This window comes from Lagenorhynchus albirostris, chromosome X (genome assembly GCF_949774975.1).
Source record: "Lagenorhynchus albirostris chromosome X, mLagAlb1.1, whole genome shotgun sequence".
NCBI classification, from domain to species: Eukaryota; Metazoa; Chordata; class Mammalia; order Artiodactyla; family Delphinidae; genus Lagenorhynchus; species Lagenorhynchus albirostris.
Genome location: NC_083116.1, coordinates 28,538,581 through 28,682,759, shown reverse-complemented (window position 1 = coordinate 28,682,759; position 144,179 = coordinate 28,538,581). Strand labels below are relative to the sequence as shown.

The 144,179-nt window shown below is 44.5% G+C and overlaps 3 protein-coding genes and 4 non-coding genes across 7 annotated transcripts; 3 read left to right on the top strand and 4 right to left on the bottom strand.

The window, feature by feature from the left end:
* Window positions 1-32,974: 32,974 nt before the first annotated feature.
* Window positions 32,975-33,047, bottom strand: TRNAC-ACA (transfer RNA cysteine (anticodon ACA)). Its single transcript has one exon. It is a non-coding gene; the product is annotated as a tRNA-Cys (tRNA).
* A 4,715-nt stretch (window positions 33,048-37,762) lies between these two features.
* On the bottom strand, window positions 37,763-48,760 carry LOC132512902 (homeobox protein ESX1-like). The gene is made up of 5 exons (XM_060136932.1): window positions 48,655-48,760; window positions 48,130-48,499; window positions 41,524-41,569; window positions 37,983-38,359; window positions 37,763-37,919 (listed from the first exon to the last, which is right to left on the bottom strand). Exons 1-5 carry the CDS (start codon window positions 48,758-48,760, stop codon window positions 37,763-37,765), a joined length of 1,056 nt encoding a protein of 351 aa, XP_059992915.1.
* Window positions 48,761-56,743: 7,983 nt separating this feature from the next.
* On the bottom strand, window positions 56,744-56,888 carry LOC132514170 (small Cajal body-specific RNA 20). Its single transcript, XR_009538661.1, has one exon. It is a non-coding gene; the product is annotated as a small Cajal body-specific RNA 20 (non-coding RNA).
* A 10,943-nt stretch (window positions 56,889-67,831) lies between these two features.
* Window positions 67,832-102,252, bottom strand: LOC132514102 (homeobox protein ESX1-like). Its single transcript, XM_060138827.1, has 4 exons — window positions 102,147-102,252; window positions 101,655-101,991; window positions 100,615-100,660; window positions 67,832-68,356 (listed from the first exon to the last, which is right to left on the bottom strand). The coding sequence occupies exons 1-4, from the start codon at window positions 102,250-102,252 to the stop codon at window positions 67,832-67,834; spliced, it is 1,014 nt and encodes a 337-aa protein (XP_059994810.1).
* On the top strand, window positions 77,288-110,009 carry LOC132514101 (homeobox protein ESX1-like). Its single transcript, XM_060138826.1, has 4 exons — window positions 77,288-77,393; window positions 77,549-77,918; window positions 83,963-84,008; window positions 109,485-110,009. Exons 1-4 carry the CDS (start codon window positions 77,288-77,290, stop codon window positions 110,007-110,009), a joined length of 1,047 nt encoding a protein of 348 aa, XP_059994809.1.
* LOC132514169 (small Cajal body-specific RNA 20) lies at window positions 99,014-99,158 on the top strand. Its single transcript, XR_009538660.1, has one exon. It is a non-coding gene; the product is annotated as a small Cajal body-specific RNA 20 (non-coding RNA).
* A 4,704-nt stretch (window positions 110,010-114,713) lies between the features above and the next one.
* Window positions 114,714-114,786, top strand: TRNAC-ACA (transfer RNA cysteine (anticodon ACA)). Its single transcript has one exon. It is a non-coding gene; the product is annotated as a tRNA-Cys (tRNA).
* Window positions 114,787-144,179: the final 29,393 nt, after the last annotated feature.

The following is a 144,179-nucleotide window of genomic DNA, read 5'->3' as shown; positions in this document are numbered from 1 at the left end:
CCCTGTTGAGAGTATTTAGCATGAATTGGTGTTGGATTTTGTCAAATGCTTTTTCTGCATCTGTTGATATGAATATGTGATTTTTCTTTAGCCTCAAAAGTCAACAATTGACTTTTGAGTGTGAAACAGCTTTGCATACCTGGGATAAATCCCACTTGGTCATCATGTATTGAATATAAATCTTTTCATACATTGTTGAATTTGATCTGCTGATATTTTGTTGAATATTTTTGCATCTATGTTCATGAGAGATATTGGTCTTCAGTTTTCCTTTCTTGTAATATATTGTCTGGTTTTGGTATTAGGGTAATGCTTACCTCATAGAATGAGTTAGGAAACTTTGCCTCTCCTTCTATTTTGTAGACCAGATTGAAGAGAATTGGTATCATTTCTTCCTTAAATGTTTGGTAGAATTTCCTAGTGAACCCATCCATGCCTAGTGCTTTCTGTTTTGGAAGGTTATTAATTATTGATTCAATTTAAAAAATAGATTTAGGTTTATCAGATAGTCTATTTCTCCTTGTAGGAGTATTGGTAGATTGTATGTTTCAAGGACTTGGTCCATTGCTTCTAAGTTAGCAAATTGTGGCCATAGAGTTGTTCATAATATTCTTTTATTGTCCTTTTAATATCCATGGGATCATTAGTGATGGCCCCCTTTTTATTTTTTTTGTAAGAGTACTTGATAGCACCTCCCCTTTTATTTATTTATTTATTTATTTTTTGGCCACACCATGCGACATGCAGGATCTTAGTTCCCTGACCAGGGATTAAACCCGTGCCCCCTGCATTGGGAGCATGTAGTCTTAACCACTGGCTGCCAGGGAAGTCCCCCATTTTCATTTCTGATATTAGCCATTTATACTTTCTCTCTTTTTATCTTCATTAGCCTGAATAGAGATTTGTCACTTTTATTAATATTTTCAAAGAACCAACTTTTTGTTTCATTGATTATCTCTATTGTTTTCCTGTTTTCAATTTTATTAATTTTTGCTCTGGTTTTTATATCTTTCCTTCTGCTTACTTTAGATTTAATTTGCTCTTCTTTCTCTGTTTCCTAAGGTGGAAACTTAGATTATTAATTTTAGATCTTCTTTTCTAAAAATATATGCATTCAATATGATGAATGTTCCTTTATGCACTGATTTCATTGCATCCCACAAATTTTGACAAGTTGTACTTCATTTCCATTTAGTTCAAAATATTTTTTCAAATTCTCTTGAGATTTCCTCTTTGACCCATGTGTTACTTAGAGGTCTGTTTTATGGCCTTGAGTGTCGTCTATCTTAGTGAATGTTCCATGTGAGCTTGAGAGGAATGTGCATTCTGCCATTGTTGGATGAAGTAGTCTATAAATGTCAATTAGATTCAGTTTACTGATGGTGCAATTAGTTCAACTATATCTTTACTGATTTTCTACCTGCTGTATTTGTTAACTACTAATAGAGGGGTGTTGATGTCTTCAAGTACAATAGTAATTTGTCTGTTTCTCCTTGGGGTTCTGTCAGGTTTTGCTTCATGTATTTTGACCGTGTTGTTAAACACGTATATATTAAGGATTATTATGTCTTCTTGGAAAATTGAGGTCCTTTATTGTTATGCTATGCCCCTCTTTATCCCTGATAATTTTCCTTGTCCTGAAGTGTGCTTTGTCTGAAATCAATATGGCTATTCCAACTTTATTTGTTTAGTGTTAGCATGGTATATTTTTCTCTGTCTCTTTTAATCTATCTGTGTCTTTATATTTCAAGTGGGTTTCTTATAGACAACATATAGTTGGGTCTTGTTTTTTTAAATCCAATCTGACATTCTATGTCTTTTAATTAGCATGTTTACATCACTCCCTTTTAAAATTATTATTGATATATTTGGATTAATAGCTACCATTTTTGTAACTGTTTCCTATTCATTGTCACTGTTCTTGGTTTCTGTTTTGTCTTCCACTCTTTTTCTGCCTTCTTTGGTTTTGTTTTGTTTTGTTTTGTTTGGCCATGAGGCTGGTGGGATCTTAATTCCCCAACCAGGGATTGAACCCAGGCTCTCAGCAGTGAAAGCCTGGAGTCCTAACCACTGGACCGCCAGGGAATTCCCATGCTTTCTTTGGTTTTAATTGAGCTTTTTATTATGATTCAATTTTCTCTCCTCTCTTAACGTATCAGTTATACTTAAGGAAATTTTTTAGTGGTTGCCCTACAATTTGAAAAATACATTTACAATGAGCCTAAGTCCATTTTCAAATAACACTATATCACTTCACTGGTAGTGCAAGTACCTTATACACAGTATTCCCAATTCCTCTCTCCTGTACTTTATAACGTTGCTGTCATTCATTTCACTTATCCATATGCTATGATCACTGAATACAGTTTTGTTAATATTATTTTGAGCAAACTGTATCTGTTAGATCAATTAAGACTATGAAAAATAAATTATTTTATTTTACCTTCATTTATTATTTCTCTAACACTCTTCCTTTCTTTATGTAGATCTGAATTTCTGACCCTTATCATTTTCCTTCTCTCTGAAGCATTTTTAACATAAATGCTTTAACATAAATGCCTCATTTTTAACATAAATGCTTCTCTCTGAAGCATTTTTAACATTTCTTGCAAGGCAAGTATACGGGTGACAAATTGCCTCAATTGCTGTTTGTCTGAGAAAGTCTTTATTTCTCCTCACTTTTGAAGGATAATTTTGATGGATACAGAGTTCTAGCTGGTGGTATTTTTCTTCCAACACTTTAAATATTTCACTTCACTCCCTTCTTGCTTGCATATTTTCAGAAGAGAAGTCTGATGTGGCTCTTCTCCTTGCTCCTCCATAGGAATATTTTTTTTCATCTGGCTTCTTTCTGGGTTTTCTCTTCGCCTTTGATTTTCTACAGTTTGAATATGAAATTCCTCAGTGTAGTTTTTTGGATATTTATCCTTCTTGATGTTCTTTGAACTTCATGGATCTGTTGTTCGGTGTCTGCCATTAACTTGGAAAAATTCTCTGCCAGTATTAAAGTATTTCTTTCACTCCTTTCTCACTTGCTTCTCCTTCTGGTATTCCCATTACACTAGGTTATACCTTTTAAATTGTCTACGGTTCTTGCATATTCTGTTCTGTTTTATTTTTTTATGAATTTATTTATTTATTTTTGGCTGTGTTGGCTCTTTGTTTCTGTGGGAGGGCTTTCTCTAGTTGTGGCAAGTGGGGGGCACTCTTCATCGCAGTGCACGGGCCTCTCACTGTCGTGGCCTCTCTTACTGCGAAGCACAGGCTCCAGACGCATAGGCTCAGTAGTTGTCGCACACGAGCCCAGTCGCTCCGCGGCATGTGGGATCTTCCCGGACCAGGGCTCAAACCAGTGTCTGCTGCATTGGCAGGCAGACTCTCAACCACTGCGCCACCAGGGAAACCCTCTGTTTTGTTTTTTAAAAAATTCTTTTTTCTCTTTGCTTTTCATTTTGGGATGTTTCTATTGTCTATTGGGATGTTTCTATTGTCATATCTTTTACCTCACTGATTTTTTTTTTGGGGGGGTACGTGGGCCTCTCACTGTTGTGGCCTCTCCCATTGCGGAGCACAGGCACCGGACACGCAGGCTCAGCGGCCATGGCTTACGGGCCCAGCTGCTCCGTGGCATGTGGAATCCTCCCAGACCAGGGCACGAACCTGCGTCACCTGCATCGGCAGGCGGACCCTCAACCACTGCGCCACCAGGGAAGCCCTACCTCACTGATTCTTACCTGTCTTGTCCAGTCTATTGATAAGCCCATCAAAGGCATTCTTCATTTCTGTCACAGTGTTTTTGATTTCTATCATTTCCTTTGATTCTTCCTTAGAGTTTTTATCTCTTAGCTTACATTACTCACCTGTTCTTGCATTTTGTCCACATTTTTCATTACAGCCTTTAGTATATTAATCATAGTTATTTTAAATTCTAGATCAGGGAATTTCCTGGTGGTCCAGTGCTTAGTACTCTGTGCGTTCGCTGCCAAGGGCACAGGTTGGATGCCAGGTCGGGGAAGTAAGATTCCACAAGCTGCATGGCGTGGCCAAAAAAAAAAAAAATTAAAAAAAACCTCTAGATCAAATAATTCCAAATATCTATGCCATATTTGAGTTTGGTTCTGATGCTTGTTTTAGCTCTTCAGAATATGTTTTTTTTAATTTTTAGCATGCATTATAATTTTTTGTTGAAAGCCAGACATGATGTATTGGATAAAAGAACTGAAGAAGAACTGAAGTAGATGGTCTTTTGGTGTGAGGTTTTGTGTTTATCTGGCTAGGAATTAGGCTGTGTTTACTGTTAGTAGTAGGTGTCAGAGGCTAAAATTTTCACTAGTGTCCTTGTTTTGTTTCCCCTGTCATCTTTGAGTTTCCTTAGAGGCTTATTCTTTTTTTTCTTTAAGAGTTATTTATTTATTTGGTTGCACCAGGTCTTACTTGCGGCAGGTGGGCTTCTTAGTTGCGGCAGGCAGGCTCTTTAGTTGCATCACGCACGTGGGATCTAGTTCCCCGAACAGGGATCGAACCGGGTCCCCTGCATTGGGAGCACTGAGTCTTAACCAGTACACCACCAGGGAAGTCCCGAGGCTTATTCTTTTTTGTTTTAATTAATTAATTTAATGTATGTAATTTTGGCTGCGTTGGGTCTTCGTTGCTGCACGCGGGCTTTCTCTAGTTGTGGCAAGCGGGGGCTACTCTTTCTTGCGGCGCACGGGCTTCTCATTGCGGTGGCTTCTCTCGTTGCGGAGCATGGGCTCTAGGCGCGGGGTTCAGTAGTTGTGGCACACGGGCTCAGTAGTTGTGGCTCGCAGGCTCTAGAGCGCAGGCTCAGTAGTTGTGGTACGTGGGCTTAGTTGCTCCGCAGCATGTGGGATCTTCCGGGACCAGGGCTCGAACCCGTGTCCCCTGCATTGGCAGGTGGATTCTTAACCACTGCGCCACCAGGGAGGCCCTCAAGGCTAATTCTTAAATAGAGTCTGATGCTTGCAGATTATTTCAGCTACCATCCACTGTTATACAGGAGCACTGTTGATGTGGTGGTAAGGTTGTGGAGAGGGGAAGCAGTCTATAGTCCTATGATTAGATCTCAGTCTTTTAGTGAGCCTGTCTCCCTGGGCTGTGACCTTTACAGGTGCTTCTCAGCTTTCCCACCCTTCCCTTTAGCTGAGACAGGAAGGCTAGAAGGAGCTGGAATTGGGTATTTCCTTGCCCCCTGGTCAGCTGGGCTTTGGTGAAATGCAAGTCACTTAGGCTCTGGTAAAATAACTTCCCTTCGGGGCAAGTCTTTGTTGAAGAAAACAGAGCTCTGGACATATTTCAAAATGCTTACCTTTCAGGAATTCCCTGGCAGTCCACTGGTTAGAATTACTTGCTTTCACTGCAGAGAGCCTGGGTTCAATCCCTGGTCGGGTAACTGAAATCCCACAAGCCATGGGGTGCAGCAAAAAAAAAAAAAGAAAAAAAAAAGAAAAAAAGAAGGTTAGTTTTCCTCTCCCCTTGCTGTAAGCCAGAGGGGATTTTTCTCCAATCTTTACAGTGACCACTTGGTGGCGCTTCCTAGAGGTAAAAGTCATGAGAGTGTGGAGTCCCCTTAAGGAACTCTGCCCTCAGTGTTAGCTCTCAAGGTAGTCCATACTGAGCTTCTAGAAATTCCTCAATTACAGTGTACTGTGTCCCTACTCATACTGGCTCCAACTGTGGGTTTCTGCTCTTGGGCTTCTGTTCCTGGTAAACTGCGTTTCTCTTTATCCGTCTGTCTCTCAAGTTTTCAGGGCAGCAGTGCCCTGTGACTTCAATTCTCTGATCTAGGAAGAGTTGTTTTTAGTTTGTTCACTTTTTTCTTGTTGTGAAGATGAGAATGACTTCCATACCCTTTACATTTGGGGCTGGACACTGGAAGTTCTTATCTTGCTTTTTGAAGTGTGAGAGTTCTATATTTCCATAATATTGTGTGTTCACACACTGCTTACCGTTGACATAGGGAAAGGGACATTGTATTTTCTTTGAAAAATAACAGCTTAATCCACTAACTTAAAAAAACCACCACTTTTCATTTTCCTTTTCTTATTGTATGTATGTCTTATATGTTGCCTTAAATCCTAAGACAGAGAATAAATGGATGAATGAATGAATAACAAAAAAAGATAGTTGAAAGTAAAGGGAACTCATTTAATTGATGCAGGTACAAGAATAAATGAGAAATACCTGGTTCATGCCCAATGGTTTAATCTGCTTAATTTTTGTCCAGAAGGATTGCATGGTGATATATGAAAGTGAATCCTTAATTCAGCAGAATGGCTAAGGTATGGGGTTTTTCTGGTCAATGAAATGTTATGATGAACTGAGAATGAACACAGAACCTATGTTTGTTGTTTATTTCCATCTGTCCTATTGAAAAGAAATGTGAAGGGCTTCCCTGGTGGCACAGTGGTTAAGAATCCGCCTGCCAGTGCCGGCGACACGGGTTCGAGCCCTGGTCCGGGAAGATCCCATGCCGCACAGCAGTTAAGCCCGTGTGCCACAACTACTGAGCCTGCGCTCTAGAGCCCACGAGCCACAACTACCGAGCCCGCGTGCCACAACTGCTGAAGCCCGCGCGCCTAGAGCCCATGCTCCGCAGCAAGAGAAGCCACTGCAATGAGAAGCCCGCGCACCGCAACAGAGAGTAGCCCCCGCTCACCGCATCTAGAGAAAGCCTGCGCGCAGCAACAAACCCAACTCAGCCAAAAATAAAGAAATTAATTAATTAATCAAAAAAAAAGAAATGTGAAAACATTCACTAGTGCAGGAGACCCAACCCCCGGGGCCATGGACTGGTACTGGTAGGTCCGAGGCCTGTTAGGAACGGGGCCACACAGCACGAGGTGAGCGAGGGGCAAGCGAGTGAAGCTTCATTTGCAGCTCCCCAGCCTCCCCCATCGCTCCCATCGCTCCCCATTGCTCGCATTACCGCCTGAACCATCCCCCCTTCCCCCATCCATGGAAAAATTGTCTTCCATGAAACTGGTCCCTGGTGCCAAAAAGGTTGGGGACCGCTGCCCTAGTGCATTTTCTCTCAAATTCAAAGAATTTAATGAAATGAATTGAATATTTGATTAAATGAATTCTGTTGTAGGCACTTGTCAGCTGTGTGACTTTAGGCATATTATTTAACCCAGGGGTCCCCTACCCCTGAGCCGAGGACAGTACTGGCCCGAGGCCTGTTAGGAACCAGGCCCACAGCAAGAAGTGAGCAGCAAGTGAGCTAGGGAAGTTTCATCTGCCACTCCCCATCCCCGCCATGGCTCGCATTACCACCTGAATCATCGCCCACCCCCCCATCCCCCAGTCCACAGAAAAATTGTCTTCCACAGGACCAGTCCCTGGTGCGAAAAAGGTTGGGGACTGCTGATTTAACCTCTCTCTGCGTTAGTTTTCTCCTCTGCAAAACAGAACAATGGTAATTCATGCATATTGCTTAGCACAGTACTTTGTACACATGAAGCCCTCAGAAAATTGTAGCTGTTTTTTCTTTGTTTTGTTTTTGTTTTTGCAGTACGCAGGCCTCTCTCTGCTGTGGCCTCTCCCGATGCGGAGCACAGGCACCGGATGCGCAGCCTCAGCGGCCATGGCTCACGGGCCCAGCCGCTCCGCGGCACGTGGAATCCTCCCGGACCAGGGCACGAACCCACGTCCCCTGCATGGTAAGCGGACCCTCAACCACTGCGCCACCAGGGAAGCCTGTGTAGCTGTTTTAATTGGCATTATTCATGATTGTAAAGCACCACCTAGCCAGCTGTATTGAGGGAAACAAAAAAGCTAAAGACTCAGTGGGTACTTCAGGTACTTTCTGTGCAGGTAAGGGACACAGGATTTATATCACAAAACAGTTAAGTTTCATTGGGAGGCTGTTGTTTATGACCTTTCTTGCCAAATGAGTGATCCACACTTCAGGTTTTTAGGAGTTCAGGTAGGGGAGACACCAGGTGCGCAGGCTAGGATGAAAAAGGAAGGAGGAAGAACGAAAGGAGAATAAGGCAAGACCTGAATGAATTGTCTAGATGAAAAAGCGGGAAGAGGAACAGAACAAGCAAACTGTAGGGTCAGAAATGAGCGACATGTTCTGGGGATCCGCTGTGAGGTTGCAGTGTCTCAGAGTCATCGTTCTGGAGATCAGATTTCATTGTCAGAAGACTACAGCTAGAAAATTTGACAGAATGTGTGCTGAACCCTGGGACTTTTCTCTGAATGGTTACAATGGAAACAGTAAGAAAAATAAAAATGATTAAAACTCAGCAAAAGAAAAAAAGACTCTTTCCTGGCAATTTGCCTTTTCCTGCAGTAAATATGCAATCCTATGAACCAAAATTACCTCCTAGTATGTTTCTATGTAATTGAGATATTGCTGTACAATATTACAGGACTACCAGTGGTGAGGGAGAGCAAGCCGTGCTTGTGCAAAAGGCCCTGAAATGGCAAGGGAGTGTTAAGAGCTATTGAAAGTACCATTGGTCTGTTTCCTGTGGATTAAAGTCTTCTTATGGCTCTCAGGGGAAGGAATGGTGAGAAGGAGCAGGGTGAGGCTCATGGATTTCAATTTCTGGCCTTGGATTTGGTTACTATTCTTGGACGGCTGCCTCATGACTATGAGCTCTCTTTCCTTATCTCTTCACACTCCCATCTTGGTGTGGTCAGCCTTCTTTTTTTCTTTTTCTTTTTTTGTTAATTGAAGTATAGTTGATTTACAATATTGTGTAAGTTTCAGGTGTACAGCATAGTGATATGTTTTTCTTTTTTGCAGATTATATTCCATTATAGGTTATTATAAGATATTGAGTATAGTTCCCTGTGCTATATAGTAAGTCCTTGTTGGTTATCTATTTCATGTATAGTAGTCTGTGTCTGTTAATCCCATACTCCTGATTTATCCCTCCCCCTTCCCTCTCCCCTTTGGTAACCATAAGTTTGTTTTCTATGTCTGTGAGTCTATTTCTGTTTTGTATATAGGTTCATTTGTATTATTGTTTAGATTCCACATGTTAGTGATATCATATAGTATTTGTCTTTCTCCATCTGACTTATTTTGCTAAGCATAATATTCTCTAGGTTCATGCATGTTGTTGCAAATGGCAGAATTTCATTCTTTTTTATGGCTGAGTAATATTCCATTGTGTATATATACCACATCTTCTTAATCCATTTGTCAGTTGATGGACATTTCAGTTGCTTCCATGTCTTGGCTATTGTAAATAAATAGTGCTGCTATGAACACTGGGGTGCATGTACCTTTTCAAATTAGAGTTTTTGTTTTTTTCAGATATATAACCAGGAGTGGAATTGCTGGGTCATATGGTAGTTCTATTTTTAGTTTTTAAAGGAAACTCCATACTGTTTTCCATAGTGGCTACACCAATTTACACCCCATCAACAGTGTATGAGGAACCTCCCTGGCGGTCCAGTGGCTAAGACTCTGCGCTCCCAATTCAGGGGGCCCACGTTCAATCCCTGGTCAGGGAACTAGATCCCACGTGCCACAACTGAGAGTTCACATGCCACAACTAAAGATCTCACATGCAGCAATGAAGATCCCGCATACCGCAACTAAGACCTTTATTTATTTGGTGCAGCCAAATAAATAAATAAAATATTTTTTATTTAAATAAATAAAATTTATAAATAAATAAATAAATAAATATTTTTGAAAAACGCAAAAAACAGTGTACGAGATGAACACTCTTTTATTTTTTATTTTATTTTTGTTTGTTTGTTTTGTTTTTTGCGGTACGCGGGCCTCTCACTGTTGTGGCCTCTCCCGTTGCAGAGCACAGGCTCCGGACGCGCAGGCTCAGTGGCCATGGCTCACGGGCCCAGCCGCTCCACGGCATGTGGGATCTTCCTGGACTGGGCCCTGCATCAGCAGGCGGACTCTCAACCACTGCGCCACCAGGGAAGCCCAACACTCTGTTAAACTGAGTGTTAAGCAGAGTTTTGAAACTATAGAATGCATTCATCTAATGGAAGGCCAGGTTTGGTCACAGAGACCCCTGAAGTCTAAGTTTCTATGTTAAGTAAGTAACAGAGCCAATTTAGCACCTGGCAATATTTCTGTCTGACTCCCTGTTGGAGTTAAGGTTTTGATGTGGTGGGTGGGCCCACAGAATTAATTGGATATTCTTTATTTTTTATTTTTTTTTAATTTTTGGCCATGCCAGGTGGCTTACAAGATCTTAGTTCCCCGATCAGGGATTGAACCCAGGCCCCAGAAGTCAAAGTGCAGAGTCCTAACCATTGGACCGCCAGGGACTTCCCTAATTGGACATTCTTAGGAATTTCTTCTTGTTAAAATGAAGAAATAGGACCATTCTGGACGTTTTTTGAGGTGCTGGGGTTGGGGACCTGGGCTAGGGCCAGTCACAGTGAACGCCCCCCAGCCCCCCTGTTTTGACTTTCCCTCCTTCCTTATGAATATTTCAGTCCTGGTGAAATCCCTTAAGGTGACCAGTTGCGTTAAAAGGAAGGTAGGCAAGAGAGAAAAAAAGAAAAAAGAGCTCTGTTGCTTGACCTTGTGATGGGGGCTGTGGAAGGGGATGTAAGGAACTCATCTGCACATGAACCTGAGTCCTGTTTTTCCTTTCTCTTAGAAAGCCCAGCCAGCCAGAGCCATCTCCTTGTACACCCCCGACTACTATCCAGAGGACGTGCTGAGCTGCCAGCCCCCCTCAATACCCAGCTCCCTAAACTGGATCGATAGCTCTGGGCCCAGCTGTTGACGTCGATTTCTTTTTCCCCTAGAGCCTCCTTTCCACTTACTATGAAAAAATATCCTTTGTTTCACCCTTTGTCTCTCTTGTTCAAGGGAGAGGTGGACAGAGACTTTTCTTTGGTCTCTACCTTGTCTCCATTTTTTTTTCCTAAACCAGGATTCTTGGGCCTGGAATAGGAGGAGGTGGTGCTCCAAACCTGCAATTCTCAATAGCAGCTCTCATTTTGTCTGGGGGCCGTGCTTCAAATGGGTCTAGGCATATCAATTACATACCCGTGCCTGAATGCCACCACTTCAGTGTCTTGTGTCCCTTGATTTTGAAAGCAAGCTTGTGGGTAGGAGACGTGTTTTGTACGTCTGGAGTCTAAAATATTGGCATGTAAGTGTTAGGAATTCAGACATTTACCTTAAGACCTACCCTTGGCATGGTGGGGGGGCGTGGGTAGGTGGAGACAGCTCACTGCAGTTGAAAATTATATTTACACCATCACACCCAGGGTCCCCGCCCCATAGCTTCATGCTGATATCTGAGAAGAAGCAAGTGTGACATTGATCAAGGCAAACCATAAATTATCAACTTCAAAGTGAGTATTAATTGCCTAGTGACAGTTTCCATTATCCTCCTTTCCTAAAACAGCGGATTCAGCACAAGCTTAGGGCTGGGTCTTGATCATGGGTCATGCCGCTAGTTGGCAGACTTGGCAGGCTTGGCATTGCAAGGACATTGGGAGAAATGAGGGCTGTTGTAATGGAAGCACACTAAGGCTTTTGTGAGGAGGGTATAAATTTCATCACTCTCAGGGCCTGAAACTGTGGACATCAGGAGGCCGAATGCCTCTGCAGGGGAGGTTGATTCCTTTTCCTACAGGTAAAATGGCTCAGTGATCAGGCTTTGGTGGGAGCTTTGAGTCTTCAGTCCTTTGAAGGAAAGAGTTCTTGGGCAGGATAGAGGTTTAAGTGCTGAGGAGCTGAACCTGGGCTGATGTTCACTGCCCGTAGCTGGATGATACACGGCCCAGTGGAAGGCATGGCCACCAAAAGCCTGGTCTTCTCTGGGATGAACTCTGTGTGCTTTTTTGGACTGGCCACTCCACTGCTCTGAGCCTATGTCCCAAATCTGTAAAATGAAGGGTGTGAAGTGGATGACCCCAAAAGTCCCTTGCAGTGTAGAGACCACCGTGGTCTCTTCCTTTAAGCTAGGTACAGAAAACAAAGGCACTTTGCCTAGAAGAGCCACATGACCCAATGGGACTGGTTCTCTGTGGCTGCCAGCCTTTTCCTGCAGGGTCTGTGAACATTTGTCTCTTTTGCCGAATGAAGGTATCTTGTGTAAGGGTTCCACAAAGGAAAATGAGAATATGCCTGCTAAGAAAGATGATCTGGCGAAGGTAAGGATTCACTCTCACTGGGACACCCTACTGCTTTGGCTTAATGGGAGGGAGTGGAAAGTCTCAAATGAATCCCCAAATAAAAGTAATGTCTTACAGCATTCTTAGGATGAGGGGTACGTCATGAGGTTTATGTTATCATAGCAACTGACTCCTGAGGTGTCCACTCAAGGTTTTGGGAACCCCAGTCCATGTCATGGGCTACGGGAAGTCAAATGAGACCAACTTGGGCTTACCAGTCAGGAAATCCAGTGAAGAACTCTATTTTAGCTCCACTATTTCACTTCCAGGATTCCTACAAGTAAACTAAAGATGACTGTGATAGGTAGAATAGTTAGTTGAATCCAGGAAGTTGAAAAACATATTCTTCTCAGCTCTACCTGCTTATTTCTTGTTGGGAAAGTCAGATAACGCTACAGATAACTGAGTATCCCTAGGGTGCTAGATAACTAGAAACAGGTAGAGATAAGTAGAAAAACTTATAGATGTCCAGAACCTGGAAAACACATCTTTTTTTCTAATTTAAATACAAATTACTTGTGGAAAAATGAGCAAAGAGTATGGTTATCTAGTGGTACCTAGGTAATTAGTTAAATGAAGGTAACTAGAAACAAGCGGAATAAATACTTTAGATGAGGCTGTTAAGAAAAACATTATTCTGGGACTTCCCCTGGCGGTCTAGTCGTTAGCACTCGCACTTCCACCATGGGGAGCACGGGTTCGATCCCTGGTGGGGGAACTAAGATCCCACATGCTGCATGGCCAAAACAAGAAAAAAAGAAAAAGAAAAACATTATTCTGAAATATACCTTTTATTTCTTGTGATAATAATGGGTATTATCAGTGAGTAGTGGTACCTATCTATTTATTTAATTAGGGGAAACTAGATATTCCTTAGAAGAATAATTTGAAGCCACGAAGCTGAAATCCATTTCTCTCAAAACTAAATATTAATTCTTGTTGCAGTACTGAGTTAGACTATAGATAACTATTGGTACCTAGGTAATTTGTCTACTATGGATAGCTAGAGAAAACCAGGAATCTGTATAAATCTGGACGTTGAAAACCACTCCTCACAGCACAGTCTTATCTCTTGTGGGAATAAAGATTTAGTACTATGGATAACTACTGGTAACGAGGTAACTACCTAACTACAGACAACTACAGATAAGTACTTGTAGCCAGAATGTGGAAAACACAATCTTCTCAACCCAAACTTCTCATTTCTCATTGAAATGCTGCATCAGTAATAAGATAACTATTAGTAACCAGGTAAGTAATATACCAGATATCTAGAACAGTTTGAATCTAGGATGCTAGAAAGCACTCTGCTCAATTCTTATGTTTTGAATATTCAGTTAGTAATGTAGGAAATGACAGTTGCTTAGGTAAGATTTAAATAGAGATAATCATATAAAAGCAGAATAAAAATTTGAAGCCAGAAAGCTAAAAACATTCTTCTTAACTGTTAGTGCTTATCAAAACCACAATGCGATACCACTTCACACCCAGTAGGATAGCTGTTACCAACAAAACAGAAAATAAGTGTTGGTGAAGATGTGGAGAAGTTGAAACCCTGTGTATTACTGGTTGGAATATAAATGGTGCAGCCACTATGAGAAAAGGTATAGTGGTTCCTCAAAAAAATTAAACATAGAATTACCACATGATCCAGCAATTCCACAGCGGTTCCCTAAGAACTGAAAGCAAGGACTTGAATACACATTCATAGCAGCATTAATCACAATAGCCAAAAGATGGAAACAACCCAAATGTCCATCGACAGATGAATGGGCAAACAAAATGTGATGTATACATACAATAGAATAGTATTCAGCCTTAAAAAGGAATGAAATTCTGACACATGCTACAACATGGATGAAGCTTGAAGACGTTAAGCTAAACGAAATAAGCCGGACACAAAAGGACAAATATTGTATGATTCCATTTATATGAGATACCCAGAGTAGTCAAATTTATAGAGACAGAAAGTAGAACAAGTCCCCAAAGGCTGGGAGAAGTGGTATTTGGGAGCTTTTGTATGGAGTTTGGGAAGGTGAAAAAATTCTGGAGATGGATGGTGGTGATGGCTGCACAACAATGTGAATGTACTTCATGCCCCTGAACTGTACCCTTAAAACTGGTTAAGATGGTAAGTTTTATTTATGTGTATTTTATTGCAGTAGAATAAGATTAGTCTTAATTTTTGTTGCAGTAATGATTTCGTACTAGAGACATTGGCACTAGGTGTCTAGTTACTTAGAGCTATCTAGAATAAGTAGTTGAAGTCAGGAGCTTAAATGTACGTTCTTCTGGACCCTAAATTCTTTTTCTCCTGGTAGATTAATGAGTTAATAATATAGCTAAACAATAGAACTTAGGTTACTAATTACCTAAACAGTATTAGTATATGGAGTTGAAGCCCTGAATTGGAAAACATATCCTTCTCAATCTAACTTTATGTTTCGTGTTGAAAGAACTCCTAAGTCTGAGATAAATAGTGGTACATAGATAACTAGTTTACAGGAGATATCTAGAGATAACTACTAATACTCATTGATGTCAGAAAGCTGAAAAATACATTCTTCTAAAATGTAAATTCTTATTTTCTTTTGGAATAATGAGTTAGTACTGTCGACTGAAAAAAATGCACAACCTAAAAGTTGAGAATTATGTTTTATTTGGTAGACAAAACTGAGGACTTCAGCCCAGAAGACAGCTTCTCAGACTGCTCTGAGGGACTGACTCCAAAGAGGTAAGGGAGGAGCCAGGATATACAGGGGTTTTTGCAACAAAAACCAGGTAGTCAGAACATCAAAAGATTACTGTGAATTAAAGAAACCATACATCGCAAGTTATTGAGACGCGCTTCTCTCTGTATGGGAAGATGTGAAAGTCTGGGCTCCTTGAAGTCATTCCTTTGATAGGCGCCTTAGCGATCTAGGGCCAGTTTCCTGCTTTTCTCCATCCTGAATCCCCTCAGGGTGCACCGTTGTGGGGGGCTGTAGTGGCTGCTGGCTTGGTGGCTGCAACATCCCTTGTTGACTGATATGGCAGGCGACAGTTTTCATCTACAGTACCATAGATATGTAAGGGGACCTAGATGATTTGTTAGCTATAGATAACTAGTGATAACTAGAATAACCAGTCCAAACCAGTAGGGTGAAGAGCACAATCTTCTGTCTAAATTCTTATTCCTTGTTCTAATAACGAGTTGGGTGTACAGATATCCGGTGGAATCTAGGTAATTTGTTAACTAGAGCTACCTAGACTAAACCAGAAAGATGACTTGTAGATGTTGTTTTGCAGCACCGTAGAGAGTATCTGGGTCAGAGAGCACCAAAGGGCAGCAGTGGCCTGTGGTCTTATTGGCCCAGGGCTCATCTTACTGATAGCTAGCAGATGTTAGGCACAATTTCATGGGGAAGGTAAAACAGCCAGGCTCTAAATGGATAAAAATGTGGTTAATTTGGATATGTTTTAAACAATTGGATGTGTAAAAATTTGTTTGGCTCCAGCAGGCTTTTGAGGTAATGGGTCTCAGCCTCCAGTGAAGAAATAAACACCTAGCGGCCAATAGACCGAGGCCATTTTTGGCTCATTTGTATAACGTAAGTTAAAGTCCCCAAGCTGAGAGACACCATCCTCTCAACCCTAAATTCATATTTCTTGTTGGAATGAAATACTAGTACTAGAGATAGCTAGTAATACCTAGACAACTACTTTACTAGAGTTAAGTAGAGGTGACTAAGAAAACTGATGAATCCAGGAAGTTGTAAAATCATTCAACACTAGCTTCTTTGCATCTAAATGCAAAACAAATGCAATGCATGAAACAGATACCTATTCTAAAAATAGCTATAAAATACATTTGGGACAATTGCGGAAATTGGAATATGGACTAGACATATGCTAATATTATTACATTATTGTTAATTTTATTAAGATGTAATAGCATTGTGGTTATGTAGGAACATCTCCTTTTTTAAGGAGATGTATAGTGGAATTTTTTAGAGTTATAAATGTCATGACAACTGTAACTATTTTTGCAAGGTTCAGGAGACAGACAGAGAAAGCAAATATGACAACATATAAACATTTTTGAAATACAGGTGAAAGTTGTGCCGGGGCGTTGTTGTTCCTGTGTGTTTGAAATGACTTGACATCCAGCCCTGTTATTTGTTCAGCTTCCTCCTAGTTTAAAGAACTAGTGTAGGAAGAGTCATCTGCACCTTATGACCATTTTCTCCCTCCGTCCTCCTTGGACCTGATGAGGGGTGTGGTGACTTGCTCCCGGCTGTGATAGGAGACCAGGCTCCACCATGGGAGTGTGCACCAGCTGTAATTACATGGAGACTCTCTCCTTATAAGATGTTGGGATGTGTGAACTTGACAAACCAGGATAAAAGCCCCTTCATTTTAATGGTAATTTTATTTCAACAGAGATTCATATGCCAGGCACTCTTCTAGGCTCTGGGGATACAACAGTGTACAAAAGACACAAAAACCTCTGTCTGCATGGAGTTTCATTCTGCTGGTGGGGATACAGGCAGGGAATACGCAAAATAAATAAGGACATTATGAGGTGAGGAGAGCTAAAGAGAAGAAATGGAGCAGGGACATGGTGTAAAAGGTTTCCAGGAAGGGGGCAGGGGATGAAATTTTAGTTGGGGTGGGCAGAAAAGGCCCCCTGGTGAAGTGTTTTTGAGGAAAGTCCCGAAGAGGGCGAGAGAGCAAGCCGTTGCAGATATCTGGGGGGAAGGCGTTGCAGGCAGAAGGAATAGCTAGGTGACTTCTACCCCTGAGCAGAGCATGGAGATCATGGGTCACAGATGGAGACCGTATAAGTCACCTCTCTCTTGTTTCCCTGGCGCATATCTTTGATCAGTCATTGAGCACTTCCCCACAGTACCCAGATATAGCCTCAGAATCTTCCTGAACACTGTGTATTAATTTGCTATTGCTGCCATAGCAAATTACCACAAACGTAGTCACTTAAAGTAACACAAATTTATTCTCTCCCAGTTCTGTGTGGGTTGGCAGCCCAGGTAAAATGTAGCTCAGCTAGATCCTCTGTTGGGTGTCACAAGGCTGAAATCAAGGTGTCAGCTGCGTTCCTTCCTGGAGGCTTTGGGGATAAATTTACTCCCACGGTCATTCAGATTGTTAGCCAGATTCAGTTCCTTGTGGTGTGGGACTGAGGACCTTGCTTCCTTGTTGTCTGTCAATTGGGAGTCAGTTTTTGCTACTAGACACTGCCCTCATTCCTTCTCATGCTTTTCTTTCCTTTTTTTTTTTTAATATTTATTTACTTATTTGGTTGCACTGGGTCTTAGTTGTGGCATGCGAACTCTTTAGTTGCATCATGCATGTGGGATCTAGTTCCCTGACCAGGGATCGAACCTGGGCCCCCTGCATTGGGAGCACAGCGTCTTAACCACTGTGCCACCAGGGAAGTCCCCCTTCTCATGCTTTTCATGTGGCCTTCCTTCAACAAGAGCTGGCCAAGTTCCTCTTACATTTTGACTCTCCAACTGCTCTATCTGCTACACCTCTCTTGCCTCCAGCCAGAGAAAGTTCTTGACTTTGAAGAACTCGTGTGGTTAGATTAGCCCCATCCAGCTAATCCAGGATAATTTCCCTATGTTAAGGTTCATAACCTTAATTATATGTGCAAAGTCCCTCTTTGCAGATGGCATATAAGATAACATATTCGCAGGATACAGGGATTCGGGCATGAACATCTCTGGTCAGCTATTCCGTCTACCACATTGCAATCCAGAAAGTCATCACTTGTTGGCATAGGAAGAGGAGATGAAACTTGTTTGATCTAGGTAATGATAGGGCAACTTAGGCCTTTTACATCCATATATCTGGACTTTGACTCAGCCCACTGCAACCTATGTGTTAGTTTTCTATTGCTGTACCACAAACTTAGCTGCTTAGACCAACACAAATGTATTATACCGTAGTTTCCTTGTGTCAGGAGTTTGGGCATGGCTCAACTGGATCCTCTGCTCAGGGTCTCACAGCCCGTAATCAGAGTGTCAGTCAGGCCAGGAACTCTTACAATTTTCATTTTGGTGTGTTTTGGTAAAAGGCAAAAGAGAAGGAAAATTCTTTATAGAATAAATCCAAAGCTGTGTTTGTATTGTCTTTCATCGTTAAGTGTTTCTTTGGTATATTTTTGTCTCGTGGTGTTGGCTGTAATATAGTCCCTCGCCTCTGGAGGCTCATGTTCTTGGAAGAGCCAAATGATTTCTTTTGGGATTTCCACAAATCTTGGTTCAGGATTAAATACCAAATTGTTCTTTTTTTAGCGTCACACTGAGAAGATGACCAGGCAATCTTATTGGTGAATTCAGTTGTGGTAACTCACGTACCTGTTGTTTTATCAGTCTGAGCTTATTTTGTACCATCTGTTGTTTTGTATCTCGGCAGGAAACTTCATTACTTTCAGAAAACACAGAGAGACCAATTATTAAACTTGGTTTACAGAGTGATCAGATAAGACATTTAAAGTAATAATGTGATTTCTATTGCTGGGGCTCAGAGCAGGCCACCCCAAAACATGCCACAGTGGCATATTGATTATTTTGAATTAAAGTCACTTGAGAAACAGCTGATGTGAGAACACTTTGACCCTCCTCTTCTCTGTCCTCCTTGAAAGCAGGAAATAATTCTCCCATGCAAAATTTACTCTCTGTGTACCAGGAGAGAGACATCTTTATCACCAGAGACAGGGAATTCAGGGCTGAGAAGCCTGTACAAACAAACGCTGTTACTTCTTTGCTAGTTTACTACCCCCAAACCCAAACTCTGCTTATATTCTTCCCCAATTAAGCATTCAAGCCTAAGTTTCTTTGTCCTGTCAATTCCTCACAGATTTATTCTTTCTTTGTCTAAAAAGGTAAAAGCTGCCTGCCTTGGTTGCTTCTTGGGTCCTATTTGCATGACATCTCTGTACATACGAATTAAATTTGTTTTTTTTTCTCCTGTTAATCTGTCTTTTGTCAATTTTTAATTATTAGACTAGCCAGAAGAACCCAGAAGGTCACTATTATGACTCTAATGAACTGCATTCCGAAGGCAGTAGGTGAAAGGTAGTGAATACAATGAGAACATGGAGTATTACTTCCACAAGAAAAATAATGTGATTTTTCATGTGTTTAAGTTTCTTCAATATATTGTGTGTATCCTGCTGTGTGGTACCTACCACACGGCTGTCTGGGGGAGAGTTTTATTCAGCATATACCTTTTCCTTCCAGGCCAGAAAACAGCCCCACACCCCAGAAGGCCACTATTTTCTCTTACTTATAAGAACTTGTATCTGGGGGTGGGGTTGGTTAGGACTCTCAGGCAACTCTGGTGTTTTCAGCCTGAGCCTGTAAGAGCAGCCCACCGTACACATGACGGTGGACCTGACTGGAAGAAGAGAACAACACCAAGGTATCGGCACCGGGTATTTGGTCAACAGAGGGACAGCTTTCCCACAGTACACGGCACTGTTCAGTGAGGCGCCCAGCTGTGTGGCAGAGTCCCCCCTCCGCCCCATGCTCAAGGGTGACTGGAGTGTTCTGAACAGTCATTTTGACATCATGACTCTCAAGGATCCACCCACCTGGGAGTGACCAGCATGATACTCAGGATGTATGGCCCTTAATGTTTGAGGATGGACCTCAGCTTGGGAAATGCCCTGGGACCACTTCTTCCCATTTTGGGGGTCAATCTGGCTGCCTTTTAGTCTTGCATAGAACCTACCTAACCCTAACTTTGCCTGGAGTTTTTTTTTTTTTTCCACATCTTTATTGGAGTATAATTGCTTTACAGTGTTGTGTTGGTTTCTGCTGTATAACACAGTGAATCAGCTCTATGTATGCATATATCCCCATATCCCCTCCCTCTTGCGTCTCCCTCCCACCCTCCCTATCCCACCCCTCTAGGTGGTCACAAAGCACCGAGCTGATCTCCCTGTGCTATGCGGCTGCTTCCCACTAGCTAGCTATTTTACGTTTGATAGTGTATATGCGTGCAGCAGGCTGTTGTTCATGAGCTGTGCTGCCAGGTGGCAGGCTTGGCTTTGCAAGGAGATTGGAGGAAATGAGGGCTGTTGTCCTGGAATCGCACTCAGCTTTTGTGAGCCGGGTGCACGTTGCGTCACTCTCTCAACGCTCTCGTGTTTGCTGTTCAAGGGGGAACCCCAGGATACTGCATGCCTTAAGGGTGGAGAGTGGGGGCCTTAGTGCTGAGGCTGAGTGAGAAACCTTAAGCCAGCAGCCCTTTGAAGGAACGAGTTCTGTGCAGGATGGAGGTGGTAAGCGCTGAAGAGCTGAACCTGCGTGTGCACTGCCCATAGCTGGATGAATCTGGGCCCAGGGAAGGGCATGGTCATCCAGAGACTGACATTCTCTGAGACGAACTCCACATGCTCTCTCTCTTGCAGGCCACCCCACTGAACTGGACTTGCATTCACTCCTCTGTAGTATGAAGGGAATGGGCTGGATGCCCACAGAGGTCCGTTCCCTGCGATGCAGAGACTACCGTGGTTTCTTCCTTTAACCTGGGTGTCCCCCAGAGGACAAAAAGGTACTTTGCTTGGAAGAGCATCATGAAATGATGAGACTGGTTTCTCTGTTATTGCCGACCTTTTACTACAGGGCTGGTGAACATTCGTCTCGTTTGTCAAAGATGATCTTGTGTGAGTTCCACAAAGGAAAAAAGAGTGTGTGGTCTGCTAAAATGATCTGGCTGAGGCAAGGATTCACTTTCCATGAGACACCCTACTGTATTGGTTTAATGGGAGGGAGTGGAAGGAAAGTCTCAAATGAATCCCAACACAAAAGTAATGTCTTGCAGCATTCTTAGGATGAGGGGTATGTGATGAGGGTTATGTTGCCATAGCAACTGACTCCTGAGGTGTCCACTCAAGGTTTTTTGTTTTGTTTTTGTTCTGTTTTGTTTTTTTGCCACGCCGTGCAGCATGCGGGATCTTAGTTCCCTGACCAGGGATCGAACCCATGCCCTCTGCAGTGGAAGCGTGAGAGTCCTAACTGCCACTGGAGTGTCAGGGAAGTCCTTGCTCAAGGTTTTGAGAACCCCAGTCTGTGTTGTAGACCAAGCTGAACTTACCAATCAGGAAATCCAGTGAAGTGTTCTATTTAGCTTCATTATTTCCTCATTATTTCAGTTCCAGGGTCTGACATTTCCTAGGGGAGCCACATCAGCACCAAATGACTGCACGGTAGATCAGTATGTGTGCTCAGAGCACGCCCCGTGGTAAGCACAGCACCCCATAATCAGAATTCAGGCACATGTAGTTTTGTTCCTTTGACGACAACTCAAAACAAACTTCATTGCCCTGTTTTGTATACATTTATTAATTTTAAAAGTCACTTTTCACATCTATTTGGAGGGACCACACTCTTGTATTGCCTGATAAAGAATTGTTTCTGGTTCCTTCCTTTCCTGCTGTCCTTTGTTTCTAAGTACTTGTAGTTAAAATAGGAGCTTGGAATTTTGACTGTCAGGCACTTCCGAGTTAGATCTCCAGGGTTCTCGGTATATTATATTCGTTTGAATCAAGATCCAGTCTACATAAATCTAGTTTTTTAAAAAAGTTTTTCCCTCAAACAGTTCATACCGTGGATGAAAACTGTCGCCTGCCATATCAGTCAACAAGGGATGTTGCAGCCACCAAGCCAGCAGCCACTACAGCCCCCCACAACGGTGCACCCTGAGGGGATTCAGGATGGAGAAAAGCAGGAAACTGGCCCTAGATCGCTAAGGTGCCTATCAAAGGAATGATTTCAATGAGCGCAGACTCCTGCATCTTCTCAGACATAGAAAAGCATGCTAAATTCAGTAACTTGAGATGTCTGGTTTTCTTTAATTAACAGTAATCTTTTGATGTTCCGACTACCTGGGTTTTGTTGCAAAACTCCTATATATCGTGGCTTCTCCCTTACCTCTTTGGAGCAGTCCCTCAGAGCTCTCTGAGAGGCTGTCTTCCGGGCTGAAGTCCTCAGTTTTGTTCGCCAAATGAAGCATAATTCTCAACTTTTAGGTTGCGCATTTTTTTTAGTCGGCAATACCTTCTTCCTACTTAATTTGATCACCAACCTTACTATTTTGAAAGTTCACTAGCATGTGTTCTTCATTGTGAAAAACTTTAGAAAGCAAGACTACATCCAGAACTATTAGATTATTGTAATAGGCTGAATCTACTGTACTCCTTCCAAGATTGTGCTTATAACTTTTTAGCCAAAACTAACTTCTTCAAAGACAACCTCCCTCAGGTCTCTGTATTTGTTGGTAGCTAGTTTCTAAAGATTTTTTTTTATAAATCAAAGTTTATAATCAAAGTTATTTCATTATGTCAGAATAATTAATTTCTGATCTATGTCTGGGATATTTGAAATGTACATCGAGAGAAATTCTCTTTGGGGCACTAATTAATTTGGGGGATTAATTTTAGAAGACCTATCTATCTCTTTGCAAACCTAGACTAAGGGTAAATTATCATCTACAGCAATGTTTTGCTTATTTCTTATGCCTCATGCCACCACTCTGCCTTAATGTACCTGGCATCTGAAAGCAGTAGAGACATGTTTAAAAAAAAGAGTGTATATGATGAAGACACCAGCCACTTACAGGAAAGATACTCACTTGTTTGTTTGTTCGTTTCTCCCAGGCAGCCTGAGCATGAAAAAAGAATGTTGTTAGAGTGTGCCAGACTGGATGTGAGGGTTAACTGGGGGATTTGTGCTGAGCATTCTCTGACTTTCAGTCTCAGGTTGGAAAGGTTGGATGTGGTCCTTTCCGCTGTGGCCAAAACAGAGAAGGGGTCAGGACTGGGTCTGATGGTGTCCTGGAGCTTATTTGTACAGGCCCTGTAGTTCTGAGGGTCCTTAAAGCACCGAGAAACCTAATGTTTAAAAAAGGATAGTGGGGCTTCCCTGGTGGCGCAGTGCTTGAGAGTCCGCCTGCCGATGCCTGCAGGGGACACAGGTTCGTGCCCCGGTCCGGGAGGATCCCACATGCCGCGGAGTGGCTGGGCCCGTGAGCCATGGCCACTGCGCGTCTGGAGCCTGTGCACCGCAAAAAAATAAATAAAATAAAATAAAATATAAGCGGATAGTGGTCAACATTAGGAAATAAGAATTTTTGGTTTCAGAATCATCTGGTAAGAATGACAGTGGGCATACACGGGAACATCCTCGAATTTCTCCCACTCCCCATAAGGTCTGGCGTCTCTGTGTAGCAGTAACATCCTTCTCTCTGTGGAAGCCTGACATTACAACCGCTTGGCTGACATTTGACACCCACAAGTGAGAAAGGTGGGGAGAAGGAATAAAAATTAGTGGACACCATGGCAAAGAGTGTAAGCTTTCCTGAGAAAACAGAGCCTCCTTCACACGGGGAACATAGAAGTGCTGTGAGACTGGTCTTTGATTAACTCCTCTGAGAGGAAAATCCGATGTAACCAAGGCACCTTATCTGTAGTCATTGAAATATTTAATCGCTTTTCACATCAAACCCCACTTGAGGAGCCTCACATTGCTAAAGATTACTCAACACCAAAGGTTCAACTGAGAAGAACATAGTGCTTTTCAAAAAGTGGGCCTGGCTTTTCACTCTCCTAAACTTCTTTTTTTCCCTACCCTGGTCGTTTCACACAAAGAAGACAACATGAATAAAGCAAAACTGTGACTGCTTCTTTGCCACGAGGGATTATTCGGGAGCACTGCTTGGGAGAACATCTCCTTATTCTTGCTTTGAGCACCATTAAACCAAAAGTTTCCCTTTTAGTGTTTAACAGCAGAAATTGGGGTTCTCTCAAGGATGTTGAAGGTGACAAAATACATCTGAAGGGGTGATAGTCAGCTTCTCAGCTGGGGAAGGAGCGATGAACATGCTTTCCTGGGCTGGTGGGGGGAGGGAAGAAAAGTGAGAAGGGAGCAGAATTTGGAGCATACTGGATGGATGCTCTGCTGCTACCTTCCCATGAATCTTTGTGAGCAGCCTCTTAAGGAAGATTCCCTTAGGGTCCAGTGTTCAGCCTGAACTTGTCAGCATGAACGGAGCTCATCCCTGTCTGGAAACACACTGTTCTCACACTAGGGACTCACCCCGCCCAATCGTGCATATGCACGTGGTCCCAAAGGGGCAGGGTGGGGTTAGGGATGGAGTGATGGGGGAGAGACGGAGGAGAATATATGGGTCAGTGCAAACTCACCAGTGGGCACTTGGGAAACTTCTGTGAGGTACAGGACCTACTGATAGTGATTCAGGGGTGTCACCTCATGAAAGGAGGCCTCCTTGCCATTCTGTTTAAATGGCATTTCCTTAACAATTTTCATACATACCCCGCTTGCCGCATTTGACACACAAAGACAAACATATGGAGGATTTGCCTCTTCATTGATAATACAAGTACAGAGGAGGTACGGCTGGCATGGGCAGCACGGGCAGCCCAGGTGTCAGTGGTATCAGAAGAACCCATCTCCAATCTGGCTCCTGAACGAGGATGGTATTTTAGGGCCCATCCAACATTATGACGGCAAGGTGGTCCAGGGAAACAGGTGGTGCATCTCGAAGCATTGATGCTCTCTCATTTCTCCTGCACTTGGCCCTCCTATTCTTAAACCAGACCTACAATCAGAGCGGGAAAAGGATTGGTTTAGTATATTGAACAGTTAATGTCATAATACAAACAGCATAGCACGCAACTTTATATGCCATTGAGATCTTAAGCTGCATCAGGAGAAATATTTCCTTCTTGCTAAAATACCTCAGGAAAGTTACCACCACACTCCCTCCCTTCCGCTTACCCTTCGTGAGCTCCCCCGTCTGTGTGCCAAGTTCTGGCTTAGGCTTATTATTTTGTCTCCTCGCAATTTTAATTTTTAATTGTTTTTCTTATTTTTTGGCCGTGCCACGCGGCATGTGGGATCTCAGCTCCCCAACCAGGGATCGAACCTGTTCCCCTTGCAGTGGAAGCTCAGAGTCAACCACTGGACCGCCGGGGAAGTCCCTCTCCTCTCAAGTTTAATATTCTAATTTTTTTCCAGGTATTGGGGCTCTAGGCACACGGGTTTCAGTAGTTGTGGTACGTGGGCTCCAGAGCGCAGGCTAAGTAGTTATGGCGCACAGGCTTAGTTGCTCCATGTTATGTGGGCTCTTCCCGGACCAGGGATCGAGCCTGTGTCCACTGCATTGGCAGGTGGATTCTTAACCACTGCACCACCAGGGAAGTCCGTGGGATAGGTATTTAAAAGCAAGCATGGGGACTTCCCTGGCGGTCCAGTGGTTAAGACTCCAGGCTTCCACTGCAGGGGGTGCAGGTTCAATCCCTGGTCCGGGAACTAAGATTTAAAAAAAAAAAAAAAAAAGCAAGTACGAACAGAACATGGTGTATTTCATTTCACCTTCAACTCCAAACACTGAATATTTGTGGTTTTCTCCCTTCAGAAAGGAGCTTACAAGATGCATGCGTGTGACTGAAGCCAGAATATAGGTCAGTAAACCTGAAAAAATTGTGGAGGCAACCATTCTAAAACCTGCTTCAGGACTTACACACCTTTGTCCTAGATATTCTTAAGTTGTGTGTTTTGTTGCCTTTTCCATGTTTGGAGAATAAGTTTTGAACTTTGGGTCTTTGTGAGTGGAAACTGGGATATGTAAACCCCAGCTTCTGGGAATTCCCTATCACCACCAGAAACATGATTTCCTAAAGGAAAAAACCAATAGAACTGAACCACTTCTTTTAGTCTCTGTATACAATTAAATATATATATGGATAATTTATAAGTAACATAAAATCTGGCAACCACCTGTTCTCTGTATCTATAACTCTGTTCTATTTGTTCATTTCTTTTTAGATTCCACATATAAATGAAATCATACAGTATTCGTCTTACTGTCTGACTTATTTCACTTAGCATAACACCTTCTAAGTTCATCCATGTTGTTGCACATGGCAAGATTTCATTCTTTTTTATGGCTGAGTAATGTCCCATTGTGTATATATACCACATCTTCTTTATCTATTCATCTATTGATGGGCATTTAGGTTGCTTCCATATCTTGACTATTGTGAATAATGCTGCAATGAACTTAGGGGTGCATATATCTCTTCAATGAACTTAGGGGTGCATATATCTCTTCTAATTAGTGTTTTTGCTTTCTTTGGATAAATACCCAGGAGTAAAATTGCTGGGTCATATGGTAGTTCTATTTTTAAGTTTTTGAGGAATATGCATACCGTTTCCCATAGCGGCTGCACCGATTTACATTCCCACCAGCAGTGAACGAGGATTCCCTTTTCTCTACATTCACTACATGTTTTTTATTTATTTATTTGCGGTATGTGGGCCTCTCACTGTTGTGGCCTCTCCCGTTGTGGAGCACAGGCTCCCGACGCGCAGGCTCAGCGGCCATGGCTCACGGGCCCAGTCGCTCCGTGGCATGTGGGATCTTCCCGGACCGGGGCATGAACCCGTGTCCCCTGCATCGGCAGGCGGACTCTCAACCACTGCGCCACCAGGGAAGCCCCACTACATGTTTTTTAAAAATTAGAATCAGATCTGAGTAACATAAGCGTAATCCTCTGAAATGTAGCCTGTCCAGCTATGCTTTCTGTCCAATCGATCTGCTAGATTCTAGCAATCTATGAAATGCTACCAGAAATTTGTTTCTTTCACTCAAACCGTAGTACCAGATTGACAGACCATTGATGACATAATTGCCTGAGAGTTGCAGTAGTGAAATGTTGGAAATATTTCTACTAAAAGGCATATATATCTAAGTTGACTCTCGGATATCACCAAATTTTGAGCACTTTCTCTAGCTAGCCCAAAAATTGAGCCTAAGCATCCTTAAATTTGGTGGACAATGAACTTAAGACATAATTTACTTAGGGACTTCCCTGGTGGTGCAGTGGTTAAGACTCCACGCTCCCAATGCAGGGGGCCTGGGTTCTATCCCTGGTCCGGGAACTAGATCCCACGGATATCACCAAATTTTGAGCACTTTCTCTAGCTAGCCCAAAAATTGAGCCTAAGCATCCTTAAATTTGGTGGACAATGAACTTAAGACATAATTTACTTAGGGACTTCCCTGGTGGTGCAGTGGTTAAGACTCCACGCTCCCAATGCAGGGGGCCTGGGTTCTATCCCTGGTCCGGGAACTAGATCCCACGTGCATGCCTCAACTAAGAGTTCGCATGCCACAACTGAGGAGCCCTCGAGCTGCAGCTAAGGAGCCTGCCTGCCGCAACTAAGACCCGATGCAACCAAATAAATAAATAAATATTAAAAAATACCTTCCTATTAAAAAAAAACCCAGAAAACATAAGTTACTTATATTTTACAATGAAAAAAAAACTAAAATGGAAATCAAAGACATCTGGGAGATCTATAACAAGTCATTAAATCTTCTTTCATGCCATAACATACACAAGTACGTAGCACAATGTCTAGCCACAGAAGAAGCCCTCAGAAATGTTCACTACTGTTACTCCATAATATATCCTTATCATCACGGTGTATTACCTGTGGCATATTTGGCATAATGGAAAGAGGCCTGATTAGGAATCACACATTCTGGTTCTTTAAGAGACACACACTGAAATATTTACAGATGAGATGATGTCTAGATTTGCATCTAAATAATCAAGGGGCAGATGCAAGTGTGTTGGAGAACTGGTTAGGGTGTTGATGAAACAACGTTGGTGATGGATAATTGTTGATACCGCGTGAGGAGTACATGGAGTTTATCCTAAGATTCTCTCTGCTATTATTTTGAATAATAAAAAAACATGTTTTTAAATGATCAGGGTTACAAACAAATGCTGACAAAGGCAGGCCGATAATTTAATAGCAAGGAGCGTGGGGACTGGCAAATTGGGGAAGAATATGTCTCTTCCAAAGAAGATGGCCAGTACTCAGCTCCAGCTCAGTGTTGCTGGGCAGGAATGTTGGGCCAGGACTGCCAGATTTTCCCAGTTTTTCAAGACTGGCCCCAAATCAAAATGTTTATATGAAACCTTCCATTCTTTAAATGTTGGCAACTAACTGAAATATGTTTTATTGAAAAGCATGCTGCCTATCTGAAACAGGTCTGTGGAATAGACTCAGTCTGCAGCTGCCAATTTGCAGCCTCTGCCTGAGAAGCTAATAACATTAAACAATTTTCATTTTCTGGAGCAGAAGAATGTAACTGAAAACACACCTAAAGCTAACAATCATAGGATGCCACTGTTCTGCCCTGTTGTTTCTCATTATAAGTCCCGCTCCCATACATGCTTTGGTCTCTCCCCTCCATCCCTGCCTGTGAGTTTCTCTAACTCGATCCTTCACTCTGGTTACCTAGTTCTGATCTCAAATTTCTGACCACTGAGGACTAAGACATCATGAGTGTCCAGGACAGGAAGTCCCATGGTAATGAACCAGGTCCCACTTGTCCTAGTCATCCTTGCTGACAAATTTTGTAGCTGTTATTAGTGATAAGCATGCATCTTGGGAGAGTCTTTTTTTTCAAATAAATTTATTTATTTATTTTTGGCCGCGTTGGATCTTCGTTGCTGTGCAATGGCTTTCTTCAGTTGCGGCGAGTGGGGGCTTCTCTTCGTTGCAGTGCGCGGGCTTCTCATTGCGGTGGTTTCTCTTGTTGTGGAGCACGGGCTCTAGACGCGTGGGCTTCAGTAGTTGTGGAGCACAGGCTCAGTAGTTGTGGTGCACGGGCTTAGTTGCTCCGCGGCATGTGGGATCTTCTCGGACCAGGGATCGAACCCGTGTCCCCTGCATTGGCAGGCAGATTCTTAACCACTGCACCACCAGGGAGGCCCCTTGGGAGAGTATTAAGAAACATTATGCCTCAGGGACAAGGTAACAGGCTGGGAAGGTCAGAGTACCCTGGAGAAGAAAAAGGGGATTTTATGAATCCCTTTTGGTCCCTCATGTGGTCAAGAACATTTTCCTGAAGTTCAGCAGTTTTTTCAATCTCCTTTGTTTCTTTTCCTTCTGTTAAATGAAGTAAAATTTAAACATAATACTCTATATTTTAAGTGTATGTGGTATGATTCCAGTCTTATTAGATTCTCCTGCTGCACACACGCCCCCATTCACCCTCTCTTCTTCATCCTTGTGTGTATAGGGATGTCGGTGGGAAGGTACATCAATATCATCAACCCTGATTATTTCATCTTCATCAGATGTGAGTAGATTTGTTCTTTTTACTTTGGACTTTTATGAAGTCCTTGTATTTTCATAATGCCAATTATCAGTTTATGACTAAAATGAAGTATTACATAAAAGAACAAATGTATAGAAATTTGAAAATTTAAAACTGCATCAACATTTTAATCTTGTTGATTTTGAAGAATAGGAAATAAACTTGCATTGGCAGATAAAATGCAGGACCCTGACTTATATTTGAATTTTAAATAAACAACAATGTTTTAATATAAGTATGTCTCGAATATTGCATGGGACATTCTTATCCAGAAATATATTTGTTGTTTATCAGAATTAAAACGTAACTCAGCCTCCTGTATTCTTTGTGCTAAATATTGCAACTGTAATACAAACATATTGTCATTTCCGTAGGAAATATTTTCATCACTTTGTACTTTTCTCCCCATTCCATTTATATTTTTTAATTCAGGGGAGATTTAAAAAATATGTACTTTGATTTGAGCCATTCCTGTATTATACACACATATACATACACATATATACATAGAGATATATGACACAGTACACACCCATATTATATAATATATATGTAGTGTGTATATGTGTGTATACGTATATACATATACACACATACCCCAGACACAAGATGAATTCACTGTATTGTTGAAATGGCCTCCGTGAAATATGTCCTGTGTCCCATCGCCCTTCCCTTCAGTTATTTCAAATACGGGGCTGAGAAAGGACACGGTCTCCTGTTCAGCTTAGACTCGGAGGGTCTCCTGAGGAACAGGAAGACCGGGAGGAGGTGAGTGATGCGGCCGCACCTTCGCTCTGAGGAGCCCACCTGCCTTCAGAGTTCGCTTCATCTCTCATCCCGCTTCTGAACGGTCCCAGTTAAGCATTTTCTACCTTCCTTGTGCGCATCTTCATCCTTTAATTCAATCCATCCGCAACCACCTCTTATAAATCCTACTCCCTCAACATTCTCATTCTTCCTCAGGTTCTTTCACAAGATGCCCTGGTCTCCCACTCTCCCTTCCATCTCCCGACTTGGAACAGACGTGGCCAAGCACCTAATACCTGTAACGGAGCAGGAGGCCTTCCCCCATGTCCGCTGCTTTAGCTCCTCTCTGAAGTACCTAGATAACAGTATCTGATGCACAGTTCCTGAGTTGTTTTACTGATTTGAAAGCCCCCCCACAGAATGGAAGATGTTAACTACTTGATGACCCTGACCGCATAGCCCCCAGGCCTACTGGAGCCTGAGGACTGATAATGTTAACCCCTGCGACAGCGCCCTGTTACCTCACCATCAACCAGTCAGAGAATTGTGCACCAGCTGATCACATACCCTGCGACACCCCCTCCTTCACCTGGCTTTTAAAAAAAGTGCTTTGCTGAAACGCTTCAGGGAGTTTGGGGGGTTTTTGGGGCATGAACCAATCATATCTCCTTGCATGGCCCTGCAATAAACCTTTCTCTGCTCCAAATTCTGACTTTCGGTAGCGTTTGGCCTCACTGTGCATGGGGCACACGAATTTGTATTCGGTAACGTACCTACTGGAATTTACTTGTCTTTATGTTTTTATTCCCTACTAGTCTGAACTCTGGAAGAAAGAAGCCCTGTTTGATTCATCAGAGAATTCGCAGTGCCTGACACTAAGTTGGCGCTCAACTATTGCTTCTTGAATGGTGAACAGACATTTTTGGTTTGAGATGATAACAGGATATGTAAGTGAAAATTCTTTGTTGGGAGTTGGGAAGGGTGGAGAATGAAAGCTAAAGTAGGAGAGGAGAAAAAAGCCTTCCTCAGCTCTCTCTATAATGGTTAGGTATTGTTCCTATTATTATAATAAATGTTGTTCTTTTAAATGTCCCTACGTGGTGCTGTGTACCATTTTCTTCTTCCCTCTCCTCTATTTCTGTGTCTATTTTATTTTCCTTTATTTTTTCCAGTTTTATTGTATAATTGACAAAAATTATATTCAATGTGTACAACTTGCTATTTTGATATATATTTACATTGTGAAATGATAGCCACAATCAAGCTAAGTAACATATCTAGCACCTCACATAGTTGCCCCTCTCCCCCTTTTTGTGGTAAGAACACTTAAGATCTACCCTCTTAGCACATTTCAAGTATCAGTCCAGAAGTGTTAACTGTAGTCATCGTGCTGTATATTAGATCTCCAGAACTTATTCATCTTGCCTAATTGAATCTTTGTGCCCTTTGACCAACATTGCCCCATTTTCCCCAAACCCCAACCCCTGGCAACCACCATGCTACTCTATTCTTCTATGACTTTGAACTCTTTTAGATTACACATGTAAGTGAGATCACACAGTATTTGTCTTTCTGTGTCTGGCTTATTTCACTTAGCATAATGTCCTCTGGGTTCAATTTCATTTCCTTTGGTTATATAGCCAGAAGGGAGACTGCTGGATCATAGGGTAGTTCTATTTTTAATTTTCTTGAGAAACCTTCATACTGTTTTCCATAATGATTGTATCAATTTACATTCCCACCAACAGTGTACATGGATTCCCTTTTCTCCATATCCTCACCAATACTTGTTACCTCTTGTGTTCTTGATAGTAGCCATTCTAACAGGTGTGAGGTGATATCTCATTGTGGTTTTGATTTGCATTTCCCTGATGATTAGTGATGGTGAGCACCTTTTCATATACCTGTTGGCCATTTGTATGTCTTCTTTTGAGAAATATCTATTCAGATCCTTTGCCCATTTTAAAATTAATTAATTAACTTTTATTGAAGTATAGTTGATGTACCTTTGCCCATTTAAAAAATTTGTTTTAAATTGCTATTTTATACTGAAGTATAGTTAGTTAACAGTGTTGTGTTAGTTTCAGGTGTACAGCAAAGTGATTCAGTTATACATATACATGTATCTATTCTTTTTCAAATTCTTTTCCCATTTAAGTTATTACAGAATACTGAGCAGAGTTCCCTGCCACTATACAGTAGGACCTTGTTGGGCTATACAGTAGGTCCTTGTTGGTTATCTATTTTATTTTATTAAAAATTTTTTTTTGATGTGGACCATTTTTAAAGTCTTTATTGAATTTGTTAAATATTGCTTCTTTTTGAAAAAAATATTTATTTATTTTTGGCTGCATTGGGTCTTCATTGCTGCATGTGGGCCTTCTCTAGTTGTGGTGAACGGAGGCCACTCTTTGTTGCACTGCACAGGCCTCTCACTGCAGTGGCCTCTCTTTGTTGCAGAGCAAGGGCTCTAGGTGTGCGAGCTTCAGTAGTTGTGGCACATGGGCTCAGTAGTTGTGGCACACAGGCCTAGCTGCTCCACGGCATGTGGGATCCTTCCGGACCAGAGCTTGAACCCATGTCCCCTGCATTGGCAGGCGGACTCTCAACCACTGCGCCACCAGGGAAGTCCCGGCTTCTGTTTTGTGTTTTGGTTTTTGGCCGCAAAGCATGTGGGATCTTAGCTCCCTGACCAGGGATCAAACCTGCACCCCTTGCATCGGAAGGCAAAGTCTTAACCATTGGACCGCCAGGGAAGTCCCGGTTATCTTTTTTAAAAAATATATTTATTTATTTATTTATTTTGGCTGCCCCGGGTCTTAGTTGCGGCTGGTGGACTTCTTAGTTGCGGCATGCATGTGGGATCTAGTTCCCTGACCAGGGATCGAACCTGGGCCCCCTGCATTGTGAGCGTGGAGTCTTACCCACTGGACCACCAGGGAAGTCCCCTGGTTATCTGTTTTAAATATAGCAATATATACATGTCAATCCCAAACTCCCAATCTATCCCTCCACCCCCACCTTTGCCCATTTTTCAATTGTGTTATTTTGTGCTTTGTTGTCGTGTTTTGTTTTGTGTTTTGCTATTGAGTTGTTCAAGTTCCTTGTGTATTTTGGTTATTAACCTCTTATCAGATATATGGTTTGCAAATATTTTCTCCCATTCCATAGCTTGCCATTTCACTCTGGCAATTGTTTCCTTTGCTGTGCAGAAAGCTTTTTAGTTTGATGCAGTCTTATTTGTCTACTTTTACTTTTGTTGTCTGTGCTTTTGGCATCATGACCAAAAAATCATTGCCATGACCAATGTCAAGAAACTTTTCCCATATGTTTTCTTCTAGTTTTACTGTTTCAGGTTTTATGTTAATTTAAAAAATTGGCACTTTATCCTTACCCTGACTTCTTTTTCTTTTCTTTTACTTTTTAACCTCTTTTACTGTATAATATTACATAAGTTACAGGTTTACAACATAGTGATTCACAATTTTTAAAGGTTATAGTACATTTATAGTTATTGTAAAACATTGGCTATATTCCCTGTGTTGTACAATATATCCTTGTAGCTTATTTATTTTATACATAATTGTTTGTACCTCTTAATCCCCTGCCCCTATCTTGCCTCTCCCACCCTCTCTCTTCCCACTGGTAACCACTAGTTTGTTCTCTATATCTGTGAACAAATTTATCGGGGGCTGTTGATCCATACTTGGATGATACTGATGATGAGATGGACCCAGAATTAGAAGAGCCTTATGAAAAGTTTTGTTTGTAATCAGAGAGTAAGCAAAAACAGTAAAATTAAATTTCAGCATATACGTTTTATAAAGCAGTTTAGGTTGTGGTGATTTAGCAGAACACAGGAAAGCAAGAAAATGTCACACTTCTACCAAATTAAGGATATGCAGTTATGTTACTAACGTATGCAGCATTAATTTTGTTTAACACTCTCTGCCAAAGTAAACTTTATTCCCTAAAATTTAAAATGTATATGTATATGTATATATATAATAGTTTATTGTGTACAGTTAATTCCATTGTTTTGGCTGCAATAAAATCAATTTTGAAATAAATGAAATGTTAAAAGTAAATTTTTCCAGCTGGTTAGAAGTTTATCCTTTAAATTCTATTCATGGGCTTCCCTGGTGGGGCAGTGGTTGGGGGTCCGCCTGCCGATGCAGGGGACACGGGTTCATGCCCCGGTCCGGGAGGATCCCGCATGCCGCGGAGCGGCTGGGCCCGTGAGCCATGGCCGCTGGGCCTGCACGTCTGGAGCCTGTGCTCCGCAACGGGAGAGGCCACAACGGTGAGAGGCCCGCGTACCGCCAAAAAAAAAAAAAAAAAAAAATTCTATTCATACTTTTCTTGAGGGAAACAGTCTTAGCCTAGAAATACATATTACTGCAAAATGCAGCATCCTTAAGATATGAATATTATAGCTTTCATTTGGTTTTACATTTAGTGACTCAGTGACTTGAGTTTCAAATATGAATCACGATCATGAATATTTTTAGCAGTGAAGTCTTAGAATATATCCTTAATGACTGATTATCCAGATGATATTTGATACCAAGGGCTTTCAAAATGGGGTTAAAAAAAAGACTTAGACTCTGTAATGGCCTATATGGGAAAAGAATCTAAAGAAAGAGTGAATATATATATATATGATTCACTTTGCTGTACACCCGAAACTAACACAACATTGTAAATCAACTATACTCCAATAAAAATTTAAAAAAGACAACAACTTAGAACTCCCAACTAAACAACCAAGATTCTTCACTGAGGATTTATTGCAATTTTAGAATTGTTCATTTTTTTCACCTAACCTCATTACCCTAAAGCCTATAACAGGGACTTCCCTGGTGGTGCAGTGGTTGAGAATCCGCCTGCCAATGCAGTGGACACAGTTTCGATCTCTGGTCTGGGAAGATCCCACATGCCACGGAGCAACTAAGCCCATGCACCACAACTACTGAGCTTGCGCTCTAGAGCCCACGAGCCACAACTACTGAGCCCGTGTGCCACAACTTCTGAAGCCTGCATGCCACAACTACTGAAGCCTGCACACCTAGAGCCCGTGCTCTGCAACAATAGAAGCCACCACAATGAGAAGCCAGCGCACCGCAACGAAGGGTAGCCCCCGCTCGCGCAACTAGAGAAAGACCGCACCCAGCAACAAAGACCCAAAGCAGCCAAAAATAAATAAATAAATAAAATAAATTTATTTTATTTTTTTAAACATCTTTATTGGAGTATAACTGCTTTACAATGGTGTGTTAGTTTCTGCTTTATAACAAAGTGAATCAGTATACATATACATATATCCCCATATCTCTTCCCTCTTGCATCTCCCTCCCTCCCACCCTCCCTATCCCACCCCTCTAGGTGGTCACAAAGAACCGAGCTGATCTCCCTGTACTATGCAGCTGCTTCTACTAGCTATCTATTTTACGTTTGATAGTGTATATGTGTCCATGTCACTCTCTCACTTCGTCCCAGCTTACCCTTCCCGCTCCCCGTGTCCTCAAATCCATTCTCTAGTAGGTTGGTGTCTTTATTCCCATCTTGCCCCTAGGTTCTTCATGACCTTTTATTTTTTTTTAGATTCCATATATATGTGTGAGCATATGGTATTTGTTTTTCTCTTTCTGACTTACTTCACTCTGTATGACAGACTCTAGGTCCATCCACCTCACTACAAATAACTCAATTTTGTTTCTTTTTATGGCTAATATTCCATTGTATATATGTGCCACATCTTCTTTATCCATTCATCTGTTGATGGACACTTAGGACACTTAGGTGCTTCCATGTCCTGGCTATTGTAAATAGAGCTGCAGTGAACATTTTGGTACATGACTCTTTTTGAATTATGGTTTAAATTTATTAAAAAATAAAGCCTATAACAGTATTCTGCTTTATTTATATGACTTTACCACTTTCATTTTATAGCATGAGTTGCATTGACTTTTCTACTAGAAAATTTTACTAGATCTTTGTCACTCAAGTTTTCATCTGCTTTATTATTGATACACCTTGAGAATCACTTTTCTAATACTTTACTATAATGTGGTACCACCTCAACCCTATTTTAGTAATATTTTTACCTAATGTCAAAAATCTTTTTCCAACTAACTAAAAGTAAAACTTATGTACAAAAGGACTGCTTGTAAATATGCATGTAAATAATTCTGTTAATAACATAACAAACTGTTTTACATTTGGAACATCTTTGCTAATACAGTTAGCTTTCAGTTTGTTCACTCTGGATTAAAATTAGAATCTGAGGTGGGGCTTCTGTTGCTTTCATTTTATTTATTTATTTCCTTTTTTAACATCTTTATTGGAGTATAATTGCTTTACAATGGTGTGTTAGTTTCTGCTTCATAACAAAGTGAATCCGTTTAACATATACATATGTTCCCATACCTGCTGCTTTTATTTATTTTTATTTTTAAAATGAATTTATTTTATCATTGGCTGTGTTGGGTCTTTGTGGCTGTGCACGGGCTTTCTGTAGTTGCGGCGCTTCACATTGCAGTGGCTGCTCTTGTGGTGGAGCACGGGCTCTAGGTGTGCGGCCTTCAGTAGTTGTGGCACACAGGCTCAGTAGTTGTGGCGCACGGGCTTAGTTGCTCCGCGGCATGTGGGATCTTCCCGCAGGCAGACTCTTAACCACTGCGTCACCAGGGAAGCCCTACCTGCTTCTTTTAAATAAAGTGATTATCCTGGATCAGTGCTCAGGGACCACCACCTCCTGGCTTCAGGCAACACTCACCCAAGAGGCTCCCTTTCAGTGTTGAATTAGCTGGAACCAGAGTTCTCCCAAGGATGTTGAAGGTGACAAAATACACTTGAAGGCCACATCATCCGTCAGCTCTGAGCTGCGGAAGGAGCTATGATATGCTTTCCGCATCTGGGGGTGGGGGAGAGGGGGTGAGAAGAGCCCCATGCGGGCCTGGACAGTCTCCTCTTGTGTTACCTTCGCAGAGGTAGGCCCCTCCCCCTCCGCTAGCGTGGTTTCTGTCCCCAGGTGCCCTCCACAACAGGGAAGGCGGTGAACAGAACTGGGAGAGAAGCCGACGGTGCCCCGCTCCCTCTCCTCCATAAAGCCCTATGAGTAGTCACTGCAGAAGTGTCCCTTGGAGTCCTCCTTGTACCTGAGCTGGTCACCATGAATGGGCCTCAGGCCTGCTTTGAAACACACTGTTCTCCCATTCGAGACTCACACCACCCGTCTTGCACATCTAGGTGGTCCCAATGGGGCAGCGTGCGGGGAGCATGGGTGCTGGGGGAGAGGGTGGAAGAGAACAGGTGGGTCTGTGTAAACCCCTCACGGGCACCTGGCAAACTTCTGAGATGTGCATGGCCTATGATGGTGACTCAGGGCTGTTACTGCATGAAAGGAGGCCTCCTGGGCATTCGGTCTGAATGGAGTTGGCTTAGCCGTTTCTATCAAATTTACTAACCCCATGTGACACAGAGAACAAATATGCAGAGGACTCACAACTTTATTGAAAATACAAAACATGCCCTAAAACAGTGGGTCAAGGCCTCTACTTCTATTTAATATACTTTGCAGGCATCTGGGGAACTGCTCTTGGTGGTGAGGTATGCAGAATTTGAAACTGGCTCAAAGGCCCTTTGGAAAAAACCGTCACAGACACAATTCAATAGAAAGTTCGGGCAGCTGAAGGATCTCCAATGGAAAGGAACGACGCGATGCCACATGAGGGCACCAACAGTGTAGCACGTGTGGAAGATGACAGGGCGGAGGATGCAACAGCATAGGAGGAAAGGGTGGCAAGGGCGGCCTGGGCGGCATGGGTGGCATGGATGGCTCAGGCGGCACGGGCAGGTTGGGTGGCATGGGGGGCATGGGTGGGACGGGCGGCATGGGTGGCATGGGTGGCACGGGCAGGTTGGGTGGCATGGGGGGCATGGGTGGGACGGGCGGCATGGGCGGCATGGGCAGGTTGGGTGGCATGGGGGGCATGGGTGGGACGGGCGGCATGGGCGGCATGGGTGGCACGGGCAGGTTGGGTAGCATGGGCGCCCCGGGCAGCAGAGGCAGCTCCAGTGGCACTTGCTCCAGAAAAACGTGGACCCAATCCAGCTCCTGAAGCAGAATGGCACGGCAGGGTTCACACACACTAACGACAGCACGGAGGACCGGGGGCACGTGGGGCACGTTTCTGAGCATTACTGCCCTCTGATGTCTCCGACACTTGGCCCTTCTACTCTTAAACCAAACCTTCAAGCAGAGAGAAAAAGGGATTGATTAGTATATTGAGCATTTCATGTCAGACATGAAAAATTGCAGCAGGGAGCTCTCGGTGCCTTGAAGATTTGAAAGCGCATCAGGAGAAGCTATTTCCTTCTTGCTAAAGTATCTTAGGATATGTAGCTGAAGGCGCTCCCTTCAGCCGCCCTCCCCCCAAGAGCGAGCACCGACTATGTGCCAGGCTCTGGATTGGCATATGGCTTTGTCTCTCCCCTCCCACCTTTTCTATTATTTCCCCCACTCTTACACGCAGGTGGAGCTGACCAACTGCACTCTGTCCCTGCTGTTATTACTGTGCCTGGGAGGTCTGCGTCCTGACAACTGACCGTCAGCTCCAGCTGCCACTAATCCCTACTCATTGGGCAGGTGTCACCTTAGTTATGGGGGAAGTTGAGCATAGGAAAAAGTGGGTGCCTTTTAAAATCATACTGAGGGGAACGGTCCCCATTTTGAAAAACCCATCTTTGGTTACAGTAAATAATCAATAGGAGTGGGTTGGATTTTTAAACAAAAGCTTTCCCCAAGGATGACTAAAAAGGGTCATTCATCCTCTGGAGCCTTGGGATGGTTATAAAGAAGGAGATGGTATTGTGAGGGAGGTTTGGTCATGGGGGGCCCAGGGACTTTGTGGCTTGTCTTGCTGGACACCGGCGGAACTGAAGCCCTGGACACTGCCTTAATATTAGACTATAGGGGTAACGAATGCTTAGACGAACTCAGCCCAAATTTACTAAAACTCTTAAAATCTTTGCCCAGACAAGAGTTTGGGGGGAAAGAGGCATACCATTGTCACCTCTGTCAATTCTGTACTCTCCAACCTGCCCCACCCTCCAAACCTTCCTGGGCTCAGGACCAGGTCAGCTCACTCCACTCTGGCTACAGTTGCAGGGCCTTGGAGCAGAGCCTCTGGTGCCCAGCAAGGTTGCACCCTCTAGGAGCTGCTAATCAACCAGGAGATCCCCATCCTGTCCCTTATGCTTAAGTCAAGAGCGTGCAACCTGCATTTTAGGAAGACAGCCGACAACCACGTGACTGAGGGGTCACAAAACGGCTCCCCCCTAAATATCTGCCAACTAGTAACAACTGAAAGTAAAACCTGTCCTGTGGACTGCACTGCTCCCTCAGCATCTCAGTTAATGGAATTGTGCCATATTTAGTATTTTTGGATGTTTCCACTCGGCAAATTTTACATGAGACCAAGGGCCTCCTCTCTCTGTCGCCCCATCTTCCCTCTCCCATCTTAGTATTTGGGTCCTTCTGCTGCATGAATATGTAGTCGAGAAAAGCCAGTGTAATAGAGCTCATTTTGGGGGGTTCGAGTGTACCAATGGTCAAATCTGCATAAATATAAGCAATGTGCAAAGCTGGCTATGTGAGGTTCAGGCTGACACTACTTCCATATTTCCAATACTGGTTTCATAAAACAGCTCCTACTGTCCTTGCAAACCAAGGGAGGGTGTCCATTAAATGTTTCTTTGGGACGCTCATGCTGTAGAGTTTGGAAACAGATGAAAACATTCTCCCGTCTTCTTCATTTGTTTCTTGTTGCTCCTTTTCCCTTCAGAACTCCATTAAGAGACCACTACGTAAACCCAGGAGAAACAAGCCACCAAAACTTCAGTTTCTCTTTTCCTCTGAGCTTGCTTTGCCTGCTTGAGAAAGCAGAGGCCTGCGCCTCCCAAGCCCTGGCCAGACCTGACTGTGAGCCCAGCCCGTGGCCTTAGGCCGCCAGCACTGCTTTCCAGACCCCACCACCAGCTCTGCAGCCCGTGTCCATCACTGCCCTCACACACGCTCTCTGCAGCAAAGCCAGTGAACCCATCCTGATTCTTCTTTCCTTCCTTCCTTCTTTCTTCCTTTCTATCAATCTTGTGTTTTAAAAAATATTCCTCTTCCACAACAAGTGAAGCCACTGCACTGAGAAGACCGCGCACCACAACGAAGAGTAACCCCGGCTCTCCTCAACTAGAGAAGAGCCCACACACAGCAACGAAGACCCAACGCAGCCAAATATAAATAAATAAATATATTAAATATATATATATATATATATATATATATATATATATACTCCTTTGATACAACTTACTGTGTTCTATGGACAAATAATCAGCTTCTGTGCCATGAGCTACCAACTAGTAACCACTACCTGAATGAATGAGCAAGTATTTCAAATTAACACAGGTAAGCGACTAGCTGAGAGCCAACCACTGACCATCACAAACAAATTCTTCGAAACCAATCCCTCATAATAGTATGAAAACGGAAGAAAAAAATTCTTAGACATTAGAAATTGCTCAAAATAATATTCACTGATACATTCGGTAGTTTCATAATGTTGAATTTACGCAGTATCTCCAAGACACATATCGATAGTATCCAATTATTCTCAAACCCGTCCACCTTTTGAGGTCAGTGGAAATTTATTCAAATTTGTTCTTTTCGTTTGTTTTATTGTTTTATATGTTTAGACAAATTCCTAAAGGTTGCAAACCTTTCCCCCCCTCTCCATCATACTGCACAACCTACTATGTTAGCAATGTTTTCAGGCTGCACATCAAAAAATTTCAGAAAATTAAAATTTACGGCTGAAACTCTCTACACTGCTCTACCAAACACATAAAAACAACAGCAAGAGGACCAGGCACTTGGAATTTTAAGCTATTCGCCTCCCCATCAGTCTCACTTAAACTAAACATATATTAGTTGCTCACATGTTGTGTTCCGAGGTGAGTTATTCCCTTACCCAATTGCCTGAATACTTGTAAATTCACTCCTTATACAAAGAGCTTAGGTCTGGCTTTAAAACTTTTAAATAATTTAGTATACTTGAACCCTCTTCTAACCCAGCTATTTGGTGCATTAATTTGAATAACTGCCAAGTCAGAATCAGCCCCAACATGATTCCACAGAGACTTGTCCCCTAAGGGATACCAGTTTTGGAAGGAGTTTAACTTTACTGAAGATACATATATTCTGGCCCCAAAGCCCCACAAGTCCAAACCTTATTTCCAAAACATCGACAAGTGTACAAAAACACACCAACTTGAGAATGTCTAGGACAAGGTATCCAATTCCTAAAGCAGGTTTTAGATTGGCTGCCGTGCCAAGTTGCTTTTTTCAGGTTTACTGACCCACACTCTGGCTTCAGTCACTCCCAGGCGTCTTGCAAGCTCCTTTCTGAGGGGAAAAATGTTGAAAATATTCAGCATTTGACATTATGGATGAAATGAAATATACAATGCACATTTCATGCTATGTTAAAATGTTTATTCAGAGAGTAACCAAGATGGTGACATAGGAAAAACCCCGAGCTTACCTCCTTCCATGGGTACACCAAAATTACAGCTATTTACAGAGCAACTTTTTTTTTTTTTTTTTTTTGCGGTACGCGGGCCTCTCACTGTTGTGGCCTCTCCCGTTGCGGAGCACAGGCTCCGGACGCGCAGGCTCAGCGGTCATGGTTCACGGGCCCAGCCGCTCCGCGGCATGTGGGATCTTCCCGGACCAGGGCACGAACCCGTGTCCCCTGCATCGGCAGGCGGACCCTCAACCACTGCGCCACCAGGGAAGCCTACAGAGCAGCTATTGATGAGAATGACCTGAAGACTAGCAGACAAGAGCTTCCACAACTTCCACAACTCTCACCACTATTATTATTCAACATAGTTTTGGAAGTCCTAGCCACGGCAATCGGAGAAGAAAGAGAAATAAAAGGAATACAAATTGGAATAGAAGAAGTAAAGCTGTCACTGTTTGCAGATGGCATGATACTATACATAGAGAATCCTACAGATGTCACCAGAATACTACTGGAGCTAACCAATGAATTTGGTAAAGTTGCAGGATACAAAATTAATGCACAGAAATCTCTTGCATTCCTATACACTAATGATGAAAAATCTGAAAGAGAAATTAAGGAAACACTCCCATTTACCATGGCAACAAAAAGAGTAAAATACCTAGGAATAAACCTACCTAGAGAGACAAAAGACCTGTATGCAGAAAACTATAAGACACTGATGAAAGAAATTAAAGATGATACCAACAGATGGAAAGATATACCATGTTCTTGGATTGGAAGAATCAACATTGTGAAAATGGCAATACTATCCAAAGCAATCTACAGATTCAATGCAATCCCTATCAAATTACCAATGGTGTGTTTTACAAAACTAGAACAAAAAAAATCTTAAAATTTGTATGGAGACACAAAAGACCCCGAATATCCAAAGCAGTCTTGAGGGAAAAAAATGGAGCTGGAGGAATCAGACTCGCAGACTTCAGACTATACTGCAAAGCTACAGTAATCAAGACAATAGGGTACTGGCACAAAAACAGAAATACAGATCAATGCAACAGGATAGAAAGCCCAGACATAAACCCACGCACCTATGGTCAACTAATCTATGACAAAGGAGGCAGGGACGTACAATGGAGAAAAAGACAGTCTCTTCAATAAGAGGTGGTGGGAAAACTGGACAGCTCCATGTAAAAGAATGCAATTAGAACACTCCCTAACACCATACACAAATATAAACTCAAAATGGATTAGAGACCTAAATGTAAGACCGAGCACTATAAAACTTTTAGAGGAAAACATAGGAAGAACACTCTTTGAGATAAATTGAAGCAAGATCTTTTTTGTTCCACCTCCTAGAGTAATGAAAATAAAAACAAAAATAAACCAATGGGACCTAATGAAACTTAAAAGCTTTTGCATAACAAAGGAAACCATAAACACGGCCAAAAGACAACCCTCAGAATGGGAGAAAATATTTGCAAATGAAGAAAGTGACAAAGGATTAATCTCCAAAATTTACAAGCAGCTCATGCAGCTCAATAGCAAAAAAACAAACAACCCAATCCAAAAATGGGCAGAAGACCTAAATAGACATTTCTCCAAAGAAGACATACAGATGACCAAGAAGCACATGACAAGCTGCTCAACAGCACTAATTATTAGAGAAACGCAAATCAAAACTACAATCAAGTATCACCACACACCAGTTAGAATGGGCATCATTCGAAAATCTACAAACAACAAATGCTGGAGAGGATGTGGAGAAAAGGGAACCCTCTTGCACTGTTGGTGGGAATGTAAATTGATACAGCCACTGTGGAGAACAGTATGGAGGTTCCTTAAAAAACTAAAAATAGAATTACCATATGACCCAGTAATCCCACTCCTGGGCATATACCCAGAGAAAACCATAATTCAAAACGACACATGCACCCCAATGTTCATTACAGCACTATTTACAATAGCCAGGTCATGGAAGCAACCTAAATGCCCATCGTCAGATGAATGGATAAAGAAGATGTGGTACATATGTACAATGGAATATTACTCAGCCATAAAAAGGAACGAAATTGGGTCATTTGTAGAGATGTGGATGGATCTAGAGACTGTCATACATAGTGAAGTAAGTCAGAAAGAGAAAAACAAATATCCTATATTAATGCATATATGTGGAACCTAGAAGAATGGTACAGATGAACCAGTTTGCAGGGCAGAAATAGAGATGCACATGTACAGTACAAACATATGGACACCAAGGGGGGACAGTGGGGTGGTGCTGGTGGTGGGATGAACTGGGAGACTGGGATTGACATATATACACTAATATGTATAAAATGGATAACTAATAAGAACCCACTGTATAAAAAAATAAATAAAATTCAAAAAAATAAATATATAAAAAAATAAAAACGGACAGCACTAATCATCAGAGTAATGCAAACCACAACTACAGTGAGATATCACCTTAGAATAGCTACCGTCCAAAAGACTACAGGGACTTCCCTGGTGGTGCAGTGGTTAAGAATCCACCTGCCAGTGCAGGGGACACGGGTTTGAGCCCTGGTCCAGGAAGATCCTACATGCCACAGAGCAACTAAGCCCGTGCACCACAACTACTGAGCCTGCGCTCTAGAGCCCTCGGGCCACAACTACTGAGCCCGTGTGCCACAACTACTGAAGCCTGCGCACCTGCAGCCTGTGATCCACCACAAGAGAAGCCACCGCAATGAGAAGCCCGTGCACCGCAACAAAGAGCAGCTCTGGCTCACCTGCAACTAGAGTAAGCTCGCGCACAGCATCGAAGACCCAATGCAGCCAAAACTTAGTAAATTAATTAATTCTTAAAAAGACTACAAATAACAAATATTGGTGAGGATGTGGAGAAAGGGGAACCCTTGTACACTGTTGGTGGGAATGTAAATTGGTGCAGCCACTGTGGCAAACAGTATGGAGGTTTCTCAAAAAACTAAAAATAGAACTACCATAGGACCCAGCAATTTCAATCCTGGGTATATATCTGAAAAAAACAAAAACACTAATTCAAAAAGATACATGCACCCCAATGTTCATAGCAGCATTATTTACAATAGCCAAGATATGGGAGCAACCTGAGTGTCCACCAATAGAGGAACGGATAAAGAAGATGTGGTATGTATATACAATGAAGGTTAAAAAAAATAAAACTTTGCCATTTGCAACAACATGGATGGACATGGAGGGTATTATGCTTAGTGAAATAAGTAGGACAGAGAAAGACAAATGATCTCACTGATATGTGGAATCTAAAAATTAAAGCAAACTATTGAATACAACGAAAAAGAAACAGTCTCATAGATATAGAGAACAAACTAGTGGTTACCAGTGGGAAGATACAGGGGAGGAGGACGAGATAGGGGCAGTGGATTAATAGGTACAAACTACTATGTATAAAATAAATAAGCTACAAGGATATACTGTACAGCATGGGGAATATAGCCAATATTTTATAATAACTATAATGGAGTATAACCTTTAAAAATTGTGAATCACTATATTGTACACCTGAAACTTATATAATATTGTACATCAACTGTAACTCAATTAAAAACAAACCCGATAACCCTAAAGTCTCCACCAAAAAACTGCTACAACTAATAAGTGAATTCAGTAAAGTTTCAGGATTCAAATTAATATACAGAAATCTGCTGCTTTTCTCTACACTATAATACACTATACTCTCAGACAGAAAGCAAGAAAACAATCCCATTTAAAATAGCTTCAAGGGCTTCCCTGGTGGCGCAGTAGTTTAGAATCCACCTGCCAATGCAGGGGCCACGGGTTCAAGCCCTGGTCTGGGAAGATCCCACATGCCGTGGAGCAACTAAGCCTGTGGGACACAACTACTGAGCCTGCGCTCTGGAGCCTGCGAGCCACAGCTACTGAGCCCACGTGCCACAACTACTGAAGCCCGCGTGCCTAGAGCCTGTGCTCTGCAACAAGAGAAGCCACCACAATGAGAAGGCCCCACTTGCCGCAACTAAAGAAAGCCCACGTGCAGCAACAAAGACCCAACGCAGCCAAAAATAAAAGTAATTAATTAATTAATAATAAGAAATAAAATAGCATCAAAAAGAATAAAATACCTAGGAATAAACTTAACCAAGGAAGTGAAAGACCTATACTCTGAAAACTATATACAAAACACTGATGAAGGAATTTGAAAATGTTCCCCCCAAATGGCAAGATACACTGTGTTCTTGGATTGGAAGAATTAATATTGCTAAAATATCCATACAGGAAACACAGGGGACCCCGAATGGCCAGGGCAGTCTTGAGAACGAGGAACGGAGCTGGAGGAGTCGGGCTCCCTGGCTTCGGACTATACTACAGAGCTGCAGTGGTCGGGACACTGTGGTACTGGCGCAGAGGCAGGGAGATGGATCAGTGCAACAGGATGGAAAGCCCAGAGATGAACCCACGCACATATGGTCACCTTATCTTTGATGAAGGAGGCAGGAGTGTACAGTGGAGAAGGGACAGCCTCTTCAATGGGTGGTGCTGGGAGGACTGGACAGGTACATGTAAAGGTTTGAGATTAGATCACTCCCTGGCACCATGCACAAAAATAAGCTCAAAATGGATGGAGGGCCTGAATGTAAGGCCAGAAGCTGTCGGGCTCTTAGAGGAAAGCATAGGCAGAACATTCTATGACATAAATCACAGCAAGATCCTTTTTGACCCACCTCCTAGAGAAATGGAAATAGAAACAAGGGTGAATAGAAACAAGTACCTTATACAGTACTGAATGTTAATTATATCATAATAAACTGGAAGAAAAAATATTTATCAGGCAGCTCTAGACATCCAAATCAAGGGGCATCTTGAGTTTGACACTTTTGAGAAAGGGAGAAATTGGGCTGATCCAATTATCACACCACAGCAAAAAGCAACCGAACTTGGAGTAATCGAGTTGAACAGAAAATCCTAAACCGAAGTTGATGCTAGTTGCCATCCCTTCTTGTTGAATCGTCTCCTACCGCCATCCAGGTTTCCACGATACGGTTTGCCTACAAACAGCCTCTCCAAACACTCCTCCTCTGTCTCTTGCAAGCTTCTTTTATTGTCTTTCAATATTCCCTAGCTCAGTGAATATACCAGCAGCCATTCATTTGGGCAAATCAGAAATTTATACATTTTTCTTAAACATTTCCTTTTACCCCCGTGTTCAAATTACCATGAATTGCTATCAATTTTACCTGCTAAATATCTCTCTAATCTGTTCACTTCTCTCCATCGCCACTACCCTGGACCAACACACCATCACCTCTGGCCTTGCCTACTGAACAGCCTCCTAGGCTGTTCAGTCCTCCTAGGACTCCTAGGACTGAATCCCAGCTCTGCCACATTCCAGCTGTGCCATCTTGGGCAAGTCTCATCACTTCTCTGAGCTTCAGTTTTTTCACAGTTATAAGTGGGGATAATAACAGTGGCTACCACATTCACAAGGGGTTGTGAAGATTCAATGAAGTATGTAGAAAAACCCTTTAAAACAAGTGCTTAACACACAGTAAGCACAATGTAAATGATAGCTTTTTAAATTTTAGCCGCATTCACAGGTACTCAGCAACCCATTCATTCTCCACACTGAAGCTTGCTTTAGGGAACAATTCTGCCTCAGGCACAAACTTCAGGGGTAACTAAAAATTCAGTAATCGGGCTTCCCTGGTGGCGCAGGGGTTAAGAATCCACCTGCCGATGCAGGGGACACGGGTCCGAGCCCTGGTCCGGGAAGATCCCACATGCCGCGGGGCAACTAAGCCCGTGTGCCACCACTACCGAGACTGCGCTCTAGAGCCCGCGAGCCACAACTACTGAGCCCACGTGCCACAACTACTACGGAAGCCCACCCGCCTAGAGCCCGCACTCTGCAACAAGAGAAGCCACCACAATGCGCGCACCGCAACTTAGGGTAGCCCCCGCTCGCCGCAACTAGAGAAAGCCCGTGCCCAGAGCCCGAGAGCAGCAACAAAGACCCAATGCAGCCATAAATAAATAAACTGATTTATTTTTAAAAATTCAGTAATCAAGATAAAGGATGTTTTCATGTAGTGTTTAAACTAATGCAAATATAATCCATGAATAACTGATGATCAAAATTTCAGATAAAAGTAGATTCCAACTCTGCATTTGCTCCACCACGTCTCGGGCGACTCATTATTTATGTGAACCGGCGGCCCACAAAGCTCCCCAACGTGACTTACTCAAACACCGCACGGAAATATCGACCTCGATTCCCGCCAGGCAGAGTCCCCGCCCCCGTCCTAGGCCTCGAGTGTGCCGGAAGGGCGGGCCGCCGCCAGGCCCCGGGGCTTTCAGATCCGGAGCCTAGGAGAGGGACTCGCGAGAGCGCCGCCCACCACCCACGCGGCAGCCCGCGCCACCCGAGACGCCCACTTACCGCATGAGCGCGGTGGGGTACTGAGTGTGCTGGAAAACGTGCTCCAGGTCCTGCACCTGCGCTTGCGTGAACCTGGAGCGGGGGGCCCGCCGCCGCCCTTCTGCGGCCTCAGGACCCTCGACGGCGGCCCGCGGGGGCTGCTCCTCGCCGCCCTGCTCTCCGCCTTCGCCGCCGCCCGTCTCGGCCTCGGCCTCGCGACTTTCGCCGTCCGCGGGGCAGGCGGCTCCGACGCTGACCTCGCAGCCTTCCTTTCCTTCTCCTTCATCTCCCGCCTCTTTCCCATCCGCGGCTGCTCCCTGCTCCAGTTCGGACTGAACCTTCTGCTCCTGGCCCCCCTCTCCGGGAGGCGACATCTCCGCGGGCTTCACCTCTGCAAGGGAGGAAACCCAAAGAGAAAGATCAGGCCATCGAGTGAGCCCGGCTCTGGGGAGGGCCTGCGTCCGAGGGGGGTCCTGCCGTTCGCCCCGCCCTGGGAAAGTACCTTTCCTGGAATCCGTTAAAGCGAGTGCCCCACCCGCCACTGACCTTTCGCTTCTTCCCGCTCCTCTTCGACCCCCAGCTTGAAGAAGCGGGCAATGGCTGCATCTGTGACGTCATAGGCATCGTGGCTGCTCTGCGGCTGACGCTCCATGTCCCGACTGCTGTCGAGGAGGCTGTGAGCTTCAGCAGAGGCTGCTCCGGATCTCCTGAGACCCCCGGCTCACGACTCAAGGCTAGAGCGGTGGCCCACGATCTGGCACGTTAAGGCTCCTCTGGCGGCTGGTCCGGTTTCAGAGATTCTGGTATGACGCCCGCTGTGGGTTTACCACAGCCTGCTGGGGGTTGGGTTAGCTGATGTGCGCATGCGGCAGGGCGTCAGCCGTCTAGGGGCCGTCTAAGGGGGCGCGGGCAGGGCGCGGAGGATGTTGCGCGCCGCCCAGGCGCTGGTAGGGAGCATGCGTGAGAGCAGAATTCCGGGTGGCAGGTTGCAACCTAGCTGACTAAGTACTCCGCACTTGGTCGGGCGCCTTCCCAGACCAAGGGGCTGTGCCCGTTTTGTGGAGGGTAAGAGAGAGACCTCACCCAAGCTCCATAGACCTTGGAGAAGCATTTGGGGACTATCTCTTGACCGAGCCCTCCATATCCGGCAGCCAGTACCAAGAAGGGAACAGTAATCAAAGTAATACGGTCGCCCCTCGGTATCCGCGGGGGATTGGTTCCAGGACCCGCCGCGGATACCAAAATCGGCAGATGCTCAAGTCCCAGAGTCGGCCCTCCGCATCTGCTGATGCGAAACCCATGGCTATGGAGGGCCGCCTGTATATTTATTGAAATTTTTTTAAAAAACACCAAAAACCTGTGTTTAAGTGGACTTGCAAGTTCAAAAGCCGTGTATTTGAAGGGTCGACCGTATTATTAGCTAGGAGTTTGCTTGCTCTGAACTTTTGCAATGAGGTTGAAGTCAGAGTCCGCCATACTCCCCGGGTCTCCAGGAGCAGGAGTTCAGGGCTGGGTTTTCTGAGCATGCCTGGTGCTCAGATGCACTATGCAAACAAAACAAAAGAAAGCGAAAGCCAGCGCCCCCCCCCCCCCGATTAGCCTATAGATTTTTAGTAATGAATCAACATCAGATTGCAGGTGTAGAAACCTGCACAGTGTTTCAAGCACTCAAGAATGCTTGCCGGGTACAGATTTCCTGCCTTTTTTCTTTTTCTTTTTTTTGGTCCTTGTTGCAGCTATGGACTATGCTACATCTTTGTGCACAGCTCCTAAGCTCCTATTGCTTCTGGCTGTGGATCCTCTACAAAAGCATACATGTCCCTTGTGGTGGGCCCCTGTGGACATGGGTAAATTTACCCACTTTCTTGCCGCTGCCTATCCCCCCATCTCATCTCCTCACGTTTTCTCGAAATATTCTCCTGAGCCCTTGCTGAGGAGTAAATAAATTTTATTTATTGTCAAATAAAAGAGGGCCAGGCCAGATTTACAGCTCTATGGTTTTTCCTTGGAGAAGTGTTTTATAGATGCCCCAAGACTTAATATCCTAAATATTGAAAATAGCTTATAATAATGGGCCCTATACTTGACAATGTACTTGATTTAGCCTGTGTTTCCTTGGACAACCATTTTCATCAACCCCATTGGGGATCAGAAGCCAAATCATTTTTGTGGGCTCCTAAATATATCATGGGACCTAGTCCCCTCACCTACAGTGCCTAAGGGATAAGTGCCCCTGCCTCATGTCTGTGGAGGGTGGTCCAGAAACTAAAAAAGGTTTGTTGACCAATTCTCTTTCAAAAACTGGTAAGACATGGCAATATGAGTACCTCCTCCTGATTTTAACCAAGACATTTCCTCCTCAGGTTGGCCCTTGGTGAGTTCGGCAGGCCTGTCCCTCTCTTGGCTGGATACCCTGTACACAATTTTGGCTCCATATCAGTTATCACATGCGAGACCTATGAGGGTTTTTATCATGATTTGCATGAGACAAGCTAGGAGGTCTGTGACAGCTCAGGAGGTGTGTCCTTCCACATCTCAGATTTCCACAGTGAATTTGTGTTTTCTCAACTTTAGTCACCCATGTGACCCTTGACAAATGTTGCCCTACCTTGGCATCAGTCATGGTCGTATTTATTTAAAAGTTTTACTTAACTTCACACTTTGAAAACCTTAAATACTGAACGGAGCTTCATCCTAAGCAGTAACAGCCATGAATCGTAGTCGATGTAGCGGATTTATGGGAGCAGGGGCCCTGGAGCCAGATTGCTGGCATCTAAATCCTGGCTTTGCTCAACGCTTGCTAGCTGGCTAAACTGTTAGGTTGCTTATTCTCACTTAGTCGTGGTTTCCACATCTGTAAAATGAGGCTAGCAATAGTAACTACCTCACCAGGTTATCGTGAGGATTAACTGAGATGGTGAAAACACAGTGTTACCAACGGCCATACCATGCTGTCTCACATTTCCAATTTTCATCAATCTTGTGGTTTATTTATTCACAAAGGTCCATGAGAGAAGAAAGATGATGGCTATTCTCTGGCAGTTGGCAATGAGGACAGAAAGTTTTCTTGTGAATATGTCGCTACCATGTTTTTGTGTCCCTATACGTGCTTCAGTCAGGAATCCTCTGTTGGCTGCTCTGTTTACAAGGCCCTGCCTCAGGCAGTGTGGAGAGTGTCATGATTCCAGACGCAGCTATTGTGCCACGGGTTCTCACAGTCTGGGGAGAGAGATCAGCCCATGTGAGAGAAAGAAGCTGAAAATTCTGGAGACAGAGTGCCCAGCCCCACCGCCACTAACTTGCTGTGTGGCCAGAGCTAAATTAGCTGACCTCTCTGTGCCTCAGGTGCCACATCTGTAGGATGGGGGTCATGATGGTACCTGCTCTACCGTGTTGTGAAATTTACATGAAGGAATACAAATAAGGCCCATGGTGAGGGCTCAGATAACTTTAGCTGATGCTAGAGTTAAGGGGTCGGGACTGACTGCGGTCATTCTGCACAGGGGCCTGCACTGTGACTGAGGATGCTGGACATGGAGTGTCGCCCCTGCCCCTGAGTGGATATGAGAGTCTGTGGAGTGGCACAGAGCTGTGCTTGCTCAGGCTGGTGACACCATGTGGGTACTCACTGTGCACCAGGGCCTGGCTAATCGATCTTATAGCCGTCCCCTGAGGAGGGGGCCATCACTCTCTTTAGTTCCTAAGGGAAGAAGTGGAGGCTCGGAGAGGTCCAGTGACTTCCCTAAGGTTACATAGGTCAGTGGAAGAGGGCCAGGATTCAAACCGTTGAAGAGACTTTGTTCTTAGCAGCCCGTGGTAGAAGCAGATTTGGCTTTTTTTGCAGGGTGGTGGGGTTTCCCTTACACCTCACAGAGTGAGTCAAATTTTGGTAAATGCTAAGCAGGCCGTGCATGGAACTTCAGTTCAGGGAGGTAGTATGAGCAGCCCCAGGAGTGATCAAGTGTAAAGCTTGGCTTAGGGAACACCAACCCAAACAGGATGGCCAGGAGAATGAATGCATATGAGGTGCTGACCTTGAGAGGGAGCTGGAGGGGGAGCCTGGAGACAACTCTGTACTGGGTGGGAACTAAAGTTTAAAAGTTAGGTTGGGGTCCAATTTATGGAAGGAGTTAGAATGTCTGCATTTGGGATCATGGAAAACTGTAAGAGTTTTGTGCCGGGGGAGTGCCTTAATGAAAGCAGTGTTTTAGGATGTGTTTATAGGAAGGGAATCTCTAGGCTGGCTCTTGGTTCAGTTCATTGCAGTTACTGGGCCTGCGGAACAAGGTACAGATCCGGAGGGCTTACTTGGAGGCCACAGCTGGCTGTCAGCGGGATTGGGAGTCCCCTTGAATTTGAATGTAAAGTTCCGTGTGTATGGTGGCATTAGAATAGTGTGTGCACTTTTCATCAGAAAAAGTGGGACACAATGCCCCTAACCACCCCCTCCCACCCAAAATAATAAGAAGAATAAATAATAACTAATGATAATAATCGGAAAGACCAAGGAATTGAGTAACGGAAGCAGTCTCTGGAGTTGCAGCATATGCATCTGGTTTTAGGGCACTTCTACTTTCCTGCTCATAGCAAGAGCTTTGGCCCTGAATTCTCACTACACGACACTGACAAGCCTTACTGTCCCTGAGCCTTAGTTTCCCGAACTATAAACAACTATTACTCTTACTACTACTATTTTCTAAAATAAAGATAATCATCTCACGGAATTCTTATGAAGTCAGAATGAAGTATGGAAAGATACTCTATTAACTTTAATTGTGTATAAACCTAAGGGGTGACTTATGTGATGGTTTATTTTTATTGAAGTATAGTTGAATTATAATGCTTTGTTGATTACTGCTGTACAGCAGAGTGACTCAGTTATACATATATATATATATACACATTCTTTTTCATATTCTTTTCCATTATGGTTTATCATAGGATATTGAATATAGTTCCCTGTGCTATACAGTAGGACCTTGTTGTTTATCCATTTTATATATACTAGCTTGCATCTGCTAATCCCAAACTCCCAATCCATCCCTGTCCCACCCCACCTTCCCCCTTGGCAACCACCGGTCTTTTTTTTTTTTTAATGTTTAATTTTATTTATTTTTGGCTGAGTTGGGTTTTCGTTGCTGCGCACGGGCTTTCTCCAGTTGCCGTGAGCGGGGGCTACTCTTCGTTGTGGTGCACGGGCTTGTCACTGCGGTGGATTTTCTTGTTGCAGAGCATGGGCTCTAGGCATGCGGGCTTCTGTAGTTGTGGCACGCGGGCTCTAGAGCGCAGGCTCAGTCGTTGTGGCGCAGGGGCTTATTTTCTCTGCGGCATGTGGGATCTTCCTGGACCAGGGCTTGAACCCGTGACCCCTGCACTGGCAGGCAGATTCTTAACCACCGTGCCACCAGGGAAGCCCAAGCTATTTGCTTTTAGTCTACTCGATGGTAAAAGAAATGCAATGTGCTGATTCCTGTCAACTTTCAGATTTTTCAAGTTCTAGCTCAATCCCCATCTCTTGGAGGAAGCCACAGTACCGTCATCTTCTGAGCTCTTACTGCTCTTGAAATGGGACCAATTCATTGGATCCCTATCACACATTGCTTGCACTGCGAGTCAGTCTTAAATGTATGGAAGCATGAATGGTGTGTGTGTGTGTGTGTCCATGGGCGACTGTAATATGTATGTATACGTATGTGTATTTTGTGACTTCTCAGTTCCGGTGTAATCTGGCACTTGACACACTTCTTAGCATTCCCCATGCAGTACCCCAGAGCAGTGCTGTGTACGTAGCAGGCATTCAGTAAGGACTTGTTGATTGGTTGAAAGTGAATATAGAAGAAGGGTGGATGGCCTTGACTAAGGCCACTGAGCCTGGGGACTTTTACTAGCTGAGCTTGTCCAGTGTTGGCTCCATTCTCTTATTTTCCTCCCAGCCCATCTGGCAGTCCTGAGCGACAGACTCTGAGGCAGCAAAGATCTTCCCAGAAAGGCTCTAGCACTTAGCTGGTGGCCTTCCATGGGGGTGGAGAAACAGATCAGCAACGTGCTCTCCTCTGTGTCTGAAGCACTGTGTGTGGAGCTGCCCTGGAAGTCTGAATTGCAAAGGCTCTTCTCTCCTGTTTCTCTCTCCTTCTTCATAGTTATCATCCTTTTCCTCCCTATCATTAGTGTGTGTATGTGTCTGTGTGTGTGTATAATTTTTTAATTCATTGTCCATGTACTATAAATGAGGGCCAAAGAAAGACATAAGCAAGTCATGGAGAGAAAGAAAATACATGAGTTAAAGTCACATATATTCTGGAACAAGACAAATGCCACAGGTGAGTAACAAAGCAATAATATGGGAGTTCAAAGAAAGTAGATGTTACTTTCAATACAAATCTGGAAGCATACTTGAAGAAGTGGACTGAAAGATGACTCAGGTGTGCATGGGAGTTCTTATTTGCCTTCCCCAAAGAAACACTCAAGAACAAAAGTAACAGATTATCATTGTAATTTACATGGAGATGATGAAGAAAGCAAAACTAAAACAAATTAAACTGAACTATAACCTTGTCTAACATGCAAGGGTGATAATGGAAACTACCTTTTCAGTTTCTTATCCTATAATTTCTTTTACAAGTACTATATTCCACATACTGTAGATAGTGTGCAGAGTCCTGCTCTTTGTGTAATTTGAATTCATGCTAGATTATCTTGGCACTCAAAGGTTTAATTTCTAGGACACCAAAACTTCACAGACAGTAACTATACCCACCACTTAGCTCAATAGCTGATGGCGTGCAGGGGAAAAGCCTTTGTAGCCTGGTTTCCCAGGCCCTGGGCAGCAATTACATAAATGTTGATGCAAATGAATATGAAGAAGGCATACAGACAATGAACTTAAAATGTTTGTACACCTTTTAAGGACCTATTCTTTTTTTTTTTTTTTTGCCTTGTACACATTTTTTAACGTTTTTATTGGAGTATAATTGCTTTACAATGGTGTGTTAGTTTCTGCTTTATGACGAAGCGAATCAGTTATACATATACATATATCCCCATATCTCCTCCCTCTCGCATCTCCCTCCCTCCCACCCTCCCTACCCCACCCCTCCAGGCGGTCACAAAGCACCGAGCTGATCTCCCTGTGCTATGCAGCTGCTTCGCACTAGCTATCTATTTTACATTTGGTAGTGTGTATATGTCCATGCCACTCTCTCACTTTGTCCCAGCTTACCCTTCCCCCTCCCCGTATCCTCAAGTCCATTCTCTAGTAGGTCTGCGTCTTTAGTCCTGTAAGAACCTATTCTTGAGGAATTGACTTCATATGTGCTTGAGTAGATGGATAGAGATCCATAATCAAATATATGTATATAGGTATAGTTTACACAAAGGTGTATACATATATATACAAACAGATATATATATGTGTGTGTATATATATACATATATGTGTGTGTGTATATATGTATACATATATCTATATATCTCTTTGTTTAGACTCTACCTATATAAACTTATATATTATATGTCTCTGAATTCTACACACACACGTTCAATACCTTCTAACACTGGCGTCCTTTAGGTACCACTTCTGTGTGGAGTCACACTGAGGTTAAGTCTGAAGTGGCAATTATTCAAATTAATGCACCGAGGAGCCCAACTGTATTAAATTATTTAAAACCAGGCATAAATGCTTTGCATAAGGAGTGAATATATGAATACTTAGGCATCGGAGTGAGGGGATAATTCACACTCAGAACACAACAGACGAGCAACTGATGTATGTTTCGTTACGCTGACGCTGATGCGGAGGGGAGAGCGTAGAGGCCAAGTCTGCTCCTCCCGCAGCTGTTCTTTTGTTATCTTTTCCACAGAGAGTGGTTTCTTGCTTTCAGAACAAAATAAGATGCTCTCAGAACTTTGGTTAGCGAAGAAAATACTTTTAGGACTTTAGAATCTTTTAGAACTTTTGTAAAACACCATTTTGTCAGCGGATGAAGGAGGCACTTGGATGTCGAACACTTTCCAGAGGCGAGGGCCCGGGCTGGGTGGCACAGCTCATAGGCTTTGGGTCCCCGAGCTGTCCCACTGGAGGCAGCTCGCTGCCTAGGGCAGGGCTTGAGCTGCTGCCAGTGTGCTGAGGGGCAGGTCTGGCTTCCTTGCCCTGACGCCCGGGGTGCCCTTCTTCTCCAGCACCCACTCAGGGCTCTTCCTCGCCACCCCCGCCTCACAATCCTGCACGGGACCCTGTGCAGGAGACACAGCTGGGGGCTGAGGGCTGGAGCGGCCTGGCTGGCGCCCAGGTCAGTCCAGGCAGGGAAAACGGTGAGCTTCCCCCCAACTGAGGTGGCCTCAGAAGCCCTTGTACAACAGCCTCCGTGCCTGGACCCCGTTCCAGGTGACATCCGCTGGGAACAAGCAGGTGCGTCTAGGAGGGCAGGAGGTGAGAGGCCCCCTCACTGGCGGGTGTCTGTACAGTAGGTGGTCACTTGTTGGGGGTGCATACGTCCTTGCCTGGGGACAGCCTAGGCCAGGATCAGCCCATGAGAGCCTGGCAGTGTCCTGGGAAAGAAAGCCAGAGGCCCCGTGCCCAGTGCTGCCACGTAAGGCCCAGCCTGGTGTAGACCAAGTAGGGGCTCCCAGCAACTACAAACGTCTGAGGTAGGAAAACAAGGGTGCCCAGCTCATGGCAGCCCCGACAGGGATCCCCCAGGGCTGATCTGCGCTTCCAGCCCAAGGGCTGAGGAGAAGAGGTCCCCTCCCCGCGACACACACAGCCCCATGGGAGAGAGGCCCTCTCCTGCTGGAGTTTCTAAGTGTTTGGTAAAGTAGTGGAGAGAGTGGCAGCCCTAAATCCTCATTTTCTGGAATTCTTTGCTATGCCAGCCTGAAAGCGTTGCTAACATAGTAGGTTTTGCATTATAGTGCAGGTGGGAGGGCGAGTTGCAACCTTTGACATATGTCTAAAGAACAAAACAAACTAAAACAACAATTTCAAACAAAGTTCCACCGACCTGAGAAAGGTGGAAGTTAGGCAAGAGTTACACAGAGTGGAACGTACGCCGTGAGGATTCCTCACACGTTCAAAGTTTTGAGACTACCGAATGCATTCGTGAATAGTCTCTTGAGGAATTTCTGACACCTGAGGCTTTTCTTCCTTTTCGTGGTACTGTTACGAAGAGATGGGGTGTGTGGAATTTGTTGGCAGTGGAGGATGACTCTTAGTTCAGGCAGGATTCTTACCTGTGGTAAGGTGAAATACATATGCTCTTCCAGTGATGACTAGTTTGTGAGTCAAAGGATCAGGAGTGATTATTTGAGACTATAGAAAAGCCTAAGTTAAATCCAAGGAGTATTTGTGGGGGGAAAGAAGAAGAAAAGAAAGAAAGAGAGAAACAGAAGAATCAGGACGGGTTCACTAGCTTTGCTGCAGAGAGCGTGTGTGAGGGCAGTGATGGACACGGGCTGCAGAGCTGGTGGTGGGGTCTGGAAAGCAGTGCTGGCGGCCTAAGGCCACGGGCTGGGCTCACAGTCAGGTCTGGCCAGGGCTTGGGAGGCGCAGGCCTCTGCTTTCTCAAGCAGGCAAAGCAAGCTCAGAGGAAAAGAGAAACTGAAGTTTTGGTGGCTTGCTTCTCCTGGGTTTACGTAGTGGTCTCTTAATGGAGTTCTGAAGGGAAAAGGAGCAACAAGAAACAAATGAAGAAGACGGGAGAATGTTTTCATCTGTTTCCAAACTCTACAGCATGAGCGTCCCAAAGAAACATTTAATGGACACCCTCCCTTGGTTTGCAAGGACAGTAGGAGCTGTTTTATGAAACCAGTATTGGAAATATGGAAGTAGTGTCAGCCTGAACCTCACATAGCCAGCTTTGCACATTGCTTATATTTATGCAGATTTGACCATTGGTACGCTCGAACCCCCCAAAATGAGCTCTATTACACTGGCTTTTCTCGACTACATATTCATGCAGCAGAAGGACCCAAATACTAAGATGGGAGAGGGAAGATGGGGCGACAGAGAGAGGAGGCCCTTGGTCTCATGTAAAATTTGCCGAGTGGAAACATCCAAAAATACTAAATATGGCACAATTCCATTAACTGAGATGCTGAGGGAGCAGTGCAGTCCACAGGACAGGTTTTACTTTCAGTTGTTACTAGTTGGCAGATATTTAGGGGGGAGCCGTTTTGTGACCCCTCAGTCACGTGGTTGTCGGCTGTCTTCCTAAAATGCAGGTTGCACCCTCTTGACTTAAGCATAAGGGACAGGATGGGGATCTCCTGGTTGATTAGCAGCTCCTAGAGGGCGCAACCTTGCTGGGCACCAGAGGCTCTGCTCCAAGGCCCTGCAACTGTAGCCAGAGCGGAGTGAGCTGACCTGGTCCTGAGCCCAGGAAGGTTTGGAGGGTGGGGCAGGTTGGAGAGTGCAGAATTGACAGAGGTGACAATGGTATGCCTCTTTCCCCCCAAACTCTTGTCTGGGCAAAGATTTTAAGAGTTTTAGTAAATTTGGGCTGAGCTCGTCTAAGCATTCGTTACCCCTATAGTCTAATATTAAGGCAGTGTCCAGGGCTTCAGTTTCGCCGGTGTCCAGCAAGACAAGCCACAAAGTCCCTGGGCCCCCCATGACCAAACCTCCCTCACAATACCATCTCCTTCTTTATAACCATCCCAAGGCTCCAGAGGATGAATGACCCTTTTTAGTCATCCTTGGGGAAAACTTTTGTTTAAAAATCCAACCCACTCCTATTGATTATTTACTGTAACCAAAGATGGGTTTTTCAAAATGGGGACCGTTCCCCTCAGTATGATTTTAAAAGGCACCCACTTTTTCCTATGCTCAACTTCCCCCATAACTAAGGTGACACCTGCCCAATGAGTAGGGATTAGTGGCAGCTGGAGCTGACGGTCAGTTGTCAGGACGCAGACCTCCCAGGCACAGTAATAACAGCAGGGACAGAGTGCAGTTGGTCAGCTCCACCTGCGTGTAAGAGTGGGGGAAATAATAGAAAAGGTGGGAGGGGAGAGACAAAGCCATATGCCAATCCAGAGCCTGGCACATAGTCGGTGCTCGCTCTTCGGGGGGAGGGCGGCTGAAGGGAGCGCCTTCAGCTACATATCCTAAGATACTTTAGCAAGAAGGAAATAGCTTCTCCTGATGCGCTTTCAAATCTTCAAGGCACCGAGAGCTCCCTGCTGCAATTTTTCATGTCTGACATGAAATGCTCAATATACTAATCAATCCCTTTTTCTCTCTGCTTGAAGGTTTGGTTTAAGAGTAGAAGGGCCAAGTGTCGGAGACATCAGAGGGCAGTAATGCTCAGAAACATGCCCCACGTGCCCCCGGTCCTCCGTGCTGTCGTTAGTGTGTGTGAACCCTGCCGTGCCATTCTGCTTCAGGAGCTGGATTGGGTCCACGTTTTTCTGGAGCAAGTGCCGCTGGAGCTGCCTCTGCTGCCCGTGCCGCCCATGCCACCCAACCTGCCCGTGCCACCCATGCCGCCCATGCCGCCCGTCCCACCCATGCCCCCCATGCCACCCAACCTGCCCGTACCGCCTGAGCCACCCGTGCCACCCATGCCGCCCGTGCCACCTAACCTGCCCGTGCCACCCGTGCCACCTGAGCCACCTGTGCCACCCTTGCCACCCTTTCCTCCTATGCTGTTGCCGCCTCCGCCCTGTCATCTTCCACACGTGCTTCACTGTAGGTGCCCTCATGTGGCATGGCGTCGTTCCTTTCCATTGGAGATCCTTCAGCTGCCCCGACTTTCTATTGAATTGTGTCTGTGACGGTTTTTTCCAAAGGGCCTTTGAGCCAGTTTCAAATTCTGCATACCTCACCACCAAGAGCAGTTCCCCAGATGCCTGCAAAGTATATTAAATAGAAGTAGAGTCCTTGACCCACTGTTTTAGGGCATGTTTTGTATTTTCAATAAAGTTGTGAGTCCTCTGCATATTTGTTCTCTGTGTCACATGGGGTTAGTAAATTTGATAGAAACGGCTAAGCCAACTCCATTCAGACCGAATGCCCAGGAGGCCTCCTTTCATGCAGTAACAGCCCTGAGTCACCATCATAGGCCATGCACATCTCAGAAGTTTGCCAGGTGCCCGTGAGGGGTTTACACAGACCCACCTGTTCTCTTCCACCCTCTCCCCCAGTACCCATGCTCCCCGCACGCTGCCCCATTGGGACCACCTAGATGTGCAAGACGGGTGGTGTGAGTCTCGAATGGGAGAACGGTGTGTTTCAAAGCAGGCCTGAGGCCCATTCATGGTGACCAGCTCAGGTACAAGGAGGACTCCAAGGGACACTTCTGCAGTGACTACTCATAGGGCTTTATGGAGGAGAGGGAGCGGGGCACCGTCGGCTTCTCTCCCAGTTCTGTTCACCGCCTTCCCTGTTGTGGAGGGCACCTGGGGACAGAAACCACGCTAGCGGAGGGGGAGGGGCCTACCTCTGCGAAGGTAACACAAGAGGAGACTGTCCAGGCCCACATGAGGCTCTTCTCACCCCCTCTCCCCCACCCCCAGATGCGGAAAGCATATCATAGCTCCTTCCGCAGCTCAGAGCTGACGGATGATGTGGCCTTCAAGTGTATTTTGTCACCTTCAACATCCTTGGGAGAACTCTGGTTCCAGCTAATTCAACACTGAAAGGGAGCCTCTTGGGTGAGTGTTGCCTGAAGCCAGGAGGTGGTGGTCCCTGAGCACTGATCCAGGATAATCACTTTATTTAAAAGAAGCAGGTAGGGCTTCCCTGGTGACGCAGTGGTTAAGAGTCTGCCTGCGGGAAGATCCCACATGCCGCGGAGCAACTAAGCCCGTGCGCCACAACTACTGAGCCTGTGTGCCACAACTACTGAAGGCCGCACACCTAGAGCCCGTGCTTCACCACAAGAGCAGCCACTGCAATGACAAGTGCCTCAACTACAGAAAGCCCGTGCACAGCCACAAAGACCCAACACAACCAAAAATAAAATAAATTCATTTTAAAAATAAAAATAAATAAAAGCAGCAGGTATGGGAACATATGTATATGTAAAACGGATTCACTTTGTTATAAAGCAGAAACTAACACACCACTGTAAAGCAATTATACTCCAGTAAAGATGTAAAAAGAATAAAAATGAAAAATAAAATAAAAGCAGCAGGTACGCCTTACCTTTGTTCATGGGGCCTTCTTCAAATGGAACTGCCAGGTAGAAAACACACACGCACACACACAGATACTACACAGGTGTGCACCCTATAGCACATGTGTGTGATAGAAGCACAAACATACCCAGAAAGTACCCGGAACACAAGCAGAATTGGCTTGTGTTATTAAAATAACCCTTCTGAAATGTATCTAGTGGCCTGTTGTCCTTGCCTTCGGTTTTTTCAGGTTCGATGCTGGGAAAAAACGCGTGTCCCTGTCCACCCTGGTCTTGGGGACGGGGAGGGGCTCATGCGGAACTGAAGCCGTGTCCATGCTGCATCGCCACTTTATTTACACAGGCACACACAACCCTTCTTGTTGGTAGGACGACCCCAGCCTGAGGAAGAGTTTTGCTGACGGACCAAAAACCGTTTCCACGGCTAGTCAGGTTTGGGCGGTAGCACTGCAGAGGGTTCTTGGACCTGGACACCTGAGATCTTCTCTGAGATCGGAATCGCCTCCTTCTTACGCAGTAGCGATGGTTTCAGCATCCTGCCTCCGGATGGAGAAAAACACAGCCTTTCTTTGCGGTTCCCCAAGCCCAGCAAAGCCGCAGGCTCCACGCTTAGCCACCACTCTCGCTCCCATTCTAACCTCAGTCCCGAGACCTGAATGGCCTCAGCATCAGCTGTCGAGGCTTCAGCCCAGGCTCCCGAAACCAATCCTACAGCTCCTGCTCAAGGTGTCACTCTCAAGAGCTGTCCTGGGCACCATCTTCCCTCGTGACTCCAGGACACTTCTGTGCAAATGGCAAGTTTTGAAACTGCCTCTTGGTACGTTCCTTGATGGAGGTCTTGCTATTGTGTTTCTTTGTGCATTTTAATAGTCAGGTGCTAGAGGGAAACGGGCTATTTTCATTTATTTATTTTATTTGGGTGGGATAATGACACCTTTATTTTGGACTACCTCGTAAAGAAATGTAGCATTTCCTTCCTCCCCCCAGTTTTATTGAGATAGAATTGACATACAACACTGTAAAATTTTGACTTACATACATCACGAGATTATTTGCACAAGTTTAGTGAACATCCATCATCTCATATAAATACATAAATAAATAGAAAAAAATAAGATGTACTGATGAATTAATTATGTAATAAAAAAAGCTAATTCAGCTTCTCGAATACACTTTGTAGATAGTGGGCCACAAAACAAATCTAAGCTATCACTTTGTAAGGAGCCAAAACACATTTGGACAGGTGGCTGCTTGTACTCATGATTTAATCATCACACAAGTACCTATAACGCATGGATACTGTTAGGAATTAAAATGATACTATCATTTCTCCTAACTAGCTATAATCTATTTCTAGATAGAGCATAATGTTACATGATTCTTTATGGTGTAATACAAGTGAGCCAAAGATAAACTCTGTATATTGCTTCTATATTGTTTACTTCTTCACAGCAGACCAGGACCCGTTAGCTCAAAGGTACCTATCCAACTGGTGTAAATATAGCCTAAATAAGCAGACACTTATAATATTGTTAAAATGGCCACACAACACAAGGGAACTGGCAAACAAGCCGTAGAGTCTGCTCCGCAGTTGGAGAACGCATTAAACAACCTCCTGCAACACCTGAAGGCCTCGGCTTCTAAAAATACAGAAACCAAACTCTCACGCTTCATGAAAAAGTTCCTGGATCAACAGACCAGGAACATAAGCTATCTGGAATACCAGCTTAACTATCCCAAGGACTTAGAAAAGGCAGCCCAGAGTGAGGGACAGCTTGAAAAGGCTGCTAAAGCATCTGAAGCATCAGGTAAAGAGACAACATCTGAAGGCAACACAGCAAGTCTTCCCACCCAGCAGGTCCCAAAGTCAGCTACTTAAGAATCTTGATCTTCTTCTCTGTTGGACAGAAGTATTCTTTCCTTTTCATCTTGGATCCTAATCCTCATAGTTGTGCATGCCAATAAATCTGTTTTGCATTATAAAAGAAAGGCAGTCTACAGATTCAATGCAATCCCTATCAAAATACCAATGGGATTATCACAAAACTAGAACAAATAATTCTAAAATTTGCATGGAAACACAAAAGGCCCCAAATAGCCAAAATGACCTTGAGAAAGAACAAAGCTGGAGGTATCATGCTCCCTGATTTCAAACTATACTACAAAGCTACAGTCATCAAAACAGTACAGCACTGGCATAAAAACAGACACGTAGATCAATGGAACAGAACATAGGGCTCAGAAATGAACCCACACTTAAATGAGCAATTAATCTATGACAAAGAACTCAAGAACATACAATGGGCAAAAAACAGTCTCTTCAATAAATGGTGTTGGGAAAAGTGGACAGCTACACACAAAAGCATCAAATTGTACTACTCTCACACCATGCACAAAAATCAATTCAAAATGGATTAAAGACTTAAATGTAAGACCTGAAACCATAAAACTTCTAGAAGAAAATATATGCAGTAGTCTCTTTCACATTGGTCTTAGTAATATTCTTTGGACATTTCTCCTCAGGCAAGGGAAACAAAAGCAAAACTAAACAAATGGGGCTACATCAAACTAAAAAGCTTTGCACAGCGAAGGAAACTGTCAACGAAACGAAAAGGCCACCTACTGAATGGGAGAAGATATTTGCAAACAAATACCTGATAAAGGGTTAATATTCAAAATATACAAAGAACTGCCACAACTCAACATCAAAAAAACAAGAAACCTGATTTAAAAATGCACAGGGGGTCTGAATAGACATATTTCCAAAGAAGACATACAAATGGCCAACAGGAACATTAAAAGATGCTCAGCATCACTAATCATCAACGATATGCAAATCAAAACCACAATGACATATACCTCACTCCTGTCAGAATGGCTTTTATCAAAAAGACAACAGATAACAAGTGTTGGTGAGGATGTGGAGAAAAAGGAACCCTCGTGCACTGTTGGTGGGAATGTAAATTGATACTGCCACTATGCAAAACAGTATGGAGATTTCTCAAAAAATTAAAAATAGAACTACCATATGATCCACTCCTTGGTATTTATCTAAAGAAAACAAAAACACTAATTAGAAAATATATATACACCTGTATGTTCATTACATGATTATTTACATTAGCCAATATATGGAAGCAACCTAAGTGCCCATCAATAGATGAATGAAGGGGCTTCCCTGGTGGCGCAGTGGTTGAGAGTCCGCCTGCCGATGCAGGGGACACGGGTTCGTGCCCCGGTCTGGGAGAATCCCACATGCTGCCGAACGGCTTGGCCTGTGAGCCATGGCTGCTAGGCCTGTGCATCCAGAGCCTGTGCTCTGCGGCGAGAGAGGCCACAGCAGTGAGAGGCTCGCGTAACGCAAAAAAAAAAAAAAAGAAAAAAAAATAGATGAATGAAGAACTTGTATATTATATATATATATACAATGGAATATTACTCTGCCATTAAGAATGAAATATCACCACTTGTGACAACGTGGATGGACCTAGAGGGTACTATGGTACGTGAAATAAGTCAGACAGAGGACACAAACACTGTATGATTTCACTTATGTGTGGAATCTGAAAAAGAAAACAGGTGAATAAACATTACGAAACAGAAACAAAGTCACAGATACAGAGAACAAACATCTGGTTGCCAGACGAGGAAGCGGGTGGAAAGAAATAGGTGAGGGAAATTAAGAGGTACAAATTTCCACTTGCAAAATAAATGAGTCACAGGTATGAAATGTACAGTGTGGGGAATATAATCAATACCTATGTGATATCTCTGGTGACATATCATAACTAGACTTATCGTGGAAATCATTTTGAAATAGATAGAAATACCCACTCACTATGTAATAGGAACTAACTGAGTGTTGTAGGTCAATTATACTTCAAAAAGAAACACACAAACTCATAGAAAAAGCGATCTGATTTGTGGTGGGGTGGGGAACGGATGAAGGCAGTCAAATGACACAAACTTCCAGTTATAAGCCAAATAAGTACTGGGGATGTAATGCACAACACGATAAATATAATTAACACAACTGTATGTTACACATGAAAGTTAAGAGAGTAAATCCTGAGAGTTCTCATCACACACAAAAGTTTTTTTCTATTTATTTATGTATCTATATGAGATGATGGATGTTCACTAAACTTGTGCAAATAATCTCATGATGTATGTAAATCAAATCATTATACTGTACACCTTAAACTTTTAGTGTTGTATGTCAATTCTATCTCAATAAAACTGGGGGGAGGAAGGAAATGCTACATTTCTTTACGAGGTAGTCCAAAATAAAGGTGTCATTATGCCACCCAAATAAAATAAATAAATGAAAATAGCCAGTTTCCCTCTAGCACCTGACTATTAAAATGCACAAAGGAATAGCAAGACCTCCATCAAGAAACGTACCAAGAGGCAGTTTCAAAACTTGCCATTTGCACAGAAGTGTCCTGGAGTCACGAGGGAAGATGGTGCCCAGGACAGCTCTTGAGAGTGACACCTTGAGCAGGAGCTGTAGGATTGGTTTCAGGAGCCTGGGCTGAAGCCTCGACAGCTGATGGCTGAGGCCATTCAGGTCTCGGGACTGAAGTTAGAATGGGAGCGAGAGTGGTGGCTAAGCGTGGAGCCTGCGGCTTTGCTGGGCTTGGGGAACCGCAAAGAAAGGCTGTGTTTTTCTCCATTCGGAGGCAGGATGCTGAAACCATCGCTACTGCGTAAGAAGGAGGCGATTCCGATCTCAGAGAAGATCTCAGGTGTCCAGGTTCCAAGAACCCTCTGCAGTGCTACCGCCCAAACCTGACTAGCCGTGGAAACGGTTTTTGGTCCGTCAGCAAAACTCTTCCTCAGGCTGGGGTCGTCCTACCAATAAGAAGGGTTGTGTGTGCCTGTGTAAATAAAGTGGTGATGCAGCATGGACACGGCTTCAGTTCTGCATGAGCCCCTCCCCGTCCCCAAGACCAGGGTGGACAAGGACACACGTTTTTTCCCAGCATCGAACCTGAAAAAACCGAAGGCAAGGACAACAGGCCACTAGATACATTTCAGAAGGGTTATTTTAATAACACAAGCCAATTCTGCTTGTGTTCCGGGTATTTTCTGGGTATGTTTGTGCTTCTATCACACACATGTGCTATAGGGTGCACACCTGTGTAGTATCTGTGTGTGTGCGTGTGTGTTTTCTACCTGGCAGTTCCATTTGAAGAAGGCCCCATGAACAAAGGTAAGGCGTACCTGCTGCTTTTATTTTATTTTTCATTTTTATTCTTTTTACATCTTTACTGGAGTATAATTGCTTTACAGTGGTGTGTTAGTTTCTGCTTTATAACAAAGTGAATCCGTTTTACATATACATATGTTCCCATACCTGCTGCTTTTATTTATTTTTATTTTTAAAATGAATTTATTTTATCATTGGCTGTGTTGGGTCTTTGTGGCTGTGCACGGGCTTTCTGTAGTTGCGGCGCTTCTCATTGCAGTGGCTGCTCTTGTGGTGGAGCACGGGCTCTAGGTGTGCGGCCTTCAGTAGTTGTGGCACACAGGCTCAGTAGTTGTGGCGCACGGGCTTAGTTGCTCCGCGGCATGTGGGATCTTCCCGCAGGCAGACTCTTAACCACTGCGTCACCAGGGAAGCCCTACCTGCTTCTTTTAAATAAAGTGATTATCCTGGATCAGTGCTCAGGGACCACCACCTCCTGGCTTCAGGCAACACTCACCCAAGAGGCTCCCTTTCAGTGTTGAATTAGCTGGAACCAGAGTTCTCCCAAGGATGTTGAAGGTGACAAAATACACTTGAAGGCCACATCATCCGTCAGCTCTGAGCTGCGGAAGGAGCTATGATATGCTTTCCGCATCTGGGGGTGGGGGAGAGGGGGTGAGAAGAGCCTCATGTGGGCCTGGACAGTCTCCTCTTGTGTTACCTTCGCAGAGGTAGGCCCCTCCCCCTCCGCTAGCGTGGTTTCTGTCCCCAGGTGCCCTCCACAACAGGGAAGGCGGTGAACAGAACTGGGAGAGAAGCCGACGGTGCCCCGCTCCCTCTCCTCCATAAAGCCCTATGAGTAGTCACTGCAGAAGTGTCCCTTGGAGTCCTCCTTGTACCTGAGCTGGTCACCATGAATGGGCCTCAGGCCTGCTTTGAAACACACCGTTCTCCCATTCGAGACTCACACCACCCGTCTTGCACATCTAGGTGGTCCCAATGGGGCAGCGTGCGGGGAGCATGGGTACTGGGGGAGAGGGTGGAAGAGAACAGGTGGGTCTGTGTAAACCCCTCACGGGCACCTGGCAAACTTCTGAGATGTGCATGGCCTATGATGGTGACTCAGGGCTGTTACTGCATGAAAGGAGGCCTCCTGGGCATTCGGTCTGAATGGAGTTGGCTTAGCCGTTTCTATCAAATTTACTAACCCCATGTGACACAGAGAACAAATATGCAGAGGACTCACAACTTTATTGAAAATACAAAACATGCCCTAAAACAGTGGGTCAAGGACTCTACTTCTATTTAATATACTTTGCAGGCATCTGGGGAACTGCTCTTGGTGGTGAGGTATGCAGAATTTGAAACTGGCTCAAAGGCCCTTTGGAAAAAACCGTCACAGACACAATTCAATAGAAAGTCGGGGCAGCTGAAGGATCTCCAATGGAAAGGAACGACGCCATGCCACATGAGGGCACCTACAGTGAAGCACGTGTGGAAGATGACAGGGCGGAGGCGGCAACAGCATAGGAGGAAAGGGTGGCAAGGGTGGCACAGGTGGCTCAGGTGGCACGGGTGGCACGGGCAGGTTAGGTGGCACGGGCGGCATGGGTGGCACGGGTGGCTCAGGCGGCACGGGCAGGTTGGGTGGCATGGGGGGCATGGGTGGGACGGGCGGCATGGGCGGCATGGGTGGCACGGGCAGGTTGGGTGGCATGGGCGGCACGGGCAGCAGAGGCTGCTCCAGCGGCACTTGCTCCAGAAAAACGTGGACCCAACCCAGCTCCTGAAGCAGAATGGCACTGCAGGGTCGACACACGCTGACGACAGCAGGGAGGACCGGGGGCACGTGGGGCACGTTTCTGAGCATTACTGCCCTCTGATGTCTCCGACACTTGGCCCTTCTACTCCTAAACCAAACCTTCAAGCAGAGAGAAAAAGGGATTGATTAGTATATTGAGCATTTCATGTCAGACATGAAAAATTGCAGCAGGGAGCTCTCGGTGCCTTGAAGATTTGAAAGTGCATCAGGAGAAGCTATTTCCTTCTTGCTAAAGTATCTTAGGATATGTAGCTGAAGGCGCTCCCTTCAGCCGCCCTCCCCCCCAAGAGCGAGCACCGACTATGTGCCAGGCTCTGGATTGGCATATGGCTTTGTCTCTCCCCTCCCACCTTTTCTATTATTTCCCCCACTCTTACACGCAGGTGGAGCTGACCAACTGCACTCTGTCCCTGCTGTTATTACTGTGCCTGGGAGGTCTGCGTCCTGACAACTGACCGTCAGCTCCAGCTGCCACTAATCCCTACTCATTGGGCAGGTGTCACCTTAGTTATGGGGGAAGTTGAGCATAGGAAAAAGTGGGTGCCTTTTAAAATCATACTGAGGGGAACGGTCCCCATTTTGAAAAACCCATCTTTGGTTACAGTAAATAATATATATATAGGTAGAGTCTAAACAAAGATATATATAGATATATGTATATATATATATACACACACACATATATGTATATATATACACACACATATATATATCTGTTTGTATATATATGTATACACCTTTGTGTAAACTATACCTATATACATACATTTGATTATGGATCTCTCTCCATCTACTCAAGCACATATGAAGTCAATTCCTCAAGAATAGGTTCTTACGGGACTAAAGACGCAGCCCTACTAGAGAATGGACTTGAGGATACGGGGAGGGGGAAGGGTAAGCTTGGACAAAGTGAGAGAATGGCATGGACATATACACACTACCAAATGTAAAATAGATAGCTAGTGCGAAGCAGCTGCATAGCACAGGGAGATCAGCTCGGTGCTTTGTGACCGCCTGGAGGAGTGGGGTAGGGAGGGTGGGAGGGAGGGAGATGCGAGAGGGAGGAGATATGGGGATATATGTATATGTATAACTGATTCCCTTCGTCATAAAGCAGAAACTAACACACCATTGTAAAGCAATTATACTCCAATAAAAACGTTAAAAAAAAGTGTACAAGGCAAAAAAAAAAAAAAAAGAATAGGTCCTTAAAAGGTGCACAAACATTTTAAGTTCATTGTCTGTATGCCTTCTTCATATTCATTTGCATCAACATTTATGTAATTGCTGCCCAGGGCCTGGGAAACCAGGCTACAAAGGCTTTTCCCCTGCACGCCATCAGCTATTGAGCTAAGTGGTGGGTATAGTTACTGTCTGTGAAGTTTTGGTGTCCTAGAAATTAAACCTTTGAGTGCCAAGATAATCTAGCATGAATTCAAATTACACAAAGAGCAGGACTCTGCACACTATCTACAGTATGTGGAATATAGTACTTGTAAAAGAAATTATAGGATAAGAAACTGAAAAGGTAGTTTCCATTATCACCCTTGCATGTTAGACAAGGTTATAGTTCAGTTTAATTTGTTTTAGTTTTGCTTTCTTCATCATCTCCATGTAAATTACAATGATAATCTGTTACTTCTGTTCTTGAGTGTTTCTTTGGGGAAGGCAAATAAGAACTCCCACGCACACCTGAGTCATCTTTCAGTCCACTTCTTCAAGTATGCTTCCAGATTTGTATTGAAAGTAACATCTACCTTCTTTGAACTCCCATATTATTGCTTTGTTACTCACCTGTGGCATTTGTCTTGTTCCAGAATATATGTGACTTTAACTCATGTATTTTCTTTCTCTCCATGACTTGCTTATGTCTTTCTTTGGCCCTCATTTATAGTACATGGACAATGAATTAAAAAATTATACACACACACAGACACATACACACACTAATGATAGGGAGGAAAAGGATGATAACTATGAAGAAGGAGAGAGAAACAGGAGAGAAGAGCCTTTGCAATTCAGACTTCCAGGGCAGCTCCACACACAGTGCTTCAGACACAGAGGAGAGCACGTTGCTGATCTGTTTCTCCACCCCCATGGAAGGCCACCAGCTAAGTGCTAGAGCCTTTCTGGGAAGATCTTTGCTGCCTCAGAGTCTGTCGCTCAGGGCTGCCAGATGGGCTGGGAGGAAAATAAGAGAATGGAGCCAACACTGGACAAGCTCAGCTAGTAAAAGTCCCCAGGCTCAGTGGCCTTAGTCAAGGCCATCCACCCTTCTTCTATATTCACTTTCAACCAATCAACAAGTCCTTACTGAATGCCTGCTACGTACACAGCACTGCTCTGGGGTACTGCATGGGGAATGCTAAGAAGTGTGTCAAGTGCCAGATTACACCGGAACTGAGAAGTCACAAAATACACATACGTATACATACATATTACAGTCGCCCATGGACACACACACACACACACCATTCATGCTTCCATACATTTAAGACTGACTCGCAGTGCAAGCAATGTGTGATAGGGATCCAATGAACTGGTCCCATTTCAAGAGCAGTAAGAGCTCAGAAGATGACGGTACTGTGGCTTCCTCCAAGAGATGGGGATTGAGCTAGAACTTGAAAAATCTGAAAGTTGACAGGAATCAGCACATTGCATTTCTTTTACCATCGAGTAGACTAAAAGCAAATAGCTTGGGCTTCCCTGGTGGCACGGTGGTTAAGAATCTGCCTGCCAGTGCAGGGGTCACGGGTTCAAGCCCTGGTCCAGGAAGATCCCACATGCCGCGGAGAAAATAAGCCCCTGCGCCACAACGACTGAGCCTGCACTCTAGAGCCGGCGAGGCACAAGTACTGAGCCCGCGTGCCACAACTGCTGATGCCTGAGCGCCTACAGCCCATGCTCCGCAACAAGAGAAGCCACCGCAATGAGAAGCCCGCGCACTGCAACGAAAGGTAGCCCCTGCTCGCCACAACTAGACAAAGCCCGCACGAAGCAACGAAGACCCAATGCAGCCAAAAAAAGAAAGAAAGAAAGAAAGAAAGAAAGAACTAAAAAAGCAAATAGCTTTTCCCAGTCCTAGCAAGGCTCAAGAATGTCACGTAAGGTTTCCCTCTGAAGGATGCCCGCAGAGAATGTGGCTGCAGGGAGCAGCCCTTGAGGCTTGAGCCCAGGCTGCCTAAGGTGAAGACATCCTTAGCGAGACGCCTGGTTCATGCTTCACCACATGGAGCCACGAACAGCGGTGGTTCTACAAGCTTGCTGCTCATAATGGCCTAATATCTCTGGCAGAATTTAAAGGAAAATCGTGCAATTTTACCCTTAATGCCTGGTTACAGCAAAGGGATGCACTGTCCCAGTGTCTGGACTGGGATTTAGTCTGCAAATGATTTGGAACAAACCCAAAGGGTCCATGCTGTCCTGAGATAGGGCAGTGAATGCAAACACTGAATCACTTTTATTGCCACATACAACCACCAGCAGTAGTATATATCCAGGGCTGTCTTTAATTTCCTGCTCCGCTTTCTAAGGCTGGGATTAGATATGCAAATGCCCACCCCCTCAAGTTTTCCTTTTATTTTATCAGCGTAGACACAGAAAAACTTATATCCTAAAGAAACCAACTGTAAGAAGTCATTTTTGAGGCAATCAGGGAATTCAGAATACAAGCGACTGGGTGATGGCGCCAAGGGATTATTATTACCATTCAGGCGCCTGGATGGCACTCTGGTTATGTAGGAAAAAAGACTGTATTTTTTAGAAAGTGCAGAGACACATAAAGATACAGGGATGAAAACACAAGTTGCCTTGAGTTTCTTTTAAATCAGCACAGCAAGAAGAGGAGAGTGAGTGGGGAGGGGAGGAAGAGAGAAGGACAGAAAGAAGGAAGGGAGGGAAGAAGGGAGGGAGAGAAGCAGGGAGGGAGGGAGCAAGGAAAGAAGATAGATGAAACAGTTTGGTAAGATCGTGATAAATGCTGAAGCTGGGTGATGGTTTTCATGGGAGTCCCTTCCAGTACTCTTGCCATTGTTCTGTATATTTGAATATTTTCATGATAAAACGTGTTTTTCAAAAGAAATGAGTAAAACCCCTATCACAAGTAACAATTACAATGCAACTAGAGATTATCATCCTAAGTGAAGTAAGTCAGAGAGACAAATACCATATGATATCACTCATATGTGGAATCTAAAATATGACACAAATGAACTTATCTATCAAACAGAAACAGAATCAGGGACATACACAATAGACTGGTGGGACTTCCCTGGTGGCACAGTGGTTGAGAATCTGCCTGCCAATGCAGGGGACACGGGTTTGACCCCTGGTCCAGGAAGATCCCACATGCCCTGGAGCAACTAAGCCCGTGCACCACAACTACCGAGCCTGCGCTCTAGAGCCCGCGTGCCACAACTACTGAAGCCCGCATGCCTAGAGCCCATGCTCCGCAACAAGAAAATCCACCGCAGTGACAAGCCCGTGCACCACAACGAAGAGTAGCCCCGCTCGCGGCAACTGGAGAAAGCCCGTGCGCAGCAACGAAAACCCAACTCAGCCAAAAATAAATAAAATTAAACATTAAAAAAAAAAAAAGACCGGTGGTTGCCAAGGGGGAAGGTGGGGTGGGACAGGGATGGATTGGGAGTTTGGGATTAGCAGATGCAAGCTAGTATATATAAAATGGATAAACAACAAGGTCCTACTGTATAGCACAGGGAACTATATTCAATATCCTATGATAAACCATAATGGAAAAGAATATGAAAAAGAATGTGTATATATATATATATATATGTATAACTGAGTCACTCTGCTGTACAGCAGTAATCAACAAAGCATTATAATTCAACTATACTTCAATAAAAATAAACCATCACATAAGTCACCCCTTAGGTTTATACACAATTAAAGTTAATAGAGTATCTTTCCATACTTCATTCTGACTTCATAAGAATTCCGTGAGATGATTATCTTTATTTTAGCAAATAGTAGTAGTAAGAGTAATAGTTGTTTATAGTTCGGGAAACTAAGGCTCAGGGACAGTAAGGCTTGTCAGTGTCGTGTAGTGAGAATTCAGGGCCAAAGCTCTTGCTATGAGCAGGAAAGTAGAAGTGCCCTAAAACCAGATGCATATGCTGCAACTCCAGAGACTGCTTCCGTTACTCAATTCCTTGGTCTTTCCGATTATTATCATTAGTTATTATTTATTCTTCTTATTATTTTGGGTGGGAGGGGGTGGTTAGGGGCATTGTGTCCCACTTTTTCTGATGAAAAGTGCACACACTATTCTAATGCCACCATACACACGGAACTTTACATTCAAATTCAAGGGGACTCCCAATCCCGCTGACAGCCAGCTGTGGCCTCCAAGTAAGCCCTCCGGATCTGTACCTTGTTCCGCAGGCCCAGTAACTGCAATGAACTGAACCAAGAGCCAGCCTAGAGATTCCCTTCCTATAAACACATCCTAAAACACTGCTTTCATTAAGGCACTCCCCCGGCACAAAACTCTTACAGTTTTCCATGATCCCAAATGCAGACATTCTAACTCCTTCCATAAATTGGACCCCAACCTAACTTTTAAACTTTAGTTCCCACCCAGTACAGAGTTGTCTCCAGGCTCCCCCTCCAGCTCCCTCTCAAGGTCAGCACTTCATATGCATTCATTCTCTTGGCCATCCTGTTTGGGTTGGTGTTCCCTAAGACAAGCTCTACACTTGATCACTCCTGGGGCTGCTCATACTACCTCCCTGAACTGAAGTTCCATGCACGGCCTGCTTAGCATTTACCAAAATTTGACTCACTCTGTGAGGTGTAAGGGAAACCCCACCACCCTGCAAGAAAAGCCAAATCTGCTTCTACCACGGGCTGCTAAGAACAAAGTCTCTTCAACGGTTTGAATCCTGGCCCTCTTCCACTGACCTATGTAACCTTAGGGAAGTCACTGGACCTCTCCGAGCCTCCATTTCTTCCCTTAGGAACTAAAGAGAGTGATGGCCCCCTCCTCAGGGGACGGCTATAAGATCGATTAGCCAGGCCCTGGTGCACAGTGAGTACCCACATGGTGTCACCAGCCTGAGCAAGCACAGCTCTGTGCCACTCCACAGACTCTCATATCCACTCAGGGGCAGGGGCGACACTCTGTGTCCAGCATCCTCAGTCACAGTGCAGGCCCCTGTGCAGAATGACCGCAGTCAGTCCCGACCCCTTAACTCTAGCATCAGCTAAAGTTATCTGAGCCCTCACCATGGGCCTTATTTGTATTCCTTCATATAAATTTCACAACACGGTACAGCAGGTACCATCATGATCCCCATCCTACAGATGTGGCACCTGAAGCACAGAGAGGTCAGCTAATTTAGCTCTGGCCACACAGCAAGTTAGTGGCGGTGGGGCTGGGCACTCTGTCTCCAGAATTTTCAGCTTCTTTCTCTCACATGGGCTGATCTCTCTCCCCAGACTGTGAGAACCCGTGGCACAATAGCTGCGTCTGGAATCATGACACTCTCCACACTGCCTGAGGCAGGGCCTTGTAAACAGAGCAGCCAACAGAGGATTCCTGACTGAAGCATGTATAGGGACACAAAAACATGGTAGCGACATATTCACAAGAAAACTTTCTGTCCTCATTGCCAACTGCCAGAGAATAGCCATCATCTTTCTTCTCTCATGGACCTTTGTGAATAAATAAACCACAAGATTGATGAAAATTGGAAATGTGAGACAGCATGGTATGGCCGTTGGTAACACTGTGTTTTCACCATCTCAGTTAATCCTCACGATAACCTGGTGAGGTAGTTACTATTGCTAGCCTCATTTTACAGATGTGGAAACCACGACTAAGTGAGAATAAGCAACCTAACAGTTTAGCCAGCTAGCAAGCGTTGAGCAAAGCCAGGATTTAGATGCCAGCAATCTGGCTCCAGGGCCCCTGCTCCCATAAATCCGCTACATCGACTACGATTCATGGCTGTTACTGCTTAGGATGAAGCTCCGTTCAGTATTTAAGGTTTTCAAAGTGTGAAGTTAAGTAAAACTTTTAAATAAATACGACCATGACTGATGTCAAGGTAGGGCAACATTTGTCAAGGGTCACATGGGTGACTAAAGTTGAGAAAACACAAATTCACTGTGGAAATCTGAGATGTGGAAGGACACACCTCCTGAGCTGTCACAGACCTCCTAGCTTGTCTCATGCAAATCATGATAAAAACCCTCATAGGTCTCGCATGTGATAACTGATATGGAGCCAAAATTGTGTACAGGGTATCCAGCCAAGAGAGGGACAGGCCTGCCGAACTCACCAAGGGCCAACCTGAGGAGGAAATGTCTTGGTTAAAATCAGGAGGAGGTACTCATATTGCCATGTCTTACCAGTTTTTGAAAGAGAATTGGTCAACAAACCTTTTTTAGTTTCTGGACCACCCTCCACAGACATGAGGCAGGGGCACTTATCCCTTAGGTACTGTAGGTGAGGGGACTAGGTCCCATGATATATTTAGGAGCCCACAAAAATGATTTGGCTTCTGATCCCCAATGGGGTTGATGAAAATGGTTGTCCAAGGAAACACAGGCTAAATCAAGTACATTGTCAAGTATAGGGCCCATTATTATAAGCTATTTTCAATATTTAGGATATTAAGTCTTGGGGCATCTATAAAACACTTCTCCAAGGAAAAACCATAGAGCTGTAAATCTGGCCTGGCCCTCTTTTATTTGACAATAAATAAAATTTATTTACTCCTCAGCAAGGGCTCAGGAGAATATTTCGAGAAAACGTGAGGAGATGAGATGGGGGATAGGCAGCGGCAAGAAAGTGGGTAAATTTACCCATGTCCACAGGGGCCCGCCACAAGGGACATGTATGCTTTTGTAGAGGATCCACAGCCAGAAGCAATAGGAGCTTAGGAGCTGTGCACAAAGATGTAGCATAGTCCAGAGCTGCAACAAGGACAAAAAAAAAGAAAAAGAAAAAAGGCAGGAAATCTGTACCCGGCAAGCATTCTTGAGTGCTTGAAACACTGTGCAGGTTTCTACACCTGCAATCTGATGTTGATTCATTACTAAAAATCTATAGGCTAATCGGGGGGGGGGGGCGCTGGCTTTCGCTTTCTTTTGTTTTGTTTGCATAGTGCATCTGAGCACCAGGCATGCTCAGAAAACCCAGCCCTGAACTCCTGCTCCTGGAGACCCGGGGAGTATGGCGGACTCTGACTTCAACCTCATTGCAAAAATTCAGAGCAAGCAAACTCCTAGCTAATAATACGGTCGACCCTTCAAGTACACGGCTTTTGAACTTGCAAGTCCACTTAAACACAGGTTTTTGGTGTTTTTTAAAAAAATTTCAATAAATATACAGGCGGCCCTCCATAGCCATGGGTTTCGCATTAGCAGATGCAGAGGGCCGACTCTGGGACTTGAGCATCCGCCGATTTTGGTATCCGCGGCGGGTCCTGGAACCAATCCCCCGCGGATACCGAGGGGCGACCGTATTACTTTGATTACTGTTCCCTTCTTGGTACTGGCTGCCGGATATGGAGGGCTCGGTCAAGAGATAGTCCCCAAATGCTTCTCCAAGGTCCAAGGTGGAGCTTGGGTGAGGTCTCTCTCTCACCCTCCACAAAACGGGCACAGCCCCTTGATCTGGGAAGGCGCCCGACCAAGTGCGGAGTACTTAGTCAGCTAGGTTGCAACCTGCCACCCGGAATTCTGCTCTCACGCATGCTCCCTACCAGCGCCTGGGCGGCGCGCAACATCCTCTGCGCCCTGCCCGCGCCCCCTTAGACGGTCCCTAGACGGCCGACGCCCTGCCGCATGCGCACATCAGCTAACCCAACCCCCAGCAGGCTGTGGTAAACCCACAGCGGGCGTCATACCAGAATCTCTGAAACCGGACCAGCCGCCAGAGGAGCCTTAACGTGCCAGATCGTGGGCCACCGCTCTAGCCTTGAGTCGTGAGCCGGAGGTCTCAGGAGATCCGGAGCAGCCTCTGCTGAAGCTCACAGCCTCCTCGACAGCAGTCGGGACATGGAGCGTCAGCCGCAGAGCAGCCACGATGCCTATGACGTCACGGATGCAGCCATTGCCCCCTTCTTCAAGCTGGGGGTCAAAGAGCAAAGGGAAGAAGTGAAAGGTCAGTGGCGGGTGGGGCACTCGCTTTAACGGATTCCAGGAAAGGTACTTTCCCAGGGCGGGGCGAACGGCAGGACCCCCCTTGGACGCAGGCCCTCCCCAGAGCCGGGCTCACTCGACGGCCTGATCTTTCTCTTTGGGTTTCCTCCCTTGCAGAGGTGAAGCCTGCGGAGATGTCGCCTCCCGGAGAGGGGGGAGAGGAGCAGAAGGTTCAGTCCGAACTGGAGCAGGGAGCAGCCGCGGAAGGGAAAGAGGCGGGAGATGAAGGAGAAGGAAAGGAAGGCTGCGAGGTCAGCGTCGGAGCCGCCTGCCCCGCGGACGGCGAAAGTCGCGAGGCCGAGGCCGAGGCGGGCGGCGGCGAAGGCGGAGAGCAGGGCGGCGAGGAGCAGCCCCCGCGGGCCGCCGTCGAGGGTCCCGAGGCCACAGAAGGGCGGCGGCGGGGCCCCCGCGCCAGGTTCACGCAAGCGCAGGTGCAGGACCTGGAGCACGTTTTCCAGCGCACTCAGTACCCCAACGTGCTCATGCGGTAAGCAGGCGTCTCGGGTGGCGCGGGCTGCCGCGCGGGTGGTGGGCGGCGCTCTCGCGAGTCCCTCTCCTAGGCTCCGGATCTGAAAGCCCCGGGGCCTGGCGGCGGCCCGCCCTTCCGGCACACTCGAGGCCTAGGACGGGGGCGGGGACTCTGCCTGGCGGGAATCGAGGTCGATATTTCCGTGCGGTGTTTGAGTAAGTCACGTTGGGGAGCTTTGTGGGCCGCCGGTTCACATAAATAATGAGTCGCCCGAGACGTGGTGGAGCAAATGCAGAGTTGGAGTCTACTTTTATCTGAAATTTTGATCATCAGTTATTCATGGATTATATTTGCATTAGTTTAAACACTACATGAAAACATCCTTTATCTTGATTACTGAATTTTAAAAAATCCATCAATTTATTTATTTATGGCTGCATTAGGTCTTTGTTGCTGCTCTCGGGCTCTGGGCACGGGCTTTCTCTAGTTGCGGCGAGCGGGGGCTACCCTAAGTTGCGGTGCGCGCACTGTGGTGGCTTCTCTTGTTGCAGAGCACGGGCTCTAGGCGGGTGGGCTTCCGTAGTAGTTGTGGCACGTGGGCTCAGTAGTTGTGGCTCGCGGGCTCTAGAGCGCAGTCTCGGTAGTGGTGGCACACGGGCTTAGTTGCCCCGCGGCATGTGGGATCTTCCCGGACCAGGGCTCGGACCCGTGTCCCCTGCATCGGCAGGTGGATTCTTAACCCCTGCGCCACCAGGGAAGCCCGATTACTGAATTTTTAGTTACCCCTGAAGTTTGTGCCTGAGGCAGAATTGTTCCCTAAAGCAAGCTTCAGTGTGGAGAATGAATGGGTTGCTGAGTACCTGTGAATGCGGCTAAAATTTAAAAAGCTATCATTTACATTGTGCTTACTGTGTGTTAAGCACTTGTTTTAAAGGGTTTTTCTACATACTGTCATTGAATCTTCACAACCCCTTGTGAATGTGGTAGCCACTGTTATTATCCCCACTTATAACTGTGAAAAAACTGAAGCTCAGAGAAGTGATGAGACTTGCCCAAGATGGCACAGCTGGAATGTGGCAGAGCTGGGATTCAGTCCTAGGAGTCCTAGGAGGACTGAACAGCCTAGGAGGTTGTTCAGTAGGCAAGGCCAGAGGTGATGGTGTGTTGGTCCAGGGTAGTGGCGATGGAGAGAAGTGAACAGATTAGAGAGATATTTAGCAGGTAAAATTGATAGCAATTCATGGTAATTTGAACACGGGGGTAAAAGGAAATGTTTAAGAAAAATGTATAAATTTCTGATTTGCCCAAATGAATGGCTGCTGGTATATTCACTGAGCTAGGGAATATTGAAAGACAATAAAAGAAGCTTGCAAGAGACAGAGGAGGAGTGTTTGGAGAGGCTGTTTGTAGGCAAACCGTATCGTGGAAACCTGGATGGCGGTAGGAGACGATTCAACAAGAAGGGATGGCAACTAGCATCAACTTCGGTTTAGGATTTTCTGTTCAACTCGATTACTCCAAGTTCGGTTGCTTTTTGCTGTGGTGTGATAATTGGATCAGCCCAATTTCTCCCTTTCTCAAAAGTGTCAAACTCAAGATGCCCCTTGATTTGGATGTCTAGAGCTGCCTGATAAATATTTTTTCTTCCAGTTTATTATGATATAATTAACATTCAGTACTGTATAAGGTACTTGTTTCTATTCACCCTTGTTTCTATTTCCATTTCTCTAGGAGGTGGGTCAAAAAGGATCTTGCTGTGATTTATGTCATAGAGTGTTCTGCCTATGCTTTCCTCTAAGAGCCCGACAGCTTCTGGCCTTACATTCAGGCCCTCCATCCATTTTGAACTTATTTAATTAATTAATTACTTTTATTTTTGGCTGCGTTGGGTCTTTGTTGCTGCACGTGGGCTTTCTTTAGTTGCGGCAAGTGGGGCCTTCTCATTGTGGTGGCTTCTCTTGTTGCAGAGCACAGGCTCTAGGCACGCGGGCTTTAGTAGTTGTGGCACACGGGCTCAGTAGCTGTGGCTCGCAGGCTCCAGAGCGCAGGCTCAGTAGTTGTGTCCCACAGGCTTAGTTGCTCCGCGGCATGTGGGTTCTTCCCAGACCAGGGTTTGAACCCGTGGACCCTGCATTGGCAGGTGGATTCTTAACTACTGCGCCACCAGGGAAGCCCTTGAAGCTATTTTAAATGGGATTGTTTTCTTGCTTTCTGTCTGAGAGTATAGTGTATTATAGTGTAGAGAAAAGCAGCAGATTTCTGTATATTAATTTGAATCCTGAAACTTTACTGAATTCACTTATTAGTTGTAGCAGTTTTTTGGTGGAGACTTTAGAATTATCGGGTTTGTTTTTAATTGAGTTACAGTTGATGTACAATATTATATAAGTTTCAGGTGTACAATATAGTGATTCACAATTTTTAAAGGTTATACTCCATTATAGTTATTATAAAATATTGGCTATATTCCCCATGCTGTACAGTATATCCTTGTAGCTTATTTATTTTATACATAGTAGTTTGTACCTATTAATCCACTGCCCCTATCTCGTCCTTCTCCCCTGTATCTTCCCACTGGTAACCACTAGTTTGTTCTCTATATCTATGAGACTGTTTCTTTTTCGTTGTATTCAATAGTTTGCTTTAATTTTTAGATTCCACATATCAGTGAGATCATTTGTCTTTCTCTGTCCTACTCATTTCACTAAGCATAATACCCTCCATGTCCATCCATGTTGTTGCAAATGGCAAAGTTTTATTCTTTTTAACCTCCATTGTATATACATACCACATCTTCTTTATCCGTTCCTCTATTGATGGACACTCAGGTTGCTCCCATATCTTGGCTATTGTAAATGATGCTGCTATGAACATTGGGGTGCATGTATCTTTTTGAATTAGTGTTTTTGTTTTTTTCAGATATATACCCAGGATTGAAATTGCTGGGTCCTATGGTAGTTCTATTTTTAGTTTTTTGAGAAACCTCCATACTGTTTGCCACAGTGGCTGCACCAATTTACATTCCCACCAACAGTGTACAAGGGTTCCCCTTTCTCCACATTCTCACCAATATTTGTTATTTGTAGTCTTTTTAAGAATTAATTAATTTACTAAGTTTTGGCTGCATTGGGTCTTCGATGCTGTGCGCGAGCTTACTCTAGTTGCAGGTGAGCCAGAGCTGCTCTTTGTTGCGGTGCACGGGCTTCTCATTGCGGTGGCTTCTCTTGTGGTGGATCACAGGCTGCAGGTGCGCAGGCTTCAGTAGTTGTGGCACACGGGCTCAGTAGTTGTGGCCCGAGGGCTCTAGAGCGCAGGCTCAGTAGTTGTGGTGCACGGGCTTAGTTGCTCTGTGGCATGTAGGATCTTCCTGGACCAGGGCTCAAACCCGTGTCCCCTGCACTGGCAGGTGGATTCTTAACCACTGCGCCACCAGGGAATTCCCTGTAGTCTTTTGGATGGTAGCTATTCTAAGGTGATATCTCATTGTAGTTGTGGTTTGCATTACTCTGATGATTAGTGCTGTCCGTTTTTATTTTTTTATATATTTATTTTTTTGAATTTTATTTATTTTTTTATACAGTGGGTTCTTATTAGTTATCCATTTTATACATATTAGTGTATATATGTCAATCCCAGTCTCCCAGTTCATCCCACCACCACCACCACCCCACTGTCCCCCCTTGGTTTCCATATGTTTGTTTGTTCTGTACATGTGCGTTTCTATTTCTGCCCTGCAAACTGGTTCATCTGTACCATTCTTCTAGGTTCCACATATATGCATTAATATAGGATATTTGTTTTTCTCTTTCTGACTTACTTCACTCTGTATGACAGTCTCTAGATCCATCCACATCTCTACAAATGACCCAATTTTGTTCCTTTTTATGGCTGAGTAATATTCCATTGTACATATGTACCACATCTTCTTTATCCATTCATCTGACGATGGGCATTTAGGTTGCTTCCATGACCTGGCTATTGTAAATAGTGCTGTAATGAACATTGGGGTGCATGTGTCGTTTTGAATTATGGTTTTCTCTGGGTATATGCCCAGAAGTGGGATTACTGGGTCATATGGTAATTCTATTTTTAGTTTTTAAAGGAACCTCCATACTGTTCTCCATAGTGGCTATATCAATTTACATTCCCACCAACAGGGCAACAGGGTTCCCTTTTCTCCACACCCTCTCCAGCATTGTTGTTTGTAGATTTTCGGATGATGCCCATTCTAACTGGTGTGCGGTGATACCTCATTGTAGTTTTGATTTGCGTTTCTCTAATAATTAGTGCTGTTGAGCAGCTTGTCATGTGCTTCTTGGCCATCTGTATGTCTTCTTTGGAGAAATGTCTATTTAGGTCTTCTGCCCATTTTTGGATTGGGTTGTTTGTTTTTTTGCTATTGAGCTGCATGAGCTGCTTGTAAATTTTGGAGATTAATCCTTTGTCACTTTCTTCATTTGCAAATATTTTCTCCCATTCTGAGGGTTGTCTTTTGACCGTGTTTATGGTTTCCTTTGTTATGCAAAAGCTTTTAAGTTTCATTAGGTCCCATTGGTTTATTTTTGTTTTTATTTTCATTACTCTAGGAGGTGGAACAAAAAAGATCTTGCGGCAATTTATCTCAAAGAGTGTTCTTCCTATGTTTTCCTCTAAGAGTTTTATAGTGCTCGGTCTTACATTTAGGTCTCTAATCCATTTTCAGTTTATATTTGTGTATGGTGTTAGGGAGTGTTCTAATTGCATTCTTTTACATGGAGCTGTCCAGTTTTCCCAGCACCACTTATTGAAGAGACTGTCTTTTTCTCCATTGTACGTCCCTGCCTCCTTTGTCATAGATTAGTTGACCATAGGTGCGTGGGTTTATGTCTGGGCTTTCTATCCTGTTGCATTGATCTGTATTTCTGTTTTTGTGCCAGTACCCTATTGTCTTGATTACTGTAGCTTTGCAGTATAGTCTGAAGTCTGCGAGTCTGATTCCTCCAGCTCCATTTTTTTCCCTCAAGACTGCTTTGGATATTCGGGGTCTTTTGTGTCTCCATACAAATTTTAAGATTTTTTTGTTCTAGTTCTGTAAAACACGCCATTGGTAATTTGATAGGGATTGCATTGAATCTGTAGATTGCTTTGGGTAGTATTGCCATTTTCACAATGTTGATTCTTCCAATCCAAGAACATGGTATATCTCTCCATCTGTTGGTATCATCTTTAATTTCTTTCATCAGTGTCTTATAGTTTTCTGCATACAGGTCTTTTGTCTCTCTAGGTAGGTTTATTCCTAGGTATTTTACTCTTTTTGTTGCCATGGTAAATGGGAGTGTTTCCTTAATTTCTCTTTCAGATTTTTCATCATTAGTGTATAGGAATGCAAGAGATTTCTGTGCATTAATTTTGTATCTTGCAACTTTACCAAATTCATTGGTTAGCTCCAGTAGTATTCTGGTGGCATCTGTAGGATTCTCTATGTATAGTATCATGCCATCTGCAAACAGTGACAGCTTTACTTCTTCTATTCCAATTTGTATTCCTTTTATTTCTCTTTCTTCTCCGATTGCCGTGGCTAGGACTTCCAAAACTATGTTGAATAATAATAGTGGTGAGAGTTGTGGAAGTTGTGGAAGCTCTTGTCTGCTAGTCTTCAGGTCATTCTCATCAATAGCTGCTCTGTAGGCTTCCCTGGTGGCGCAGTGGTTGAGGGTCCGCCTGCCGATGCAGGGGACACGGGTTCGTGCCCCGGTCCGGGAAGATCCCACATGCCGCGGAGCGGCTGGGCCCGTGAACCATGACCGCTGAGCCTGCGCGTCCGGAGCCTGTGCTCCGCAACGGGAGAGGCCACAACAGTGAGAGGCCCGCGTACCGCAAAAAAAAAAAAAAAAAAAAAGTTGCTCTGTAAATAGCTGTAATTTTGGTGTACCCATGGAAGGAGGTAAGCTCGGGGTTTTTCCTATGTCACCATCTTGGTTACTCTCTGAATAAACATTTTAACATAGCATGAAATGTGCATTGTATATTTCATTTCATCCATAATGTCAAATGCTGAATATTTTCAACATTTTTCCCCTCAGAAAGGAGCTTGCAAGACGCCTGGGAGTGACTGAAGCCAGAGTGTGGGTCAGTAAACCTGAAAAAAGCAACTTGGCACGGCAGCCAATCTAAAACCTGCTTTAGGAATTGGATACCTTGTCCTAGACATTCTCAAGTTGGTGTGTTTTTGTACACTTGTCGATGTTTTGGAAATAAGGTTTGGACTTGTGGGGCTTTGGGGCCAGAATATATGTATCTTCAGTAAAGTTAAACTCCTTCCAAAACTGGTATCCCTTAGGGGACAAGTCTCTGTGGAATCATGTTGGGGCTGATTCTGACCTGGCAGTTATTCAAATTAATGCACCAAATAGCTGGGTTAGAAGAGGGTTCAAGTATACTAAATTATTTAAAAGTTTTAAAGCCAGGCCTAAGCTCTTTGTATAAGGAGTGAATTTACAAGTATTCAGGCAATTGGGTAAGGGAATAACTCACCTCGGAACACAACATGTGAGCAACTAATATATGTTTAGTTTAGGTGAGACTGATGGGGAGGCGAATAGCTTAAAATTCCAAGTGCCTGGTCCTCTTGCTGTTGTTTTTATGTGTTTGGTAGAGCAGTGTAGAGAGTTTCAGCCGTAAATTTTAATTTTCTGAAATTTTTTGATGTGCAGCCTGAAAACATTGCTAACATAGTAGGTTGTGCAGTATGATGGGGGGGAAAGGTTTGCAACCTTTAGGAATTTGTCTAAACATATAAAACAATAAAACAAACAAAAAGAACAAATTTGAATAAATTTCCACTGACCTCAAAAGGTGGACGGGTTTGAGAATAATTGGATACTATCGATATGTGTCTTGGAGATACTGCGTAAATTCAACATTATGAAACTACCGAATGTATCAGTGAATATTATTTTGAGCAATTTCTAATGTCTAAGAATTTTTTTCTTCCGTTTTCATACTATTATGAGGGATTGGTTTCGAAGAATTTGTTTGTGATGGTCAGTGGTTGGCTCTCAGCTAGTCGCTTACCTGTGTTAATTTGAAATACTTGCTCATTCATTCAGGTAGTGGTTACTAGTTGGTAGCTCATGGCACAGAAGCTGATTATTTGTCCATAGAACACAGTAAGTTGTATCAAAGGAGTATATATATATATATATATATATATATATATATATTTAATATATTTATTTATTTATATTTGGCTGCGTTGGGTCTTCGTTGCTGTGCGTGGGCTCTTCTCTAGTTGAGGAGAGCCGGGGTTACTCTTCGTTGTGGTGCGCGGTCTTCTCAGTGCAGTGGCTTCACTTGTTGTGGAAGAGGAATATTTTTTTACAACACAAGATTGATAGAAAGGAAGAAAGAAGGAAGGAAGGAAAGAAGAATCAGGATGGGTTCACTAGCTTTGCTGCAGAGAGCGTGTGTGAGGGCAGTGATGGACACGGGCTGCAGAGCTGGTGGTGGGGTCTGGAAAGCAGTGCTGGCGGCCTAAGGCCACGGGCTGGGCTCACAGTCAGGTCTGGCCAGGGCTTGGGAGGCGCAGGCCTCTGCTTTCTCAAGCAGGCAAAGCAAGCTCAGAGGAAAAGAGAAACTGAAGTTTTGGTGGCTTGCTTCTCCTGGGTTTACGTAGTGGTCTCTTAATGGAGTTCTGAAGGGAAAAGGAGCAACAAGAAACAAATGAAGAAGACGGGAGAATGTTTTCATCTGTTTCCAAACTCTACAGCATGAGCGTCCCAAAGAAACATTTAATGGACACCCTCCCTTGGTTTGCAAGGACAGTAGGAGCTGTTTTATGAAACCAGTATTGGAAATATGGAAGTAGTGTCAGCCTGAACCTCACATAGCCAGCTTTGCACATTGCTTATATTTATGCAGATTTGACCATTGGTACGCTCGAACCCCCCAAAATGAGCTCTATTACACTGGCTTTTCTCGACTACATATTCATGCAGCAGAAGGACCCAAATACTAAGATGGGAGAGGGAAGATGGGGCGACAGAGAGAGGAGGCCCTTGGTCTCATGTAAAATTTGCCGAGTGGAAACATCCAAAAATACTAAATATGGCACAATTCCATTAACTGAGATGCTGAGGGAGCAGTGGAGTCCACAGGACAGGTTTTACTTTCAGTTGTTACTAGTTGGCAGATATTTAGGGGGGAGCCGTTTTGTGACCCCTCAGTCACGTGGTTGTCGGCTGTCTTCCTAAAATGCAGGTTGCACCCTCTTGACTTAAGCATAAGGGACAGGATGGGGATCTCCTGGTTGATTAGCAGCTCCTAGAGGGCGCAACCTTGCTGGGCACCAGAGGCTCTGCTCCAAGGCCCTGCAACTGTAGCCAGAGCGGAGTGAGCTGACCTGGTCCTGAGCCCAGGAAGGTTTGGAGGGTGGGGCAGGTTGGAGAGTGCAGAATTGACAGAGGTGACAATGGTATGCCTCTTTCCCCCCAAACTCTTGTCTGGGCAAAGATTTTAAGAGTTTTAGTAAATTTGGGCTGAGCTCGTCTAAGCATTCGTTACCCCTATAGTCTAATATTAAGGCAGTGTCCAGGGCTTCAGTTCCGCCGGTGTCCAGCAAGACAAGCCACAAAGTCCCTGGGCCCCCCATGACCAAACCTCCCTCACAATACCATCTCCTTCTTTATAACCATCCCAAGGCTCCAGAGGATGAATGACCCTTTTTAGTCATCCTTGGGGAAAGCTTTTGTTTAAAAATCCAACCCACTCCTATTGATTATTTACTGTAACCAAAGATGGGTTTTTCAAAATGGGGACCGTTCCCCTCAGTATGATTTTAAAAGGCACCCACTTTTTCCTATGCTCAACTTCCCCCATAACTAAGGTGACACCTGCCCAATGAGTAGGGATTAGTGGCAGCTGGAGCTGACGGTCAGTTGTCAGGACGCAGACCTCCCAGGCACAGTAATAACAGCAGGGACAGAGTGCAGTTGGTCAGCTCCACCTGCGTGTAAGAGTGGGGGAAATAATAGAAAAGGTGGGAGGGGAGAGACAAAGCCATATGCCAATCCAGAGCCTGGCACATAGTCGGTGCTCGCTCTTGGGGGGAGGGCGGCTGAAGGGAGCGCCTTCAGCTACATATCCTAAGATACTTTAGCAAGAAGGAAATAGCTTCTCCTGATGCGCTTTCAAATCTTCAAGGCACCGAGAGCTCCCTGCTGCAATTTTTCATGTCTGACTTGAAATGCTCAATATACTAATCAATCTCTTTTTCTCTCTGCTTGAAGGCTTGGTTTAAGAGTAGAAGGGCCAAGTGTCGGAGACATCAGAGGGCTGTAATGCTCAGAAACGTGCCCCACGTGCCCGTGGTCCCCCTTGCTGTCGTCAGCGTGTGTGAAACCTGCAGTGCCATTCTGCTTCAGGAGCTGGATTGGGTCCACGTTCTTCTGGAGCAAGTGCCGCTGGAGCAGCCTCTGCTGCCCGGGGCAACCATGCCATCCATACCACACGTGCCACCCATGCCACGCGTGCCACCCGTGCCACCCATGCCACCCTTTACTCCTTTGCTGTTGCCTCCTCCGCCCTGTCGTCTTCCACTCGTGTTTCACTGTAGGTGCCCTCATGTGGCATGGCGTCCCTCCTTTCCTTTGGAGATCCTTCAGCTGCCGCGACATTCTATTGAATTGTGTCTGGGACAGTTTTTTCCAAAGGGCCTTTGAGCCAGTTTCAAATTCTGCATACCTCACCACCAAGAGCAGTTCCCCAAATGCCTGCAAAGTATATTAGTTAGAAGTAGAGTCCTTGACCCACTGTTTTAGGGCATGTTTTGTATTTTCAATAAAGTTGTGAGTCCTCTGCATATTTGTTCTCTGTGTCACATGGGGTTAGTAAATTTGATAGAAACGGCTAAGCCAACTCCATTCAGACCGAATGCCCAGGAGGCCTCCTTTCATGCAGTAACAGCCCTGAGTCACCATCATAGGCCATGCACATCTCAGAAGTTTGCCAGGTGCCCGTGAGGGGTTTACACAGACCCACCTGTTCTCTTCCACCCTCTCCCCCAGCACCCATGCTCCCCGCACGCTGCCCCATTGGGACCACCTAGATGTGCAAGACGGGTGGTGTGAGTCTCGAATGGGAGAACAGTGTGTTTCAAAGCAGGCCTGAGGCCCATTCATGGTGACCAGCTCAGGTACAAGGAGGACTCCAAGGGACACTTCTGCAGTGACTACTCATAGGGCTTTATGGAGGAGAGGGAGCGGGGCACCGTCGGCTTCTCTCCCAGTTCTGTTCACCGCCTTCCCTGTTGTGGAGGGCACCTGGGGACAGAAACCACGCTAGCGGAGGGGGAGGGGCCTACCTCTGCGAAGGTAACACAAGAGGAGACTGTCCAGGCCCGCATGGGGCTCTTCTCACCCCCTCTCCCCCACCCCCAGATGCGGAAAGCATATCATAGCTCCTTCCGCAGCTCAGAGCTGACGGATGATGTGGCCTTCAAGTGTATTTTGTCACCTTCAACATCCTTGGGAGAACTCTGGTTCCAGCTAATTCAACACTGAAAGGGAGCCTCTTGGGTGAGTGTTGCCTGAAGCCAGGAGGTGGTGGTCCCTGAGCACTGATCCAGGATAATCACTTTATTTAAAAGAACCAGGTAGGGCTTCCCTGGTGACGCAGTGGTTAAGAGTCTGCCTGCGGGAAGATCCCACATGCCGCGGAGCAACTAAGCCCGTGCGCCACAACTACTGAGCCTGTGTGCCACAACTACTGAAGGCCGCACACCTAGAGCCCGTGCTCCACCACAAGAGCAGCCACCGCAATGACAAGTGCCGCAACTACAGAAAGCCTGTGCACAGCCATAAATAAAATAAGTTCATTTTAAAAATAAAAATAAATAAAAGCAGCAGGTATGGGAACATATGTATATGTAAAACGGATTCACTTTGTTATAAAGCAGGAACTAACACACCATTGTAAAGCAATTATACTCCAGTAAAGATGTAAAAAGAATAAAAATGAAAAATAAAAGCAGCAGGTAGGCCTTACCTTTGTTCATGGGGCCTTCTTCAAATGGAACTGCCAGGTAGAAAACACACACGCACACACACAGATACTACACAGGTGTGCACCCTATAGCACATGTGTGTGATAGAAGCACAAACATACCCAGAAAATACCCGGAACACAAGCAGAATTGGCTTGTGTTATTAAAATAACCCTTCTGAAATATATCTAGTGGCCTGTTGTCCTTGCCTTCGGTTTTTTCAGGTTCGATGCTGGGAAAAAACGTGTGTCCTTGTCCACCCTGGTCTTGGGGACGGGGAGGGGCTCATGCAGAACTGAAGCCGTGTCCATGCTGCATCGCCACTTTATTTACACAGGCACACACAACCCTTCTTGTTGGTAGGATGACCCCAGCCTGAGGAAGAGTTTTGCTGACGGACCAAAAACCGTTTCCACGGCTAGTCAGGTTTGGGCGGTAGCACTGCAGAGGGTTCTTGGAACCTGGACACCTGAGATCTTCTCTGAGATCGGAATCGCCTCCTTCTTATGCAGTAGCGATGGTTTCAGCATCCTGCCTCCGGATGAAGAAAAACACAGCCTTTCTTTGCGGTTCCCCAAGCCCAGCAAAGCCGCAGGCTCCACGCTTAGCCACCACTCTCGCTTCCATTCTAACCTCAGTCCCGAGACCTGAATGGCCTCAGCCATCAGCTGTCGAGGCTTCAGCCCAGGCTCCCGAAACCAATCCTACAGCTCCTGCTCAAGGTGTCACTCTCAAGAGCTGTCCTGGGCACCATCTTCCCTCGTGACTCCAGGACACTTCTGTGCAAATGGCAAGTTTTGAAACTGCCTCTTGGTACGTTCCTTGATGGAGGTCTTGCTATTCTTTTCCTTTGTGCATTTTAATAGTCAGGTGCTAGAGGGAAACGGGCTATTTTCATTTATTTATTTTATTTGGGTGGGATAATGACACCTTTATTTTGGACTACCTCGTAAAGAAATGTAGCATTTCCTTCCTCCCCCCAGTTTTATTGAGATAGAATTGACATACAACACCGTAAAAGTTTAAGGTGTACAGTATAATGTTTTGACTTACATACATCACGAGATTATTAGCACAAGTTTAGTGAACATCCATCATCTCATATAGATACATAAATAAATAGAAAAAAACTTTTGTGTGTGATGAGAACTCTCATGATTTACTCTCTTAACTTTCATATGTAACATACAGTTGTGTTAATTATATTTATAGTGTTGTGCATTACATCCCCAGTACTTATTTGGCTTATAACTGGAAGATTGTGTCATTTGACTGCCTTCATCCGTTCCCCACCCCACCACAAATCAGATCTCTTTTTCTATGAGTTTGTGTGTTTCTTTTTGAAGTATAATTGACCTACAACACTCAGTTAGTTCCTATTACATAGTGAGTGGGTATTTCTATCTATTTCAAAATGATTTCCACGATAAGTCTAGTTATGATATGTCACCAGAGATATCACATAGGTATTGATTATATTCCCCACACTGTACATTTCATACCTGTGACTCATTTATTTTGCAAGTGGAAATTTGTACCTCTTAATTTCCCCCACCTATTTCTTTCCTTCTTCCACCCCCCTCCCCCTCTGGCAACCACATGTTTGTTCTCTGTATCTGTGACTTTGTTTCTGATTTGTAATGTTTATTCACTTGTTTTGAACCCAAGTCCCCTGCGTTGAAAGGCAGATTCTTTACCACTGGACCACCAGGGAAGTCCCCAGTATTCTCTCTTTATCTTTAAGTTTTGCCATTTTTATGACAATGTGTCTTGCTGTGGTCCTGTTTGGGTTGATCCTGTTTGGGACTCTATGTGCTCTCTGGACCTAGATGTGTGTTTCCTTTCCCAGGTTAGGGATGTTTTCTGCTATTATGTCTTCAGATATGTTCTCTGCCCCTTTCTTTCTCTCTCTTTTCCGTCTGTGACTCCTATAATGTGAATATTAGTATGCTGGACATCTCTTAAACTGTCCTCATTTATTTATATTCTTTTTTCTTTGTTCTGTTCAACTTCAGTGATTTCCACTACCCTGTCTTTGCATTCACTGATCTGGAATGTAAAGACAGGGTAGACTCTTGATTTCTTCTAGTGTATTTTTCATTTCAGTTATTATAGTCTTCATCTCTGTTTTGTTCCTCTTTATATTTTCTAACTCTGTTCAAAAACTTCTAATTTCTCGCAAACTGGCTATTTTGAATTGTAACAACTGGCTTCATTGGTCCTCTGGCTTTGATTGTCTCATGACTATCCTAAGGGATTTAACTACTGTGAGACCTCAGATGGAATGCTGCCATGACATAGGTCACGTTTTTTGTGCCCATTTAAAGTCTTACTTGCATCATCTGCATTAATTTCAGTATAAAAACGTAAGTCCAAATGTAGCATATGGTTTTAAGCTCTCACCTGACCTTGAACTCTGGGCATTAGATCTCATTTTTCCATAGATAAAAATATCATCAAGCATCTCACAATTCAAAAGTTGACACAAATTTCTGAAAGAATTAAAAATATAAAAGGACTAATTACCTAATTTTAGATGTAGCTCCTTTATACCTGAAGGCTTTTCTTCTCAATATTTATTCTGCTATCACCAGGTGCATCCAAGAGGACAACAAGAGGTGCTCAAAGAAACAAACAAAACTAAGATTTAATGAGAGTGGGATTGGGTTAGGGGAACACCAATACCTAAAAGAGGCTTAGGACAGTCAAATTGACGCCTTGTCCCACGTCTTATTCCACTCATACCCTTTATCACAGTCTATCCACAACAATTATTTTCCTCTTATATCATTTTTTAAAATTGTGGTAAAATTCAAATAATATATAATTACCCATTTTAAAGTGTATGGTTCAGTGGCATTTAGAACATTCACAATGTTCTGCCACCATCACCACCATCTAGTTTCAAAACATATTCATCGGGACTTCCCTGGTGGTCCAGCGGTTAAGCCTCTGCACTCTAATGCAGGGGGCCTGGGTTCAATCTCTGGTCAGGGAACTAGATCCCACATGCCCCAATTAAAGATCCTACACGCGGCAGCAAAGATCCCGCATGCCGCAACTAAGACCTGGTGCAGCCACATAAAAGCAGACAAACGTATTCATCACCCCAAAATGACACCCCTATTTATTCAGCAGTCATTCCCCAGTCCTCCCTCCTCCAGCCCCTGGCAACCACTAATCTGCTTTCTGTCTCTGGATTTGCCCACTCTGGATATTTAATACTCGTGGAATCATACAATATGTGACCTTTGCTGCCAGCTTCTTTCACTTGGCATAATGCTTTTGAGGTTCACCCACGCTGTAGGAGGTGTTAGTACCTCATTCTTTTTTTCTCTATGTGCCATTATATGTTAAGATTTATAGGTGACAAAAGAACTGAACGGGGCCCTGGGGATTTACAAAGTTACAAAATATACATGTAAAAAGTCTAATAAAATATTTAAGCTTAAAAGCAAACGAAGCCAAATCATTCTAAAAGGAAGAGAAGAAAGTGCTTTCAAATCTCAGATTTCTCTTACTAGATCAATAAACTGGACTTGATTTTATAATCACTAATGTTAAAAGAATAATATGGATGTATAATTTTTCATTTTCTGATAACATACCACTTTAAATGAAAGAACTGTACCCTACACCCAGGAGACTAGGGTCAAGCGATAATCATCTGGATCATTATATAAAGTACCTTCAGTGAGTCAGAGAACAATAAAGTCAAGTCCTTTTTATAAAATAGCCAACATGCGATAGAAACTATTTTTCTCGTTCCACAGATGAGGAAGTTGAGTCTCAGGTGTTTAAAGCCATTTGCTGGAAATTCCCTGGCGGTCCAGTGGTTAGGACTCGGCGCTTTCACTGCCAGGGGCCCTGCATCAATCCCTGGTCGGGAAACTAAGATCCCGCAAGCTGCACGGTGTGGCCAGAAAACGAAACCAAACCAAAACAAAACACTCACTTGCTTAAATCAGTAGGGCAGCAGAAAAACCAAGGGTAGGATTGCAGGCTTGCCTCTGCCTCTTCTGGGTGTTGGGATTTGGAGAAGTGGAACTTTGGGGTTTTTCTGTGTATTATCAAACTTTTGAAATAAGATGTACTGATGAATTAATTATGTAATAAAAAAAAGCTAATTCAGCTTCTCGAATACACTTTGTAGATAGTGGGCCACAAACAAATCTAAGCTATCACTTTGTAAGGAGCCAAAACAGATTTGGACAAGTGGCTGCTTGTACTCATGATTTAATCATCACACAAGTACCTATAACGCATGGTTACTGTTAGGAATTAAAATGATACTATCATTTCTCCTAACTAGCTATAATCTATTTCTAGATAGAGCATAATGTTACATGATTCTTTATGGTGTAATACAAGTGAGCCAAAGATAAACTCTGTATATTGCTTCTATATTGTTTACTTCTTCACAACAGACCGGGACCCGTTAGCTCAAGTACCTATCCAACACGATAAATATAATTAACACAACTGTATGTTACATATGAAAGTTAGGAGAGTAAATCCTGAGAGTTCTCATCACACACAAAAGTTTTTTTCTATTTATTTATGTATCTATATGAGATGATGGATGTTCACTAAACTTGTGCTAATAATCTCGTGATGTATGTAAGTCAAAACATTATACTGTACACCTTAAACTTTTAGTGTTGTATGTCAATTCTATCTCAATAAAACTGGGGGGAGGAAGGAAATGCTACATTTCTTTACGAGGTAGTCCAAAATAAAGGTGTCATTATCCCACCCAAATAAAATAAATAAATGAAAATAGCCCGTTTCCTTCTAGCACCTGACTATTAAAATGCACAAAGGAAAAGAATAGCAAGACCTCCATCAAGGAACGTACCAAGAGGCAGTTTCAAAACTTGCCATTTGCACAGAAGTGTCCAGGAGTCATGAGGGAAGATGGTGCCCAGGACAGCTCTTGAGAGTGACACCTTGAGCAGGAGCTGTAGGATTGGTTTCGGGAGCCTGGGCTGAAGCCTCGACAGCTGATGGCTGAGGCCATTCAGGTCTCGGGACTGAGGTTAGAATGGAAGCGAGAGTGGTGGCTAAGCGGGGAGCCTGCGGCTTTGCTGGGCTTGGGGAACCACAAAGAAAGGCTGTGTTTTCTCCATCCGGAGGCACGATGCTGAAACCATCGCTAGTGCGTAAGAAGGAGGCGATTCCGATCTCAGAGAAGATCTCAGGTGTCCAGGTTCCAAGAACCCTCTGCAGTGCTACCGCCCAAACCTGACTAGCCGTGGAAACGGTTTTTGGTCCGTCAGCAAAACTCTTCCTCAGGCTGGGGTCGTCCTACCAACAAGAAGGGTTGTGTGTGCCTGTGTAAATAAAGTGGCGATGCAGCATGGACACGGCTTCAGTTCCGCATGAGCCCCTCCCCGTCCCCAAGACCAGGGTGGACAAGGACACACGTTCTTTCCCAGCATCGAACCTGAAAACACTGAAGGCAAGGACAACAGGCCACTAGATACATTTCAGAAGGGTTATTTTAATAACACAAGCCAATTCTGCTTGTGTTCCGGGTATTTTCTGGGTATGTTTGTGCTTCTATCACACACATGTGCTATAGGGTGCACACCTGTGTAGTATCTGTGTGTGTGCGTGTGTGTTTTCTACCTGGCAGTTCCATTTGAAGAAGGTCCCATGAACAAAGGTAAGGTGTGCCTGTTGCTTTCATTTTATTTATTTATTTCCTTTTTTTAACATCTTTATTGGAGTATAATTGCTTTACAATGGTGTGTTAGTTTCTGCTTCATAACAAAGAGAATCCGTTTTACATATACATATGTTCCCATACCTGCTGCTTTTATTTATTTTTATTTTTAAAATGAATTTATTTTATTATTGGCTGTGTTGGGTCTTTGTGGCTTGCACGAGCTTTCTGTAGTTGCGGCGCTTCACATTGCAGTGGCCGCTCTTGTGGTGGAGCACGGGCTCTAGGTGTGCGGCCTTCAGTAGTTGTGGCACACAGGGTCAGTAGTTGTGGCGCACGGGCTTAGTTGCTCTGCGGCATGTGGGATCTTCCCACAGGCAGACTCTTAACCACTGCGTCACCAGGGAAGCCCTACCTGCTTCTTTTAAATAAAGTGATTATCCTGGATCAGTGCTCAGGGACCACCACCTCCTGGCTTCAGGCAACACTCACCCAAGAGGCTCCCTTTCAGTGTTGAATTAGCTGGAACCAGAGTTCTCCCAAGGATGTTGAAGGTGACAAAATACACTTGAAGGCCACATCATCCGTCAGCTCTGAGCTGCGGAAGGAGCTATGATATGCTTTCCGCATCTTGGGGTGGGGGAGAGGGTGTGAGAAGAGCCGCATGCGGGCCTGGACAGTCTCCTCTTGTGTTACCTTCGCAGAGGTAGGCCCCTCCCCCTCCGCTAGCGTGGTTTCTGTCCCCAGGTGCCCTCCACAACAGGGAAGGCGGTGAACAGAACTGGGAGAGAAGCCGACGGTGCCCCGCTCCCTCTCCTCCATAAAGTCCTATGAGTAGTCACTGCAGAAGTGTCCCTTGGAGTCCTCCTTGTACCTGAGCTGGTCACCATGAATGGGCCTCAGGTCTGCTTTGAAACACACTGTTCTCCCATTCGAGACTCACACCACCCGTCTTGCACATCTAGGTGGTCCCAATGGGGCAGCGTGCGGGGAGCATGGGTGCTGGGGGAGAGGGTGGAAGAGAACAGGTGGGTCTGTGTAAACCCCTCACGGGCACCTGGCAAACTTCTGAGATGTGCATGGCCTATGATGGTGACTCAGGGCTGTTACTGCATGAAAGGAGGCCTCCTGGGCATTCGGTCTGAATGGAGTTGGCTTAGCCATTTCTATCAAATTTACTAACCCCATGTGACACAGAGAACAAATATGCAGAGGACTCACAACTTTATTGAAAATACAAAACATGCCCTAAAACAGTGGGTCAAGGACTCTACTTCTAACTAATATACTTTGCAGGCATTTGGGGAACTGCTCTTGGTGGTGAGGTATGCAGAAGTTGAAACTGGCTCAAAGGCACTTTGAAAAAAACTGTCATGGACACCATTTAAGAGGAAACTAGGGCTCCCGTAGGATCACCGATGGTTAGGGACCAGGCCATGCTGCATGAGGGCACCTACAGGGAAGGAAGTGTGGAAGAAGCCTCGGTGGAGAAAGCAACAGCATAGGAGGAAACGGCTGCATGGGCGTCATGTGTAGCATGGGTTGCACGTACCACAGGGGCGACTCGGGCAGCATGGGCGGCACGGGCGGCATTGCTGGCATGGGGTGTACGGGCCACAAGAGCTGCACGGGTGGCATGGGTTGCACGGGTGGCATTGGTGGCATGGGGTGCACAGGCCACATAAGCTGTATGGGCGGCATGGGTGGCACGGGCGGCATAGGCGGCACGGGCGGCATGGGTGGCACAGGTGGCCTGGGTGGCACGGGCGGTCTGGGCAGCAGGGACAGGTCCATCAGCAGTGGCTCCAGAAGATCACATGACGAATCCAGCTCCTGACGCGAGACGGCAGGGCAGGGCTCACACACGCTGACGACAGCAGGGGGCACGGGGGGCACGTTTCTGAGCATTACTGCCCTCTGATGTCTCCGACACTTGGCCCTTTTCCTCTTAAACCAAGCCTTCAAGCAGAGAGAAAAAGGGATTGATTAGTATATTGAGCATTTCATGTCAGACATGAAAAATTGCAGCAGGGAGCTCTCGGTGCCTTGAAGATTTGAAAGCGCATCAGGAGAAGCTATTTCCTTCTTGCTAAAGTATCTTAGGATATGTAGCTGAAGGCGCTCCCTTCAGCCGCCCTCCCCCCAAGAGCGAGCACCGACTATGTGCCAGGCTCTGGATTGGCATATGGCTTTGTCTCTCCCCTCCCACCTTTTCTATTATTTCCCCCACTCTTACACGCAGGTGGAGCTGACCAACTGCACTCTGTCCCTGCTGTTATTACTGTGCCTGGGAGGTCTGCGTCCTGACAACTGACCGTCAGCTCCAGCTGCCACTAATCCCTACTCATTGGGCAGGTGTCACCTTAGTTATGGGGGAAGTTGAGCATAGGAAAAAGTGGGTGCCTTTTAAAATCATACTGAGGGGAACGGTCCCCATTTTGAAAAACCCATCTTTGGTTACAGTAAATAATCAATAGGAGTGGGTTGGATTTTTAAACAAAAGCTTTCCCCAAGGATGACTAAAAAGGGTCATTCATCCTCTGGAGCCTTGGGATGGTTATAAAGAAGGAGATGGTATTGTGAGGGAGGTTTGGTCATGGGGGGCCCAGGGACTTTGTGGCTTGTCTTGCTGGACACCGGCGGAACTGAAGCCCTGGACACTGCCTTAATATTAGACTATAGGGGTAACGAATGCTTAAACGAACTCAGCCCAAATTTACTAAAACTCTTAAAATCTTTGCCCAGACAAGAGTTTGGGGGGAAAGAGGCATACCATTGTCACCTCTGTCAATTCTGCACTCTCCAACCTGCCCCACCCTCCAAACCTTCCTGGGCTCAGGACCAGGTCAGCTCACTCCGCTCTGGCTACAGTTGCAGGGCCTTGGAGCAGAGCCTCTGGTGCCCAGCAAGGTTGCGCCCTCTAGGAGCTGCTAATCAACCAGGAGATCCCCATCCTGTCCCTTATGCTTAAGTCAAGAGGGTGCAACCTGCATTTTAGGAAGACAGCCGACAACCACGTGACTGAGGGGTCACAAAACGGCTCCCCCCTAAATATCTGCCAACTAGTAACAACTGAAAGTAAAACCTGTCCTGTGGACTCCACTGCTCCCTCAGCATCTCAGTTAATGGAATTGTGCCATATTTAGTATTTTTGGATGTTTCCACTCGGCAAATTTTACATGAGACCAAGGGCCTCCTCTCTCTGTCGCCCCATCTTCCCTCTCCCATCTTAGTATTTGGGTCCTTCTGCTGCATGAATATGTAGTCGAGAAAAGCCAGTGTAATAGAGCTCATTTTGGGGGGTTCGAGCGTACCAATGGTCAAATCTGCATAAATATAAGCAATGTGCAAAGCTGGCTATGTGAGGTTCAGGCTGACACTACTTCCATATTTCCAATACTGGTTTCATAAAACAGCTCCTACTGTCCTTGCAAACCAAGGGAGGGTGTCCATTAAATGTTTCTTTGGGACGCTCATGCTGTAGAGTTTGGAAACAGATGAAAACATTCTCCCGTCTTCTTCATTTGTTTCTTGTTGCTCCTTTTCCCTTCAGAACTCCATTAAGAGACCACTACGTAAACCCAGGAGAAGCAAGCCACCAAAACTTCAGTTTCTCTTTTCCTCTGAGCTTGCTTTGCCTGCTTGAGAAAGCAGAGGCCTGCGCCTCCCAAGCCCTGGCCAGACCTGACTGTGAGCCCAGCCCGTGGCCTTAGGCCGCCAGCACTGCTTTCCAGACCCCACCACCAGCTCTGCAGCCCGTGTCCATCACTGCCCTCACACACGCTCTCTGCAGCAAAGCTAGTGAACCCGTCCTGATTCTTCTGTTTCTCTCTTTCTTTCTTTTCTTCTTCTTTCCCCCCACAAATACTCCTTGGATTTAACTTAGGCTTTTCTATAGTCTCAAATAATCACTCCTGATCCTTTGACTCACAAACTAGTCATCACTGGAAGAGCATATGTATTTCACCTTACCACAGGTAAGAATCCTGCCTGAACTAAGAGTCATCCTCCACTGCCAACAAATTCCACACACCCCATCTCTTCGTAACAGTACCACGAAAAGGAAGAAAAGCCTCAGGTGTCAGAAATTCCTCAAGAGACTATTCACGAATGCATTCGGTAGTCTCAAAACTTTGAACGTGTGAGGAATCCTCACGGCGTACGTTCCACTCTGTGTAACTCTTGCCTAACTTCCACCTTTCTCAGGTCGGTGGAACTTTGTTTGAAATTGTTGTTTTAGTTTGTTTTGTTCTTTAGACATATGTCAAAGGTTGCAACTCGCCCTCCCACCTGCACTATAATGCAAAACCTACTATGTTAGCAACGCTTTCAGGCTGGCATAGCAAAGAATTCCAGAAAATGAGGATTTAGGGCTGCCACTCTCTCCACTACTTTACCAAACACTTAGAAACTCCAGCAGGAGAGGGCCTCTCTCCCATGGGGCTGTGTGTGTCGCGGGGAGGGGACCTCTTCTCCTCAGCCCTTGGGCTGGAAGCGCAGATCAGCCCTGGGGGATCCCTGTCGGGGCTGCCATGAGCTGGGCACCCTTGTTTTCCTACCTCAGACGTTTGTAGTTGCTGGGAGCCCCTACTTGGTCTACACCAGGCTGGGCCTTACGTGGCAGCACTGGGCACGGGGCCTCTGGCTTTCTTTCCCAGGACACTGCCAGGCTCTCATGGGCTGATCCTGGCCTAGGCTGTCCCCAGGCAAGGACGTATGCACCCCCAACAAGTGACCACCTACTGTACAGACACCCGCCAGTGAGGGGGCCTCTCACCTCCTGCCCTCCTAGACGCACCTGCTTGTTCCCAGCGGATGTCACCTGGAACGGGGTCCAGGCACGGAGGCTGTTGTACAAGGGCTTCTGAGGCCACCTCAGTTGGGGGGAAGCTCACCGTTTTCCCTGCCTGGACTGACCTGGGCGCCAGCCAGGCCGCTCCAGCCCTCAGCCCCCAGCTGTGTCTCCTGCACAGGGTCCCGTGCAGGATTGTGAGGCGGGGGTGGCGAGGAAGAGCCCTGAGTGGGTGCTGGAGAAGAAGGGCACCCCGGGCGTCAGGGCAAGGAAGCCAGACCTGCCCCTCAGCACACTGGCAGCAGCTCAAGCCCTGCCCTAGGCAGCGAGCTGCCTCCAGTGGGACAGCTCGGGGACCCAAAGCCTATGAGCTGTGCCACCCAGCCCGGGCCCTCGCCTCTGGAAAGTGTTCGACATCCAAGTGCCTCCTTCATCCGCTGACAAAATGGTGTTTTACAAAAGTTCTAAAAGATTCTAAAGTCCTAAAAGTATTTTCTTCGCTAACCAAAGTTCTGAGAGCATCTTATTTTGTTCTGAAAGCAAGAAACCACTCTCTGTGGAAAAGATAACAAAAGAACAGCTGCGGGAGGAGCAGACTTGGCCTCTACGCTCTCCCCTCCGCATCAGCGTCAGCGTAACGAAACATACATCAGTTGCTCGTCTGTTGTGTTCTGAGTGTGAATTATCCCCTCACTCCGATGCCTAAGTATTCATATATTCACTCCTTATGCAAAGCATTTATGCCTGGTTTTAAATAATTTAATACAGTTGGGCTCCTCGGTGCATTAATTTGAATAATTGCCACTTCAGACTTAACCTCAGTGTGACTCCACACAGAAGTGGTACCTAAAGGACGCCAGTGTTAGGAGGAATTGAACGTGTGTGTGTAGAATTCAGAGACATATATGTTTATATAGGTATAGTTTATACAAAGGTATATACATATATATATATTTATATATTCACCTGTATATACAAGGAATAATATACTATGGTAGGTTTTTTTTCTTTTAGGAAATTAAAATCTTCTGGTTATGGGCAATTTCCAAAACCTGGGGTTTACTTTTCCCATTTACCTCCAACCGAGACCCCAAAGTTCAACCCTTATTTCCCAAACGTGGAAACAGCTACAAAAACAAACTGACATGAGAATGTCCAGGACAAAGGTGTCCAAGTCCCAAACCAGGTTTTAGAATGGCTGCCCTGCCAAGGTGCTTTTTTCAGGTTTACTGACCTTCACTTTGTCTTCAGTCACACCCATGCACCTTGTAAGCTCCTGTCTGAGGGGAGAAAATTGGAAGTGTTCAGCATTGGGGGTTGCGGAAGAAACTGAATATAGGATGCTATTTCATCCTTTAAAAAAATTTCTTTTCAGGAAAATGTCAGTCATTTATTTTAAGAACCAATTTCTGCAGTACGAAAACTCACACATTTTCAGGTTATACAGTGAAAATAAGTTGACAAAGCATTTAAGGAAAGCCAAGTCTCATTAGTAAAGGAGGCACAGTTCCCAAAAACACATGAAATTCTAATCCAGTTTCTTTTAGTGTTACCAACTTCAAAAATGAATAAAAATCTCTGACAAAATATCTTTACTAACTTTCAATCATTGCTCTTGCCCATTTTATGATTAAATTAGACCTTAAAATAGCTCGCTTGCTGGACCAATCTATCAGTGATGAACAGGTTGGAGTACGTCCTAGTAGATATGAAAGGACGGCACAAAATGCTGTTCATTCGCTGGTTGAGCTTATTTTTTAAAAAAATTTTATCACCAACTCCCCAGTGCCGACCTAGTACACTATTCTGTAATCTGTAGCTTGAGGCTTGCTTTAGAGACAGTTTTCTCACAAGAGCAAAATTTAAGGGAATGCAGAAAAATCACTAGTCAAGATAAATAATTTTCAAAACCACTACTTTAAAATACAAATATCAATGTAAATATAATCCATGAATAACTGATGATCAAAATTTCAGATAAAAGTAGATTCCAACTCTGCATTTGCTCCACCACGTCTTGGGCGACTCATTATTTATGTTAACCGGCGGCCCACAAAGCTCCCCAACGTGACTTATTCAAACACCGCACGGAAATATCGACCTCGATTCCCACCAGGCAGAGCCCCCGCCCCCGTCCTAGGCCCCGAGTGCGTCGGAAGGGCCGGGCCACCGCCAGGCCTTGGGGCTTTCAGATCCGGAGCCGAGGAGAGGGACTCGCGAGAGCGCCGCCTGCCACCCGCGCGGCAGCCCGCGTCACCCGAGACGCCTGCTTACCGCATGCGCGCGCTGGGGTACTGAGTGTGCTGGAAAACGCGCTCCAGGTCCTGCACCTGCACGTGCGTGAACCTGGCGCAGGGGCCCCGCCGCTGCCCGTCTGCGGCCTCGGGACCCTCGACGGCGGCCCGCGGGGGCTGCTCCTCGCCGCCCTGCTCTTCGCCTTCACCACCGTCCGCGGGGCCGGCGGCTCCGACGCTGACCTCGCAGCCTTCCTTTCCTTCTCCTTCGTCTCCCGCCTCTTTCCCTTCCGCGGCTGCTCCCTGCTCCGGTTCGGACTGAGCCTTCTGCTCCTCTCCCCCCTCTCCGGGAGGCGACATCTCCGCGGCCTTCACCTCTGCAAGGGAGGAAACCCAAAGAGAAAGATCAGGCCGTCGAGTGAGCCCGGCTCTGGGGAGGGCCTGCGTCCGAGGGGGGTCCTGCCATTCGCCTCGCCCTGGGAAAGTACCTTTCCTGGAATCCGTTAAAGCGAGTGCCCCACCCGCCACTGACCTTTCGCTTCTTCCCGCTCCTCTTCGACCCCCAGCTTGAAGAAGCGGGCAATGGCTGCAAACGTGACGTCATAGGCATCGTGGCTGCTCTGCGGCTGACGCTCCATGTCCCGACTGCTGTCGAGGAGGCTGTGAGCTTCAGCAGAGGCTGCTCCGGATCTCCTGAGACCCCCGGCTCACGACTCAAGGCTAGAGCGGTGGCCCACGATCTGGCACGTTAAGGCTCCTCTGGCGGCTGGTCCGGTTTCAGAGATTCTGGTATGACGCCCGCTGTGGGTTTACCACAGCCTGCTGGGGGTTGGGTTAGCCGATGTGCGCATGCGGCAGGGCGTCGGCCGTCTAGGGGCCGTCTAAGGGGGCGCGGGCAGGGTGCGGAGGATGTTGCGCGCCGCCCAGGCGCTGGCAGGGAGCATGCGTGAGAGCAGAACTCCGGGTCCCAGGTTGCAACCTAGCTGACTAAGTACTCCGCACTTGGTCGGGCGCCTTCCCAGACCAAGGGGCTGTGCCCGTTTTGTGGAGGGTAAGAGAGAGACCTCACCCAAGCTCCATAGACCTTGGAGAAGCGTTTGGGGACTATCTCTTGACCGAGCCCTCCATATCCGGCAGCCAGTACCAAGAAGGGAACAGTAATCAAAGTAATACGGTCGCCCCTCGGTATCCGCGGGGGATTGGTTCCAGGACCCGCCGCGGATACCAAAATCGGCGGATGCTCAAGTCCCAGAGTCGGCCCTCCGCATCTGCTGATGCGAAACCCATGGCTATGGAGGGCCGCCTGTATATTTATTGAAATTTTTTTAAAAAAACACCAAAAACCTGTGTTTAAGTGGACCTGCAAGTTCAAAAGCCGTGTATTTGAAGGGTCGACCGTATTATTAGCTAGGAGTTTGCTTGCTCTGAATTTTTGCAATGAGGCTAAAGTTAGAGTCCACCATACTCCCCGGGTCTCCGGGAACAGGAGCTTGTTATGAGTATGCGGGGTGCTCAGATACACTACAGGGGTACAAACCAACCTAGCACACCCCTTAAGAAAGTCCATGGCCTGTAGATTTTTAGTAATGAATCCACATGAGATTGCAGAAGTTGAAACCTGCACAGTGCTTAGAGCATCTGAGAATGCATAAAGTGCAAGGGCTCCTCTTTGTCCTGGTTTTGACTATGGATAATGCAACTTCTGCGATGCGTCTGGCTATAGACCTTCTTCAAAAGCCTACTTGTTCCCTGTGCTGGGCGAGTGCTGTGGACCTGGTCGAATTCCTCCCTTTCCTGCTGCTGCCTCCTCCCCTTTTCCTCTAAACCTCCCTTTTCTAGAAATATCTTCCTGAGCTCTTGCTGTGGAATAAATAAAATTTATTTATTGTCAAATACAGAGAGCCAGACCAGATTGAGGGCCCTGAGATTCTTCCTACAAGGAGTGTTTTGTGGATGCTTCAGGATGTGTTAATATTCTAAATATTAAGACTAGCTTCTAAAAATGGACCCTATGCTTGACAATGTTTGTGAAGTATCTTAATTTTACCTGCACGACCACCATTCTCATTAACCCTATTTTATATCAGAAATTAAACTACGTTCATGGGCCCCAATTGTATCATGGACCCTAGTCACCTCATGTACTATGCCTAATAGATAACTACCCCCTGCCTCATGCTCCCAGAGAATGGGTAAGAAAACAGCTAAAATGTTTGGTTGGAGACTTCCCTGGTGGCACAGTGGTTGAGAATCTGCCTGCCAATGCAGGGGACATGGGTTCGATCCCTAGTCTGGGAAGATCCCACATGCTGTGGAGCAACTAAGCCCGTGAGCCACAACTACTGAGCCAACGTGCCACAACTACTGAAGCCCATGTGCCTAGAGCCCGTGCTCCGCAACAAGAGAAGCCACCACAATGAGAAGCCCACGCACCACAACAAAGAGTAGACCCCACTCACCACAACTAGAGAAAGGCCGCGTGCAGCAACGAAGACCCAACGCAGCCAAAATATAAATTAAAAAAAAATGTTTGGTTGGCCAATTCACTCTCAAAAAGATGGTAAGAGATTACAATCTGACGGCCTCTGTCTTTGACCAAGATATTACCTTCTCAGGATAGCACTTCCTGGAGCCAAACTACTGACATCAGAAACCTTGCTTTCTCCCCACTTGCTACCTGGCTAACCTGAGTTACATATTCTCCCTTAGCCTTAGTTTCCTTATCTCCAAAATCGAGATAACAACAGTAACTAATTCTTGGGGTTGTTGTGAGGATTAATGGAGATAATTTTTAAAATCTTTATAAGTGACCATACCATGTTGCCTCCCATTTCCTTCCATCTTTTTAGTAATTATTTTTCATGAGGGGCCAGGAGAGAAGATAAAGATGGTTATCATCTGAGTGTTGGCAATGAAGAGAGGATATTTTCTTGTGAAAATAATGTCCCTGCCATGTCTTCTTGTACCTATATGTGCTTCAAGCAATAAACCTATGTTGGCTGCTGCATGTAAAGGACAGCAATGTGGGAAGGCCTGTGAAAGCCAACCTGGCCATTGTGCTGGAGGTTCTCACAATCTGGGGAGGCAAACTGGCCCACCTAGGAGTAGGAGGACCCACAGTATGGAAACAGACCTCCAAGCCCCACACCTTACTTACTCTGTGACCCTGGGCAAGGTAGCTGACCTCTTAGAGCTTCAGGTACCACATCTGTAGGATGGGGATCATGATGGTACCTACTGTACCGTGTTGTGAAATTTACATGAAGGAATACAAATAAGGCCCATGGTGAGGGCTCAGATAACTTTAGCTGATGCTAGAGTTAAGGGGTCGGGACTGACTGCGGTCATTCTGCACAGGGGCCTGCACTGTGACTGAGGATGCTGGACACGGAGTGTCGCCCCTGCCCCTGAGTGGATATGAGAGTCTGTGGAGTGGCACAGAGCTGTGCTTGCTCAGGCTGGTGACACCATGTGGGTACTCACTGTGCACCAGGGCCTGGCTAATCGATCTTATAGCCGTCCCCTGAGGAGGGGGCCATCACTCTCTTTAGTTCCTAAGGGAAGAAATGGAGGCTCGGAGAGGTCCAGTGACTTCCCTAAGGTTACATAGGTCAGTGGAAGAGGGCCAGGATTCAAACCGTTGAAGAGACTTTGTTCTTAGCAGCCCGTGGTAGAAGCAGATTTGGCTTTTTTTGCAGGGTGGTGGGGTTTCCCTTACACCTCACAGAGTGAGTCAAATTTTGGTAAATGCTAAGCAGGCCGTGCATGGAACTTCAGTTCAGGGAGGTAGTATGAGCAGCCCCAGGAGTGATCAAGTGTAAAGCTTGGCTTAGGGAACACCAACCCAAACAGGGTGGCCAGGAGAATGAATGCATATGAGGTGCTGACCTTGAGAGGGAGCTGGAGGGGGAGCCTGGAGACAACTCTGTACTGGGTGGGAACTAAAGTTTAAAAGTTAGGTTGGGGTCCAATTTATGGAAGGAGTTAGAATGTCTGCATTTGGGATCATGGAAAACTGTAAGAGTTTTGTGCCGGGGGAGTGCCTTAATGAAAGCAGTGTTTTAGGATGTGTTTATAGGAAGGGAATCTCTAGGCTGGCTCTTGGTTCAGTTCATTGCAGTTACTGGGCCTGCGGAACAAGGTACAGATCCGGAGGGCTTACTTGGAGGCCACAGCTGGCTGTCAGCGGGATTGGGAGTCCCCTTGAATTTGAATGTAAAGTTCCGTGTGTATGGTGGCATTAGAATAGTGTGTGCACTTTTCATCAGAAAAAGTGGGACACAATGCCCCTAACCACCCCCTCCCACCCAAAATAATAAGAAGAATAAATAATAACTAATGATAATAATCGGAAAGACCAAGGAATTGAGTAACGGAAGCAGTCTCTGGAGTTGCAGCATATGCATCTGGTTTTAGGGCACTTCTACTTTCCTGCTCATAGCAAGAGCTTTGGCCCTGAATTCTCACTACACGACACTGACAAGCCTTACTGTCCCTGAGCCTTAGTTTCCCGAACTATAAACAACTATTACTCTTACTACTACTATTTGCTAAAATAAAGATAATCATCTCACGGAATTCTTATGAAGTCAGAATGAAGTATGGAAAGATACTCTATTAACTTTAATTGTGTATAAACCTAAGGGGTGACTTATGTGATGGTTTATTTTTATTGAAGTATAGTTGAATTATAATGCTTTGTTGATTACTGCTGTACAGCAGAGTGACTCAGTTATACATATATATATATATACACATTCTTTTTCATATTCTTTTCCATTATGGTTTATCATAGGATATTGAATATAGTTCCCTGTGCTATACAGTAGGACCTTGTTGTTTATCCATTTTATATATACTAGCTTGCATCTGCTAATCCCAAACTCCCAATCCATCCCTGTCCCACCCCACCTTCCCCCTTGGCAACCACCAGTCTTTTTTTTTTTTAATGTTTAATTTTATTTATTTTTGGCTGAGTAGGGTTTTCGTTGCTGCGCACGGGCTTTCTCCAGTTGCCGCGAGCGGGGCTACTCTTGGTTGTGGTGCACGGGCTTGTCACTGCGGTGGATTTTCTTGTTGCGGAGCATGGGCTCTAGGCATGCGGGCTTCAGTAGTTGTGGCACGCGGGCTCTAGAGCGCAGGCTCGGTCGTTGTGGCGCAGGGGCTTATTTTCTCCGCGGCATGTGGGATCTTCCTGGACCAGGGCTTGAACCCGTGACCCCTGCACTGGCAGGCAGATTCTTAACCACCGTGCCACCAGGGAAGCCCAAGCTATTTGCTTTTAGTCTACTCGATGGTAAAAGAAATGCAATGTGCTGATTCCTGTCAACTTTCAGATTTTTCAAGTTCTAGCTCAATCCCCATCTCTTGGAGGAAGCCACAGTACCGTCATCTTCTGAGCTCTTACTGCTCTTGAAATGGGACCAGTTCATTGGATCCCTATCACACATTGCTTGCACTGCGAGTCAGTCTTAAATGTATGGAAGCATGAATGGTGTGTGTGTGTGTGTGTCCATGGGCGACTGTAATATGTATGTATACGTATGTGTATTTTGTGACTTCTCAGTTCCGGTGTAATCTGGCACTTGACACACTTCTTAGCATTCCCCATGCAGTACCCCAGAGCAGTGCTGTGTACGTAGCAGGCATTCAGTAAGGACTTGTTGATTGGTTGAAAGTGAATATAGAAGAAGGGTGGATGGCCTTGACTAAGGCCACTGAGCCTGGGGACTTTTACTAGCTGAGCTTGTCCAGTGTTGGCTCCATTCTCTTATTTTCCTCCCAGCCCATCTGGCAGCCCTGAGCGACAGACTCTGAGGCAGCAAAGATCTTCCCAGAAAGGCTCTAGCACTTAGCTGGTGGCCTTCCATGGGGGTGGAGAAACAGATCAGCAACGTGCTCTCCTCTGTGTCTGAAGCACTGTGTGTGGAGCTGCCCTGGAAGTCTGAATTGCAAAGGCTCTTCTCTCCTGTTTCTCTCTCCTTCTTCATAGTTATCATCCTTTTCCTCCCTATCATTAGTGTGTGTATGTGTCTGTGTGTGTGTATAATTTTTTAATTCATTGTCCATGTACTATAAATGAGGGCCAAAGAAAGACATAAGCAAGTCATGGAGAGAAAGAAAATACATGAGTTAAAGTCACATATATTCTGGAACAAGACAAATGCCACAGGTGAGTAACAAAGCAATAATATGGGAGTTCAAAGAAGGTAGATGTTACTTTCAATACAAATCTGGAAGCATACTTGAAGAAGTGGACTGAAAGATGACTCAGGTGTGCGTGGGAGTTCTTATTTGCCTTCCCCAAAGAAACACTCAAGAACAGAAGTAACAGATTATCATTGTAATTTACATGGAGATGATGAAGAAAGCAAAACTAAAACAAATTAAACTGAACTATAACCTTGTCTAACATGCAAGGGTGATAATGGAAACTACCTTTTCAGTTTCTTATCCTATAATTTCTTTTACAAGTACTATATTCCACATACTGTAGATAGTGTGCAGAGTCCTGCTCTTTGTGTAATTTGAATTCATGCTAGATTATCTTGGCACTCAAAGGTTTAATTTCTAGGACACCAAAACTTCACAGACAGTAACTATACCCACCACTTAGCTCAATAGCTGATGGCGTGCAGGGGAAAAGCCTTTGTAGCCTGGTTTCCCAGGCCCTGGGCAGCAATTACATAAATGTTGATGCAAATGAATATGAAGAAGGCATACAGACAATGAACTTAAAATGTTTGTGCACCTTTTAAGGACCTATTCTTTTTTTTTTTTTTTTTGCCTTGTACACTTTTTTTTAACGTTTTTATTGGAGTATAATTGCTTTACAATGGTGTGTTAGTTTCTGCTTTATGACGAAGGGAATCAGTTATACATATACATATATCCCCATATCTCCTCCCTCTCGCATCTCCCTCCCTCCCACCCTCCCTACCCCACCCCTCCAGGCGGTCACAAAGCACCGAGCTGATCTCCCTGTGCTATGCAGCTGCTTCGCACTAGCTATCTATTTTACATTTGGTAGTGTGTATATGTCCATGCCATTCTCTCACTTTGTCCAAGCTTACCCTTCCCCCTCCCCGTATCCTCAAGTCCATTCTCTAGTAGGGCTGCGTCTTTAGTCCCGTAAGAACCTATTCTTGAGGAATTGACTTCATATGTGCTTGAGTAGATGGAGAGAGATCCATAATCAAATATATGTATATAGGTATAGTTTACACAAAGGTGTATACATATATATACAAACAGATATATATATGTGTGTGTATATATATACATATATGTGTGTGTGTGTATATATATATATACATATATCTATATATATCTTTGTTTAGACTCTACCTATATATATATTATTTACTGTAACCAAAGATGGGTTTTTCAAAATGGGGACCGTTCCCCTCAGTATGATTTTAAAAGGCACCCACTTTTTCCTATGCTCAACTTCCCCCATAACTAAGGTGACACCTGCCCAATGAGTAGGGATTAGTGGCAGCTGGAGCTGACGGTCAGTTGTCAGGACGCAGACCTTCCAGGCACAGTAATAACAGCAGGGACAGAGTGCAGTTGGTCAGCTCCACCTGCGTGTAAGAGTGGGGGAAATAATAGAAAAGGTGGGAGGGGAGAGACAAAGCCATATGCCAATCCAGAGCCTGGCACATAGTCGGTGCTCGCTCTTGGGGGGGAGGGCGGCTGAAGGGAGCGCCTTCAGCTACATATCCTAAGATACTTTAGCAAGAAGGAAATAGCTTCTCCTGATGCACTTTCAAATCTTCAAGGCACCGAGAGCTCCCTGCTGCAATTTTTCATGTCTGACATGAAATGCTCAATATACTAATCAATCCCTTTTTCTCTCTGCTTGAAGGTTTGGTTTAGGAGTAGAAGGGCCAAGTGTCGGAGACATCAGAGGGCAGTAATGCTCAGAAACGTGCCCCACGTGCCCCCGGTCCTCCCTGCTGTCGTCAGCGTGTGTCGACCCTGCAGTGCCATTCTGCTTCAGGAGCTGGGTTGGGTCCACGTTTTTCTGGAGCAAGTGCCGCTGGAGCAGCCTCTGCTGCCCGTGCCGCCCATGCCACCCAACCTGCCCGTGCCACCCATGCCGCCCATGCCGCCCGTCCCACCCATGCCCCCCATGCCACCCAACCTGCCCGTGCCGCCTGAGCCACCCGTGCCACCCATGCCGCCCGTGCCACCTAACCTGCCCGTGCCACCCGTGCCACCTGAGCCACCTGTGCCACCCTTGCCACCCTTTCCTCCTATGCTGTTGCCGCCTCCGCCCTGTCATCTTCCACACGTGCTTCACTGTAGGTGCCCTCATGTGGCATGGCGTCGTTCCTTTCCATTGGAGATCCTTCAGCTGCCCCGACTTTCTATTGAATTGTGTCTGTGACGGTTTTTTCCAAAGGGCCTTTGAGCCAGTTTCAAATTCTGCATACCTCACCACCAAGAGCAGTTCCCCAAATGCCTGCAAAGTATATTAAATAGAAGTAGAGGCCTTGACCCACTGTTTTAGGGCATGTTTTGTATTTTCAATAAAGTTGTGAGTCCTCTGCATATTTGTTCTCTGTGTCACATGGGGTTAGTAAATTTGATGGAAATGGCTAAGCCAGCTCCATTCAGACCGAATGCCCAGGAGGCCTCCTTTCATGCAGTAACAGCCCTGAGTCACCATCATAGGCCATGCACATCTCAGAAGTTTGCCAGGTGCCCGTGAGGGGTTTACACAGACCCACCTGTTCTCTTCCACCCTCTCCCCCAGCACCCATGCTCCCCGCACGCTGCCCCATTGGGACCACCTAGATGTGCAAGACGGGTGGTGTGAGTCTCGAATGGGAGAACAGTGTGTTTCAAAGCAGGCCTGAGGCCCATTCATGGTGACCAGCTCAGGTACAAGGAGGACTCCAAGGGACACTTCTGCAGTGACTACTCATAGGGCTTTATGGAGGAGAGGGAGCAGGGCACCGTCGGCTTCTCTCCCAGTTCTGTTCACCGCCTTCCCTGTTGTGGAGGGCACCTGGGGACAGAAACCACGCTAGCGGAGGGGGAGGGGCCTACCTCTGCGAAGGTAACACAAGAGGAGACTGTCCAGGCCCGCATGCGGCTCTTCTCACACCCTCTCCCCCACCCCAAGATGCGGAAAGCATATCATAGCTCCTTCCGCAGCTCAGAGCTGACGGATGATGTGGCCTTCAAGTGTATTTTGTCACCTTCAACATCCTTGGGAGAACCCTGGTTCCAGCTAATTCAACACTGAAAGGGAGCCTCTTGGGTGAGTGTTGCCTGAAGCCAGGAGGTGGTGGTCCCTGAGCACTGATCCAGGATAATCACTTTATTTAAAAGAAGCAGGTAGGGCTTCCCTGGTGACGCAGTGGTTAAGAGTCTGCCTGCGGGAAGATCCCACATGCCGCGGAGCAACTAAGCCCGTGAGCCACAACTACTGAGCCTGTGTGCCACAACTACTGAAGGCCGCACACCTAGAGCCCGTGCTCCTCCACAAGAGCAGCCACTGCAATGAGAAGCGCCGTAACTACAGAAAGCCCGTGCACAGCCACAAAGACCCAACACAGCCAATAATAAAATAAATTCATTTTAAAAATAAAAATAAATAAAAGCAGCAGGTATGGGAACATATGTATATGTAAAACGGATCCACTTTGTTATGAAGCAGAAACTAACACACCATTGTAAAGCAATTATACTCCAATAAAGATGTTAAAAAAGAAATAAATAAATAAAATAAAAGCAACAGAAGCCCCACCTCAGATTCTAATTTTAATCCAGGCTGAACAAACTGAAAGCTAACTGTATTAGCAAAGATGTTCCAAATGTAAAACAGTTTGTTATGTTATTAACAGAATTATTTACATGCATATTTACAAGCAGTCCTTTTGTACATAAGTTTTACTTTTAGTTAGTTGGAAAAAGATTTTTGACATTAGGTAAAAATATTACTAAAATAGGGTTGAGGTGGTACCACATTATAGTAAAGTATTAGAAAAGTGATTCTCAAGGTGTATCAATAATAAAGCAGATGAAAACTTGAGTGACTAAGATCTAGTAAAATTTTCTAGTAGAAAAGTCAATGCAACTCATGCTATAAAATGAAAGTGGTAAAGTCATATAAATAAAGAAGAATACTGTTATAGGCTTTATTTTTTTAATAAATTTAAACCATAATTCAAAAAGAGTCATGTACCAAAATGTTCACTGCAGCTCTATTTACAATAGCCAGGACATGGAAGCAACCTAAGTGTCCATCAACAGATGAATGGGTAAAGAAGATGTGGCGCATATATACAATGGAATATTAGCCATAAAAAGAAACAAAATTGAGTTATTTGTAGTGAGGTGGATGGACCTAGAGTCTGTCATACAGAGTGAAGTAAGTCAGAAAGAGAAAAACAAATACCATATGCTCACACATATATATGGAATCTAAAAAAAAAAAATGGTCATGAAGAACCTAGGGGCAAGATGGGACTATAGACACCGACCTACTAGAGAATGGATTTGAGGACACGGGGAGCGGGAAGGGTAAGCTGGGACGAAGTGAGAGAGTGACATGGACACATATACACTATCAAACGTAAAATAGATAGCTAGTAGAAGCAGCTGCATAGTACAGGGAGATCAGCTCGGTTCTTTGTGACCACCTAGAGGGGTGGGATAGGGAGGGTGGGAGGGAGGGAGATGCAAGAGGGAAGAGATATGGGGATATATGTATATGTATACTGATTCACTTTGTTATAAAGCAGAAACTAACACACCATTGTAAAGCAGTTATACTCCAATAAAGATGTTTAAAAAAATAAAATAAATTTATTTTATTTATTTATTTATTTTTGGCTGCATTGGGTCTTTGTTGCTGGGTGCGGTCTTTCTCTAGTTGCGCGAGCAGGGGCTACCCTTCGTTGCGGTGTGCTGGCTTCTCATTGTGGTGGCTTCTATTGTTGCGGAGCACGGGCTCTAGGTGTGCAGGCTTCAGTAGTTGTGGCATGCAGGCTTCAGAAGTTGTGGCACACGGGCTCAGTAGTTGTGGCTCGTGGGCTCTAGAGCGCAAGCTCAGTAGTTGTGGTGCATGGGCTTAGTTGCTCCGTGGCATGTGGGATCTTCCCAGACCAGAGATCGAAACTGTGTCCACTGCATTGGCAGGCGGATTCTCAACCACTGCACCACCAGGGAAGTCCCTGTTATAGGCTTTAGGGTGATGAGGTTAGGTGAAAAAAATGAACAATTCTAAAATTGCAATAAATCCTCAGTGAAGAATCTTGGTTGTTTAGTTGGGAGTTCTAAGTTGTTGTCTTTTTTAAATTTTTATTGGAGTATAGTTGATTTACAATGTTGTGTTAGTTTCGGGTGTACAGCAAAGTGAATCATATATATATATATTCACTCTTTCTTTAGATTCTTTTCCCATATAGGCCATTACAGAGTCTAAGTCTTTTTTTTAACCCCATTTTGAAAGCCCTTGGTATCAAATATCATCTGGATAATCAGTCATTAAGGATATATTCTAAGACTTCACTGCTAAAAATATTCATGATCGTGATTCATATTTGAAACTCAAGTCACTGAGTCACTAAATGTAAAACCAAATGAAAGCTATAATATTCATATCTTAAGGATGCTGCATTTTGCAGTAATATGTATTTCTAGGCTAAGACTGTTTCCCTCAAGAAAAGTATGAATAGAATTTTTTTTTTTTTTTTTTTTGGCGGTACGCGGGCCTCTCACCGTTGTGGCCTCTCCCGTTGCGGAGCACAGGCTCCAGACGTGCAGGCCCAGGGGCCATGGCTCACGGGCCCAGCCGCTCGCGGCATGCGGGATCCTCCCGGACCGGGGCATGAACCCGTGTCCCCTGCATCGGCAGGCGGACCCCCAACCACTGCCCCACCAGGGAAGCCCATGAATAGAATTTAAAGGATAAACTTCTAACCAGCTGGAAAAATTTACTTTTAACATTTCATTTATTTCAAAATTGATTTTATTGCAGCCAAAACAATGGAATTAACTGTACACAATAAACTATTATATATATACATATACATATACATTTTAAATTTTAGGGAATAAAGTTTACTTTGGCAGAGAGTGTTAAACAAAATTAATGCTGCATACGTTAGTAACATAACTGCATATCCTTAATTTGGTAGAAGTGTGACATTTTCTTGCTTTCCTGTGTTCTGCTAAATCACCACAACCTAAACTGCTTTATAAAACGTATATGCTGAAATTTAATTTTACTGTTTTTGCTTACTCTCTGATTACAAACAAAACTTTTCATAAGGCTCTTCTAATTCTGGGTCCATCTCATCATCAGTATCATCCAAGTATGGATCAACAGCCCCCGATAAATTTGTTCACAGATATAGAGAACAAACTAGTGGTTACCAGTGGGAAGAGAGAGGGTGGGAGAGGCAAGATAGGGGCAGGGGATTAAGAGGTACAAACAATTATGTATAAAATAAATAAGCTACAAGGATATATTGTACAACACAGGGAATATAGCCAATGTTTTACAATAACTATAAATGTACTATAACCTTTAAAAATTGTGAATCACTATGTTGTAAACCTGTAACTTATGTAATATTATACAGTAAAAGAGGTTAAAAAGTAAAAGAAAAGAAAAAGAAGTCAGGGTAAGGATAAAGTGCCAATTTTTTAAATTAACATAAAACCTGAAACAGTAAAACTAGAAGAAAACATATGGGAAAAGTTTCTTGACATTGGTCATGGCAATGATTTTTTGGTCATGATGCCAAAAGCACAGACAACAAAAGTAAAAGTAGACAAATAAGACTGCATCAAACTAAAAAGCTTTCTGCACAGCAAAGGAAACAATTGCCAGAGTGAAATGGCAAGCTATGGAATGGGAGAAAATATTTGCAAACCATATATCTGATAAGAGGTTAATAACCAAAATACACAAGGAACTTGAACAACTCAATAGCAAAACACAAAACAAAACACGACAACAAAGCACAAAATAACACAATTGAAAAATGGGCAAAGGTGGGGGTGGAGGGATAGATTGGGAGTTTGGGATTGACATGTATATATTGCTATATTTAAAACAGATAACCAGGGGACTTCCCTGGTGGTCCAGTGGGTAAGACTCCACGCTCACAATGCAGGGGGCCCAGGTTCGATCCCTGGTCAGGGAACTAGATCCCACATGCATGCCGCAACTAAGAAGTCCACCAGCCGCAACTAAGACCCGGGGCAGCCAAAATAAATAAATAAATAAATATATTTTTTAAAAAAGATAACCGGGACTTCCCTGGCGGTCCAATGGTTAAGACTTTGCCTTCCGATGCAAGGGGTGCAGGTTTGATCCCTGGTCAGGGAGCTAAGATCCCACATGCTTTGCGGCCAAAAACCAAAACACAAAACAGAAGCCGGGACTTCCCTGGTGGCGCAGTGGTTGAGAGTCCGCCTGCCAATGCAGGGGACATGGGTTCAAGCTCTGGTCCGGAAGGATCCCACATGCCGTGGAGCAGCTAGGCCTGTGTGCCACAACTACTGAGCCCATGTGCCACAACTACTGAAGCTCGCACACCTAGAGCCCTTGCTCTGCAACAAAGAGAGGCCACTGCAGTGAGAGGCCTGTGCAGTGCAACAAAGAGTGGCCTCCGTTCACCACAACTAGAGAAGGCCCACATGCAGCAATGAAGACCCAATGCAGCCAAAAATAAATAAATATTTTTTTCAAAAAGAAGCAATATTTAACAAATTCAATAAAGACTTTAAAAATGGTCCACATCAAAAAAAAATTTTTAATAAAATAAAATAGATAACCAACAAGGACCTACTGTATAGCCCAACAAGGTCCTACTGTATAGTGGCAGGGAACTCTGCTCAGTATTCTGTAATAACTTAAATGGGAAAAGAATTTGAAAAAGAATAGATACATGTATATGTATAACTGAATCACTTTGCTGTACACCTGAAACTAACACAACACTGTTAACTAACTATACTTCAGTATAAAATAGCAATTTAAAACAAATTTTTTAAATGGGCAAAGGTACATCAACTATACTTCAATAAAAGTTAATTAATTAATTTTAAAATGGGCAAAGGATCTGAATAGATATTTCTCAAAAGAAGACATACAAATGGCCAACAGGTATATGAAAAGGTGCTCACCATCACTAATCATCAGGGAAATGCAAATCAAAACCACAATGAGATATCACCTCACACCTGTTAGAATGGCTACTATCAAGAACACAAGAGGTAACAAGTATTGGTGAGGATATGGAGAAAAGGGAATCCATGTACACTGTTGGTGGGAATGTAAATTGATACAATCATTATGGAAAACAGTATGAAGGTTTCTCAAGAAAATTAAAAATAGAACTACCCTATGATCCAGCAGTCTCCCTTCTGGCTATATAACCAAAGGAAATGAAATTGAACCCAGAGGACATTATGCTAAGTGAAATAAGCCAGACACAGAAAGACAAATACTGTGTGATCTCACTTACATGTGTAATCTAAAAGAGTTCAAAGTCATAGAAGAATAGAGTAGCATGGTGGTTGCCAGGGGTTGGGGTTTGGGGAAAATGGGGCAATGTTGGTCAAAGGGCACAAAGATTCAATTAGGCAAGATGAATAAGTTCTGGAGATCTAATATACAGCACGATGACTACAGTTAACACTTCTGGACTGATACTTGAAATGTGCTAAGAGGGTAGATCTTAAGTGTTCTTACCACAAAAAGGGGGAGAGGGGCAACTATGTGAGGTGCTAGATATGTTACTTAGCTTGATTGTGGCTATCATTTCACAATGTAAATATATATCAAAATAGCAAGTTGTACACATTGAATATAATTTTTGTCAATTATACAATAAAACTGGAAAAAATAAAGGAAAATAAAATAGACACAGAAATAGAGGAGAGGGAAGAAGAAAATGGTACACAGCACCACGTAGGGACATTTAAAAGAACAACATTTATTATAATAATAGGAACAATACCTAACCATTATAGAGAGAGCTGAGGAAGGCTTTTTTCTCCTCTCCTACTTTAGCTTTCATTCTCCACCCTTCCCAACTCCCAACAAAGAATTTTCACTTACATATCCTGTTATCATCTCAAACCAAAAATGTCTGTTCACCATTCAAGAAGCAATAGTTGAGCGCCAACTTAGTGTCAGGCACTGCGAATTCTCTGATGAATCAAACAGGGCTTCTTTCTTCCAGAGTTCAGACTAGTAGGGAATAAAAACATAAAGACAAGTAAATTCCAGTAGGTACGTTACCGAATACAAATTCGTGTGCCCCATGCACAGTGAGGCCAAACGCTACCGAAAGTCAGAATTTGGAGCAGAGAAAGGTTTATTGCAGGGCCATGCAAGGAGATATGATTGGTTCATGCCCCAAAAACCCCCCAAACTCCCTGAAGCGTTTCAGCAAAGCACTTTTTTTAAAAGCCAGGTGAAGGAGGGGGTGTCGCAGGGTATGTGATCAGCTGGTGCACAATTCTCTGACTGGTTGATGGTGAGGTAACAGGGCGCTGTCGCAGGGGTTAACATTATCAGTCCTCAGGCTCCAGTAGGCCTGGGGGCTATGCGGTCAGGGTCATCAAGTAGTTAACATCTTCCATTCTGTGGGGGGGCTTTCAAATCAGTAAAACAACTCAGGAACTGTGCATCAGATACTGTTATCTAGGTACTTCAGAGAGGAGCTAAAGCAGCGGACATGGGGGAAGGCCTCCTGCTCCGTTACAGGTATTAGGTGCTTGGCCACGTCTGTTCCAAGTCGGGAGATGGAAGGGAGAGTGGGAGACCAGGGCATCTTGTGAAAGAACCTGAGGAAGAATGAGAATGTTGAGGGAGTAGGATTTATAAGAGGTGGTTGCGGATGGATTGAATTAAAGGATGAAGATGCGCACAAGGAAGGTAGAAAATGCTTAACTGGGACCGTTCAGAAGCGGGATGAGAGATGAAGCGAACTCTGAAGGCAGGTGGGCTCCTCAGAGCGAAGGTGCGGCCGCATCACTCACCTCCTCCCGGTCTTCCTGTTCCTCAGGAGACCCTCCGAGTCTAAGCTGAACAGGAGACCGTGTCCTTTCTCAGCCCCGTATTTGAAATAACTGAAGGGAAGGGCGATGGGACACAGGACATATTTCACGGAGGCCATTTCAACAATACAGTGAATTCATCTTGTGTCTGGGGTATGTGTGTATATGTATATACGTATACACACATATACACACTACATATATATTATATAATATGGGTGTGTACTGTGTCATATATCTCTATGTATATATGTGTATGTATATGTGTGTATAATACAGGAATGGCTCAAATCAAAGTACATATTTTTTAAATCTCCCCTGAATTAAAAAATATAAATGGAATGGGGAGAAAAGTACAAAGTGATGAAAATATTTCCTACGGAAATGACAATATGTTTGTATTACAGTTGCAATATTTAGCACAAAGAATACAGGAGGCTGAGTTACGTTTTAATTCTGATAAACAACAAATATATTTCTGGATAAGAATGTCCCATGCAATATTCGAGACATACTTATATTAAAACATTGTTGTTTATTTAAAATTCAAATATAAGTCAGGGTCCTGCATTTTATCTGCCAATGCAAGTTTATTTCCTATTCTTCAAAATCAACAAGATTAAAATGTTGATGCAGTTTTAAATTTTCAAATTTCTATACATTTGTTCTTTTATGTAATACTTCATTTTAGTCATAAACTGATAATTGGCATTATGAAAATACAAGGACTTCATAAAAGTCCAAAGTAAAAAGAACAAATCTACTCACATCTGATGAAGATGAAATAATCAGGGTTGATGATATTGATGTACCTTCCCACCGACATCCCTATACACACAAGGATGAAGAAGAGAGGGTGAATGGGGGCGTGTGTGCAGCAGGAGAATCTAATAAGACTGGAATCATACCACATACACTTAAAATATAGAGTATTATGTTTAAATTTTACTTCATTTAACAGAAGGAAAAGAAACAAAGGAGATTGAAAAAACTGCTGAACTTCAGGAAAATGTTCTTGACCACATGAGGGACCAAAAGGGATTCATAAAATCCCCTTTTTCTTCTCCAGGGTACTCTGACCTTCCCAGCCTGTTACCTTGTCCCTGAGGCATAATGTTTCTTAATACTCTCCCAAGGGGCCTCCCTGGTGGTGCAGTGGTTAAGAATCTGCCTGCCAATGCAGGGGACACGGGTTCGATCCCTGGTCCGAGAAGATCCCACATGCCGCGGAGCAACTAAGCCCGTGCACCACAACTACTGAGCCTGTGCTCCACAACTACTGAAGCCCACGCGTCTAGAGCCCGTGCTCCACAACAAGAGAAACCACCGCAATGAGAAGCCCGCGCACTGCAACGAAGAGAAGCCCCCACTCGCCGCAACTGAAGAAAGCCATTGCACAGCAACGAAGATCCAACGCGGCCAAAAATAAATAAATAAATTTATTTGAAAAAAAAGACTCTCCCAAGATGCATGCTTATCACTAATAACAGCTACAAAATTTGTCAGCAAGGATGACTAGGACAAGTGGGACCTGGTTCATTACCATGGGACTTCCTGTCCTGGACACTCATGATGTCTTAGTCCTCAGTGGTCAGAAATTTGAGATCAGAACTAGGTAACCAGAGTGAAGGATCGAGTTAGAGAAACTCACAGGCAGGGATGGAGGGGAGAGACCAAAGCATGTATGGGAGCGGGACTTATAATGAGAAACAACAGGGCAGAACAGTGGCATCCTATGATTGTTAGCTTTAGGTGTGTTTTCAGTTACATTCTTCTGCTCCAGAAAATGAAAATTGTTTAATGTTATTAGCTTCTCAGGCAGAGGCTGCAAATTGGCAGCTGCAGACTGAGTCTATTCCACAGACCTGTTTCAGATAGGCAGCATGCTTTTCAATAAAACATATTTCAGTTAGTTGCCAACATTTAAAGAATGGAAGGTTTCATATAAACATTTTGATTTGGGGCCAGTCTTGAAAAACTGGGAAAATCTGGCAGTCCTGGCCCAACATTCCTGCCCAGCAACACTGAGCTGGAGCTGAGTACTGGCCATCTTCTTTGGAAGAGACATATTCTTCCCCAATTTGCCAGTCCCCACGCTCCTTGCTATTAAATTATCGGCCTGCCTTTGTCAGCATTTGTTTGTAACCCTGATCATTTAAAAACATGTTTTTTTATTATTCAAAATAATAGCAGAGAGAATCTTAGGATAAACTCCATGTACTCCTCACGCGGTATCAACAATTATCCATCACCAACGTTGTTTCATCAACACCCTAACCAGTTCTCCAACACACTTGCATCTGCCCCTTGATTATTTAGATGCAAATCTAGACATCATCTCATCTGTAAATATTTCAGTGTGTGTCTCTTAAAGAACCAGAATGTGTGATTCCTAATCAGGCCTCTTTCCATTATGCCAAATATGCCACAGGTAATACACCGTGATGATAAGGATATATTATGGAGTAACAGTAGTGAACATTTCTGAGGGCTTCTTCTGTGGCTAGACATTGTGCTACGTACTTGTGTATGTTATGGCATGAAAGAAGATTTAATGACTTGTTATAGATCTCCCAGATGTCTTTGATTTCCATTTTAGTTTTTTTTTCATTGTAAAATATAAGTAACTTATGTTTTCTGGGTTTTTTTTTAATAGGAAGGTATTTTTTAATATTTATTTATTTATTTGGTTGCATCGGGTCTTAGTTGCGGCAGGCAGGCTCCTTAGCTGCAGCTCGAGGGCTCCTCAGTTGTGGCATGCGAACTCTTAGTTGAGGCATGCACGTGGGATCTAGTTCCCGGACCAGGGATAGAACCCAGGCCCCCTGCATTGGGAGCGTGGAGTCTTAACCACTGCACCACCAGGGAAGTCCCTAAGTAAATTATGTCTTAAGTTCATTGTCCACCAAATTTAAGGATGCTTAGGCTCAATTTTTGGGCTAGCTAGAGAAAGTGCTCAAAATTTGGTGATATCCGTGGGATCTAGTTCCCGGACCAGGGATAGAACCCAGGCCCCCTGCATTGGGAGCGTGGAGTCTTAACCACTGCACCACCAGGGAAGTCCCTAAGTAAATTATGTCTTAAGTTCATTGTCCACCAAATTTAAGGATGCTTAGGCTCAATTTTTGGGCTAGCTAGAGAAAGTGCTCAAAATTTGGTGATATCCGAGAGTCAACTTAGATATATATGCCTTTTAGTAGAAATATTTCCAACATTTCACTACTGCAACTCTCAGGCAATTATGTCATCAATGGTCTGTCAATCTGGTACTACGGTTTGAGTGAAAGAAACAAATTTCTGGTAGCATTTCATAGATTGCTAGAATCTAGCAGATCGATTGGACAGAAAGCATAGCTGGACAGGCTACATTTCAGAGGATTACGCTTATGTTACTCAGATCTGATTCTAATTTTTAAAAAACATGTAGTGGGGCTTCCCTGGTGGCGCAGTGGTTGAGAGTCCGCCTGCCGATGCAGGGGACACGGGTTCATGCCCCGGTCCGGGAAGATCCCACATGCCACGGAGCGACTGGGCCCGTGAGCCATGGCCGCTGAGCCTGCGCGTCGGGAGCCTGTGCTCCACAACGGGAGAGGCCACAACAGTGAGAGGCCCACATACCGCAAATAAATAAATAAAAAACATGTAGTGAATGTAGAGAAAAGGGAATCCTCGTTCACTGCTGGTGGGAATGTAAATCGGTGCAGCCGCTATGGGAAACGGTATGCATATTCCTCAAAAACTTAAAAATAGAACTACCATATGACCCAGCAATTTTACTCCTGGGTATTTATCCAAAGAAAGCAAAAACACTAATTAGAAGAGATATATGCACCCCTAAGTTCATTGAAGAGATATATGCACCCCTAAGTTCATTGCAGCATTATTCACAATAGTCAAGATATGGAAGCAACCTAAATGCCCATCAATAGATGAATAGATAAAGAAGATGTGGTATATATACACAATGGGACATTACTCAGCCATAAAAAAGAATGAAATCTTGCCATGTGCAACAACATGGATGAACTTAGAAGGTGTTATGCTAAGTGAAATAAGTCAGACAGTAAGACGAATACTGTATGATTTCATTTATATGTGGAATCTAAAAAGAAATGAACAAATAGAACAGAGTTATAGATACAGAGAACAGGTGGTTGCCAGATTTTATGTTACTTATAAATTATCCATATATATATTTAATTGTATACAGAGACTAAAAGAAGTGGTTCAGTTCTATTGGTTTTTTCCTTTAGGAAATCATGTTTCTGGTGGTGATAGGGAATTCCCAGAAGCTGGGGTTTACATATCCCAGTTTCCACTCACAAAGACCCAAAGTTCAAAACTTATTCTCCAAACATGGAAAAGGCAACAAAACACACAACTTAAGAATATCTAGGACAAAGGTGTGTAAGTCCTGAAGCAGGTTTTAGAATGGTTGCCTCCACAATTTTTTCAGGTTTACTGACCTATATTCTGGCTTCAGTCACACGCATGCATCTTGTAAGCTCCTTTCTGAAGGGAGAAAACCACAAATATTCAGTGTTTGGAGTTGAAGGTGAAATGAAATACACCATGTTCTGTTCGTACTTGCTTTTTTTTTTTTTTTTTTAAATCTTAGTTCCCGGACCAGGGATTGAACCTGCACCCCCTGCAGTGGAAGCCTGGAGTCTTAACCACTGGACCGCCAGGGAAGTCCCCATGCTTGCTTTTAAATACCTATCCCACGGACTTCCCTGGTGGCGCAGTGGTTAAGAATCCACCTGCCAATGCAGTGGACACAGGCTCGATCCCTGGTCCGGGAAGAGCCCACATAACATGGAGCAACTAAGCCTGTGCGCCATAACTACTTAGCCTGCGCTCTGGAGCCCACGTACCACAACTACTGAAACCCGTGTGCCTAGAGCCCCAATACCTGGAAAAAAATTAGAATATTAAACTTGAGAGGAGAGGGACTTCCCCGGCGGTCCAGTGGTTGACTCTGAGCTTCCACTGCAAGGGGAACAGGTTCGATCCCTGGTTGGGGAGCTGAGATCCCACATGCCGCGTGGCACGGCCAAAAAATAAGAAAAACAATTAAAAATTAAAATTGCGAGGAGACAAAATAATAAGCCTAAGCCAGAACTTGGCACACAGACGGGGGAGCTCACGAAGGGTAAGCGGAAGGGAGGGAGTGTGGTGGTAACTTTCCTGAGGTATTTTAGCAAGAAGGAAATATTTCTCCTGATGCAGCTTAAGATCTCAATGGCATATAAAGTTGCGTGCTATGCTGTTTGTATTATGACATTAACTGTTCAATATACTAAACCAATCCTTTTCCCGCTCTGATTGTAGGTCTGGTTTAAGAATAGGAGGGCCAAGTGCAGGAGAAATGAGAGAGCATCAATGCTTCGAGATGCACCACCTGTTTCCCTGGACCACCTTGCCGTCATAATGTTGGATGGGCCCTAAAATACCATCCTCGTTCAGGAGCCAGATTGGAGATGGGTTCTTCTGATACCACTGACACCTGGGCTGCCCGTGCTGCCCATGCCAGCCGTACCTCCTCTGTACTTGTATTATCAATGAAGAGGCAAATCCTCCATATGTTTGTCTTTGTGTGTCAAATGCGGCAAGCGGGGTATGTATGAAAATTGTTAAGGAAATGCCATTTAAACAGAATGGCAAGGAGGCCTCCTTTCATGAGGTGACACCCCTGAATCACTATCAGTAGGTCCTGTACCTCACAGAAGTTTCCCAAGTGCCCACTGGTGAGTTTGCACTGACCCATATATTCTCCTCCGTCTCTCCCCCATCACTCCATCCCTAACCCCACCCTGCCCCTTTGGGACCACGTGCATATGCACGATTGGGCGGGGTGAGTCCCTAGTGTGAGAACAGTGTGTTTCCAGACAGGGATGAGCTCCGTTCATGCTGACAAGTTCAGGCTGAACACTGGACCCTAAGGGAATCTTCCTTAAGAGGCTGCTCACAAAGATTCATGGGAAGGTAGCAGCAGAGCATCCATCCAGTATGCTCCAAATTCTGCTCCCTTCTCACTTTTCTTCCCTCCCCCCACCAGCCCAGGAAAGCATGTTCATCGCTCCTTCCCCAGCTGAGAAGCTGACTATCACCCCTTCAGATGTATTTTGTCACCTTCAACATCCTTGAGAGAACCCCAATTTCTGCTGTTAAACACTAAAAGGGAAACTTTTGGTTTAATGGTGCTCAAAGCAAGAATAAGGAGATGTTCTCCCAAGCAGTGCTCCCGAATAATCCCTCGTGGCAAAGAAGCAGTCACAGTTTTGCTTTATTCATGTTGTCTTCTTTGTGTGAAACGACCAGGGTAGGGAAAAAAAGAAGTTTAGGAGAGTGAAAAGCCAGGCCCACTTTTTGAAAAGCACTATGTTCTTCTCAGTTGAACCTTTGGTGTTGAGTAATCTTTAGCAATGTGAGGCTCCTCAAGTGGGGTTTGATGTGAAAAGCGATTAAATATTTCAATGACTACAGATAAGGTGCCTTGGTTACATCGGATTTTCCTCTCAGAGGAGTTAATCAAAGACCAGTCTCACAGCACTTCTATGTTCCCCGTGTGAAGGAGGCTCTGTTTTCTCAGGAAAGCTTACACTCTTTGCCATGGTGTCCACTAATTTTTATTCCTTCTCCCCACCTTTCTCACTTGTGGGTGTCAAATGTCAGCCAAGCGGTTGTAATGTCAGGCTTCCACAGAGAGAAGGATGTTACTGCTACACAGAGACGCCAGACCTTATGGGGAGTGGGAGAAATTCGAGGATGTTCCCGTGTATGCCCACTGTCATTCTTACCAGATGATTCTGAAACCAAAAATTCTTATTTCCTAATGTTGACCACTATCCGCTTATATTTTATTTTATTTTATTTATTTTTTTGCGGTGCACAGGCTCCAGACGCGCAGTGGCCATGGCTCACGGGCCCAGCCACTCCGCAGCATGTGGGATCCTCCCGGACCGGGGCACGAACCTGTGTCCCCTGCAGGCATCGGCAGGCGGACTCTCAAGCACTGCGCCACCAGGGAAGCCCCACTATCCTTTTTTAAACATTAGGTTTCTCGGTGCTTTAAGGACCCTCAGAACTACAGGGCCTGTACAAATAAGCTCCAGGACACCATCAGACCCAGTCCTGACCCCTTCTCTGTTTTGGCCACAGCGGAAAGGACCACATCCAACCTTTCCAACCTGAGACTGAAAGTCAGAGAATGCTCAGCACAAATCCCCCAGTTAACCCTCACATCCAGTCTGGCACACTCTAACAACATTCTTTTTTCATGCTCAGGCTGCCTGGGAGAAACGAACAAACAAACAAGTGAGTATCTTTCCTGTAAGTGGCTGGTGTCTTCATCATATACACTCTTTTTTTTAAACATGTCTCTACTGCTTTCAGATGCCAGGTACATTAAGGCAGAGTGGTGGCATGAGGCATAAGAAATAAGCAAAACATTGCTGTAGATGATAATTTACCCTTAGTCTAGGTTTGCAAAGAGATAGATAGGTCTTCTAAAATTAATCCCCCAAATTAATTAGTGCCCCAAAGAGAATTTCTCTCGATGTACATTTCAAATATCCCAGACATAGATCAGAAATTAATTATTCTGACATAATGAAATAACTTTGATTATAAACTTTGATTTATAAAAAAAAATCTTTAGAAACTAGCTACCAACAAATACAGAGACCTGAGGGAGGTTGTCTTTGAAGAAGTTAGTTTTGGCTAAAAAGTTATAAGCACAATCTTGGAAGGAGTACAGTAGATTCAGCCTATTACAATAATCTAATAGTTCTGGATGTAGTCTTGCTTTCTAAAGTTTTTCACAATGAAGAACACATGCTAGTGAACTTTCAAAATAGTAAGGTTGGTGATCAAATTAAGTAGGAAGAAGGTATTGCCGACTAAAAAAAATGCGCAACCTAAAAGTTGAGAATTATGCTTCATTTGGCGAACAAAACTGAGGACTTCAGCCCGGAAGACAGCCTCTCAGAGAGCTCTGAGGGACTGCTCCAAAGAGGTAAGGGAGAAGCCACGATATATAGGAGTTTTGCAACAAAACCCAGGTAGTCGGAACATCAAAAGATTACTGTTAATTAAAGAAAACCAGACATCTCAAGTTACTGAATTTAGCATGCTTTTCTATGTCTGAGAAGATGCAGGAGTCTGCGCTCATTGAAATCATTCCTTTGATAGGCACCTTAGCGATCTAGGGCCAGTTTCCTGCTTTTCTCCATCCTGAATCCCCTCAGGGTGCACCGTTGTGGGGGGCTGTAGTGGCTGCTGGCTTGGTGGCTGCAACATCCCTTGTTGACTGATATGGCAGGCGACAGTTTTCATCCACGGTATGAACTGTTTGAGGGAAAAACTTTTTTAAAAAACTAGATTTATGTAGACTGGATCTTGATTCAAACGAATATAATATACCGAGAACCCTGGAGATCTAACTCGGAAGTGCCTGACAGTCAAAATTCCAAGCTCCTATTTTAACTACAAGTACTTAGAAACAAAGGACAGCAGGAAAGGAAGGAACCAGAAACAATTCTTTATCAGGCAATACAAGAGTGTGGTCCCTCCAAATAGATGTGAAAAGTGACTTTTAAAATTAATAAATGTATACAAAACAGGGCAATGAAGTTTGTTTTGAGTTGTCGTCAAAGGAACAAAACTACATGTGCCTGAATTCTGATTATGGGGTGCTGTGCTTACCACGGGGCGTGCTCTGAGCACACATACTGATCTACCGTGCAGTCATTTGGTGCTGATGTGGCTCCCCTAGGAAATGTCAGACCCTGGAACTGAAATAATGAGGAAATAATGAAGCTAAATAGAACACTTCACTGGATTTCCTGATTGGTAAGTTCAGCTTGGTCTACAACACAGACTGGGGTTCTCAAAACCTTGAGCAAGGACTTCCCTGACACTCCAGTGGCAGTTAGGACTCTCACGCTTCCACTGCAGAGGGCATGGGTTCGATCCCTGGTCAGGGAACTAAGATCCCGCATGCTGCACGGCGTGGCAAAAAAACAAAACAGAACAAAAACAAAACAAAAAACCTTGAGTGGACACCTCAGGAGTCAGTTGCTATGGCAACATAACCCTCATCACATACCCCTCATCCTAAGAATGCTGCAAGACATTACTTTTGTGTTGGGATTCATTTGAGACTTTCCTTCCACTCCCTCCCATTAAACCAATACAGTAGGGTGTCTCATGGAAAGTGAATCCTTGCCTCAGCCAGATCATTTTAGCAGACCACACACTCTTTTTTCCTTTGTGGAACTCACACAAGATCATCTTTGACAAACGAGACGAATGTTCACCAGCCCTGTAGTAAAAGGTCGGCAATAACAGAGAAACCAGTCTCATCATTTCATGATGCTCTTCCAAGCAAAGTACCTTTTTGTCCTCTGGGGGACACCCAGGTTAAAGGAAGAAACCACGGTAGTCTCTGCATCGCAGGGAACGGACCTCTGTGGGCATCCAGCCCATTCCCTTCATACTACAGAGGAGTGAATGCAAGTCCAGTTCAGTGGGGTGGCCTGCAAGAGAGAGAGCATGTGGAGTTCGTCTCAGAGAATGTCAGTCTCTGGATGACCATGCCCTTCCCTGGGCCCAGATTCATCCAGCTATGGGCAGTGCACACGCAGGTTCAGCTCTTCAGCGCTTACCACCTCCATCCTGCACAGAACTCGTTCCTTCAAAGGGCTGCTGGCTTCAGGTTTCTCACTCAGCCTCAGCACTAAGGCCCCCACTCTCCACCCTTAAGGCATGCAGTATCCTGGGGTTCCCCCTTGAACAGCAAACACGAGAGCGTTGAGAGAGTGACGCAACGTGCACCCGGCTCACAAAAGCTGAGTGCGATTCCAGGACAACAGCCCTCATTTCCTCCAATCTCCTTGCAAAGCCAAGCCTGCCACCTGGCAGCACAGCTCATGAACAACAGCCTGCTGCACGCATATACACTATCAAACGTAAAATAGCTAGCTAGTGGGAAGCAGCCGCATAGCACAGGGAGATCAGCTCGGTGCTTTGTGACCACCTAGAGGGGTGGGATAGGGAGGGTGGGAGGGAGACGCAAGAGGGAGGGGATATGGGGATATATGCATACATAGAGCTGATTCACTGTGTTATACAGCAGAAACCAACACAACACTGTAAAGCAATTATACTCCAATAAAGATGTGGAAAAAAAAAAAAAACTCCAGGCAAAGTTAGGGTTAGGTAGGTTCTATGCAAGACTAAAAGGCAGCCAGATTGACCCCCAAAATGGGAAGAAGTGGTCCCAGGGCATTTCCCAAGCTGAGGTCCATCCTCAAACATTAAGGGCCATACATCCTGAGTATCATGCTGGTCACTCCCAGGTGGGTGGATCCTTGAGAGTCATGATGTCAAAATGACTGTTCAGAACACTCCAGTCACCCTTGAGCATGGGGCGGAGGGGGGACTCTGCCACACAGCTGGGCGCCTCACTGAACAGTGCCGTGTACTGTGGGAAAGCTGTCCCTCTGTTGACCAAATACCCGGTGCCGATACCTTGGTGTTGTTCTCTTCTTCCAGTCAGGTCCACCGTCATGTGTACGGTGGGCTGCTCTTACAGGCTCAGGCTGAAAACACCAGAGTTGCCTGAGAGTCCTAACCAACCCCACCCCCAGATACAAGTTCTTATAAGTAAGAGAAAATAGTGGCCTTCTGGGGTGTGGGGCTGTTTTCTGGCCTGGAAGGAAAAGGTATATGCTGAATAAAACTCTCCCCCAGACAGCCGTGTGGTAGGTACCACACAGCAGGATACACACAATATATTGAAGAAACTTAAACACATGAAAAATCACATTATTTTTCTTGTGGAAGTAATACTCCATGTTCTCATTGTATTCACTACCTTTCACCTACTGCCTTCGGAATGCAGTTCATTAGAGTCATAATAGTGACCTTCTGGGTTCTTCTGGCTAGTCTAATAATTAAAAATTGACAAAAGACAGATTAACAGGAGAAAAAAAAACAAATTTAATTCGTATGTACAGAGATGTCATGCAAATAGGACCCAAGAAGCAACCAAGGCAGGCAGCTTTTACCTTTTTAGACAAAGAAAGAATAAATCTGTGAGGAATTGACAGGACAAAGAAAGTTAGGCTTGAATGCTTAATTGGGGAAGAATATAAGCAGAGTTTGGGTTTGGGGGTAGTAAACTAGCAAAGAAGTAACAGCGTTTGTTTGTACAGGCTTCTCAGCCCTGAATTCCCTGTCTCTGGTGATAAAGATGTCTCTCTCCTGGTACACAGAGAGTAAATTTTGCATGGGAGAATTATTTCCTGCTTTCAAGGAGGACAGAGAAGAGGAGGGTCAAAGTGTTCTCACATCAGCTGTTTCTCAAGTGACTTTAATTCAAAATAATCAATATGCCACTGTGGCATGTTTTGGGGTGGCCTGCTCTGAGCCCCAGCAATAGAAATCACATTATTACTTTAAATGTCTTATCTGATCACTCTGTAAACCAAGTTTAATAATTGGTCTCTCTGTGTTTTCTGAAAGTAATGAAGTTTCCTGCCGAGATACAAAACAACAGATGGTACAAAATAAGCTCAGACTGATAAAACAACAGGTACGTGAGTTACCACAACTGAATTCACCAATAAGATTGCCTGGTCATCTTCTCAGTGTGACGCTAAAAAAAGAACAATTTGGTATTTAATCCTGAACCAAGATTTGTGGAAATCCCAAAAGAAATCATTTGGCTCTTCCAAGAACATGAGCCTCCAGAGGCGAGGGACTATATTACAGCCAACACCACGAGACAAAAATATACCAAAGAAACACTTAACGATGAAAGACAATACAAACACAGCTTTGGATTTATTCTATAAAGAATTTTCCTTCTCTTTTGCCTTTTACCAAAACACACCAAAATGAAAATTGTAAGAGTTCCTGGCCTGACTGACACTCTGATTACGGGCTGTGAGACCCTGAGCAGAGGATCCAGTTGAGCCATGCCCAAACTCCTGACACAAGGAAACTACGGTATAATACATTTGTGTTGGTCTAAGCAGCTAAGTTTGTGGTACAGCAATAGAAAACTAACACATAGGTTGCAGTGGGCTGAGTCAAAGTCCAGATATATGGATGTAAAAGGCCTAAGTTGCCCTATCATTACCTAGATCAAACAAGTTTCATCTCCTCTTCCTATGCCAACAAGTGATGACTTTCTGGATTGCAATGTGGTAGACGGAATAGCTGACCAGAGATGTTCATGCCCGAATCCCTGTATCCTGCGAATATGTTATCTTATATGCCATCTGCAAAGAGGGACTTTGCACATATAATTAAGGTTATGAACCTTAACATAGGGAAATTATCCTGGATTAGCTGGATGGGGCTAATCTAACCACACGAGTTCTTCAAAGTCAAGAACTTTCTCTGGCTGGAGGCAAGAGAGGTGTAGCAGATAGAGCAGTTGGAGAGTCAAAATGTAAGAGGAACTTGGCCAGCTCTTGTTGAAGGAAGGCCACATGAAAAGCATGAGAAGGGGGACTTCCCTGGTGGCACAGTGGTTAAGACGCTGTGCTCCCAATGCAGGGGGCCCAGGTTCGATCCCTGGTCAGGGAACTAGATCCCACATGCATGATGCAACTAAAGAGTTCGCATGCCACAACTAAGACCCAGTGCAACCAAATAAGTAAATAAATATTAAAAAAAAAAAAGGAAAGAAAAGCATGAGAAGGAATGAGGGCAGTGTCTAGTAGCAAAAACTGACTCCCAATTGACAGACAACAAGGAAGCAAGGTCCTCAGTCCCACACCACAAGGAACTGAATCTGGCTAACAATCTGAATGACCGTGGGAGTAAATTTATCCCCAAAGCCTCCAGGAAGGAACGCAGCTGACACCTTGATTTCAGCCTTGTGACACCCAACAGAGGATCTAGCTGAGCTACATTTTACCTGGGCTGCCAACCCACACAGAACTGGGAGAGAATAAATTTGTGTTACTTTAAGTGACTACGTTTGTGGTAATTTGCTATGGCAGCAATAGCAAATTAATACACAGTGTTCAGGAAGATTCTGAGGCTATATCTGGGTACTGTGGGGAAGTGCTCAATGACTGATCAAAGATATGCGCCAGGGAAACAAGAGAGAGGTGACTTATACGGTCTCCATCTGTGACCCATGATCTCCATGCTCTGCTCAGGGGTAGAAGTCACCTAGCTATTCCTTCTGCCTGCAACGCCTTCCCCCCAGATATCTGCAACGGCTTGCTCTCTCGCCCTCTTCGGGACTTTCCTCAAAAACACTTCACCAGGGGGCCTTTTCTGCCCACCCCAACTAAAATTTCATCCCCTGCCCCCTTCCTGGAAACCTTTTACACCATGTCCCTGCTCCATTTCTTCTCTTTAGCTCTCCTCACCTCATAATGTCCTTATTTATTTTGCGTATTCCCTGCCTGTATCCCCACCAGCAGAATGAAACTCCATGCAGACAGAGGTTTTTGTGTCTTTTGTACACTGTTGTATCCCCAGAGCCTAGAAGAGTGCCTGGCATATGAATCTCTGTTGAAATAAAATTACCATTAAAATGAAGGGGCTTTTATCCTGGTTTGTCAAGTTCACACATCCCAACATCTTATAAGGAGAGAGTCTCCATGTAATTACAGCTGGTGCACACTCCCATGGTGGAGCCTGGTCTCCTATCACAGCCGGGAGCAAGTCACCACACCCCTCATCAGGTCCAAGGAGGACGGAGGGAGAAAATGGTCATAAGGTGCAGATGACTCTTCCTACACTAGTTCTTTAAACTAGGAGGAAGCTGAACAAATAACAGGGCTGGATGTCAAGTCATTTCAAACACACAGGAACAACAACGCCCCGGCACAACTTTCACCTGTATTTCAAAAATGTTTATATGTTGTCATATTTGCTTTCTCTGTCTGTCTCCTGAACCTTGCAAAAATAGTTACAGTTGTCATGACATTTATAACTCTAAAAAATTCCACTATACATCTCCTTAAAAAAGGAGATGTTCCTACATAACCACAATGCTATTACATCTTAATAAAATTAACAATAATGTAATAATATTAGCATATGTCTAGTCCATATTCCAATTTCCGCAATTGTCCCAAATGTATTTTATAGCTATTTTTAGAATAGGTATCTGTTTCATGCATTGCATTTGTTTTGCATTTAGATGCAAAGAAGCTAGTGTTGAATGATTTTACAACTTCCTGGATTCATCAGTTTTCTTAGTCACCTCTACTTAACTCTAGTAAAGTAGTTGTCTAGGTATTACTAGCTATCTCTAGTACTAGTATTTCATTCCAACAAGAAATATGAATTTAGGGTTGAGAGGATGGTGTCTCTCAGCTTGGGGACTTTAACTTACGTTATACAAATGAGCCAAAAATGGCCTCGGTCTATTGGCCGCTAGGTGTTTATTTCTTCACTGGAGGCTAAGACCCATTACCTCAAAAGCCTGCTGGAGCCAAACAAATTTTTACACATCCAATTGTTTAAAACATATCCAAATTAACCACATTTTTATCCATTTAGAGCCTGGCTGTTTTACCTTCCCCATGAAATTGTGCCTAACATCTGCTAGCTATCAGTAAGATGAGCCCTGGGCCAATAAGACCACAGGCCACTGCTGCCCTTTGGTGCTCTCTGACCCAGATACTCTCTACGGTGCTGCAAAACAACATCTACAAGTCATCTTTCTGGTTTAGTCTAGGTAGCTCTAGTTAACAAATTACCTAGATTCCACCGGATATCTGTACACCCAACTCGTTATTAGAACAAGGAATAAGAATTTAGACAGAAGATTGTGCTCTTCACCTTACTGGTTTGGACTGGTTATTCTAGTTATCACTAGTTATCTATAGCTAACAAATCATCTAGGTCCCCTTACATATCTATGGTACTGTAGATGAAAACTGTCGCCTGCCATATCAGTCAACAAGGGATGTTGCAGCCACCAAGCCAGCAGCCACTACAGCCCCCCACAACGGTGCACCCTGAGGGGATTCAGGATGGAGAAAAGCAGGAAACTGGCCCTAGATCGCTAAGGCGCCTATCAAAGGAATGACTTCAAGGAGCCCAGACTTTCACATCTTCCCATACAGAGAGAAGCGCGTCTCAATAACTTGCGATGTATGGTTTCTTTAATTCACAGTAATCTTTTGATGTTCTGACTACCTGGTTTTTGTTGCAAAAACCCCTGTATATCCTGGCTCCTCCCTTACCTCTTTGGAGTCAGTCCCTCAGAGCAGTCTGAGAAGCTGTCTTCTGGGCTGAAGTCCTCAGTTTTGTCTACCAAATAAAACATAATTCTCAACTTTTAGGTTGTGCATTTTTTTCAGTCGACAGTACTAACTCATTATTCCAAAAGAAAATAAGAATTTACATTTTAGAAGAATGTATTTTTCAGCTTTCTGACATCAATGAGTATTAGTAGTTATCTCTAGATATCTCCTGTAAACTAGTTATCTATGTACCACTATTTATCTCAGACTTAGGAGTTCTTTCAACACGAAACATAAAGTTAGATTGAGAAGGATATGTTTTCCAATTCAGGGCTTCAACTCCATATACTAATACTGTTTAGGTAATTAGTAACCTAAGTTCTATTGTTTAGCTATATTATTAACTCATTAATCTACCAGGAGAAAAAGAATTTAGGGTCCAGAAGAACGTACATTTAAGCTCCTGACTTCAACTACTTATTCTAGATAGCTCTAAGTAACTAGACACCTAGTGCCAATGTCTCTAGTACGAAATCATTACTGCAACAAAAATTAAGACTAATCTTATTCTACTGCAATAAAATACACATAAATAAAACTTACCATCTTAACCAGTTTTAAGGGTACAGTTCAGGGGCATGAAGTACATTCACATTGTTGTGCAGCCATCACCACCATCCATCTCCAGAATTTTTTCACCTTCCCAAACTCCATACAAAAGCTCCCAAATACCACTTCTCCCAGCCTTTGGGGACTTGTTCTACTTTCTGTCTCTATAAATTTGACTACTCTGGGTATCTCATATAAATGGAATCATACAATATTTGTCCTTTTGTGTCCGGCTTATTTCGTTTAGCTTAACGTCTTCAAGCTTCATCCATGTTGTAGCATGTGTCAGAATTTCATTCCTTTTTAAGGCTGAATACTATTCTATTGTATGTATACATCACATTTTGTTTGCCCATTCATCTGTCGATGGACATTTGGGTTGTTTCCATCTTTTGGCTATTGTGATTAATGCTGCTATGAATGTGTATTCAAGTCCTTGCTTTCAGTTCTTAGGGAACCGCTGTGGAATTGCTGGATCATGTGGTAATTCTATGTTTAATTTTTTTGAGGAACCACTATACCTTTTCTCATAGTGGCTGCACCATTTATATTCCAACCAGTAATACACAGGGTTTCAACTTCTCCACATCTTCACCAACACTTATTTTCTGTTTTGTTGGTAACAGCTATCCTACTGGGTGTGAAGTGGTATCGCATTGTGGTTTTGATAAGCACTAACAGTTAAGAAGAATGTTTTTAGCTTTCTGGCTTCAAATTTTTATTCTGCTTTTATATGATTATCTCTATTTAAATCTTACCTAAGCAACTGTCATTTCCTACATTACTAACTGAATATTCAAAACATAAGAATTGAGCAGAGTGCTTTCTAGCATCCTAGATTCAAACTGTTCTAGATATCTGGTATATTACTTACCTGGTTACTAATAGTTATCTTATTACTGATGCAGCATTTCAATGAGAAATGAGAAGTTTGGGTTGAGAAGATTGTGTTTTCCACATTCTGGCTACAAGTACTTATCTGTAGTTGTCTGTAGTTAGGTAGTTACCTCGTTACCAGTAGTTATCCATAGTACTAAATCTTTATTCCCACAAGAGATAAGACTGTGCTGTGAGGAGTGGTTTTCAACGTCCAGATTTATACAGATTCCTGGTTTTCTCTAGCTATCCATAGTAGACAAATTACCTAGGTACCAATAGTTATCTATAGTCTAACTCAGTACTGCAACAAGAATTAATATTTAGTTTTGAGAGAAATGGATTTCAGCTTCGTGGCTTCAAATTATTCTTCTAAGGAATATCTAGTTTCCCCTAATTAAATAAATAGATAGGTACCACTACTCACTGATAATACCCATTATTATCACAAGAAATAAAAGGTATATTTCAGAATAATGTTTTTCTTTTTCTTTTTTTCTTGTTTTGGCCATGCAGCATGTGGGATCTTAGTTCCCCCACCAGGGATCGAACCCGTGCTCCCCATGGTGGAAGTGCGAGTGCTAACGACTAGACCGCCAGGGGAAGTCCCAGAATAATGTTTTTCTTAACAGCCTCATCTAAAGTATTTATTCCGCTTGTTTCTAGTTACCTTCATTTAACTAATTACCTAGGTACCACTAGATAACCATACTCTTTGCTCATTTTTCCACAAGTAATTTGTATTTAAATTAGAAAAAAAGATGTGTTTTCCAGGTTCTGGACATCTATAAGTTTTTCTACTTATCTCTACCTGTTTCTAGTTATCTAGCACCCTAGGGATACTCAGTTATCTGTAGCGTTATCTGACTTTCCCAACAAGAAATAAGCAGGTAGAGCTGAGAAGAATATGTTTTTCAACTTCCTGGATTCAACTAACTATTCTACCTATCACAGTCATCTTTAGTTTACTTGTAGGAATCCTGGAAGTGAAATAGTGGAGCTAAAATAGAGTTCTTCACTGGATTTCCTGACTGGTAAGCCCAAGTTGGTCTCATTTGACTTCCCGTAGCCCATGACATGGACTGGGGTTCCCAAAACCTTGAGTGGACACCTCAGGAGTCAGTTGCTATGATAACATAAACCTCATGACGTACCCCTCATCCTAAGAATGCTGTAAGACATTACTTTTATTTGGGGATTCATTTGAGACTTTCCACTCCCTCCCATTAAGCCAAAGCAGTAGGGTGTCCCAGTGAGAGTGAATCCTTACCTTCGCCAGATCATCTTTCTTAGCAGGCATATTCTCATTTTCCTTTGTGGAACCCTTACACAAGATACCTTCATTCGGCAAAAGAGACAAATGTTCACAGACCCTGCAGGAAAAGGCTGGCAGCCACAGAGAACCAGTCCCATTGGGTCATGTGGCTCTTCTAGGCAAAGTGCCTTTGTTTTCTGTACCTAGCTTAAAGGAAGAGACCACGGTGGTCTCTACACTGCAAGGGACTTTTGGGGTCATCCACTTCACACCCTTCATTTTACAGATTTGGGACATAGGCTCAGAGCAGTGGAGTGGCCAGTCCAAAAAAGCACACAGAGTTCATCCCAGAGAAGACCAGGCTTTTGGTGGCCATGCCTTCCACTGGGCCGTGTATCATCCAGCTACGGGCAGTGAACATCAGCCCAGGTTCAGCTCCTCAGCACTTAAACCTCTATCCTGCCCAAGAACTCTTTCCTTCAAAGGACTGAAGACTCAAAGCTCCCACCAAAGCCTGATCACTGAGCCATTTTACCTGTAGGAAAAGGAATCAACCTCCCCTGCAGAGGCATTCGGCCTCCTGATGTCCACAGTTTCAGGCCCTGAGAGTGATGAAATTTATACCCTCCTCACAAAAGCCTTAGTGTGCTTCCATTACAACAGCCCTCATTTCTCCCAATGTCCTTGCAATGCCAAGCCTGCCAAGTCTGCCAACTAGCGGCATGACCCATGATCAAGACCCAGCCCTAAGCTTGTGCTGAATCCGCTGTTTTAGGAAAGGAGGATAATGGAAACTGTCACTAGGCAATTAATACTCACTTTGAAGTTGATAATTTATGGTTTGCCTTGATCAATGTCACACTTGCTTCTTCTCAGATATCAGCATGAAGCTATGGGGCGGGGACCCTGGGTGTGATGGTGTAAATATAATTTTCAACTGCAGTGAGCTGTCTCCACCTACCCACGCCCCCCCACCATGCCAAGGGTAGGTCTTAAGGTAAATGTCTGAATTCCTAACACTTACATGCCAATATTTTAGACTCCAGACGTACAAAACACGTCTCCTACCCACAAGCTTGCTTTCAAAATCAAGGGACACAAGACACTGAAGTGGTGGCATTCAGGCACGGGTATGTAATTGATATGCCTAGACCCATTTGAAGCACGGCCCCCAGACAAAATGAGAGCTGCTATTGAGAATTGCAGGTTTGGAGCACCACCTCCTCCTATTCCAGGCCCAAGAATCCTGGTTTAGGAAAAAAAAATGGAGACAAGGTAGAGACCAAAGAAAAGTCTCTGTCCACCTCTCCCTTGAACAAGAGAGACAAAGGGTGAAACAAAGGATATTTTTTCATAGTAAGTGGAAAGGAGGCTCTAGGGGAAAAAGAAATCGACGTCAACAGCTGGGCCCAGAGCTATCGATCCAGTTTAGGGAGCTGGGTATTGAGGGGGGCTGGCAGCTCAGCACGTCCTCTGGATAGTAGTCGGGGGTGTACAAGGAGATGGCTCTGGCTGGCTGGGCTTTCTAAGAGAAAGGAAAAACAGGACTCAGGTTCATGTGCAGATGAGTTCCTTACATCCCCTTCCACAGCCCCCATCACAAGGTCAAGCAACAGAGCTCTTTTTTCTTTTTTTCTCTCTTGCCTACCTTCCTTTTAACGCAACTGGTCACCTTAAGGGATTTCACCAGGACTGAAATATTCATAAGGAAGGAGGGAAAGTCAAAACAGGGGGGCTGGGGGGCGTTCACTGTGACTGGCCCTAGCCCAGGTCCCCAACCCCAGCACCTCAAAAAACGTCCAGAATGGTCCTATTTCTTCATTTTAACAAGAAGAAATTCCTAAGAATGTCCAATTAGGGAAGTCCCTGGCGGTCCAATGGTTAGGACTCTGCACTTTGACTTCTGGGGCCTGGGTTCAATCCCTGATCGGGGAACTAAGATCTTGTAAGCCACCTGGCATGGCCAAAAATTAAAAAAAAATAAAAAATAAAGAATATCCAATTAATTCTGTGGGCCCACCCACCACATCAAAACCTTAACTCCAACAGGGAGTCAGACAGAAATATTGCCAGGTGCTAAATTGGCTCTGTTACTTACTTAACATAGAAACTTAGACTTCAGGGGTCTCTGTGACCAAACCTGGCCTTCCATTAGATGAATGCATTCTATAGTTTCAAAACTCTGCTTAACACTCAGTTTAACAGAGTGTTGGGCTTCCCTGGTGGCGCAGTGGTTGAGAGTCCGCCTGCTGATGCAGGGCCCAGTCCAGGAAGATCCCACATGCCGTGGAGCGGCTGGGCCCGTGAGCCATGGCCACTGAGCCTGCGCGTCCGGAGCCTGTGCTCTGCAACGGGAGAGGCCACAACAGTGAGAGGCCCGCGTACCGCAAAAAACAAAACAAACAAACAAAAATAAAATAAAAAATAAAAGAGTGTTCATCTCGTACACTGTTTTTTGCGTTTTTCAAAAATATTTATTTATTTATTTATTTATAAATTTTATTTATTTAAATAAAAAATATTTTATTTATTTATTTGGCTGCACCAAATAAATAAAGGTCTTAGTTGCGGTATGCGGGATCTTCATTGCTGCATGTGAGATCTTTAGTTGTGGCATGTGAACTCTCAGTTGTGGCACGTGGGATCTAGTTCCCTGACCAGGGATTGAACGTGGGCCCCCTGAATTGGGAGCGCAGAGTCTTAGCCACTGGACCGCCAGGGAGGTTCCTCATACACTGTTGATGGGGTGTAAATTGGTGTAGCCACTATGGAAAACAGTATGGAGTTTCCTTTAAAAACTAAAAATAGAACTACCATATGACCCAGCAATTCCACTCCTGGTTATATATCTGAAAAAAACAAAAACTCTAATTTGAAAAGGTACATGCACCCCAGTGTTCATAGCAGCACTATTTATTTACAATAGCCAAGACATGGAAGCAACTGAAATGTCCATCAACTGACAAATGGATTAAGAAGATGTGGTATATATACACAATGGAATATTACTCAGCCATAAAAAAGAATGAAATTCTGCCATTTGCAACAACATGCATGAACCTAGAGAATATTATGCTTAGCAAAATAAGTCAGATGGAGAAAGACAAATACTATATGATATCACTAACATGTGGAATCTAAACAATAATACAAATGAACCTATATACAAAACAGAAATAGACTCACAGACATAGAAAACAAACTTATGGTTACCAAAGGGGAGAGGGAAGGGGGAGGGATAAATCAGGAGTATGGGATTAACAGACACAGACTACTATACATGAAATAGATAACCAACAAGGACTTACTATATAGCACAGGGAACTATACTCAATATCTTATAATAACCTATAATGGAATATAATCTGCAAAAAAGAAAAACATATCACTATGCTGTACACCTGAAACTTACACAATATTGTAAATCAACTATACTTCAATTAACAAAAAAAGAAAAAGAAAAAAAGAAGGCTGACCACACCAAGATGGGAGTGTGAAGAGATAAGGAAAGAGAGCTCATAGTCATGAGGCAGCCGTCCAAGAATAGTAACCAAATCCAAGGCCAGAAATTGAAATCCATGAGCCTCACCCTGCTCCTTCTCACCATTCCTTCCCCTGAGAGCCATAAGAAGACTTTAATCCACAGGAAACAGACCAATGGTACTTTCAATAGCTCTTAACACTCCCTTGCCATTTCAGGGCCTTTTGCACAAGCACGGCTTGCTCTCCCTCACCACTGGTAGTCCTGTAATATTGTACAGCAATATCTCAATTACATAGAAACATACTAGGAGGTAATTTTGGTTCATAGGATTGCATATTTACTGCAGGAAAAGGCAAATTGCCAGGAAAGAGTCTTTTTTTCTTTTGCTGAGTTTTAATCATTTTTATTTTTCTTACTGTTTCCATTGTAACCATTCAGAGAAAAGTCCCAGGGTTCAGCACACATTCTGTCAAATTTTCTAGCTGTAGTCTTCTGACAATGAAATCTGATCTCCAGAACGATGACTCTGAGACACTGCAACCTCACAGCGGATCCCCAGAACATGTCGCTCATTTCTGACCCTACAGTTTGCTTGTTCTGTTCCTCTTCCCGCTTTTTCATCTAGACAATTCATTCAGGTCTTGCCTTATTCTCCTTTCGTTCTTCCTCCTTCCTTTTTCATCCTAGCCTGCGCACCTGGTGTCTCCCCTACCTGAACTCCTAAAAACCTGAAGTGTGGATCACTCATTTGGCAAGAAAGGTCATAAACAACAGCCTCCCAATGAAACTTAACTGTTTTGTGATATAAATCCTGTGTCCCTTACCTGCACAGAAAGTACCTGAAGTACCCACTGAGTCTTTAGCTTTTTTGTTTCCCTCAATACAGCTGGCTAGGTGGTGCTTTACAATCATGAATAATGCCAATTAAAACAGCTACACAGGCTTCCCTGGTGGCGCAGTGGTTGAGGGTCCGCTTACCATGCAGGGGACGTGGGTTCGTGCCCTGGTCCGGGAGGATTCCACGTGCCGCGGAGCGGCTGGGCCCGTGAGCCATGGCCGCTGAGGCTGCGCATCCGGTGCCTGTGCTCCGCATCGGGAGAGGCCACAGCAGAGAGAGGCCTGCGTACTGCAAAAACAAAAACAAAACAAAGAAAAAACAGCTACAATTTTCTGAGGGCTTCATGTGTACAAAGTACTGTGCTAAGCAATATGCATGAATTACCATTGTTCTGTTTTGCAGAGGAGAAAACTAACGCAGAGAGAGGTTAAATCAGCAGTCCCCAACCTTTTTCGCACCAGGGACTGGTCCTGTGGAAGACAATTTTTCTGTGGACTGGGGGATGGGGGGGTGGGCGATGATTCAGGTGGTAATGCGAGCCATGGCGGGGATGGGGAGTGGCAGATGAAACTTCCCTAGCTCACTTGCTGCTCACTTCTTGCTGTGGGCCTGGTTCCTAACAGGCCTCGGGCCAGTACTGTCCTCGGCTCAGGGGTAGGGGACCCCTGGGTTAAATAATATGCCTAAAGTCACACAGCTGACAAGTGCCTACAACAGAATTCATTTAATCAAATATTCAATTCATTTCATTAAATTCTTTGAATTTGAGAGAAAATGCACTAGGGCAGCGGTCCCCAACCTTTTTGGCACCAGGGACCAGTTTCATGGAAGACAATTTTTCCATGGATGGGGGAAGGGGGGATGGTTCAGGCGGTAATGCGAGCAATGGGGAGCGATGGGAGCGATGGGGGAGGCTGGGGAGCTGCAAATGAAGCTTCACTCGCTTGCCCCTCGCTCACCTCGTGCTGTGTGGCCCCGTTCCTAACAGGCCTCGGACCTACCAGTACCAGTCCATGGCCCCGGGGGTTGGGTCTCCTGCACTAGTGAATGTTTTCACATTTCTTTTTTTTTGATTAATTAATTAATTTCTTTATTTTTGGCTGAGTTGGGTTTGTTGCTGCGCGCAGGCTTTCTCTAGATGCGGTGAGCGGGGGCTACTCTCTGTTGCGGTGCGCGGGCTTCTCATTGCAGTGGCTTCTCTTGCTGCGGAGCATGGGCTCTAGGCGCGCGGGCTTCAGCAGTTGTGGCACGCGGGCTCGGTAGTTGTGGCTCGTGGGCTCTAGAGCGCAGGCTCAGTAGTTGTGGCACACGGGCTTAACTGCTGTGCGGCATGGGATCTTCCCGGACCAGGGCTCGAACCCGTGTCGCCGGCACTGGCAGGCGGATTCTTAACCACTGTGCCACCAGGGAAGCCCTTCACATTTCTTTTCAATAGGACAGATGGAAATAAACAACAAACATAGGTTCTGTGTTCATTCTCAGTTCATCATAACATTTCATTGACCAGAAAAACCCCATACCTTAGCCATTCTGCTGAATTAAGGATTCACTTTCATATATCACCATGCAATCCTTCTGGACAAAAATTAAGCAGATTAAACCATTGGGCATGAACCAGGTATTTCTCATTTATTCTTGTACCTGCATCAATTAAATGAGTTCCCTTTACTTTCAACTATCTTTTTTTGTTATTCATTCATTCATCCATTTATTCTCTGTCTTAGGATTTAAGGCAACATATAAGACATACATACAATAAGAAAAGGAAAATGAAAAGTGGTGGTTTTTTTAAGTTAGTGGATTAAGCTGTTATTTTTCAAAGAAAATACAATGTCCCTTTCCCTATGTCAACGGTAAGCAGTGTGTGAACACACAATATTATGGAAATATAGAACTCTCACACTTCAAAAAGCAAGATAAGAACTTCCAGTGTCCAGCCCCAAATGTAAAGGGTATGGAAGTCATTCTCATCTTCACAACAAGAAAAAAGTGAACAAACTAAAAACAACTCTTCCTAGATCAGAGAATTGAAGTCACAGGGCACTGCTGCCCTGAAAACTTGAGAGACAGACGGATAAAGAGAAACGCAGTTTACCAGGAACAGAAGCCCAAGAGCAGAAACCCACAGTTGGAGCCAGTATGAGTAGGGACACAGTACACTGTAATTGAGGAATTTCTAGAAGCTCAGTATGGACTACCTTGAGAGCTAACACTGAGGGCAGAGTTCCTTAAGGGGACTCCACACTCTCATGACTTTTACCTCTAGGAAGCGCCACCAAGTGGTCACTGTAAAGATTGGAGAAAAATCCCCTCTGGCTTACAGCAAGGGGAGAGGAAAACTAACCTTCTTTTTTTCTTTTTTTTTTCTTTTTTTTTTTTTGCTGCACCCCATGGCTTGTGGGATTTCAGTTACCCGACCAGGGATTGAACCCAGGCTCTCTGCAGTGAAAGCAAGTAATTCTAACCAGTGGACTGCCAGGGAATTCCTGAAAGGTAAGCATTTTGAAATATGTCCAGAGCTCTGTTTTCTTCAACAAAGACTTGCCCCGAAGGGAAGTTATTTTACCAGAGCCTAAGTGACTTGCATTTCACCAAAGCCCAGCTGACCAGGGGGCAAGGAAATACCCAATTCCAGCTCCTTCTAGCCTTCCTGTCTCAGCTAAAGGGAAGGGTGGGAAAGCTGAGAAGCACCTGTAAAGGTCACAGCCCAGGGAGACAGGCTCACTAAAAGACTGAGATCTAATCATAGGACTATAGACTGCTTCCCCTCTCCACAACCTTACCACCACATCAACAGTGCTCCTGTATAACAGTGGATGGTAGCTGAAATAATCTGCAAGCATCAGACTCTATTTAAGAATTAGCCTTGAGGGCCTCCCTGGTGGCGCAGTGGTTAAGAATCCACCTGCCAATGCAGGGGACACGGGTTCGAGCCCTGGTCCCGGAAGATCCCACATGCTGCGGAGCAACTAAGCCCACGTACCACAACTACTGAGCCTGCGCTCTAGAGCCTGCGAGCCACAACTACTGAGCCCGTGTGCCACAACTACTGAACTCCGCGCCTAGAGCCCATGCTCCGCAACGAGAGAAGCCACCGCAATGAGAAGCCCGTGCGCCGCAAGAAAGAGTAGCCCCCGCTTGCCACAACTAGAGAAAGCCCGCGTGCAGCAACGAAGACCCAACGCAGCCAAAATTACATACATTAAATTAATTAATTAAAACAAAAAAGAATAAGCCTCGGGACTTCCCTGGTGGTGTACTGGTTAAGACTCAGTGCTCCCAATGCAGGGGACCCGGTTCGATCCCTGTTCGGGGAACTAGATCCCACGTGCGTGATGCAACTAAAGAGCCTGCCTGCCGCAACTAAGAAGCCCACCTGCCGCAAGTAAGACCTGGTGCAACCAAATAAATAAATAACTCTTAAAGAAAAAAAAGAATAAGCCTCTAAGGAAACTCAAAGATGACAGGGGAAACAAAACAAGGACACTAGTGGAAATTTTAGCCTCTGACACCTACTACTAACAGTAAACACAGCCTAATTCCTAGCCAGATAAACACAAAACCTCACACCAAAAGACCATCTACTTCAGTTCTTCTTCAGTTCTTTTATCCAATACATCATGTCTGGCTTTCAACAAAAAATTATAATGCATGCTAAAAATTAAAAAAAACATATTCTGAAGAGCTAAAACAAGCATCAGAACCAAACTCAAATATGGCATAGATATTTGGAATTATTTGATCTAGAGGTTTTTTTTAATTTTTTTTTTTTTTGGCCACGCCATGCAGCTTGTGGAATCTTACTTCCCCGACCTGGCATCCAACCTGTGCCCTTGGCAGCGAACGCACAGAGTACTAAGCACTGGACCACCAGGAAATTCCCTGATCTAGAATTTAAAATAACTATGATTAATATACTAAAGGCTGTAATGAAAAATGTGGACAAAATGCAAGAACAGGTGAGTAATGTAAGCTAAGAGATAAAAACTCTAAGGAAGAATCAAAGGAAATGATAGAAATCAAAAACACTGTGACAGAAATGAAGAATGCCTTTGATGGGCTTATCAATAGACTGGACAAGACAGGTAAGAATCAGTGAGGTAGGGCTTCCCTGGTGGCGCAGTGGTTGAGGGTCCGCCTGCCGATGCAGGTGACGCAGGTTCGTGCCCTGGTCTGGGAGGATTCCACATGCCACGGAGCAGCTGGGCCCGTAAGCCATGGCCGCTGAGCCTGCGTGT

What these genes read in the sequence shown, in the direction of transcription:
- LOC132514101 (XM_060138826.1), top strand. Translation starts at nt 77,288, where the DNA reads ATGGAGCGTCAGCCGCAGAGCAGCCACGATGCCTATGACGTCACGGAT. An exon ending in TACCCCAACGTGCTCATGCG is followed by an intron (nt 77,919 to 83,962) that starts GTAAGCAGGCGT and finishes TTTTCCCCTCAG; the next exon opens with AAAGGAGCTTGCAAGACGCC. An exon ending in TGACTGAAGCCAGAGTGTGG is followed by an intron (nt 84,009 to 109,484) that starts GTCAGTAAACCT and finishes CTCTGCTTGAAG; the next exon opens with GTTTGGTTTAGGAGTAGAAG.
- LOC132514102 (XM_060138827.1), bottom strand. Translation starts at nt 102,252, where the DNA reads ATGGAGCGTCAGCCGCAGAGCAGCCACGATGCCTATGACGTCACGTTT. An exon ending in TACCCCAGCGCGCGCATGCG is followed by an intron (nt 100,661 to 101,654) that starts GTAAGCAGGCGT and finishes TTCTCCCCTCAG; the next exon opens with ACAGGAGCTTACAAGGTGCA. An exon ending in TGACTGAAGACAAAGTGAAG is followed by an intron (nt 68,357 to 100,614) that starts GTCAGTAAACCT and finishes CTCTGCTTGAAG; the next exon opens with GTTTGGTTTAGGAGTAGAAG.
- LOC132512902 (XM_060136932.1), bottom strand. Translation starts at nt 48,760, where the DNA reads ATGGAGCGTCAGCCGCAGAGCAGCCACGATGCCTATGACGTCACAGAT. An exon ending in GGAGCGGGAAGAAGCGAAAG is followed by an intron (nt 48,500 to 48,654) that starts GTCAGTGGCGGG and finishes CCTCCCTTGCAG; the next exon opens with AGGTGAAGCCCGCGGAGATG. An exon ending in ATGCCGCCCGTCCCACCCAT is followed by an intron (nt 37,920 to 37,982) that starts GCCCCCCATGCC and finishes CATGCCGCCCAG; the next exon opens with GCCGCCCTTGCCACCCTTTC.